We start from the raw sequence: 144,179 nt of genomic DNA on the forward strand, positions 1-144,179 counted from the left end.
AGGATCTCCTGAGCACCTCCAGGAGTAATTCCTGAATGCAGAGCCAGGAGTAACCCCTGTGCATTGCCAGGTGTGACCCAAAAAGAAAAAGAAAAATTAAAAGAAGCAAAACCTACAGCCAGGAGAGCAGTTAGAGTGGCACTTGCCCAGTGTGCATCAGACCTGGGATCAATTCCCACCACCACATAGTGTCTAAGGCATAAGTCACATAGAGCCCTGGAACCTCCCCCCATCTATTATGACCTTTGAGTCCCACATCCACTATGGAGTGGGCCAGGGAATCCCAGGTACCAAAGAGAGAGACCAAGCAGCATCACCTCTTGGGCCCATATATTGAAGCATCTACCATGGACCTGCTAAGATTTGCTGCTGGGCCTCCAGGGGTTTCTAAGCACCTTTGGGGAGGCTTTCCCAAATCCCCCACTTCACCCGCCATTAGAAAAGGCAGACTCTTAGATATCCTGACATTGTCTTACTGAAACAAATCAACTTCACTTTCACTATCTGTAAATTGATGTTCATTTTATGCTTTTCTGCTGAAAGAATGGGAACATTATATTCCCTGGTACAAGTCTGCTATCAATTCATGAAGTATGAACAGAGTAGATAACTTCTTCGAACTTTAGTCATGAGCTTTGCTAAAAAATATATATTTTTTTATGTAAAGTAATCACCATGGTATGTCAATAATAATCCCCTATCAACTCAACCCTTTTAAAAATATGCACATAAAGCTTTTTAACATAATTAATTGCATGTACAATCTATCACATAGACTAAATTAATAAAATACAAAGGATAATAGAAATCTGAATTATATAAGATTCAGTACAGTTCGCTGATTCTTTATTCATTAATTTTAATACATATTTATTGAGCTACTTTTTTGTGTCATAATTATACGAGTTTTAAGATACAAAACAAGACCCCAGTCATTGGAGAATGAAAGGTTCTAAATCAGGGATGAGGAATAGCTGTGATAGTCTGTGGGATATCATGGCCTGGGGCTCATGTGCCCAGGACCTGGTATGTGATTGGACATTTGTGTCTTTGTTGACTCTGTATATCCCATCCCACTATATTCTGACCTACAAATGATGTTGTAAATATCCATCTGACCCTAGAACAAAAAACATTTCCTTACCACTGCTCTGGGCTGGAGCAATAGCACAGCGGTAGGGCGTTTGCCTTGCACGCAGCCAACATGGCCTACCCGAGTTCGATTCCTCCGCCCCTCTCGGAGAGCCCGGCAAGCTACCGAGAGTATCTCGCCCGCACGGCAGAGCCTGGCAAGCTCCCCGTGACGTATTCGATATGCCAGACACAGTAACAACAAAGTCTCCAATGGAGACGTTACTGGGCCCGCTCGAGCAAATCGACGAACAACGGGAGGTCCTTTACCTTTTACCTTTACCACTGCTCTAGAATGATAGTCTGAACTTGTAACACAGAGATAGTTTCCTGGTGAACTTTATCTGCTTCAGAGTCCTGTTGTTAATATTGCCATCCTTATGAAAAAAACAAGCCATGCAAAATTAGAAAGTACCTTAAAAATCTAATGTTTCCAGCACCTAAGCCCCAATAAATACCATTTTCATAGTTGATATAAGAGTTTTCAGATGCCTCAACTGAAAAGCATTTCACTGAAGTTCTCAAATAATAGATGCATTTCAAGACAATAAACTCTAAGGAACTGGTAAGCAGAGAATCCAAAAAATCTGGGAAAGAGTGAATGGAGAAATGAATTTTGGGAAGCAATGCTGTGAACCTTGGGCTCTCTCAACATTCCTTAGAAGACATGGCAAAGGGTGTAAGTTTTCTCATCTTCTCATGCCATGAAAAGATATATGAAAGAGCACGCTATGAGATTACCTGAGCAAGGGGACTTGTGGCTGTCTGAAATAAGGTTTTGATTGTATTAGCTAGCAAGAAGTTAACTTTAGTATCTTTTTTCCTCCTTAATTAAAAGGGGCTGAAGATTTATTGAATTCAGAGCCTCATTCATGCCAGGCATAAACTTTACCACTGAGCCACATTCCCTAAGGTAAACTTACTGTTAGACAAAGTATATGAAAGGACATTCTTAAAATCTCTTTGGAGAATGACAGGAATGAATTCCCAGATATTTCAGAGATTAGTCAAGTTACTAGTAACTTGTCTTTAAAGATGCTTCACCAATATCAAGACATATAAAAGATCTATAGCAGTAAAAAAATCATGGTTTAATCTAAAAAAAACTAATCTAAACTATTTCCCTGAAAAACTGCTTTCTCTTCTGAATTATAAATTCTAACTGAAGAGAAAGAAGAATCTTGGGACAATGGAGGAGGGATATTGACAGTGTAGAGGTGGTATTGGTATAAAACAATGCAAATATAAAATAAAAATATAGATACTCTTGTGGTCTACGCTGCTTAATTAAAATTACTGATTAAAAAAGATACTACATTGGATCTTAGCTAAAAGGCCAAGAAGTGACCCCGGTTCAATTCCTCCACCCCTCCCAGAGAGCCCAGCAAGCTACCTAGAGTAACCTAGCCTGCATGGCAAAGCCTGACAAGCTACCCGTGATGTATTCAATATGCCAAACACAGTAACAAAAAGTCTCAAGATGGAGACATTACTGGGCCCGCTCAAGGAAATCGATGAACAATGGGAGGACAGGATAGTGTGACAGTGATTTAAAAAGATGTGACATCCATTACTGAGATGTTCCCAGAGCTGGAGTGTGCTTGCAAGCAGACTTAGGATGCCTAAAGTGCACCAGATAAAAGAAATCCATTCAGAAATACTTTCACACACATTCATACCAAAATGATGAAAACCATAGACAGAGATAAAATTCTGAAAGCAGGAAGTTCAAAGGAGGAAATTTCTTATAAAGGAGCATCCTTGAGATTTACAGCAGACTTATCTGACGAAACTCTCCAAGCCCAAAAATAATGAAGAGATATAGTGAAAAAAAATCAATGAAATGAATGACTCATCAAGAATGCTCTACCAAGCTAGACTCTTATTCATTCTTGAAGGAACAACACACAGCTTCACAGATTTCACAGACAACTCAGAAACTTAACAGACTCAAAACCATGACTACAGAAAAACTAAATGGCTACTTTAAGGTGAGTCTGGTGCTATAGCACAGCAGGTAGAGTGTTGCTTTGCACGCAGCTGACCTGGGTTCGATTCCTCAGCTCCTCTCAGAGAGCACAGCAAGCTACCAAAATTATCTCGCCCTCACGGCAAAGCCTGGCAAACTACCCATGATGTATTTGATATGCCAACACAGTAACAACAAGTCTCACAATTTGTTGTGAGATGTTACTGGTGCCTGCTAAGCAAATCGATGAACAATGGGAGGATAGTGCAGTGCTGCCCATCAGATAGGGGCCAAATATCCAGGATATACAAGACAGTGTTCAACTTTACAAGAAAAAGTCCTCCAACTCCATCAAAAAATGAGGAGAAGGAATGAACAGAAACTTCCTCAAAAAAGAAATGCAAGTGATCAAAAAGCAGTTGAAAAAATGTTCTACATCACTAATCATTAGGGAGATACAAATCAAAACAATGAGATATCATCTTACACCACAGAAACTGGCAAACATCAAAAAGAACAAGAACAGCCAGTGCTGGTGCAGATGCGGGGAGAAAGTGACTCTCATTCTCTGATGTTGGTAATGCCGACTGGTACAGCCTTTTTGGAAAACAATATGAACATTCCTCCAAAACCTAGAAATTGAGCTCCCATATGTACCAGCAATACCACTTCTAGGAATATATCCTGGAGATGAAAAAAAGTACAGTACAGTACAGTACAGTACAGTAGAAATAACGCCTGCACTTATATGTTTATTACAACACTGTTCACAATAGCCAGAATCTGGAAACAACCCGAGTGCCTGAGAACAGAAGTCTGGTTAAAGAAACTTGGTACATCTACACAATGGAATACTATGAAGTTTTTAGACAAGATAAAGTCATGAAATTTGCTTATAAGTGGATGGATCCGGAGAGTATCATGCTAGTGAAATGAGTCAGAAAGAGAGCGACAGAGAATGACTGCACTCATTTGTGGAGTATAAAATAACGTAATATGAGACTAACACCTAAGGACAGTACAGACAAGAGCCAAGGGGATCACTCTGTGATTTGTAAGCATGCCTCATGTGCTGGGGGGAAAGTCAGTTGTAATTGAGAAGGGACCACTAAGTAAATGATGGTTGGAGTGATTGCTTGTGATGAGGGATGTGTGCTAAAAGTAGACTAAGGACCATGATGGCTTCTCCGTATCTGTATTGCAAACCATAATGCCCAAGAGTAGAGAGAGACTAAGAAGGATGGTGCTTGCCACAGAGGCAGGGGTGAGGTAGGGTAGGGGTGGTGGGACAGACGCTGGGAACATTGGTGGTAGAAAATGCACACTTGCAGAGGGATGGGTGTTTGATCATTGTATGACTGAAACTCAATCATGAAAGCTTTGTAACTGTATCTCAGGTGATTCAATAAAAATAATTTTAAAAATATGTGACATGCACTATGGAATAAAAAAAGTAACTGCAGCGTCTTGTGTGTTATAAGCATATGCTATAATTAGATAATGCATCATTGTGAAGGATAACCCTATGCCTTCTTTCCATAAGATTAATAAAAAATGGTGTTCTGTATTGCTTAAGTAAAAGGTAGTATTGTGGAGTGGCAGAAGAAAGCAAATTCAAGTGAGAAAGAGAAAATCTAGCCTTTTTCGCCCTCTTACCATAGGACTAAGATCGTGAAGAATCTCTGGAATTTTTCATTAATAAAGAACAGCTAGAGAATTAAGGGATCCGAACGAATGTCATATAAGAAAACTGCAGGAACCAGTCACTTTAAATGGTTTTAATGTGAAGAGATAATAAGTTGGTATCTGGTAATATCTCATGAGCACGACTTCTCCAATAAAAGTTATACTATAATAAAATTATTTGATATTTGATTTCATTTTATTTTAATGTGCTTACTTTGGATAAATTCTCAGAAATAAGAGTGTTGAAAATTTTATGTAGGCAGCATAAGTACTCAGCTAGAGTTTTTTTCTTCATTAAACACAGTTATTTTCTTCATTAAAAAAAATATTATGGATCTGTGCAGGATTGAAACTGAGGCACATCTCGCAGAAACAAAGCTGAACGGCTTAGGGCATTCTCTCCGCATTCAAACAGGTACCGCCTGGCGCCCATCACCAGGGACCCTTTTCGGAGCCGCGGCGGAATTATTCCCCCACTACATATCCCATAGGAACCATAAGTTACCCTCTTAGATGGAACCTTCTCTAGATTAGCTCAACCACTAGAAACACATTAGCCAATAATTCGTTAAGCCTATCTCAATTCATTCTGCATATCAAGCAGAATAGTAACAGTGAACGTGAAGGTCTAAACCACACTAGTCACAATGGTAAAGCAATGCAAAAGCCCACCAAACTTTCTTATTGAAGAGGCTATCCCACCAACAGTACTGTAGTGTTAGACAACCTCCCTGACAAGGAATTAAGAAAGGAGCTACTGAGGATGCTTAGGGAGCTAAAAGAAACAATGGAAACCAATGCCAACAAAAGACAAGAGGATTTGAAGGCAGAAATGAGGAAAATGCAAATGGAAATGCCAGACCTGAAAAACCTGGTAGTGAATTGAAAAACTCAGTGGAAGGTCTCAGCAGCAGAGTAAAAGCTGCTTAGAACAGAATCAGTGAGCTCGAAGATGAAGTTCAGAGACTCTCCAGAAAAGATCAGAAAATGGAAAAGAGACTCACAATTCAGGAACAGATGGCAAGAGAAGATTGTGATGAAGCCAAGAGGGGTAACATAAGAATTATTGAAGTCCCAGAAGGACAGGAAGAAAACTCTGATGAAGAAGAAACTGTCAAAGACATCATTGCTACAACGTTTCCAGAGGTGAAGAAAACTTGTGACCACATTCAGGAGGCCTGAAGGGTGCCAGCTAGAAGAAATTCGAATAAAAATACCCTAAGACACATCCTGATGAAAGTGACCAAAACCTCAGATAGAGACAAAATTCTGAAAGCAGCAAGATCGAAGAAAGAAATTTCCTACAAAGGAGCATCCTTAAAATTCACAGCTGATTTGTCTGATGAAACCCTCATGGCCCGAAAACAGTGGTGGAATGTAGTGAAAAAACTCAATAAAATAAATGCCTCACCAAAAGTACTTTACCCAGCAAGACTCTCATTCATAACAGAAGGAACAACACACAGTTTCACAGAAAAACAACAGCTCAGGAACTTCATAGACTCAAAACCATGGTTACAAGAACAACTAAATGGGCTACTTTAAGGCAAGAAAGGCCCCTCAAATACACCAAATTTCAACAGAACAACGAGACAAAATCCCATAACAATAATCTCTCTCAATGTCAATGGGCAAAACACACCAATTAAAAGACACAGAGTGACAGGATGGATTAGAAAATTGAACCCAGTACCATGCTGTTTTGATTATTACCGCTTTGTAGTAAAGTTTGAAGTTAGGGAGGTTGATTCCTCCCATTTTCTTTTTCCCCAGAATTGCTTTAGCTATTCGTGGGGGTTTATTGTTCCATATAAATTTCAGGAGTGTTTGCTCCATTTCTTTGAAGAATGTCATGGGTATCCTTATAGGAATTGCATTGAATTTGTACAGTGCTTTCAGTAGTATTGCCATTTTGACAATGTTAAGTCTTCCGACCCATGAGCAGGGGATGTCTTTCCATTTCCTCATGTCCTCTTTTATTTCCTGAAGTAGCGTTTTGTATTTTTCTTTGTACAATGCCTCATTGGCTGATCACAACACCCAGGAGGAGAGAGAAAACAAAAGGGAATGCCCTGCTACAGTGGCAGGGGGGGATGGGGGGATGGGAGGATGGGGGGGGAGGGATATTATCCTGGTGGTGGAAAATGGGCACTGGTGGAGGGATGGGTATATGATCGTGGTATGACCGAGATCCAAGCACAAAAATTTGTAAATCTACAACTGTACCTCATGGTGTTTCACTAATAAAAAAAAAAAATTGAACCCAAAATTCTGCTGCCTGCAAGAAACACATCTCAGTAGTCAACGCAAACTGAATAGCTTGTATCCCAAGGTAAAGCAACATTTTTCTGTCCGAGAACACTAACTAAAACAATAAGACATTTTCTTTATAGATATTGGGCATTCTGCTTTCAAAGCAAACCAAATTTCATTAGGCTTTGATTATTAAAAATTACTGACTTTTAAAAAAAAAGTCACTGCAAAACATACATACAAAACAACTGCACTTTTAGGAGGAAGTGCACATTTAAAAAAAATGAAAAATAGGGACTGGAAAGATAGTACAGTTGGTAGGATACTTGCGTTGCACACAACCAACCTGGGTTCAATCCCTGGCACCATATATGGTCCCATGTAAGTCCTCACAGGAATGATTACAGAGAACAGAGATAAGCATGTTCCCTGAGCACAGTGGGTATGGCACCAAAAAAGAAACAAATAACTAAAATATTGCAAACGTTAAATGTAGGAGTCAGAAGATGCAAAATTTGCAGGAAGATGATGATACAAACATGACTAAAAAGGGATATTACAAAACAGTACACAGAAAACACAGGCAATTAGCTGCATGTTAAAAAGCAGGAAGTATATTATCAAAATCAGCGGTGTTTACCAAATAGTAAAATCTTATATAATGACATATTTCAACCCAAATGAGCCCTACAATTATGCCTATATGACAACTGCCAAATTGGCTTGAAAGGAAGTTTGACTGATGTGATTTACAACAAACCATACATTTAGTTCAAGCAAATAACAAGGACCAGAAATATCAGCTTGAGGACGTATTTGCTGTGCAAAGAGCAATTTAGACTAATTAATATTTGCTTCCACTCAGATTTGCTTGTGATCCTGTAACTCTGGACAAGGATACAGTTAATGAGACTAACTACCTGTGTCAAGTTTTGGTGGTAAGCTGTTGTCTGTTTCCAGACAGCTTTGATACTTTCTCAGGGACAGCGAACAAATGTCTGTGACATGAATAATGTAAAAGTAAAACACAAGCTTCCTCTTCTTGGTGACTTTTGGTTCCCAAGTCCTTTTGCATTTTCTTCTCTATTTAAGATATTGATTCTGCTCTTCCACCTAAGCTCTGAACCTCATCTCAGACTCTGACCTGGCCCTGTCAGTGCTCTATAAAATATGTTTGATGGATGAGAAAACTTCCACATAATCATTTGGTAAAATCTGTCCTCTTGAACCCCTATTTACAGTTGGTAGGAACAGAATTGGCATGGCTACCATGGAAAACATTATGATGATCCTAAAAATTCCAATAAAATGCAAAAATTCCACTTCTGCTTATAATCAAAGGAAATAAAATCAAAGTAGTATTTGCACCCCCCAGGCTCACTGTAACATTATTTATAACGGTCGAGTCAAATAAACAGTGGTTTTCTTTCTATTGGGGGAGATTAGAATTCTTTTTGAAGCCAGCCCAACTATACTCAGGGGCTATGTCTAGCTCTGTGCTCAGAGATCACTCTAAATACTTGTAGGACCATCTGGTGCTAAAGATCAAACTCTGGCCTCCTGCATGCAAACATGTGTTTAGCCTGTTGAAACTATCGCTCCAGCTCTTCCTAGTGGCTTCAAACACATGATGATCCACAGCATGCTCATCCACAGGAGTAGAAAGGTTGAAAACAACTAATGTAAATGACCTGAACACCTATAACAGTTGACTGGAACATGGAAAGATGTTATATATTTATATATATTTTCATTTCATTTTCATTTCATCATCCTGTTATTCGTCGATTGCCTCGAGCAGGCCCCAGTAACGTCTCTTTCATCCTAGCCCTGAGATTATATTCAAGGCTCTTTAGGAGAATGAGACCCATCATTGTTACTGGTATTTGGCATATTTAGTATGCCATGGGGAGTTTGCCAGACTCTGCCCTGTGGGCAGGCTACATTCGATAGCCTGCCAGTTTGTCCAAAGTAGGAATGAGACAATAAGATGTCATAAAAAAAGGTTCTGATAAGAGTTCGCGCGGCCGCAAATGCGGCCTCGCGGTTCCGGGATCTGGATTTTATAGTCTCTGAGTCTTGGCCGCTGATGGGATTACACGGCGCCAGGGGGCCAGGTGGTGGGTGTGACCCCGCCCACTGGAATTTGGAGGATCTGGGTGGAAGATGCTCGACTCCAATTCGAGTAGGCTTGGAGGTCTCGGCCCCGGAACCCGCGTGGCTTTGTCCCTCTGCCAGTACCTTCATGTGTGCGGAGAGTGGTCTCAGCATGGTGGTGGCTGGTCCTGGAGGTCTTCGGCTGCCGGAGCCCTGGTCGGGGCGGGGAGGAAACTCAACCCGCTCCCCTCCAAGGGGCTCCGGGAAGGAACACCCAGGCACGGGGGCAGAAGACTGCACTGTTCTCGTCCGGGATCTGGATTTTATAGTCTCTGAGTCTTGGCTGCTGATGGGATTACACGTGTAATTTATATATATAATATATACATATTTACATGAACAGGATCAATATCACAGCAGGTAGGGTGTTTGCCTTGCATGCAGCCAACCAAGGTTCGATTCCTGCACCCCTTTTGGAGAGTACTGAGAGTATCCTGCCCGCACAGCAGAACCTGGCAAGCTCCCCGTGGCATATTAAATATACCAAAAACAGTAACAACAAGTCTCACAATGGAGATGTTCCTGATGCCCACTCGAACAAATCGATAAACAGCGGGAGGACAGTGCTACAGTGCTACATATTTACATAAACACAGTTGAATATTATCCAAGCATAATAGAAGATAATGTTGACAATTGTAACAACATAGGTGAATCCTGAGGATAGTAGAACGTGTGGAATAAGTCAGAGAAAGACAAATGTACAAATTCATGTGTGAATTTGCTTATATATACAATGTGAAAAATATGCAAATCCACAACTACAGGAAACATATTTGATGACTGCCATTGGTAAAGGCTGAAAGGTGAGGAAAGTAGAGGTGATCAAAAGGTACAAACTTTCCACTATACTATGAATAAGCTCTGAAGATGTAATGTACAAAATAGGGACGATAAATCTCAGATAGAATTCTATATTTAACTCTAATTGTAAGTTGCTAATAAAAAGTAAGGATAAATGTATCCATTCACCAGAAAAACATTCTCTGTGAAGTTATAAATGTGATTAAACTTACTGGGGTCATCCTTTTGCAGTGCATACATATATCAATTCAATTATTTCATGCGCCTTAAATAAATACAGTGTTAAATGTCAACTATAGCTTAATAAACATGGGGGAACACATTCTCTTTTCTAAATACAAAGAAACAGAAAACAAATCAAACAACTTCTTGGCACAAAAAAGAGCAGAAGGCAACAGATAGTGCAGCAACATATAACCTAGATCATACCCGGCAGGAAATTCTAGTAAACACTCTAGCAACAAGATAAATACCTTCTATCACCAGCATCCTTATGCAATATTGTACTGAAAGTTCTGCCCCTTAAAAGATATAAATTATGTATGTATACACATACATATACATATACTTATACACCACTACACACACGTGTAATAAAACTACAGAAAATAAATACTTCCCTGAGAAAACAAGAAAATCAACTGACAGATGGATTGATGATTCTAACCAGCTCACTATCTTAATTAAAATAAGAGAAAATAGATAACATCAGCAATAGTCAATTTGAAAATAACAGTAAATACATTTAGTTAGACTAACAACACACATATGAAAATAAAGGAAATCTAATGGGAAAAGTGTGAGCAAGACAAAAACATTAATTTGTGATATAGATTTAAGTATAGTTTATAAAATTCTAATTATCTTATTGCTCTTTACACTTAAAAGTATATTGCCCTTTACAAATACCGACCTCTGTGTTAGTTAGGCCAATTCTACTGAAACAAAAGTAAAACAAAATTCTTAGGCATTTTGTAATATAAGAATATATAACTGTAAATAGTACACATGGTTATTTGTGCTATATGCCCTCTCGGAGAGCCCGGCAAGCTACCGAGAGTATCTCGCCCGCACTGCAGAGCCTGGCAAGCTCCCCGTGACGTATTCGATATGCCAAACACAGTAACAACAAAGTCTCCAATGGAGACGTTACTGGGCCCGCTCGAGCAAATTTTATATTTTTCAAATATGTAATGAGATGTTACTGGGCCCACTCGAGCAAATTGATGAACAACGAAGACAGTGAAGTGCTACAGTGTACATTTAAAGAAGTACATAAAAGCAAAATTCTATTTAAGAACATATATGAAGGCATAAACATATGAACCCATACTCTATTTCAAGTTAAGAGAATTAACTACTTATTTATTAATAATTTATTATTTATTAATGTCAGTGATACTATATAACTATACATAAGTAATGCTTTAAATATTAATTTTATTATTAATTTTCCAAAAAAAATATAATAAATTAAAAGTAACAAGTAATTTTAAGTTCAACTAAAAAGTACGGGTGAATATAAACTTATATAAACATTGCATATTAGACAAACTAAAGGGAACTTTTGGGCAAGAACAAGTCTGAAAGGTGTAAAATGCACACCATCAAGTTTGAGTCGTGATTCAATTAGTATTCAATTACTGCATTAGTGATTTTTAACAAAGGAATAAAAAATCAGTTCAATGGAACAAGAAATATTAAAACAGGCCTACTTAGAGGATGACAGAGGTAATATCACAAATTAGTAGGAAAGGGAACAATAGGACAACACATTAAATAGGTTTGAAACATGACTATCATCTTGTGAGGTTACCGTCAATTTACATGTTACAAGGTAAGGTAAAGGTAAAGGCCCTCCCGTTGATCGTCGATTTGCTCGAGCGGGCCCAGTAACGTCTCCATTGGAGACTTTGTTGTTACTGTGTCTGGCATATCGAATACTCTCGGCAGCTTGCCGGGCTCTCCGAGAGGGGCGGAGGAATCGAACTCGGGTTGGCCATGTTGGCCGCGTGTAAGGCGAACGCCCTACCCGCTGTGCTATCGCAAATTGAACAATATAATAGTCTTAGAAAAAAATACAGGGAATGAAGCTATAAAACACAGAAGGCATTTTAAACAATAAAGGAGGGTACTGGAGCAATAGTAAGTAAGTAGAGCACTTGCCTTACATATGGCTGACTGGGATTCAATTTCTGCCACCCATATGATCCTTTAACACCACCAGGAGTTATTCCTGAGCACAAAGCCTGGAGTAAATCCTGAGAACTGCTGGGAGTGACCTCTAAACCAAAACCAACAATAAAGGAGGAAAACTATCTTAAAAACTGAAAAAAATCTACTTAAAATACAAACATCCATATAATAAATGAGCAGACCATACCAGAAACAGAATATAATAGATAAAGGCAGGGGGTTGTAGATTTGATATATATGAAATATGGGATCTGGGGACACGGCTCAGTGGTGATCACGAGCCTTGTGTGTGCAAGGCTCTGAGTTCAATCCTGGGGATCGCATGTACCCTGAAAATCCTAAAATATTTCCAGAGCATAGTCTGATATTGGCTAATAGGAAAAAAAAAACTTTTTAAAATGAAAATTAGAATTGAAAGAACATATACAAATGCCATTTGATACATTGTTCAAGAAAACAGATGCTGGGTTTTTCAGATTTTCTGACTTGGCAATCAATGCTCTCTCTGGTTGTAACTCTGGGGAAGGTCTTTTAGCTGTCCCTGGCTCTGGACCCTCTCTCCTTTGTGAAAGGGAAACAATCCCGGCAGCTTCGCTGTAAAGAAAGAATTCAATCCATACAAAGTTCTTAGAACAATGTCAATAACCAATTATTGATTCAATATTATATGTAACCAAAAAGTACAGAACAGCTGACTCGGTTACAAAATTCCAAACTTAAGTTTTAAGTGTAAATAATATACCAGTGAATAAACCAGAGATAGGCAAGTCGAAATTGAAGAAACATGAATCACCAATTAATCAAGTGAAAAGCCTCAAATACAGTAATAATCAAAAAAGGCAAATCAAAATGGCAGTAAAGTAACAATTTCATCCATCACCTTAAAAATGATGTGGGCAAGGGAGATCCCCAACAACATATGGTCCCCAAACATCCTTGAAGGCAGTCGTGGAGAGTGGCCTTGGCAATTTCTGTCACCACAGGGCCCAAGTAGCACCAAATCCTCATTCTCAGTTCCTCCCAATAAAACACCAACTTGGCTGGCCAAGAATTTCCAGGGAATCCCATGCTCTGAGCATCACAGGAGTGCTCCTCCCCTCAGCTAATATAAAGAATTTTGTGCTGGTGGCACTCCAGAGAAATAACCACTCTTGCTCACCGTAGGTGAGTGTTACATTCATGGATGCATTCTTTACTTGGGGGAGAGGGGGAAGGTATCATCCGGACAAGTATTTGAAAATGTAAAATTCCATGACATTAAAGCTAATGGTATCTTCAAAGATGTCACGCCACTGGCCTAGCAAGTGAAAACAGAGATAGAAAAATGGGACTATCTTAAACTAAGAAGCTTCTGCACCTCAAGAGAAGCAGTGACCAAAATACAAAGACAGTCTACAGAATGGGAAAGGATATTCGCCGAATACACATCTGACAATGGGTTGGTATCAAGAATATACAAAGTACTGGTTGAATTCCACGAGAAGAAAACATCCAACCCCATCAAAAAATGGGGCAGTGAAATGAACAGAAAATTTCTCAAAGAAGAAATCCGAATGGCTAAAAGGCACATAAGAAAATGCTCTACATCACTAATCATCAAGGAAATGCAGATCAAAACAACAATGAGATATCTCACACCACAGAGACTGGCCCACATCCAGAAGAACAAAAGCAACCAGTGTTGGCACGAATGTGGTGAGAAAGGGACCCTCCTTCACTGCTGGTGGGAATGACGATGGTTTCAGCCCTTCTGGAAGACAGTATGGACGATTCTCAAAAAACTAGAATTTGAGCTCCCATTTGACCCAGCAATACGACTCCTGGGAATATATCCCGGAAAGGCAAAAAATTATAGTCGAAGTTACATCTGCACTTGTTTGTTCATGCAACACTGTTTACAATAGCCAGAACCTGAAAAAAACCTGAGTGCCTGAGAATAGATGACTGGTTAAAGAAATGTTAGTCTATCTACACAATGGAGTACTATGTAGCTGTTAGAAAAGATGAAGTCATGAAATTTACATACAAGTGGTACTACATGGAAAGTATCATGCTAAGCGAAATGAGTCAGAAAGAGAGGGATAGACATAGAAAGATTGCATTCATCTGGGGGATATAAAGTAACAAAATATGAGATTAATACCCAAGAATAGCTGAGATCAGCACCAGGAGGATTACTCCATAGCTCAGAGGCCAGCCGGGCATTCTAGGGGAAAGGGCAGCTCAGATAGAGAAGGGAACACCAAATAAAGGGTGTTTGGAGGATCCTCCCAGGAGGGGAGATGCATGTCGAAAGTAGACTATGGACCGAACATGATTGCCATTCAATGCTGCTTTTGCAAACCACAGCACCCAAAAGGAGAGAGAGAACAAAAGGGAATGCCTTGCCACAGAGGCAGGGTGGGATGGGGGCATGGGGAATGGGAGGGATACTGGGAATAGTGGTGGTGGAAAATGGGCACTGGTGGAGGGATGGGTACTCGATCATTGTATAATTGAAACCCAAGCACAAAAATTTGTACATCTATAACTGTACCTCATGTTGTTTCACTAATAAAATTTTTTTAAAAAAAGAAAATGTAAAATCCATATACTTGGACACAATAATTCCATTATTTGGAGTCTAACATAGATTAATAATTTAATCTTCAAAAAATAAGGAAGTTTTCATTGGAGAGGTAGAGGAAACTCTAAACACCCATCACAATAGCTAAACAATGGTTTTTGGTTCAAATGGAACAATTTATCAGTGCAAGGCATATTTTAAACTCATTGTCCAAGGGTTATTTATACTCATTTACCAAGTCATGGTGGAGGTGCCATGAAATCTGTCCCAATCTAAGTTTATTTGTAAGATTCCCCACCATCCTATATTTGGAAAACCTGATCACTCTTACTGCATGGAAACTTTCCAGTGATGTTCTCCCACAAAGCTAAGATGATGTTTGATTACCCCAAATTTTCAGCATCTGGCATGATGCCCCATCTAACAGTGTCCAGACCGCAGGAGGTACTTTACAAGCATGTGTTTAATGCTATTACAGCTAGAAACAACAATATTACTTCAAGCTGATTAAAAACTTTACTTCTGCCTTTTTCCCTCCTGTTCTTCTCCCTTCAACTGTTGAGGAAAAGCCAGCCACTTGACTCTGTGAACACTTGAATTTCCTTTTCTGGAACAAACTTCTTGCCTTTTGGCTTTAGGCCTTCAGTTCTCAGAGGTTAAGCCAAAGGAATATGCATTCACTCTGCAAAGCCTCTTCCAGCCCAAGAAGTCTTGATCTGCCGTTGTCTGGAGCCAAAGAAAGAACACCAGCTAGATGGTTTTAGATCTGACTCTAACAGAAATTCATTGTGTGGCCATATATTTCTTGTCTTCTCTAAGTATCATCTCTTCAGTTACATAAAGGATTGAGGACTGGGGGCAGGGAGGGGTAGTATCACAGCATGGGGGGAAACAGACAGGAATGTTTTGAAGTTTGACATCTGGGATCAGATCCCAGCTACACCATGGTGCTATCTGTCATGTATAGTCCCAGAGTCTCAATGTCTCCAGATGGAAAAAGTAAGGAGCCTCTCTTGCTCTGTAATCCACTGTGAGAAAATGCGGGCAAGCATTCTTTGAGAAGTACTGAATATTTTGCCTCGCTAGCCCCAGAAAGAGTAAATTATATTAAATCTTAAAGTGAAAGAATACTTACAACCCTATCACCTAGTTTTAAACCTTAAAACATAAAATAGTATGTACACAATTTCATATACACGTGTTATTTATAGATATATGACCTATGTTGAGAACATATGTAAACATATATAACAAATACAACGGTCAGTTCTGTGGGACCGGAATATAGGTGAGAGGTTAAAAGAAAAAGATTTATCAAGGTTGAATTTGGCTTGCTTGTATTGACTGAATCATTTATAGTGAGAATGCTCTCACTTACTCTGAACTTTTATATTTAATCAAAATAATCACGGCCATGAAGAAAGCACTCAACACCTGCTATCATTCTATAAGGTAAAGGTAAAGGTAAAGGCCCTCCCGTTGATCGTCGATTTGCTCGAGCGGGCCCAGTAACGTCTCCATTGGAGACTTTGTTGTTACTGTGTCTGGCATATCGAATACTCTCGGTAGCTTGCCGGGCTCTCCGAGAGGGGCGGAGGAATCGAACTCGGGTCGGCCATGTTGGCCGCTTGTAAGGCGAATGCCCTACCGCTGTGCTATCGCTCTATTCTATACCTATCATTCTATACCTATCATTCTATACCTAAATATAATTGTTATTCTTGAAATTATGTACTCATCTTTCGTTCTCAAAGAGCAACAGGTCACTTTTCTGGCGACTAGAATCACTATAACTCTAGTCACATTACATTTTTTTTTCAAACTAGTTTCCTATAACCAAAGCAAGGTGGAAGATTGTAGTTTCCAGCTGACTAGACATAGGGTCTAGACTGATTCAACAGCAGAAAAAAATAGACTTTGATCCATCTCATACCTTTGTTTCAATAGACTTGACCTAACTAACAGAACTTGGTATTTGCAAAGGCCAATACACTTTCAGATGTAAAGAGCAATAAGATAATTAGCATTTTAAGGATCCTCTTTTTTCTTTTATTTATTCATGCCTTATTTTCATTTTTTAAATGGATCACATTAATAGAGCATTGTGTAACTGGCAGAAATGTAATTTGAGAAAGGGAAAAATAATTGTCGCAGGTTTTTAAATTTGATTGTTAGAAGTATGATGCAATGAATGCTGTTTCAAACTCTGAAAAACAAACTGCAATACTCACATAATTTTTAAATAAAATGATAAATTTTCTATGACAAATTTATGTCACAAAAACATCAGTAACTTTGGATCTGCCCTTCAGTTCATATAATAGAAATCACAGGTCTCTTTTATGGTTTGTCCTTTATTAAAAGATGTAAGGTCAACAGTTTAGTGTATTATACTTAATATAATGGTTGTATCCAATTTATCCATTCTCATTTAATGATAATTCTTATTAATGCACGTTGTGTGCAATAGATGGAGTTAGGCGAATCATAAAACTCCCCTGGCTGTAGTTATGAAATATGTTCAACTTCATAATGATGAAAGTAATATGTAGAAATTCTGTGGGTATCTTCAACTTGAAAGTTAACTTCTATGAGTAAATTAAGATTGTCCTTGGAAAATAGTGAAGAATACACTAAATGAAATATGTGATTAATTTGTACTGACATAAATGTATTTATCTACAGTCAATTTGTTCATTATAAAAATGAGATTGGGTTAAATGAGCCAATCCTGTTCAGTGAGCCAAAAGAAAAAACGTAAATATATACATATTCTCTTAAGAAAATAACTCTTATAGACCAATTAGACCAATTCAAAATAAATGATAAAAATCAAATGCATTTATTATATGTATTCATGATAGAATTCCAGAACATTTTATCAAAGATATATTCATTAATATTTGACAAACAAAAATATAGTAACAATAATAATAGAGATTTAGCAAGGATTACATAAGAAATTTTATAAAACAATAGTTTATTTTTGAAGTAGGTAAACTGGGATTATCAACAAAGCAAATGCTGGAAATACTACTGGGTTCACGTTGCTCCCAAGATATATGGAGAGTTTTAATAAAAATATTTTTAAATGTGGACAGTAAGATCTTTTTGTGATATGTGAGATAAAAAAGTAATTGAATATTTGTTCCATGATATTGAAGAATTCTCTCAAATTGAAGAATTAATCTTTGGTTAAATTTTTGTTTTCCTCTGAAGTTTTTGCCCATGAACCTAATTGAGTTCAACGTTTTAAGATATCAGACCTAGAGAGAATGTGTAGGAATAAGGCACTTTCTATACAAGCCGTCAGTGCTCATTGATCTAACATCACACATTGTCTCCCCAGCACTGCCAGAAGAGACCCCTGAGCACAAACCTGGTAATAAGCACTAAGCATCAGAGAATGTAGGGGGTATGTAACCCTACCCATGAACCAAAAACCTGAATATAAGAGTATAAGATTCATAAAAAATTTCAACCAAGAAGGCATGGTTAGTTCTGTATAACAGAACCACGTGACAAAGCCATGTTTCTAAATGATTGAGAGGCTAAAATGATAAGATTTAAACAATAAGATGAATGCAGAGCGGATAAATGACAAAGAGAATTTCAAGTTTATCAATCAATAGCTGTTGTAACACATAGTGCTTTACTGTTCAGAACTAGCACATGATGAAGCTGCCATATAATTAGTTGGTTACCCTTCCTCTTCCTATACAATTGCAGTTGAAATTAAGCCAGCTTAAAACACACAAGGATATAGAAGCATTTATTTGGTTGGTATCTATCTGGAAATACATGATTAGACCTAGGTACCATATTTAAAGGATAATTGTTACCTTCCTGGTAGCAGTTACCATATTTAATATCATCATAGAGACATTTGCAAATAAAAGGTAATTTCAAATATGAGAAATCTATTGAGAGCTGAAGAAATTTAAAATATTTTTAGTCCAGAAATTTCATTTCAGGTTATGCATTTTGTATACCTTTTGAAGAGAAAGTTGAACAATATTCTATAAATATTTGTAGGAATATTTCCTGAACAACACATCTGTTTTTTGTTTATTTCCTTTTCCTCATCTAGTTTAACAAGCAAATATTTGCATTAACCATTACAGTCATCATTTTTACAATCAGGAAAATACTGAAGTAGCAAGAAAATTATAAACTTGAAATGAAACAGTCTAATAGCACTCAGGTTTCTCCAGGTGTATTCATCTTTGTGTGTTCAGTGTCAAGTATGTTGGCAAGTAAACAGTTGATATTAAATAAATACTAATTAAATGAATTAATAATGAAATAACAAATAAGTAATTATGAAGTGAATGGTTTGTGAGGTCCCAACCATTAGTTATGGCCCCATTTGTGCTAAATAACTGTCAGGCTACACTGAAAGTATTACTGAAATAAGTTAATGAATCTAGATGTATTTCAGGATGTCTTTTAAAGAAAAAAAAAGATTTGAAACTAAAAAAGTCAATTACTTTCTACAATTCTAAATAGCAATACAGTAAAGCCTTAGAACTCTTTCTAAGCACTTGGAAAATAAAGTTTAATAGGTTAGCCTATCAAAGAGAGAAAGAGTGATATAAAGATGTTAAAGAAGGCTAAGATTTCTGGTAAGTGAATGCTTGGTAAAGCACTTAGGCATATGCATACACAGTGTGTGTTAATTTTATTTACAAATTTGGAAAACCTCTCACAAAACAAAACATCTAATTTCAATGGCAATATACTATTCCACCTTTTTGATGAACTACTGAATCTTTTCTATATTCTTGGCAATACACATGGCAACTAAAGTACATTTTAAAAGAATCTTTGTGAATTCCATTTGGGATCTTAACTAACTTGTTACCTAGTTTTAATGTATTTTAAATGCAAATAGGCTGCTTATTTTTCCCTTGGGCTGGAGCCATAGCACAGCGGTAGGGTGTTTGCCTTGCACGCAGCCAACATGGCCAACCCGAGTTCCATTCCTCCGCCCCTCTCGAAGAGCCCGCAAGCTACCGAGAGTATCTCGCCCGCATGGCAGAGCCTGGCAAGCTACCCGTGATGTACTCAATATGCCAAACACAGTAACAACAAGTCTCATGATGGAGACGTTACTGGGCCCGCTCGAGCAAATCGATGAACAACAGGAGGACAGTGACAGCAACAGTGACAGTGATTTTTCCCTAGAGAAATTAGTTCTGTGATTAAGTAGCTACTTACATTTCATACTAAGTTATTTACAATAAACATTGAGAGCTATAAGTCAAATATTATGCTCTCTTAGGTTACTTTTCATAATAGAGAGAATTTTTGTTACATATTTCAAACATCTGGTGGAGCTGTGGAAGGATCAGAGTATCTACCTTACAGGTACACTCCCCAAGGTAATGCAGGTGTTCCTAAGATTCTGGAAGTTCTATCTGCAGCCTCAGTACCTTGAGCAATTTTTAGCCACACCGCACCACAGACAGATGTGTATGAGCACTACAAAAAGGCTTGTCATTCCCAGGCTGTACCACGACTGAAAGAATATGTGAGTGGCACAACGGAGAACCGCAAATACATGTGTGAGCACGGTGGCAACTTTGGTGAGCACCACAAACAGAACTTGTGTCCGTAGGTTGTGTACTTCAACTCAAGAGAGTGACCCTGGAGCAATTGTGCAAGAACTGCAGCTAACGAGCACAGACCTTGGTGTGCCCTGGAGCTGATGGGCAAACACCGGAATGTGTGCAAACCACCAACATCACAACTATAATGCAGTGAAGGATGATGAGGGAAGGAGCTGAAAAATAAAATGCCTAAGATGAAATATTACATTCTAAGGCAAATGACATCTATATTCTTAGATCCTGTTAGAGAGGATTTATAAGAATTTAAAGAGGATTTATAAGAACTTTCAAAAACAGTACATATTTTTTTGTTTACTGGTGCTCTTTCGGGGTCAGAGGAATGAGACCCATTTTATTTACTGGTACCACCAAACATTAGCCAAGCGGCACAAATGCTGGCTGACTTCGACCATGAGTGTGGAAAGGTTGGACTACAGCTGAATCTCACGAAGACAATATTTATGAGAAACGGTCTTGTTCCTGACGTTCCATTCACTCTCAACGCTACGAACATCTCCGAATGCAACAGTTATGTGTACCTCGGTAAAGAAGTCAACATGACAAATGACCTGGCACCTGAGTTGCACAAGAGGAAGAGAGCGGCGTGGAACGCCTTCAAGAGTATCAAAAAATAGCTAAGAGTACGAAGAACCTCCAGCTCTGGGCACATCTCTTTGATTCCACTGTTCTTCCTGCATTAACATGTGCCTCAGAGACCTGGACCCTACAAAAACAGGATAAGAACGCTATTCGGGTCTCCCAAAGAGGAATGGAAAGAGCTATGCATGGAGTATCACGCTTCACTCAATTGAGAGAAAGAATCTGAGTTCCGATCTCCGTCGACGGTCAAGAATCAGGTTCGCTGTCTCGTTTGCCAAGGCATTGAAAATCAGATGGGCTGGACACGTGATGAGATTTGGAGACAACCGCTGGACTAGAGCCATTACCTACTGGATTCCACAGGATGTCAAAAGATAGTGTGGCCACCCACCTACGAGATGGTCAGACTTCTTCATCAAGACCCTGAACTTGAGGCTCTTCGTGCTCCTAGAACAAGCAGATGCCATTGGGCTATACTAGCATGCGACAGGGACGAATGGAAATGTTACTGGCTCCCACTTGAGCAAATCGATGAGTAACAGGATATCAAATGATCAAATTTATATAATTTGTGAAATTGTACTCTAAATACAAGAGGACTTATGTAATAAAATTATACTCACTATACTGTTTAAAATATAATATATTTCCTATGTATAAGGAAAAAATTGGGAGGAAAATGTGGGAAATAATTGGGATCATGTTAAAAGCAGACTATGGATCCAATATGATGACCACTTAGTACCCACATAGCAAAACATAACACCTAAAAGGAGAGAGAGAGTAAAAGAGAATGTGCCTGCCAGAGAAGCAGGGGGGAGGGGTGGGGGACAGAGGAGGAGGAGGAAGGAATGAGGTTTGGTCACTGGGAACACTGGTGGTGGAGAATGGGCACTGGTGGAGGGATGGGTGCTCGAACATTGTATGACTGAAACGTAATCACAAAAGTTTGTAAGTCTGTAACTGTATCTCATAGTGATTCATTAAAACAAAATATTCTCAATGACTGTCCTCCCGTTGTTCATTGATTTTCTCGAGCGGGCCCAGTAACATCTCCATTCTGAGACTTTGTTGTTACCATGTTTGGCATATTGAATACGTCACAGGGAGCTTGCCAGGCTTTGCCGTGCGGGCGAGACACTCTCAGTAGCTTGCCAGGTTCTCCAAGAGGGGCAGAGGAATCGAAACTGGGTTGGCCAGATCAGCTGCGTGCAAGACACATGCCCTACCCAAATAAAATATAATAAACAATTAAAAGAATAATAATAGAATAATAATAACCAAAGCTAGTCAAAATTAAATGTAATGCCCCCTTTCTTTCTTAGATAGTCCAAAGAAAGGGAGGTAGAAAGGTGTATTTCCAACAAACCAACTGGGTCATGGTGTACATGTTATTTTGGACAGAGCAGCAGCTTCCATGTGGTATTCAGGGTACTAACGGTAATGTCTTTATGAATTTTCTTTCCAGAGTTCTTATTTACATTTTACATAATATATTATTGGATCTTAAAAGTAAAAAAAAAAAGAGAATGATGACAATATCACTGTCACTATCACTGTCCTCCCATGGTTCATGGATTTGCTCAAGCCGGCCCAGTTATGTCTCCATTGTGACAATTGTTACTGTGTTTGGCATATCGAATACGTCACGGGGAGCTTGCCAGGCTCTGCCATGCGGGCGAGATACTTTGGCAGCTTGCCGGGCTCTCTGAGAAGGCCGGAGGAATCGAACTCGGGTCGGCCATGTTGGCTGCGTGCAAGGCAAACACCCTACTTGCTGTGCAACTGATTAACATTCTCAATAACAAGAACTAAAAAATAATAATAATTGGGATCATCTTTTCCAGTCTCCACTGCTGTTCTGTCAAATACACGGTATTAAAATTGAAAAAAAAAAACTAGTAAAATAAGAGCAATTTGCAAAAGTCCCATTGCTGGAAGCAAGATGCCCACCTATTCCAAACAAGAAGTCCCTGGGGGCTGTAGCAATAGCACAGCATGTAGGGCATTTACCTTGCAAGCGGTCAACCTGGGTTCAATTCCCAGTATCCCATAGGGTCCCCTGAGCACCGCCAGGGGTAACTCCTGAGAGCAGAGCCAGGAGTAACCCCTGTGTATCGCCAGGTGTGACCCAAAAAAGCCAAAAAAAAAAATAAAAATAAAGAAGCAGTCCCTGACCTGCTCTGACCTTTTGGCAACAATGAGGCTCTGGTTAACCATTAAGTCCATTCGCTGAGATAAATGAAGCAGTAGCAGGAAATTTCATTTGGATAACACATGGGCCACAATAAATACTAATATTATTTCAACACAATGAGGGAACAAGGGAATAGTCAGAGCTTCATCTTTGGGTAGTTTTCTCTCAGGGACTTACAGATTCTTGTATTTCACACAGGAAGACATGTATTTTGAAAAGCTCTGCATTATAGTGACTTTTGGTGAAAGGGAAACAGTTAGTCTTGGGAGTTCCATTATTCCCTCTTACACAGAAAATGACTTTGTAGATAGGGTAGTTTGATATTTCAGTGTTTGTCTGAGGATTTAAGAGTCTGTTCAAAACAAAGAAAAAAAACAATACAATGATTAGAAGAATTACAGAACATTTTCACTTTACCTATACTATAATTAAAGATATAGCTTTCATCTTCTAACAAGATCATATAAGCCATTTTGGTATGTTATTCATGTTAGGTCTTGATAAAAAGTCATAAGGCATTTGCCTTGCATGTTGACAACCCGGCCTACCCGAGTTCAATTCCTCAGCCTCCAATTCCTCTGCCCCTCTAAGAGAGCCCAGCAAACTACCAAAAGTATCTTGCCACCCGGCAAAGCCTGCAAGCTACCCATGACCTATTTGATATTCCAAACACAGCAACAACAAGTCTCACAATGTTATGGGACCTCTCAAGCAAATCGATGAACAAAGAGAGGACAGTGACAGTGACAGTGATACTTACCATGTAAATATATTTAATTGATTTTTGACAAGAAGATTGCGGCAATTCAATGGTAAAAAAACAATCTTCTATCAAATTACACCAAATATTCTTCTATGGCACTAAAATGATTGGAATTTTTAGGCAAAGATAAAAAGACAAAAACTAATCCTGATATTCAAACTTTCACAAAAGTTAGCTATAAATGGGTCTTCAAACTAATTGCAAAATGAAACGACTATATAAACAATCAATGTGATGAAAAAGAAAAAATACATCACAGATTAGGAAACGACATCTAAGAAAGCACTGTTACCCAAAATATACCAAAAAAATTAAAACTTAAGATAACAAAGCAATCTTGGTAACATTTTAACAAAAGATCTTAACAAGTATCTGACCAAAGAAGATTACCCCCAATTAAGTATGCTACAAAATAGATCACATTATACTGCATCTAGAAAATGCAGATTTCAACAATGAGAGCATGAAACATTAGTACAATAGTCAGAACAAAACCCAATACAAAAATCTAGAACATTCACAACACCAAAAGTTTGCAAGGACTTGGAGCAATAAGAATTCTCATTAATTTGTGGTCAGAATGCAAAATAGCAAAGTTGCTTTGGAAGATTATTTAATCATTCCTAACAAAAGCAAAGATTCTCATAATATGATCCAGAAAATGGGCTACTAGCTATTTACTCAAAGGAATTGATAACTTATCATGAATCACGAATATTGATCATCCTGTTGTTCATCTATTGCCTCGAGCAGGCACCAGTAATGTCTCCTTCTTCCTTGTCCTGGTATTTTAAAAGAGCCTTATTCAATGCTCTTTCAGGGCTAGGAGAATGAGACCTACCATTGGTATTTGGCATATTGAGTACATAATGGGAAGTTTGCCAGACTCTGCCATGTGGGCAGGATACTTTTGGTAGCCTGCTGGGTTCTCCAAAGTAAAAACAAGATAATAAGATGTCAAACGGCTGCAAATGTGGCCGCATGCTTCTGGGAGCTGGGTTTTATAGTCTCTGGGTCTTGGCCGTTGATGGGACCACCTAGCGCCGGCGGCAGCTGGTGGGTGTAACACCTACCTACTGGAAGATGGGAAATCTGGGTGAAGGCCCAGCTTCTACCCGAGCAGGCTTGGAGATCTCATCCCCAGGACCCGGGTTTCTCTGCAGTTCCTTCATGCATGAGGCTTGTTCAGACGTGTGGAGAGTGGTCTCAGCATGGCTGTGGCTGGTTCTTATGTCCATTTAAAAAAAAACACCTGTAAGTAACTATTGAAGTTGTATCCATAATTGCCAAAGTTTGAAAGTAACCAAGAAATATTTTGGTAGGTAAATGGATAAATCAGACAGCACATTTCAAATCATGGGATATTATCCATTGCTGGAAAGAAATGAGCTCATAATTGTGGGAGTACATAACAGAAACTTCAATATCTTGTTATTAAGTGAAGGAAACAAATCTGCTTAAAGTCATCTACTGTGCTTCCCACAACATGACCTTATAGAAAAAGCAAAATTATGGAGACAATAAAAAAAAATGAGTGGTTAGCAAGCAGTGGGCAGGGAGAAGAATGATTAAGCAGAGCATAAGAAATTTTTAGGGCAGTCAAACTACTCTGCAAGATACTATTCAAGCAAATGTAATATTTTCAAACCCACAAACATTCACCATCATGAGTGAACCTAATATAAACTGTGGATATTGTATGATAATGATTCATTAATGTAGATTCATCAATTATAACTCAGGTATCTACTAGAAAATACTGGTAACCAGGAAAGACTCTACATGTGTGAGGGGAGGAATTATATGAAAAAAATCTATTATTTTGGGACTCTTTTGACTCTGCTGTGAATATAAAGCATCTCAAAAAACAGTTTAATTAAAATATCTATGTTGCTGGACTGTTTACAATAGCCAAAATCTGGAAAAAAAAGTGTCCAAGAACAGATGACTGGTTAAAAAACTATGGTGCATCTACACAATGCAGCTGTTAGAAAGATGAAGTCATGAAATTTGCATATAAATGAATCAACATGTAAAGTATTATATTAAGTGAAACGAGTCAGAAAGAGAGGGACAGACATAGAAAGATTGTACTCATCTGTGGAATATACAGTGACAGAATGGAAAACTAACACCCAAGAATAGTAGAGATAAGGACCAGGAGGTTTGCTCCACAGCTTGGAAGCCCTCCTCACATGCTGGAGGAAAAGGCAGCTCAGATAAGGAAGGGAACAACAAGTAAAGGGTTTTTGGAGGACCTGCTCTGGATGGGAGATGCGTGCCAAAGGTAGACTATAGACCAAACACGATGGCTAATCAATACCCCTATTGCAAACCACAACACCCAAAAGGAGAGAGAGAACAAAAGGGAATGCCCTGCGATAGAGGCGGGGGGTGTAATGGAAGGGTGGTGGGAGGGAAACGGGATCATTGGTGGTGGAGAATGGGCACTGGTGGAGGGACGAGTACTCGATCACTGTATGACTGAAACGCAAACATGAAAGTTTGTAAGTCTGTAACTGTACTCCATAGTGATTCATTAATAAAAACCTTTTTAAAAAAAATCTATGTCACACGGCAATTATTTTTCATATAGAATAATACCAAAAGCACAATCACTGGCAACAATATTAGTAAGTAGATTTTATTAAAATTTAAAACCTTCCCTGAAAGGAAAAATAAATCAATGGAAGAAAAGTAGGAGACGGAGCAAAAATATAGTGGATAGGGAGGTTGTCTTGTGGATGAGAGCTGAACTAGGTTTGATTCGCCACACCCCATTGGGTCCCCCAAGCCCTACTAGGGGTGATCCCTGAGAACGGTGCCAGGGGTAAGTCCGGAGTAAGTCCCCAAAAAAGAAAACAAAACAAAAACAGCAAAAAATTTTAAATTAGACAATAAGAAAACAAGCAATGCAACTTTAAAAACAGTTGAAATATCTAAACAGATATCCTCCAAATATGGCATTTAAACACAAGAGAACATCCTTATCATCAAGTCATCAGGCAATTGTAATTTAAAACAACATGATAGTATTACACACCCTTTAGGATGGCTAAAATCTAAAAATATACCCATATATAACAAACATGAGAATGCAGGGCAACAGGAAATCTTATTCATCACTGATGGAAATAAAATATGGTATCGGCACTTTGGAAAACACTTTGGCTTTAAGAAGATAAGCACAGTCTGGCCATGATGGCTGCAGCACTTACACATTGATTCAAAAAACTCTCAGCACAGAAACCTGATTGTGAATGTTTTTTCACTGCCTTGTTCATAGTAACCAAAAACTGCAGGCAAGCAATATGTCTTTCCATAGGTGAATGAAATAACCCACTGTGCAAGATCCTTAAAAGGAATAGTAACGAGTGATTTAAGAAAGAAAGAAAGAAAGAAAGAAAGAAAGAAAGAAAGAAAGAAGGAAGGAAGGAAGGAAGGAAGGAAGGAAGGAAGGAAGGAAGGAAGGAAGGAAGGAAAGAAAGAAAGAAAGAAAGAAAGAAAGAAAGAAAGAAAGAAAGAAAGAAAGAAAGAAATGAGTTATCAAGCCACAGAAGGATATGAAGGAAACTTAAATGTGTACCACTGCATTGAAAAGAAAAGCCAGTCTGAAGCACTACATACTGTATGAATCTAATTATGTGCCATTTGTTAAAGACAAAACTACAGGGACAGTGCAAAAGATAGTGGTTTCCAGCAGGCAGGAAGAGAGGTGAATCAGCACAGCTCAGCAGCTTCTAGGAGGTGACACTATTAGGCAGAATGCTGTAACAGTGGATAAGTAACATTAAGACTTTGTCTAAACTCACAAAATTTTATTGTACAAAATAGTATCTTTAATATATGCACATTTTTAAAAATGGGAATGCAGGAATGCCAGATGTAAATGCAGATTATGACAAGGGAATCTAAATATTTAAAATGACCTCTAAAGAGGGAACGTGGATAGGTACAGACCCAGTAACCTGGGAATTAAACGTAATCTGTAAGATGAAAGAGAAAAAGCATTCTGCTCTAGCTGATGAGGGCACAGCACACTGAGCAAACAGAAAGCATCCCCCAGTTACAGCTGAAGATGCGACTACCTCCTGAAACATGGTAGTGCCTTCCCGTGGGGCAGTAACACCCACCGGGGGAAATGTGCTAATGGATTGAGTTACATCAGTACAAACTCAACTTTTGTGAGAAGTATGCTTTGCCACTACAATATCTTTTACAAACTTGATCACAGAACGTAAAGAATGTGGTGGCAGACAGTTGTCTATAGAAATATTTGTAGATCTATGTATATATTTATATATATACATATATATAAATTAATTGTTTATCAGCTGAGAAATTCTAAATCAATGGCTCCCTAACAGCAATGAGAATTTTTGGGAAGCAGATCTTGCTTTCTAGAACATTCTCCAATTAATGAAACTGGGACTCTGTGGGGGAAAAAATGGATGATACTTAATCTGGTCAGGAGGTAAACAGGATGAGCCTGGAATATCTTTTAATGAGAGAAAACAAAGAAGTACCCCCTCACCAAGGTAAAACCCCACAATGTGGGAACCAGAGCAAAGAGCCAGAGACATCAGCTGCAGTTCCCAGAGGCAAAGCTGGAACACTTGTGGACTAAAACAAATAAATTAGTGTCAAAATATAAACCAGAGTACAAAATAAATATCTGTGAGTCTATGTGATATAAATAAATGGTGAACTTATTTATATAACAAACATTTATATTAAATGGCTAATATATTAATTAATTGGGGTGTACAAACATATTTCTTTTGCAGAAAAATTCTGAATAACATTATGCATTTATTCACAATAACATATGAATTATATAATCTGAATACTAATTCTGAACAACACACGCAGTTTCTCTACTCTGAAGCTTGGTACAGCAAAACTCCATCTCCTTAAGCATGAGCTGCACACAGAAATTTCCAAAATGTATGAGAAATCGGCATGGGAGACAAATTACTTTTCAGTGAAAGGAAATAATCAGTTACATGAGTAAAGTCATGAACATAACTTATATAGAGAGTATATTTCCAAGATATGAGGTAATAAAATTAGTACCTTTCTTATGGATATTAACGGCAAGGAAGCATGATCTTAGGATTATGAGGAAAATAGAAAATTCCATTGGAAGAGATTCTTTAGGAACCAGAGAGACAGTAGAGAGGGTAAGTCGCTTGCCTTGCGTGTAGCTGAAACAGGTTTGATCCCTGGCATCCAAGTTTGATCCCTGAATACAGAGTCAACAGTAAGTCTGAGTGCAGCCAGGTGTGACCCAAAGCTGATAAAAATATTGTTTCTTCAAAATGCCTAACTTCTCACAAAGTCTTAAATTGTTAAAAAGAAACAAAGTATGAAGAATTGTCACTGTCAATATGAGCTAAGAAAACAAGGCATAAAAATGTAGTGTGGAACAGAGCTGGAGCAATAGCATAGTGGATAGGACACTTACCTTGTATGCAGCTGACCCGGGTTCGATCCCCAGCACCAATATGGTCCCCTGATCCTCACCAGAAGTGATACTGAAAACAGAATCAGGTATAAGCCCTTGAGCACTGCTGGGTGTGATCCCAAACCAAACCAAAAAAAAAAAAAGTAATGCGGTAAATAAATCTAAAACTCCTCTCTCTCTCTCTCTCTCTCTCTCTCTCTCTATATATATATATATATATATATATATATATATATGAATCTACTCCTTACCATCTGTCAGTTTATCAGTCCTCCTTTACATATACAGTCCCATCTTAATATTCATCTTAATATTCCTCTTCTCAAGCCTAAGGGTTTGTTTAAGAACAGTTGTTATCCTGCCTGGAATACTCTTTTGAAACCTTCCTATTAACTGACTCAGTTCAATGCAATGAGAACACACTTCGAATGCTTGAGACCCAAGCTCACTCACTGACATTTCAGGCCACAGCAGCACAGCAGCAACCTCGAGCATCAAGCAAGCACAGCCCCTGAGTACTGTCAGATACTGTCAGGTATACCCCACATCAACCCCCAAATGGCTTATTTCTTCATAGAGGCTTTCTTTACTTTATTTCAAATCTATTTTGTTTTATTACCAGAGCTCCTTAAACTTTTTCTTCACTGAACAGGCCATTTTTATATCTTCTAGGAACTCTTAATTAGTTAACATCTATTATTTCTATCATAAATTCCAAAAAAGGCAAGAATCATATTTCCCAGTTTTTAGCCTGAGACTAATTTTAAAGACTGAATCATTTTAATGAATGTATGATATAATTAACACGGACCTCTCAAATGACATTTACATGTGTTCACTCCTTCTTGATTGCAGATTAGATTTTGTCTAATTTAGATTATCAATAATTTACTTCCATATAGCCATGGTGGCATTCTAAAATATACTTTAACTTATCATGGTTTTGGCAGGCTACCAAATGTAGCCTGCCCAAACGGCAGAGTCTGGCAAACTCCCCGTGGCGTACCCAATATGCCAAATACCAGTAACAATGATGGGTCTCATTCTCCTAAAGAGCCTTGAATATAATCTCAGGGCTAGGATGAAGGAGACATTACTGGGGCCTGCTCGAGGCAATCGACGAATAACAGGATGATCTGTGATCTGTGTGATCTGTGATCATGGTTTGATATTTATTTTAAGGATACAGAAATATAAATCTCTAGCAGTTTAACCTCCATAAACATACACTATTTTAATTCATAATATATAGTGTCATTGCCTAAATTATCAAAACAAAGTAAGATATCTCAATTTAGAGAAAAACAATGGCCAAAGTCTTTGAAACAAAAAAAGGGACTGCCAGAGCAGGATACCTAGTTTTGATTTACTATTTGAAAAAGAAATAAAGGCGGTGAGAGATAGTTCAGAGGGTAAAGGTACTTGGCTTTTTATGTGATTACACAGGTTTGATCCCTGCAATCTATAAGGTCCCATGCCACACCAGAAGCGATCCCTGAGCAAGGCAGGGGCAAGCCCTGAGGACAGCCAGATATGGCCTCAACACCGCACCCCATTAAAGAAAGACAAATAAACAACAACGAAAAATCCAAATGGTTTATATACTTCCTTATAAACAATGGAAAGTGGCATCAACATAAATGATAATATAAATACCTACCTTAATTGAATCTCAGTTGGATAGTAACAACAACAAAAACGTCTGCATTTTAAGTAGCTATTAGCAAGCCCTTGTTAAAGTTCTTAAGAATAAATAAAACTATGGTATGTGGATTATACCTTTAATTAAAAAAACTGTCATAAAATGCCTGAAGTCTGTATAAAGAAAGAAAATCACCATCTTTTTTAAAAAATTAGTTTAGTTTTGAGCTTCACTCTCATTAAAATTGAACTAATTTAAATAAATGGACCATGGACTAAATACATCATTTTAGTGATATCCAAGTTATTTCCTGAATTCAGAAATTAAATGAAACTATGTGCCTTTTTATTATGAAAACAATATATAGATCGGAAAGAGTAAAATATTGTTCTATTTAATTTTAAAATGTAAGATGGAAAATAATGTAGTGACTGCATAATCAAAGTTGTAAACACTATTAAACACAAGAAAGATTTCACATAAGCCAAATTCTAAATTGCTTGTGTATATAATACTGTCATTTGACAGCGCTCAATCTGAATGCGAGAGGAGGTTCTATTTGACTAACAATAAGGCATGAATCAAGATTTAATAGAGCTCAATCTTTAATCTTACTTAATTTTTTTCTTCAAGATTTGACAAGTCTTTTAAATCACAAGCAGAAAGGGGGAATAAAAGCCAACCTCTTTGAATGTTTTGTTTGGAAAATGACACACTGCTTGAGGTTGTCTTGTAAGATCAAAGAATAGGAAATAATGTCGCACCAAAATAATTTATAACAATCAATATGAATATAGTGAGCATCAAAGAAAGTGATAATTTGCTACCGGTTAAGTGTTGTCCAGTTACTCAGTGTTAACAGACAACACTATTTGCTGTGACAAAAGAGGGCTATCTCACAAAAGTGGACAAAGGGTATTTCTCTTTTTCTGAGAACGCTACTCTCCCATGTTGAATGTATCATAGGATTCAAGCTAATGCTTGTGCATCTTTACTGCTTTACCAATCTCTTTCAACTTTCCAAAAGCTTCAGTGCTTGCCAACACGGAGACTGCATTCCTAGGGTGTCCTGCTGCTACCTGCTACCCTTTGGGCTAAATAACTTCTCTCCTCTTCTGTCATAGAGCAGTTCCTTCCACAAGATTACCATCTTGCTGTCATCAGTACGTTTGCCAGTAAAGCATGCCTCAGGCTTCTGATGTGCTTGTAGCTAAACTTTGCAAAATATTTAAGGATGAAAAGGAAGACTTTGATGCTACATGCAGCATTGAATAATTTAGGCAAAACAATTATTTGAAATATACCTACTCTTCAATTTAGGAGCAATTCTGATGAGACATGAATTTAATGACTTAAATGTTCAAATGAACTTGTATTGCCCAGGCAATTCTGGTGAAAGGAGCATTAATGGTTCGTTGATTCTTCTTGCCAATTAAGTCATATTTGACTCTGTGTGACATAAATGTCTAAAAATGCCAAGCATCCATCCATTATTTCCAGAATCTGGAAAAATCACAAACTTCCTTGTGGAAGGTGGACTTCCCAGGAATTCAAATAATCCTGTGGTCTGCCTTTGATTTTGAATCATTTTTTCTTAAATTGCCACAATGCAATATAAGCTTCAGATAAGCTGATGGTACAGTGGAAAACAAATATCTACTTAATAACTTCCTACTTTGAAAGTGAGTGTTTTGCATGTGTGATATTGGATACATCAAGTAACTCCTGTACCAGTGTAGAAAGCAAAATTTAAAAGTGAATGCATTACATCTGGTAGCAAAATAATGTCAACTTTTAGTATTATACCTTGCAGCACAGAGAGAGCAACTAACTTACAAAGAATTCATTTTTTTGCAGTTTATTATTCGGGCTGGAGCGATAGCACAGCAGGTAGGGCGTTTGCCTTACAAGCAGCCAACATGGCCGACCCGAGTTCGATTCCTCCGCCCCTCTTGGAGAGCCCGGCAAGCTACCGAGAGTATTCGACATGCCAGACACAGTAACAACAAAGTCTCCAATGGAGACGTTACTGGGCCCGCTCGAGCAAATCGACGATCAACGGGAGGGCCTTTACCTTTACCTTTTACCTTTATTTGGGCAACAGAGAAAAACCATTTTTTTGTTTTGGGGGGTCACATCCAGCAATGCTCAGGGGTTACTCCTGGCTCTGCACTCAGGAATTACTCCTCGAGGTGCTGGGGGACCAGATGGGATGCCGGGGATCAAACCCAGGTCATCGGTGTGCAAGGCAAACACCGTACCCAGTGTACTATCATTCCAGCCCCCAGAGAAAATATTTTGATGATAGAATCAACAGGTGGCTAAGGGATGTAGTTACAGAGTTCTCAAAGAAATAGTTCCAGCCGTCACCAGTAATGGTACGGTGCCTGTGCTTCCTCCAGCTTGAGTCTAGAGCAAGAATAATTGCTCCTACTGCATGACAAGCCTGGAATCTCAGAGCCTGTTGCTTGGTTATTTCCTAAGACACTGAAAAACTTTCCTGGCCCTGAGACAATGGTGGAAGGAAGCTAACCCTCTGGTGAAAGATGTACAGTTGGAATGTTGTAACCATGAAACCCCACCATTAATGAAGAGTACTTTAAACATGGCACTTCAAATAAAAAATAAAATATTTATAAACGTCTTCTCCAACTTGGTGTCCAATATGTCTATCGCACCCCTTCCTAGTATAAGTGTACAATGTACAATTTGAGGAGTTTGGCTAATATTATTTTAAAGTAATGCTTCTCCGTCCCTGGCAAGCAAAGGGTCACACCCAGGTGCCACTCCCTGCCAGCACCAGATGATCTCCTCATCGGCCACCCTTCAGAACTCAGAGCTGCTTCTCCCAGAAGGGAGCACAAAATGGAGCTCCCATAACCATTCCACAAGACTTCGCACCAGGCTGTTTTAACTTGGAGCACCTTAGAGGGGGTGGGTGAGAGCCCTCCCCACCCCAAAGGACCCAGCTCCAGCAGCCAACCTCCACTACCCACCCACTGCCACACTCTAGACTGCTTTCCAGACCGCACCGATGCTTTGTCGTAGCGTGACACATTATAAGACACTTTCTATCCATTTTCCATAATTACTACACCATGTCTGATGGGGTTCAGATAGTAGGCAACAAATTTAGTGAGAAATATATATATATTTCTAGAACGGGATGACAGTGATACAGTGATACCTTAAAGAGAGGCATATATAGATGCCTCTCAGAGAGCCTGCAGGCTACTGAGAGTGTCCCGCCCACACAGACAGAGCCTGGCAAGCTCCCTGTGGCATATTCGATGTGCAAAAAGCAGTAACTATAACAGGTCTCATTCCCCTGACCCTGAAAGATCTTCCAATCCTTGGGAAAGACGAGTTGGAGTGGCTGGTAAAATATCAGGGATGGGATGAATAGAGATGTTACTGGCGCCCACTGGAATAAATCAAGGAACAATGGAATTACAGGTATACAGTGATACAGTGATCACCCTCAGGCAGAGTCTCTTGCCCCTGCACCTGACTGTTCTCACCACGGCCCCTTGGACGGGGGCATGTTGAGTTTCCCTCCCCGCCCCAAGCAGAGCCCTGGCAGCTGAAGACCTCCGGAACCCACCCACAGCCAGGCTTAAGACCACTCTTCACATACTTGGATGAGCCTCACGCAAGAAGGAACTGGCAGAGGAATCCAGGTGTGCAGGACTCGGGGCTGAGATCTCCAAACCTGCTAGGATCGGGACGGGTTCTCCTCCACCCAGATCCCACATCTTCCAGTAGCTAGATAGTTACACCCACTAACTGCCCCTGGAGCCATGTAATCCCATCAATGGCCAAAGTCCTAAAACTATAAAACCAAGCTCCGGGAAGCTTTTCTAGTTCTTGATCTTGGAGAACCCGGCAGGCTACCGCTAGTATCCTGCCTGCACAGCAGAGTCTGGCAAGCTCCCCCTTGGGGTATTTGATATGCCAAAACCCAGTAACAAAGATGGGTCTCATTCCCCTAACCCTAAAAGAGCCTCCAATGTAGCACTTGCTAAAATCTCTGGGCTAGGACGAATGGAGACGTTACTTGTGCCTGCTCGAGGAAATTGATGAACAACGGGATAATAGTGATACAGTGATACCTTAGAGAAAAGCACTCATGAGCATCAAAGAAAGTAGGTTCAAAGGCTTAATTTTTTAAAATCCTCATTTGGTTGTGTTCTCTATACTCAATGTATAATGAACCTTAGTTCTGCAATAAAAGACCTGTCTTAAACAAAGCTTTCGTGATTTGGTCCTGATTCATGACATCTAAAATATTTATTTTTCATTTTTTCAACAGTAAAATTTTCTGTCTTCTTAATTTTGAATCACATTTAAAAAATGTGGGCCAAATACTTAGACACTTAATGAGCTAATAAGTAAAGAAGAATTTTCATTTTTGTTTCTCAATAATATGGTCCACATAATATGTTGAAAATGATCCTTTAATCCTTTTTGTTTTATGACAAAGTTTCCTGCTGAAGTCACCAATAATATATTTTAAAGTAATTATGGTACTGAGGTGATGGTACAGTGGGTGGGGTGTTTCCCTTGCACATGGCCAACACTAGTTTGATCCTGGGATCCCATATGACCCTGAATCTTTCAGGACTGACCCTGGGTACAGACCCAGGAGTAAGCTCTGAGTATCATCAACTGTGACCCAAAACAAATAAAGTAATCATGAATATCAAGGGGTTTGAATGTAATTCTGTAACCTCAATTTTATCGCCAGGACTGAAGTGATAGTACAGTGGGTAGGGCGTGTGCTTGGCACGCTGTCGACCTGGAGTCCATCCCGGCATCCCATATGCTTCCCCAACCACCGCCAGGATTAACTCCTGAGTGGAGAGCCAGGAGTAACCCCTGAGCATCGCCAGGTGTGACCCAAAAAGAAAGAAAAGTTAATTTTATCTGCAAAGACCAAAGAAAAATTCTTTGGAGATAAAATTGAGAAATTTAAGACACCAAAAAAATCCTAATCTCTTTTGTTTTTTGCATAGAGTAAAACAGAGCAAATCAGAGCATCAGATTCAGTATAATGCTGGTTCCGACACTTGACTAGATCAAGCTGAAGTATGAAACTTTTTCCGTGAAGGAACTAGATAAGTTCCATGGTAGAATCTGAAAATGAAATGTCTAGAAATGTGTTATTAAACTAATGCACATTACCCTTCCTTGCCAAAGCTGTTTTCCACAACACAGGTGATAAATGATCTAAAATAATCCCTACAAATTTTAAGCAAAAAAAAAAAAGCAAGAATAACAACAAAAAAACCTACTACCTGAATTAAAGCTGCTTCTTCGTAAGCAAAGACCAAAATACAGAACTGTTTAGAACTATTTATCTGCTCTTTACTAAAAATATTGTCTGTTCTAATCACCTCTTCCTGTCACTGAAATCTCAGGTAAATTTTCCAGCACCCTTTTCCTCTCTAGCAGAGAGGACTTCCCCTTACAATGGTTTCTTTGAAGTTGAACCCAAACATATGATTGAACGCTTAAAATCAAATATTATTTCTTCTTAGGATTATCGTAAATGTAATGGAACAGGTTTACATTAATGCCCCAAATGCAGATAGATATTAACACACATATCTGTTAACCAAGGGCTCTTCAGTTGAGACTACATTAGGATTCTTAGAGTTGCAGGTTGATTTTATGTCAAATTCTATAGAAATTGCAGAAGCACCACATGAGCTTACTTTTCTCAAGGAGCTTATCTCCTTTCTTTCCCACATGAATAAATTTTAATATTTTAAATGAACATAAAATGAACATAAAACATTTTAAATCATTAAGTAATGATGGCCTCGTAGAGGAAGAGGACATTTATTCAAGTTAGAAACTCAATGGAAGTTTCATTTTTATAAGGAGAGTTCTAAAATTAAAGACAAAAATCACTAGTACAAGTATAAGAGTTATGGGCAGCTGGATCTTAATGAAAAGTTTCTGTTGTAATAGGTGCTCAACGTTTATTGGTATCTTTTCAGTGGGAATACTCGCGGTTCAATAATTTAATTCTATTTTAATTCTAATCCCATTTTTCAGAAATTGCAGAGATTACATTTTAAAATTTACCCAGGTAGTCCTTTGAAAAAGTCAGAAAAATTTCCAATAAAATTACATATCCATAGAGTATTAGCTTGAATCATATTTTTATGGAAGTCTAATTCAATATTGCAACATTTCTACTTTACCAGTTCACAGTAAAAGAAAAATCAAAACTCAACATTATGTACATATCTTATGCTCTTTGCAAAAAATAATTTATAATGCTTAGGTTTAAATATTTTAAAATAAACGGTCTCTTGGCATTTAACATATTACAATGAATGAGTTGATGACCAAGACAGGCAATAGCTACACAGGATGATAAAAGTTAAATTATCACTTGTATCACTTATCATCCTGTTGCTCATCATCTTGCTCGAGCGGGCACCAGTAACATCTCCATTCATCCCTGTCACGTGCTAGTGTAGCCCAAGAAGTTAAATTATAGTTGGATGAATTTTCCCTTGATTGACAAGAAGCATCTAGTGCAGACAAAGGGAGAAACTACAGGTGGAAAAGAAACACTTTACTTTGAACAAGACCAATGGATAAAGGTAAAGGTAAAGGTAAAGGCCCTCCCGTTGATCGTCGATTTGCTCAAGCGGGCCCAGTAACGTCTCCATCGGAGACTTTGTTGTTACTGTGTCTGGCATATCGAATACTCTCGGTAGCTTGCCTGGCTCTCCGAGAGGGGTGGAGGAATCGAACTCGGGTCGGCCATGTTGGCCGTGTGTAAGGCGAACGCCCTACCCGCTGTGCTATCGCTCCAGCCTACTGAATTCTGCTTTGGAGGAAGATACTCACCTCCCCCCTTGGCTAGAAAAAAGCTTAAAGCATATAATTGAAAGGGAGTGAGAGCAAGTATCAAGAGTTTGTGAGATAGGCAAGCGAGTTCATCTGGAAAACAAGAAAATGGGTTCCTTTTAAAAATAATTTCGCGGGGCTGGAGAGATAGTACAGAGGTTAAGGCACTTGCATTACATGTGACTAAGGCTGAAAGAATTCCTGAAAGCCATAAACTCCTTCAAGCACTGCCAGGTGTAGCCTCTAAGCACTGCCAGGTATGCCACCCTCCAAAATAAAAAATAATCTGAATATAAGTATATCTTTAAAATGTGTATGTTTTAATATATAATTTTATCTGAATTCTTTTTTTACAACTTTACAAAGACTATTTTTAAACTAAGGTTACCAGAGAAAAGAAAATGAAGGAAGAACTTGAAGTGTTTAATGGATGGTGGCAAAGGAATATTAGTTCTTACTTGGTGTGGCAAACAGTTAAATTACATCTCTAAAACACATACATTCTTGTAAATCAATGCTATTTCAAATTAAAATGATCATTTTTTATATTTTAGGGCTTCTGAATTGTCTTGGAAAAAGATCAGCTGCTCTGTAAACTTTATTCATAATTCGGAGATTTTTACCTATTTAATGCATAGTTGATCATTCTGTTGTAAAATTATTTTAACATCATTCAAATTACTCTACCCGGGCAGGGAGGGAAACTCAACACTCCCTCTTCCTTATTATCTAGTTCTTACTTTGGAGAACCTGGCAGGAAAGTGTCCTGCCCGCACTGCAGAATCTGATAAACTCCTCATGGCGTATTCAATGTGCCAAAAACCAGTAACAATGATGGATCTCATTCTCCTGACCCTGAAAGAACCTCGAATGTGGCACTTTCTAAAATCTCAGGGCTAGGATGAAGAAGACGTTACTGGTGCCTGCTTGAGGAAATCAATGAACAACAGGATGACAGTGATACAAATTACTAAAGCATGCATACAATAATGATCATATTAAAAATTTAATTGAGAAAATATAAAAATTCTAATGTTGCTTTTGTAGAAAAGTCAGTTCAAAATTCTATAAAATTTAGTGATTTGGGAGGTTGGGGGTGAGCCCACACTTGTCAATCAGTGCTCAGTGCTTACTCCTGGCTCTGTGCTCAGGGATTGTTCTTAGGGGACTTTGGAACCATTCATGGTGCAGGGGACTGAATCCCAAATCCGCCATGTTCAAAGTGAGTGCCCTATGTGTTCCAGCCCCTATTCATTTGAATTTTAAGTTGGTAAAAATGCATTTCATGGAGTTATTTCAAGTTTGTTTCATAACTGTTTTACAGGTTTTATACTAGTAAAGTAGTAAGAACAGATGTGATATTCATTTCAGAGGACATAGGTATGATTTTTGTGAGCTGGGACAAGCTCAAATTTACCAATATACACACTAAGAAGTAACTTTTGTAGACAAAATGCTTCCTACACACCAGAAAAAAATATTTTTAAAAATTATGTGTTTTTGTTACTTTACATTGTTGGAATTAAGAAAAGTTAAAATTTATAGCTATGCTATTACAAAAAATAAAAATTCCTACATGGAAGTTGTTTGCTCATTTTTCTTAAAGTAAATCTTAGGAAGAATTTCTAGAGGAAATTAGAAGGAGTTATTCTAGCAAAGCATTTTTACATGTAATTGGGAAATCTGTTAGAACTGCTGTCAGATTTCTTAATTAATAAGAAAGTTTGATTGGGTCCAAGAGGGAGCTATTTTCCCCGTGAGCTCTCTTAAAAAAATTCTTAAGAAAAGAATAGTGTAAAATCAGAAGTTGAAGAGAAACACAGAGAAGTAATTAGGGTGTGTTTCTGATGCTGAGAATATCAAACAGCTAATACTTTTTTTTGGATAATAGAGAATCAGAACATACAGAAAAAAAGAAAAAAAAACAGCATGATTTAAAGTCTTATCTTTCCAGTATATCAGTTTGAACTGATATCAAGCATAACTTGATTAGAGAAATTAATGAAACAAAATTGCAGCAGAAGACCTCTTTTCTTCCTGATTCCTTATCGCCATTGCTGTGCACAACTGAGGTGACTACTAGGATTCTCTGGATGTAAATGGCTGTTTTTCTTTCTCCTTACTCAGTGTGGAGTGTTTATTTTCCAGAGCCCTGATTTCCTCAGGCAATAAGTCCAGATCTCCTCAATTCATGTTTTTTAACTAAACCTGAGACCATAAAATAAGACATAAATGTCATTTCCTAAAGCTCTTCAACCCTTTACCCCTTTATGTTGGTTCATTTTAATTTTCTTCTAGGAGAACATTTTTTTTTAATTTTTATAAGTGAGACATCAGGAGGTACAGTGGTAGACTTACAAATTTTTGTGCTTGGGTTTCAATTATACGATGATCAAATACCCATCCCTCCACCAGTGCCCATTTCCCACCACCACGGATCACAGTATTCCTCCCACCCCCCTTTTCCCCCCATCCCACCCTGCCTCTGTGGCAGGGCATTCCCTTTTGTTCTCTCTCTCTTATTGGGTGTTGTGGTTTGCAAAAGAGGCAATGGGTGACAATCATGTTTGGTCTATAGTCTACTTTCAGCATGCTTCTCGCATCCTGGGAGGATCCTCCCAACACCTTTATTTGGTGTTCCCTTCTCTATCTGAGCTCCCTTTTCCCTAGCATGTGCGGTTGGCCTCCAAGCCATGGAGTAAAATTCCTGGTACTAATTTCGGCCATTTTTGTGTGTTTGTCCCCTATTTTGTTCCTTTATGTCCCCAGATCCATGTCTATCCCTTTCTTTCTGAATCGTTTCGCTTAACATGATACTTTCCATGTAGTACCACTTTTACGTAAATTTTATGACTTCGTCTTTTCTAACAGCTACATAGTACTCCATTGTGTAAATGTACCAAAGTTTCTTTAACCAGTCACCTGTTCTCGGGCACTCAGGTTTTTTCTAGACTCTTGGTATTGTAAGGAGTGCTGCTAACTCCATGTACAAAAGTAAGATCAAGGTGGATTAAAGACCTCAACATTAGACCGGAATCCATAAGGTACATTGAGGAAAAAGTTGGCAAAACCCTCCATGACATTGAAGCTAATGGTATCTTCAAAGATATCACACCACTGGCCAAGCAAGTGAAAACAGAGATAGACAAATGGGACTATCTTAAACTAGGAAGCTTCTGCACCTCCAAAGAAACAGTGACCAAATTACAAAGACAGTCTACAGAATGGGAAATGATATTCGCCGAATACACATCCGACAAGGGGTTGATATCAAGGATATACAAAGTACTGGTTGAACTCCACAAGAAGAAAACATCCAACCCCATCAAAAAAATGGGGCAATGAAATGAACAGAAAGTTTCTCGAAGAAGAAATCCGAATGGCTAAAAGGCACATGAGAAAATGATCCACATCATTAATCATCAGGGAGATGCAGATCAAAACCACAATGAGATATCATTTCACACCACGGAGACTGGCCCATATCCACAAGAACAAAAGCAACCAGTGCTGGCGTGGATGTGGCGAGAAAGGGACCCTCATTCACTGTTGGTGGGAATGCCGACTGATTCAACCCTTTTGGAAAACAGTATGGACGATTCTCAAAAAATTAGAATTCGATCTCCCATTTGACCCAGCTATAGCACTCCTGGGAATATATCCCAGAGAGGCAAAAAAGTATAGTCGAAGTGACATCTGCAATTGTTTGTTCATTGCAGCACTCTTTACAATAGCCAGAATATAGGACAACATTTTGATGATCATTTCTACAGGGAGGATCTTGGGGTCGGGGTGGGGAAGGGTTAAGGAATATAACATGGGGAACAACAAAGGAAAAGACTGAGAACAATAGAGGAACATTTTTGACAGTTTTTTTTTCCTTTCCACAAAAGAAATACCTGGGTAGGTTACTGGAACAGAATCACAAACAAGGTGATGTGATTTAAAACTAGTTTACAAAATGTGCTATGGAAAAAATCGGAGTGATAGAACTCTAGGGACCAAGCCACACTTTGCAAGCTTTCAGAACCCACAGATCATCTGTTGGCGGGTTTCCGAGCTCCTATGTAAGATGTCAGTAGAGAGTGGCAGTGATATAATCTTTGAGAAAAGTTAGTTACGGTGACAAGATAGATAAATAGACTCTATCAGCAGTTTATTCATCTTTGTAGCCCTGGTGCTAAAGAAGGATTCAGTATCCGTGGCTGACTTATTTATTCCCCACCAGAAAAGGTGCTTTAGCTGCAGATTCCACATTTAGAAGAAACATGATCCTTTGGAAAATTTGCCGCCAATTACTTTTGCTCCAGTTTCAATCCATCAATTGAACGATCTGTCCATACTTGTAATAATGTACTGGAACTTCTGTCAGCCACTTGGCAATTTTGCTGTCTTGTGACCCTTTAATTCCCCAAAATAAATAAATTGTAACATTATTGCTTTGTGAGCCATTAAATTCCACAGTTTCATTTTGCCAAATTCATCTGGCTAATAAACATTTATTAAATGAGGTACTGATAAATTTAGAAAGCATGATAAATTAGCTTTGGATTTAGTTTTCTTTTTAGTATTTCATTTTGAATTCCAAAAATAATTCTGGGTCTGGAGTGATAGTACAATAGGTAGTGCATTTGCCTTGCATTAGACTGACTATAGCGTTCAACCCCTGGCAACCCATATTGTCCCCAACCACTGCCAAGAGTAATTACTGAAGTGCAGATCCAGGACAGATAGATTGCACAAAACCCAGAGGACAGATAGATTGCACAAACACTGTCACTGTCACTGTCCTCCCATTGTTCATTGATTTGCTTGAGCAAGCCCAGTAACGTCTCCATTGTGGCACTTGTTACTGTGTTTGGCATATTGAATACATCACGCGTAGCTTGCCAGGCTTTGCTATGCGGATGAGATACTCTCGGTTAGCTTGCCCAGCTCTTTGAGAGGGGTAGAGGAATCGAACCTGAGTCGACCAGGTCGGCCATTTGCAAGGCAAACGCCCTACCTGCTGTGCTATCACTCCCGTCGTTTAGCAGTCGGTAGTTATACGGCAGTACGTACACACACACACACACACACACACACACACACACACACACACACAAATAATAATCCTGAAGTGGCAGGCTATTTTATGGTGACTGAATGAGATCAGCAAACAGCCAAAAGAAGCAACTAGAAAGCTGAGCAAAATTGACAGAAACACTTATTTCAGTGCTTTAGAAATAAGCGAAAGTCTTCAAAAAATAAGACATTGATGCTAATGAAGATGTTGAAATTCTGGTGTGCACATAGAAACCTTTGTTATTTTGACTTAGGACTGAACCCTTTTCTCATGGGCAAGGTAAGCTAGTGAGGGCTAGCAACTTCTCTGGTGTGGTTGGAGTATGTTCCCTAGACTGGGAACACTGGGTGACACCCACATCCGGAAATGCTGTTGCCAGGTTTGGGGAACAAAAAGATCTTTTCCTACCTAGACAAATTTTGGCAAACTGATGGAGATACACTTATTTTATATTTTGTGAGTTAAATTTCATCTTTTTCCTTCTGCATCTTCCTTTTTCATTCTCATTCTCTTTTTCCTCTCTTAATCCCCTAACAATTGTACTTTGCCATTTCCATTGTTATTGCTGTTTTGGGATTCCACCAAGTTCAAGGCTTAATCTTGGACATGTGATCAGAGATCACTCCTGGTGATTTCGGGGGGAACCATACGTGGTTTCAGGGAGATAACTAGGGTAGACTGAGAGTAAAGCAAATGCCTTTAACTCTATACCTTCTCTCCAGCCTCACATTACTAGTTAATTGTAAAAATATATTTGAGCATAGAAATCCAACACAAAACAAGTCAAGGGCTGGATTTGTAACATGAGTTTCATTTTTTACCTGAGGCTGACATAAACAATGAAGAATCTGTGATGTACTGTGAACATTATAGAAGATTCAAGCAAGCTGACACTCCCTGCTGGCCGGCATGTTGGAAAAGCATAAACATGAGCTGGAAAGATCCTAGAATGTGCCTATGGTGCTCAGAGATTTCTCCCATTTTGTGCTGGAGCTGGGTTTGCACTTCAGCCCTTTGAGGTATCTTCCCAAACCTTAAAGATTTTGAATTTAAAAGCCATAAGAGAAGACGGATGTTGACCCAGCGTACCATGGAAATCATTTCAGAATATATGTAAATCAAACGAGCATGCTGTACTTGCCTTAAGCTTGTACAGTGATGTATGCCAATTATTTCTCAGTGAACCTTGGAGAGAAATGGAATCCACCATAGACCTGAATAGAACTTGAACTCGCTCTAATGTGCTTGTTTACAAAGGTGCAATGACAGAGGATGAAAGCCTTTCCAAGTAAAGGAAATACGATAGAGCTGCATGTACAAGATTGTGAAGCTCAACTTGACAATTGCAATAAAACTAATCACTTAATCACTTAATCACTTAATCCCCGTTATTCATCAATTTATTCGAGCGGGTGCCAGTAACGTCTCCATTCTTTCCTGTCGTGTGCTTGTGTAGCCCAATGGTGACTGTTCGTTTTAGGAACATGTAGAGCCTCAGACTGATCGTTCAGAGTCTTGACGAAGAAGTCTGACCATCTTATAGGTGGGCGTCCACATGATCTTTTGATGTCTCGTGGAATCCAATCAGTAATGGCTCTAGTCCAGCGGTTGTCTGTAAACCTCATTACATGTCCAGCCCATCTGATTTTTGATGTCTTGGCAAATGAGACAGCGTCTCTGATTCTTGAGCGTTGACGAAGATCAGAACTCCGGATTCTATCTCTCATTTGAGTGAATCGTGATATTCCAAGCATAGTTCTTTCGATTCCTCTTTGAGAGACCCGAACAGCGTTCTCATCCTGTTTTCGTAGGGCCTAGGTCTCTGAGGCATATGTTAATGCAGATTAATGCATAAAAATAAAATTATACATCTAAAATAGCAATTAAAATACAAAAGTTAAATTGAGGGGCCATGCGGAAAGCTAAAAAGTCTAGAGCAGAAGCCTCATGTTCAGTTCCCTATACCACACAATCCTCCGAGCACTGCCAGAAGTGATCATTAAGACGCATACCCCTGACACTCTTGAGCATGTCTAAGTGTGACTCAAACAAACAAAACACAATCAAAATTAAATTGAACAAAAACAGTACAATTTTCAACGTATAAAAGTTATGAACATCTTTTACTAAAATTTAAAATTTATATACTAAAACCTAAAAATAAATTGCTGAAAGAAATTAAAGATCCAAATTAAGTAGACATTTCATGTTCATGGATTGGAAGACTTAACAATATCAAGATGTAAGTGTTTTATAAATCAATTCAGAAATCCAATTCCTTCAAAAATCTCAGGAGCTTTTGCAAAAACTTCTTTTAGTATTTTTATAAGTAGTGCTAAAATTTACCAGCACCTAAAAATAGGTTGCACAAAGTAACTATTTTTTAAAAGAACCATTTGATTCTAATGAAAACAAAAATAAATTTAAAAAGCTATAGTAATCAAACCAGAATAATAATGATGTACTCACAGGCATGCAGATCAGTGTAAGTATGGATATCTGACTGGCCACAAAATTTCCAAAACAGTTCAACTGTAAAATTATCAGCTTTTCAATAAATATTAATATAAAAAAATGAATAGACATATGTAAAAAAATATCATTGGGACAATAAAAGACTCCAAGCTGCTGAATTATACTAGGTAAACAGATCTCCAGGCTCCTTACTCTGGCCTCTTAGAATTGGAGAGGGCAGTTTCCCCTTGCTGCTGAAAAACCCAGCATCACCTGCCCACATACAACATCCTCCAACAGACGAAGGGCCCAGCTTCACAACTATATCTCTGCAAGTCAAAATCCACAGAGCTCCACAGCAATTCGAGGGTCCTGCCGCTCCAAATTTCACAGTAGTGACACCCAGTAGGAGTAAAGGATACGGAATGTGAAGTTGCACCGAATCCCACCAGCCTCGATGAGTGAAAGCAATAACACAGAAGACTCCAATTGCACCCGCCAGTTCAGAAAATCCTCAGACTGTGACTCCAGTAACACCATTGTGAGATAAAACAATTATCGCAAACTGACTTTAATTATGAACTGGATTACAAACTGTATTACAAGAAAGTTTGTAAATCAAGGTGCTAAAATATTTTAAAAGAAAGAAAAGAAAGAAGATCCGTTGAAATAAAGTATTTTATCATCACAATATTCAAAAATTAACTCAAAAGAAGTTACTTATATGTAAATATTGAAATCATAAACCCTCTAGCAGAAATCATAGAAGAAAATCTTTGCGGCTCTAGGTTATGCAAAGATTTCTGAAGCACAACAAAAATAAAATAAACCCACAAGAGCACATTAATACATATTCAAGTATCTAAGAGGTGAGATTTTTGTGCTTTAGAACAATGCAAAAAAGAGAAAGAAAGCAGGAAGTAGAAAAATAACTACCATACACTTGCTGAAAGTATTTTCAAAACTTATTTTTTATGAAACATTTGTTCTTAAAATATATAAAGAATTCTCATAATTCAGTAAAAAGAAAACATCTTATTTTAAAGTGGGCAAATATTTGAACACATTGTTCCCTAACATAGATATCCATATGGTTAATCAACATATGTAATTAAGATCAAAATTATGTCATTAGGAAAATGTAAACAAAAAATACACAAATGATGTTGGTGATAAAAGACGCTATCAGTGTGGGGGGCTGGGGGAATGTATCTCACATTGTAGAGGGAATTTAAAATGATATGTTCAATTTGTGGAAAATTTGGGAGCCTCTTGAAAAATAAAATTGAGATTACACTATCATCCAGCAATTTCACTACAAAGATTTCACCCCAAAAGGATAAATATATATTTGCATACAAGAATATATATAAAATATAAAAAACATTAAAGGTGTATTCATAATAGTCAATAACTGGATGCAGTCCAAATGTCTATTAACTGATCAAAGAAACAAACAAAATGAAAACAAATAAACCAATGAAAAGTAATTTCTTTTTTTCAAAAAAGCTATTATTACATACCAAAAATAGTTGAAACTATGTGCCCTCTTTTATGAAAACAAATTGATGCAAAAGAATAAGTACTTTGTGATTTTACTTGTACAAAATGTCCTAAAAAGGCAAACTTTTAGAGGCTGAAGAGTGTGTAGGTTGCTTGCTTTGCATGAGGATAAAGAAGGTTTGATCCCTGGCACCCCTTGGTCTACCAAACCCTGAAAGGAGTGATCCCTGAGTGAAGAGCCAGAAGTCCTCAGCACTGCTGAGTGCATCCCCTCCACCCCTATAAAAAATAACCATATATAAAGACATAAAATAATTAGTAGGTACCTAAGGCTGAGACTAGGAACATACACTCAAATCGATACATGGAAAATTTGGGGAAGGCAGTAAAAAAAGGTTCAATAACTGTGCTGAGAGTCACATAACTGTATAAATGTATTCATTGTTGAATTATATATCTGCAACATGTGATAGGCAGAATACTGACCATTCCCACTCTCCAGATCTTTGAATGATACCATGCATGGCAAAAAAAGTAAACTATTGCAAATGTGATGAAAGGTAGGGCCCTTGAAACGAGTGGATTATTCTGAATTTTCTGAGTAGGTTCTTTCTGATTACGTCAGTATTTCAAATGCGGAAAGGGGAAGCAGAGCTATGGTTTGAAAAGAAGGGACAGAGAGATGACGTATCCCTCCAATTATTGAATTTGAGAAAGAAAGCACAGGAGCTGCAGAATTACAAAACATCTAGAAGTTCGGGAGGGTCCTTCGCTAATAGCAAGAAATTGGAACCTTGTACTTTTCATAGTGAATTGAGTTTTTTTAAAAAAAAAGAAGAAAAGAAAAGGAGAGGAGAGAGGAGAGGAGAGGAGAGGAGAGGAGAGGAGAGGAGAGGAGAGGAGAGGAGAGGAGAGGAGAGGAGAGGAGAGGAGAGGAGAGGAGAGGAGAGGAGAGGAGAGGAGAGGAGAGGAGAGGAGAGGAGAGAAGAGGAAAGAAAAGAAAAGAAAAGAAAAGAAAAGAAAAGAAAAGAAAAGAAAAGAAAAGAAAAGAAAAGAAAAGAAACAGGGCTAGAGAGATAGTACAGTGGTAAAGTGTCTGCTTTGTACACAGGAAATCGTTGTGATCCATGGCGTTGCATGGGTACCCAAGCCCCACCCGGGAAAGATCCCAGATGGTAGAGCCAGAAGAAATCCTGTTTCAAAAACTAACAGGTAGATACAGAATGAGACTGTCTATGAGAGTCTCCTGAAAGAAATAAAGCTTGGAGACATTTTTAGTTTAGGAGAGCCCAGAGCAGACTATTCATCCACAAACCTGCAAGACTATAAATTTGTCCTATTTTAAGCCCCCAGGATGCATAACAAATTTAGAAAAAAAAATGAGAACATAATGAGGGGAAACATAACAAGTAATAAAAGGACTTATGTAGAACTCTATTAAAAATACTTAAACTAGAGGGAAAGGTAAATAAATGTTAGCATTTCCATTCAATGTCATTGGAACATTGTTTAACAAGTACAAACAAGGATTATTTAATTTTCTAGAAGAGTGCACCTGTTTTTATTTGGCTAATTTTATTAAATTAAGAATTAAGGCTCTGTGAAGCCACATGTTATCTCAGTCAATATTTTTGGTTGAATATGCTAGCTCAAAAGTTTTCATTGTCCTACAGCCAATTTTGCTACCCTAGTAAAATGGCAGCTGTATTTTCTTAATATCTAGGAAATACTTCATATTCCAATTTAGTTTCTTCATTTTTAGTTGAAAAAATCTTGACATACACTAATTTTATTTTTGAATGATTGCTATTTTAGCTTTTTTGAGCACTCTAACTGGATAATTACAATACATTGCTTTTAAGGATGATGAAAAATTGGGCGATGACAAATTATACTCATTAGTCTATTATTATGCTATTAATCTGAAAATACTATTATATTAGTAAATCTATAGAACAGACAAGTTCAACAGAAACAAACCCGAAAATTCAAACTCAGAGTTGTGGTCACTGGTGGGGAGGGAGGGGAAGGCCGATGGAAGGAGAAGAAAAGGTCAGAATTGCTGGGGAAGGGAAACTGGTACACTGGTGGTAATGGCCATCTCTTATACTTTGATAGGGCTACAGTTTCATGAAACTGCACCCTAAAACACATAAAGTTGTGAAAAATGATGCTTTATTTTTGGGGCCTGTGGTTTATAACACTGATAATGACAGGGATCCCTGCATAAAACATTCCAACACCACACGCTCCACCAGCTTCCTCGTCCCTGCACCACTGTCCTAGTTTCCCAGCCCATTAGACTCCGGTCACTATTCCTCCTGTTCTCATTTCCTATTGTCTTTGAACATATGTTATTCCCCTACTGTTTCTTTATATCCACATATGAGAGATCATTCTGTTTCTGTCCTCATCCTGACTACCTTCACTCAGCATAATATTCTCAAGATGTATCCATGTAGCAGGAAATTGCATGGTGCCATTTTTTTCTTAGAGCAAATCAGTATTCCACTGAGTATATGGTACCATAGTTAACTTCATCCAGTCATCTGTTCTTGGACAATTGGATTGTTTCCAGAGTTTGGCCTTTATGACTAGTGCTGTAATAAACACAGGAGTGCAAACGTCTTTTCTGAAGAGTTTTGGGGCCCCTGAGTAACCAGAAAGTGGAATGGCTGGGTCATTATGGAAGATCAATTCCTAGTAGTTGTTTTTTGTGTTTTTTTTTTTGTGGGGTAGCATACATCTGACAGAACTCAGGGTTTTTATTTCCTGGATCTGTTCTCAGGAATTACTTCTGGTCAGCTTGGGAGACCATATGGAATGTTGACGGTGGATCCCAGGTCTACCACATGCAAGGCAAGCTGTATGTGGGCTGTGCTATTGCTCTAGCCCCTCAATTCCTAGTATTTTTTTGAGGTGTCCACATTGTTTTCCAAAATGGTTGGGCCAGTCAATATTCCCATCAGGCATGTATGAGGGCCACTTTTTCCCACATCCATGCCAATACTGGTTGTTTTTGTTCTTTGTGATGTGTGCTAGTCTGAATTCACACCCGTTCTAACACTATGCACAAAAGTCAAATAAAAATACATTAAAGACCTTGATATCAGACCTGAATTCATAACTTATATTGAGGAAAACATAACATTCATTCATTTTATGTACTGGGTATTATTCCTTCACTTAATATATTGATTGCAAATATTTTGTCCTGTTTTATGTTGCACTATTTTTAATTGTTTTCTTTGCTATCTAGAAAAATTTCTCTTTGTATTAAAAATATAAATAAATAAAAATAAAAAACTAAGTGCCAAATGTAAAAAATTACTCATGGCTGCTTCTCCTGGAAGGGAGCATAAAATGAGGCCCCCATAACCCTGCCACTAGACACAGGCCAGGCTGTTTTCACTTGGGGCGCCCTAGAGGAGGGCGGCTGAGAGCCCTTCCCACCCAAAGGGATCCAGCACAGCAGCCGACCTCCACAACCGAACTGCCACCATGCTGCAGGCCACTTTCCACACGCTCAGACCGAGCTTCACATACGAGTGAACATATTCCTGAACACATCATAAGACACTCTCTACCCATTTTCTGTAATTACCACACCATATTTGATGGGATTCAGACAGTAAGCAATAAATCATAAAGGGAAAAATATATATATAACTATATACATATTTTCAGACATATATACCAAAGCTCACATCACCCAAATTTTAACAGCATGTTAGTTATATCCTATAGAATGTCTTAATGGCTCTTGCCAAATAGAACAATCTTCACGCTGTTTTCTATATGAACTCTCTCTTGTAAGCATGTTTAGCAGCTCTTCATAACAAACAATACAAAATAGATTCTTTTGTTTGTGTTTTGGGACAGGTATTGAGGCTTGGGATGGGAACATCCCAAATTTGGTGATGGGAAGCTGTAATGGTAGTGAGACTGGTGTTTGAATATTAATTGTAATCAAATATTGTGAAGTAACTTATAAAATAAATTAATTAATTAAATTAAAAAAAACTAAGTGCTAAATGTAAAACATTTCTTTCACGGTCACATTTCTTTTAAAATATCCCCTAAATTGAATTTTAAAGTTTAAAGTATTTTTGAAGCTATTGCTTTTCAAAAGGTATATTTCATTATATCAATATGTTTTTATTATATTATCCCTCCATTCATGGAGAATTTTCTTGCTAAATATTAACACTCTTAATTCTGTTATTGGGACCTAAGTTACCTTAAATACATTAGAATTATTTCTATGATAAAATTTGCAATATAGAACATAATTTTTTAATTTTATTTTTAAAAGGCTGTTCGTTATAATTTATTACATGCAATATTCCAACACTAATCCCACCACAATTACACCTTCCCACTGTTAGAACCAAAGTGCAGTCATTTTAGTTGTTAGTAGCCATTTTTCTATTCTGTATGATTATGTAACTGACAAATGAACTGGGCATGAACTTGAGACCACATCCTGGGAAAAAAGAACTGTCTCTGTCACTGTCACTGTCCTCCCATTGTTCATCAATTTGCTTGAATGGGCCCAGTAACTTCTTCATTGTGAGATTTGTTGCTATTGTGTTTGGCATATCGAATATGTCACGGGGAGCTTGCCAGTCTTTGCCATGTAGGCAAGATACTCTCAGTAGCATACCGGGCTCTCTGAGAGGGGCGGAGGAATCAGACCTGGGCCAACCAGGTTGGTCGAATACAAGGCAAATCCCTACCAGCTGTGAAAAGGGAACAGAAGGAACAAAAATCAAAATACTTGCAGAAAGTGTCAGTCAATCAGTAAAAATAAGGAATGTAATGGTCAGCCAGGCATGGAAAGAATAGAACAAAGGGGCACCCAAAGTGGCACTAACCAATCAGCTTACAGGTCAGTTAGGAAGAAAGAACAATGTAGTCAGTCAAGGATGTGACTTTGGGCTATTTAAACCTTTTCCTGCAGTGTGGGGAGGCTGGGGGGAGGATCAGACCCCAACTGTCTTTCCATGGTGAGGTCCTGGCTGGTCAGTCTTTAACAATTCTCCTTAATAAAAGCTTTAAACTCTTTGCTGATATATTGTGTTCGAATCTTGAATTATACACTCTAACATCACCATTATCATTTCCAATTTTCCCAACCATCATCCAAGCCCTGCCCCAATAGCAGGCCCTAAATTATTTATTTTGCATTTCTTGTTTTGAATAATCTGCTAAAAATGATCAAAAGTTTCCTTAGCCAGGTGAGGGATGGATATTTGATCATTGTATAATTGAAACCCAAGCACAAAAATTTTTAAGTCTACAACTGTACCTCATGATGTCTCACTAATAAAAATTAAAAAAATTAAATTAAATTAAATTAAAAAAAATGTTTCCTTAGAAGAACGTGTACAAAGACTATTGTATCTCACCCTAGAACCTTGTATAAGAGATTACTAACATGTTGTTACAGGTAGAGCCTCGCGTGCTATTTTTTTTTAATCCTATGGTTTGTTGCCTTCTACTTTACATCCTAAGCACATCCTGGTACATCAGTGGTATAGAGTATGAGAAGTTGCAGCCACGCACTCCAGGAACTCTAAAATTTTAAATACAGGACTGTTTAAAACTCAAGTATTCAAGAGGCCCATATTCCATTCTCTGACCCCATAGGAGTTATCCCCAAGCACAGAGCCAAGAGAAGGCCCGAATACTGCTGGGCACGAGTCCACTGCCTCAAAAAATTAAAAATGAAGTTCAGAAGCAATGCTAAATGATTACAAGAAACATATTTCATATTCATACAACATTTAAAGGAACACTGTATAAATGGGTTTGTTATAAATGGTCATTAGCATCTTAAGAAAGCTCCTATTCTTATTTTTAATCTAATTTTATTTTTATAAAGTTTTTCACAATGATTTATTACATTCAATATTTCAACACCAATCCCATCACCACACACCTTTTCACCACCATTATTTCCAGTTTTTCCAACCATCACCCAAATATGCCTCAATATCAGGCCCTGTTTGGGCAGGAGTGATTCCACAGTGGGTAGGGCATTTGCCTTGCATGCGGCCGACCCACCTGACCAAGGTTCGATTCCTCCACCCCTCTCAGAGAGCTTGGCAAGCTAGCGAGAGTATCTCGCCCTCATGGTAAAGCCTGGCAAGCTACCCATGACGTATTTGATATGCCAAACACAGTAACAACAAGTCTCACAATGGAGACGTTATGGGGTCCACTCAAGCAAATCGATGAACAATGGGATGACAGTGCTACAGCGCTACAGTGTTTTTGTTTGTTATGAATAATTAGCTTAAAAAATGATCATAACAAGATTTGATACAGCTGAAGTTAAATTTTAACTGGATGGTGACTTAAGGATCCGGACACATATCTGCAGTTTGTGAATCTCTTCCAAGATTTATTTGTTGGTCTCTGGATCATGGCCAGTTAATGAGCTTATAGGGTGCCAGAAGTTCATGGGCATCACTGCCAGGCTCCGGTAAGAACGGGGGAATGGGGGTACGTTGCCCATCCCAGAGTCTGTGAGATTCTGGAGATGTTGATATAAAACATTATTTTATGAGCATAAGCACTTCTTTATTCTTCTATTATTTAAAACTGTCTGTTTTCTTATTCAGTTTTTGCTACCTATAGTTCATTATTCCTAACTCAGTTTCCCATCTTTATGTTTTTTGTGACAAAAAATATTCAACCTAAACCAATATTGTGGAAAGAATGATTAAAAAATGATTAGCGATTTTTCACATACATGTGGTTATACAGTTTTCTAAAAGCAATTTGTTGAAGAAGCTATCTTTAGTACACTTTATGCATGCAAATCCTTTTTCAAAAACTAGTTGATTTGTCTTTGAATACTCACTTATCACCCACTGGTCAGAAAGTCTATCCTTATTCTGTTCCATGCTGTTTATATTATGATAACTTTACAGTACAGTATCTTTAGGTAATAAGAGATCTCCCAATTTATTATTTCTTCAATATGGCACAGGCTATTCAAGGTTTTTTATGATTCCATACAATCTTAGTTATTTAAAGTTCTAAGTCTCTGAAAAATGTTACCTGAATTTTGATGAGAATTGCATTAATGTATACAACAATTTATATAGAGGACTCGTTTTGACAAAATGGATCCTTCCATCTATGAGCATAAGATATTTTCTATTTTCCCAGGTCATCGTCCATGTCTTTCTAAAACTATTTAGAGTTTTTGAGGTATTAATCTCTCACATCTTTTGTCCATTTGACTCATAGGTAATGGATGGTTTTGTGCACTATTTTTAATGGAATAAACTCTTTTATCTCTTTCTCTTGTAATTTATTATTTGTATATAGGAATAACCTGAATTATATCTCCAAACTTGCAGGCTATCGAATGTAGCCTGCCCACAGGGCAGAGTCTGGCAAACTCCCCGTGGCGTACCAAATATGCCAGATACCAGTAATAATGATGGGTCTCATTCTCCTAAATAGCCTTGAATATAATCTCAGGGCTAGGATGAAAGAGACGTTACTGGGGCCTGCTCGAGGCAATCGACGAATAACAGGATGATGAAATGAAAAATGAAATGAAATATCTCCAGCACCCTATATCATCTCTCAAACTCACCAGGAGTAATCCCTGAGTGTAGAGTCAATAGTAATTCCTGAGCACAGCTGAATGTGGTCCAAAGTCAAAAAAGAAAGAAAAAAAATGGGCTAAAACTAAAAAATACCCAAATTGTATAACTGAGAGAAAACAGTTGCATGCCAAACACCAGATATAGGTGTATTATTTGAGATATATAAAGAACTCATAACAATAACAAAAAAACTAAAACCAAAAACCTATTTTAGGGGCTGGAGAAATACCACAGCGGGTAGGGCATTTGCCTTACATGCAACCGGCCCAGGTTTGATTCCCAGGATCCCATATGGTCCCCTGAGCATCACCAGGAGTAAATCCTGAGTACAGAGCCAGGAGTAACCCCTGTGCATTGCCGGGTGTAACCCAAAAAAAAAATTTAAAAAAACCTATTTTAAAAACATGGTTAGAAAATAAACAGGCACTTTTCTGTAGAAGTCTGACAAATAGTCAACAGGCATATGAAAAAGTGTTCACCATCACTTTTAATCAGGAAAATACAAATCAGTATGACAATGAGATATCATCATGCACCAGAGAGAATGACACATCTAAAAAAATTCTGTGTTGGCGGGGATGTGGGGAAAAAAAACCTATCATCTACTGCTGGTGGGGATGATTTTTGGTTCAACCCCTATGGAAAACAAGTATAGGTATTTCTCAGAAAAGTACAAGTAGAGCTGTCATATGATGCAGCAATTACGCTTTTTGACATCTATCTCCAGGACACAAAAAAAACTTATTCAAAGGGAAATAAGAACACTGTTATTCATTGCAGCCCTTAGAATAGTTGAGATATGGAATCAACCTTGGTGTTCAGTGATGGATGGGTGATAATGAAGTTGTGATATATACAATGGAATACTACCCGGGCTTGATTCCTCCACTCCTCTCGGAGAGTCCAGCAAGCTACCTAGAGTATTCCACCCACATGGCCAAGTCTGGCAAGCTACCCGTGGCCTATTCGATATGCCAAAAACAGTAACAACAAGTCTCACAATGGAGATGTTACTGGTGCCTGCTTGAGTAAATCGATGAACAACAGGAAGACATTGCTACAGTGCTACTCTTGCCCATAGATTACAGAACTAATGGTAAGAAAGAAAAGAAATAGAGGAGGAAATTAAGAAGAGGTGGACAGGAGGTAACAGATAGGGGGAAGGGACCTCAGACCCAGTGGGCATGTGGAAGTGTGTATTCTTATGTATATTAATATCTCTGTATATAAACCATAGAACCAACAACACTGAAAACATGGTACGCAAACCACAACAATTAATCTTAAAAGTGTGCCTGTAAAGGAGGCAGGACCCATGGTGGTGGTGGTGAGAGAGGGAAGGAAATTTGAGGACATTAGTGAAAAGAAATTGGAACTCTGGTATGCCTCAAATGCAACTGTGAATCATTTTGTAAGTAAGGATGAGTTAACTTAAAAAAAATAATTGTGATTGTATTTGCTCATAATCCTTGTCAAAAATGGCAGAGAAATTCCTGTCCTTAATTATGGGAATTAAAATAAGCCTTTAAGGGGGAGTGTAGAATCAATCTTCCGACAAAAGCACATGCCTGGTATATCTGAGGACCTGGGTTCGGTCACAGTCACTGAAAATAAATAAAACAGGTATTTAGACAAACTCATACATAAGATTTTCTTTTTCCCTCATTGACTTTCCCATGATCCTCTTTACACTATTCTCACTATCATTTTTGGAGCATGTAACAGTCATTGGGTTATATATACACATTTTGACGCCTAAACATAAAAATTTTAGGAAGAGATAATGCTATCTCCATTTTTATTTAAAATCGATAATGGGGAAATTTGCCCCAGAGAAGTGGTGCAATTTGTGCATAAGGCCACGTTGCAAATGTTAAAATCCAGCTCTGACTGAATCTGTTCTTCCCATTCCCAACTATGTGGCAACTGGAGCACATGGGATGCGAGCATATGCAGGCAGTCTTTAGACCTCAAGTTAATCATTCCATTTCTTTTGATCTTTGCTTCCTCAACAATAAGAATGTGGTAATGTTATGTCTAAGTAATGTGAAACATCTCTTCCAATTTTTAAGGCAGGTATGATTTGTGTTTCCTTACTTATAAAGTATCCACATGTACTCATCACTAGATACTCTGAGGAAAAACACAGGAAATGGGAACTACAAACTTCAGCTCAACTTTTTTGGCCCAAGTATCTTGTTTTCTTCTTTAGAAAGTATATATTCACAACTTTCATTGTTATCATGTGAAAATATTTCTAGGATTGTACCACCAAGCTGTAAGATGTGTATCTGTCCAAAGTCATGTTGTGTGAATACACAATGATGGGGAAAAAACTATGATAAAAACAGTGCTAATAATCACAAAATTTCTACCTATTAACATCAATGTTGTTTTAAAAATATATTCCGCTTTCAAAACATTTTCTCAATTAATATGTTTATTATTCAATAAATGAATAAGTCTTACATGCTTAAGTATCGTTAATGAAAGCATGCTAAGTGAAAATTCCAAAATAAATTAAAAGACTAAGAGATGATAGTGATAAAAAGAAATAACGTATTCTGAACAGAAAAACAGATTGTAAAAAGGAATTAAAAAAAACTATTGCATTTAAAATAACTTACAACTACCCACTTGGAGCTGAGTTTTTACAAAATATGATTTATGTGCAAAACATTTTTGCTACATAATTTATGAAGCAAAGAATGTAGAATATAGTCAGCATATGGTAACTTGGTTTGGAAGAGAATCTAAGCATAACAATTCAGCCTCCTCCAGTTTAAGGCATATTTGAATAACATATTTGTCTCTCCTCTGGTCCTCAGCACTCAACCCCCTACACAGACACATCACATCTTATACATTTTCTGCATGGTTTTCATTGCTCCTTGTTTCTGACCTTAGAAAAGTAATGACTTTTTAGTATGCACTTTTCTTGCATACAACTCAAGTCATTTGCAATATGTTTCAAGTGAAAAAACTAGCAGGCTGATTGGGTTTTATTTATTTTTCAAGTCCAAATTTTCTTGGGAGTCTCTTCATGAATTAAAGAAAAGAAATAGAGAAAACAGGTTCTAGCAACTCTATTTAATTATTCCAGACATGCTTGGCCTCCTATACAATTTTCTTATTGATCTCAATAATGAAGGCCAGAAAATTACATCCTCTCTTGTCTGTGGAACTATGAATCACAGATTGCTCAGCCATAGTCAAATTAAACAACTTGCCTGTAACCACTCAAGGATTCACACAGAAACTAAAATGATCATCAACCTTCTATTGAACCTAGTATATCAGTTATGTTAAATAAATCGAGCATCTCTCTAGACAAATGTATTACCACCTCCAAGTCAATTCAACAAAGTTTTCTTTTTTAACCACTGATTTGTCCATTGCATTTGAAATATTGTTTTTCTTGAAGATTATGATTGTTACTCTTTTCTTTCCTGGAAAAATAATTACTGGAAAAAAAAACAAACAAAATAAAAGTAATCTAAGCAGAAGCCAGAGCCAGCAGCGTTCAGAGGGTTGAGTGATTTTTTTTGCACAAGAACAAAATTTGTTCTATCTCCAACTATAGTCCCCAGCACCGTCAGGAGAATTTCCCATGTACAGAGCCAGGAGTATCTTCTGAGCATCAAAGGTGTGGAGCCAAAACAAACAACAAAAAAAGTAATCTAAGAAAAGATGATTGAAAAATTGTTTTCTATTTAAAAACTCAAAATTTTAATATAAAAATATTTGACTATACAAGAACTTCCTTAGGTTTATTCCATCAAATACCTGACATTAATTCAGGCTGAGGTTGCTCTTCGGAAGGAAGATCATCTTGTAAATTACACGTCTATGAAGAAGATGATAGTTCAAGGAATACAAATGCTGTAAGAGCACTTTAAAGTATATTGCTCATTCAGAGTCCAATGAAAGTATATGGACATATATAGGAAATTGATTTAAAAGGTTAAAAGCTTCGAGGAGTCATTTCTCTCATTATATGTGCAATTATGATAGAAAATACAATGTGGAATTTCAATGCAAATTTTACTTGAAACTAGATAAATCATCTTGAAACAGTTTCGTAATCTCTTTGAACGCCCATTTGCTTTTTTAAATGGAAGGGGTTTTTTTTCTTATATGTTAGGTGATTTTCGGAATTCTAACTTTCTATGCTTTGTACCTAAATAATATAGCAGTGCTCAGGGCTTTTTATTGGCTCTTCATTTAGAGGCCACTTCTGGAAGGCTCAGGGAACTCTGTAAGAGATCAAGCCTGGACTGCGGCATGTGTACTGGAAGCTGTAATATCTCTATGGCCTTGGTACTATAACATCTTAATTCTGGAATTCACAAATGATTCTCTTAAAAATTAACACCCGATTTATAACATTAAAAATAAGTAATATTTTGATAATCCTGCATGAGATTCCAATGTATACTGTGGCCAGAGGAATAGTACAGCAGGGAAAGCATTAGGGTTCTGGGTTCAATCTCTGGAACTCCACAAGATCCCCTGAGCCCATCAAAGAGTGATCCCAGATTAGAGAGCCAGGGGTAAGCCCTGAGCACCTTCGCTGTGGCTCAGAAACAAAGAATTCAAATTTTTCTGTTTATAAAATTATTCATGCATACACGTTATTTCTTAGTGAATTTCAGTTGAAATATTAAAATACTTATCAACAGTTGGCCAATTTTTCTAATCTGGAAAGACCCAAATGGGATTCTCTTAGTTAAGAAATTCTCTATCTTTGTTGCTTATATTTAGACATTATTTTGGAGTAGGGTGTTCCAAACAGTGCACAGGATGCCCAAGAGTCATTTCAAGAGAGACACAGCCAACTGGGCACTGAGGTTCTTGCTAGAGCCAAAAGGTGCAGAGTTGTCAGTACTTGCACTGCCGGGGACTATCAACTTCACAAATAGTATCTTCCAAGTATCTCCAGGGCTATATTCACCTTGCTCAGGAGACATATGGTTCCAGTTCTGCTGCATACAAAGTAAAAGAAGTATACATTCTGATGTATACAAATTTTACATTATTAACCACTTAGATCTCTCCCTGACCTCTACTTAAACATTCTGTACTAGGGGCTGGAGCAACAGCACAGCAGGTAGGGCGTTTGCCTTGCACACGGCTGACCCCGGTTGGAATCCCAGCATGCCATATGGTCCCTTGAGCACCACCAAGAGTAATTTCTGAGTGCAGAGCCAGGAGTAATCCCTAAACATCGCCGCATGTGATCCAAAAAGAAAAATTAAAAAAATTCTGTATTAAAGCTGAAGAGCATTAATATAAGCTTTTAAAAACATGGGTTTTTTTTTAATTTAAATGTCATCAATTACTAATTTCCATAAAATTGGAGGTTTTTTTTTTTTTGCTTTTTGGGTCATACCTGGCGATGCACAGGGGTTACTCTTGGCTCATGCACAGAGGGTACGGCGTTTGCTTTGCACGAGGCCAACCCGGGTTCGATTCCTCCGTCCCTCTCAGAAAGCCAAGCAATCTACCGAGAGTATCCCGCCTGCACAGCAGAGCCTGGCAAGCTCCCCGTGGCGTATTTGATATGCCAAAAACAGTAACAACACGTCTCACAATGGAGACGTTACTGGTGCCTGCTGGAGCAAATCAATGAACAACAGGAGGACAGTGCTCAGGGGATCATATGAACACTGAACTCAGGCCCACACGCAAAGCATATGTTTAGGCTACTGAGATATCTCTCTGGCTCCAAAAATATGTTATGCATTTTTAAGAAACAAAAGCTATGATAGATAATAAGGATAATATTTTGCATAAAGAAAAGCGTAAATAAATTAGATGGAGTCTTTAAATATGAGTTTATCAGCTGATTGCATAAAGAAGAATACTGGAACATTAAGAAGAAACATAATTACAAATACTTGAATCACAAGCCTCAGCAAATTATAATTTTTAAAGAAGTGCTTTATAACTATTCAAAATTAACACCCTCAGTGAAATTTTATACAAAACATATACAACAACTTCATTATCTTGATAAGACTCTACCTTATGCCTTCAGGTGAAAATAAAATCAAATTTATTTCCTAAAGGATAGTTATTCTTTGAAGCCTACTTTTTTAGTTGCATGGTGATATGATTGATGTTCTTACTTAAAAGAAAACAAACTTAAGTGTTTTATCATGGTGAGATGTCATTAAATTGTTATTAAAGATGACTTGTCTGCAGTTGAAAGCCAGTTTTCATTAATTACTGCAGATGAATATGATACCAGCAAGGTGTCCTTATAATATGAGTATTGCCTTAGTCTTGAAAACCAATAGGATAAAATTGTACACTGGCTACTAAAAGGTTTTGATAAAACGTTTTTCATGTCAGATTGTGTTCGATTATATGCACTGTATAAAGTAATAACTCACATTTTCTCACCAAGTGTTTATTTATCAGTTCATGTCGCTTTTATCTATATCCATGCCTTAATAGATATGTAACTTCCTAATATCATGAAATAACTAGTACAACCAAAGGTATTGGCTTTACACAATAATATTTTTAATATAAGAGGTGTTTCTGATGATAAATGTTAAATTTGGCTTTTGATATAGGGAAATATCTTCTCAAGTCTATAAAAACCTTAGAAGTTGAATTTGGGAATTACTCAGGTAAAGGAAAGAGTAAATAAGCCCAAAATTAAGGGTCTTTGATTTAATTTTTTTTTTTTTTGGTTTGTGGGGCATATATGACTGGGCTGAGAACTTACTCCTGGCTCTATTCTCAGAGATCAATACTGGCAGTTTCTGGGGATCCTATGGGGTGCCATTGATTGAACCTGTGTTGACAGTGTTTAAGGCAATCACCCTACCTACCCACTAAACTATCACTCTGGCCCTGACTCAAGTATTTTCTATTCCTTACTAGTTAGATACCCTTGACTAACTTTTTTCAGCATTTAACTAGGTACTTTTAATGTTCCTTGAAAATTACAATGTCAGATTAGTTGGAGAATAGGTGAACGGGTGGTGACACAAAGACTTGGGTGCAGGGGTCTTGGGCACTGAGAAGATGATGAGATGAGCTAGCTGGACACCAGAATCATAAATACCAACACCTGAGTTTTAATTTAAAAAAAATAATAAAAATAAAAGAAGAAAAATGTTAAAAAAAAATAAATTGTAACATTTTGTAATTCTATATTGAACATGGGTACAATTCTATATTCAAACACATTAGCCGTTGAGATTCTGATAAGTTTAGGTCTGAGGCCAAAGCCTTAATATCTTCCCTATATCCTTCATTCTGCCATACATTTCATTAGTACTTTTCCTTACATTAGTTTTCTTATCTTTTTTTTTATGACTGTGTTTCATCTCCTAACTTGACTTTATTCACTTAAGGAAACCAAAAACACAAAGGCTAAGGGGAAAAAACGCACAAAGGTATGTACCACACAATCATGGGGTAAGATAAGGTCTTAAAACTACATCTTTAAAAGTATAAAATTTTTAAAAATTATAAAAATTGATTTAGTGATCCAAATAACTTCCCCCAAATAACCATCAGTATAAGTAACTTTTCAAACATAGTTTATATTTTCCTTAAATAATTTTTTTAAAAAACTTTTTTCTTCCTTTTTGTTTTAGTAAGGAACTTAAATTTTTTAAAAATGATTACAAACTCCAGACAAATAAGCCACTGAACTTTCTGAAGACACTAGAGAATGGGGGGAAAAGCACATGGAAAATACAGAAAGTCCCAGTGGAGCAAGAAATAGCTGAATGTGGCCCAAAATCACACCAACCCCATCAAGAAATAAAAACAACAAATACAAAACCTAAATAGGCCCTCCCGTTGATCGTCGATTTGCTCGAGTGGGCCCAGTAACGTCTCCATTGGAGACTTTGTTGTTACTGTGTTTGGCATATTGAATATATCACAGGTAGTTTGCCAGGCTCTGCCGTGTGGGCGAGATACTCTCGGTAGCTTGCCGTGCTCTCCAAGAGGGGCGGAGGAATCGAACTCGGGTTGGCCATGTTCGCCGCTTGTAAGGCGAACGCCCTACCGCTGTGCTATCGCTCCAGTCCACTAACAAGTGGAATAGAATTTGAAACTTATGCCTAAGCACTTTTTTAAGTAACAAGAATTAATATTCAATTTTAAGGTAATGAAAGGCAGAGTTTCTATAATTCATTAGAATAATCAGCATGCAACGTTGCATTACTCAGTGGAAAACAGGACAAAAATATTCAACATCGAGATTAATATTCTTGACAGAAAAGACTGCCATAGAAACTAACCCTGAAAGGATATGGCATTTGTAAATTCATTTTTATAACTGCTGTAGGATAGAAAAGAATATATTCTTCAATGAAAAATAAGATATCAGTAACAAGAAAAGTACTATTACAAAATCAATCTTAGTCCTAAACAGCTCTGAAATAAAAATTTTGCTGGGTGAACTCATCAGCAAAATGAAGAAGAGGAGTTCAGGAACTTAATGATCATTCTATCTGAAGTGTCTAACCAGGGGGAAAAAGACAAAATGAGTAAACAAATAATAAAATACTAGTTCCACATGGAGAAGGAACAATGAAGAAAACATTTTTAAAAATATATATGTATATAAGATTCTGAAGTTTGATAACATTTTGAAGAGTACAAATGCTGAAACTTGGTAAACTAAAAAAAAAAGAAGGCACAGGCATAGGATTTGCTGTACAGACACACACACCTTAACACATCATGAACACTACTAAATACAAAAGATAAATAAAATATCTTGATAACATACAGAGAAAAAATGACATATATCAGATATATGAACAAGAGTTTGATTAAAGGCCTTTTATGAGAAAAAAAGTGGTCGTAAAATAACAAAATATAAAATAGCACTGTAGCACTGTCTTCCCATTGTTCATCGATTTGCTCAAGCGGGCAACAGGAACGTCTTCATTGTGAGACTTGTTGTTACTGTTTTTTGGCATATCAAATATGCCACGAGGAGATTGCCAGGCTCTGTTGTGTGGGCGGGATACTCTCGGTAGCTTACAAGGCTCTGCAAGAGGGACGGAGGAATTAACCCGGATCGGTCGCATGCAAGGCAAACGCCCTACCCCCTGTGCTATCGCTCAAACCCGATCTATAAGTAATATGATTAATAATACAGTATTCAATCTTTGTATTGAAACACTTAAAAATTTTAGGCATTATAGCACTGATGAATATAATACTATGGGAACTAGTGCATCAAAACTGGGGGTAATAAAGTGACTGTGCACTTATAAGGTTCGTACATTTATGTACAATATGAACCTTTTGTAAACCTTTTGTAAGCCTTGATAATTTAAAGAACACTGTAATCTCTAATGCAACCACAAAGAAAGACAGGACCTTTTTAAAACTCAAGTACGCAAGAGGCCCACGTTCCATTCTCTGACCCCACAAAAGTGATCCCCAATCACAGAGTCAAGAGAAGTCCCTGAGTTCTGCAGGGTCTGAGTCCTCTACCCCAAAAAGTTAAAAAAAAAAAGTTTAGAAGCGATGCTAAATGATTACAAGAAATGTATTCATACAACATTTAAAGGAGCACAAAATACTGTAAAAATGAGTTTGTTGAAAATGCTCATTAGTGTCTTGAGAAACGTTCCTTCTAGCCTTATTTCGTTTTTATTTAATTTTATTTTTATAACGTTGTCCACAATGATTTATTACATTCAATATTCCAACACCAATCCCTCCATTACACCTTGCCACCACCATCATTTCAAATTTTCCCAACTACCACCCAAGCCTGCCCCAATAGCAGGCCCTAAATAATTTATTTTGTACTGCTTGTTATGAATAAATAATTCGCTAAAATGATAAAATAAGATTTCCTTAGAAGAAAGTGTATGAAGAATGTTGTATGTCACTCTGGAGCCATTAAGCTCTTGTATAAGAGGGTGCTAACATGTTGTTACAGCTTAAGCCTTGTACTATGTCCTCTTACTCAAGATTGGTTGCCTTCTAGTTTACATCCCACCCAATATGGTTGCTACTCCTGGTATGTGTGTGTTGTAGAATTTGAGCTGTTGCTCAAGAAATTATAAAAATTTGAATGGGGAGATAAAACTGGACCTAAAGTTTTGACTGGATGGTGACTTTGAGCTTCAGAAGTGTCTCTACAGACTTGTTGCTCTCTTTTGAGATGGATTTATGAGTTTCTGGATTATGGCCACTTCACTTGATAACTTGATCACTTCACATCCCGTTACTCATCAATTTGCTTGAGCGGGCGCCTGTAACGTCTCCATTCGTCCCTGTCGCGTCCTAGTGTAGCCCAGTGGCATCTGCTCCTTCTAGGAACACAGAGAGCCTCACACCGATCATGCAGGATCTTGAGAAAGAAGTCTGACCATCTCATAGGTGGGAGGCCAAGCAATCTTTTCATGTCCTGTGGAATACAGTCCATAATGGCTCTATTCCAGCAGTCATCTCCAAATCTCATTACATGTCCAGCCCATCTGATTTTCAACACCTTGGCAAATGAGACAGCAAACCTGATTCTTTATTATTATTATTATTATATTCAATGTGTTTTAAATTTTTATTAGTGAGACATCATGAGGTACAGTTGTAGACTTACAAATTTTTGTGCTTGGGTTTCAATTATACAATGATCAAATACCCATCCCTCCACCAGTGTCCATTTCCCACCACCACAGATCCCAGAATCCCTCCCACCCCCTGTCCCCCCCTCCCACCCTGCATCTGTGGCAGGGCATTCCCTTTTGTTCTCTCTCTCTTATTGGGTGTTATGGTTTTCAAAAGAGGCAATGGGTGACAATCATGTTTGGTCTATAGTCTACTTTCAGCATGCTTCTCCCATCTTGGGAGGATCCTCCCAACACCCTTTATTTGGTGCTCCCTTCTCTATCTGAGCTCCCTTTTCCCCTAGCATGTGTGGCTGTCCTCCAAGCCATGGAGTAAAATTCCTGGTACTAATTTTGGCCATTCTTGTGTGTTCGTCTCCTATTTTGTTACTTTATGTTCCCCAGATGAATGCAATCTTTCTATGTCTTTCCCTTTCTTTCTGACTCATTTCGCTTAACATGATACTTTCCATGTAGTACCACTTGTATGTAAATTTCATGACTTCATCTTTTCTAACACCTACATAGTACTCCATTGTGTAAATGTACCAAAGTTTCTTTAACCAGTCATCTGTTCTCGGGCACTCAGGTTTTTTCCAGATTCTGGCTATTGTAAAGAGTGCTGCAATGAACAGACAATTGCAGACCTCACTTCGACTATACTTTTTTGCCTCTCTGCGATATATCCCCAGGAGTGGTATTGCTGGATCAAAAGGGAGCTCAATTTCTAATTTTTTGAGAATTGTTCATACTGTTTTCCAAAAGGGCTGAACCAGTCAGAATTCCCACCAGCAGTGAAGAAGGGTCCCTTTCTCGCCACACATTGCTTTTGTTCTTGTGGATATGTGCCAGTCTCTGTGGTATGAAATGATATCTCATTGTGGTTTTGATCTTCATCTCCCTGATGATTAATGATGTGGATCATTTTCTCATGTGCCTTTTAGCCATTCGGTTTTCTTCTTTATGAAAGAGCAAAACTGATTCTTGACCATCAACAAGGGTCGGAACTCCAGTTTCTTTCTCTTATTTGAGTAAAGCATGATACTCCAAGCATAGCTCTTTCTATTCCTCTTTGGGAAACCCGAATTATGGCCTGAAGGATGCCAAGACGCTGAGTGTGGCCAAGGCCATCTACAAGAGGTACATCGAGAACAGCAGCAATGTGTTCAAGCAGCTGAAGCCGGCCACCAAGACCTACATCTGCGATAGCATCAGAAAGCAGCAGATAGACTCAGCCATGTTGGACCAGGTGCAGACAGAGGTCCAGGCAGTGATGGAGGAGAACTCCTACCAGATATTCCTGACCTCCGACACTTACCTCGAGTGGCATGGAGAATACAAACCACCTCAGCAGCCAGCTGGGTGGCCAGCTAGTTTGTAGCTACCTGCCCACACTGAACAAGGAGGAGGAGTGGACCTGTGCCGACCTCAGGTGCAAGCTGGCCCCCACGGAGGTCGGCTTGTACAGCAAGACGCTGAGGGTGATGGCCACCAGGCGGTCCATGGAGGCTGTGAAAAGTGGATACAGGTCCTTCAAGTGGAATGACCCCATGAGCCCCTACCACGTGGGTGCCAGCTACGTCCTGGCACCCACCACCAGCGCCAATGACAGCGAGATCTCCAGCGACTCGCTGACAAAAGACTCCATGTCCATGAAGGACAGCAGGGTAGATGGAATCCCGCCCTGCCTCCTGGGCAGTAAGAAGCAGCTCCAGAGAGCAGCGCACTGCAGCGCCAAAGCCAATGTCCAAATGTCTCTACGGCCTGCTAATGAGTTTATATTGTGTCAGAGATAGTTTGTGGTCATGACTGCCAGTCTCCCAGAAGAACAGGGAGTTGGGGAAATATCACCCATCTCCAAATCGAAGATAGCTTGGAGATTCTGGTTACAAAACCCGTTGAGTGTTTCAACAGATTCATTCTGGGATAAGGCTGTCCCAAGCCTGTGGAGACGGGCTCTTAGGCATGGTGGAGATTGAGTTTTTCTCTGCTGGGGCTCTGCTGCAGTGGGTGGTGGTTCACCCACACCACCTCCAGGGTTCCCTGGATGAGATATTGTCTAGCGCAGGGTCCAGAGGCATCTCTGCAACTTGTTGCTCTCTTCTGAGATTTATTTGTGCGTCTCTGGATCATAGCCGTTAGGGATTTATGAGTCTCAAGATCATGGTCAATTAATGAACTTATAAGATGGCAAAGGCAGATCATGGGTGTGACTTCCAGGCTCCTGGAAAAATAGAGGGATGGGGGCTTATATCCTTATTTTGTTGAAGGTTATTTTTTTTAAGCATGACATATAATTGAATTTTTTCAAAAGAATTCTCCGCAATAATCTATAGGATCATAAGATTTTTATCATTTATTTTGTTGACCTGGTCTTTATTATCAGGTATCATCTCACGGTAGTGAGAATGGCACATATCAAAAATATTGAAAACAAAAAGTATTGGTGGGAATGTGTTAAAAAAGAAAAAGAAACATCCACTCACAGTTGATAGGAATGGCATCTGGTTTAACCTCTTTGGAAAATAGTATGATAGGTCTATCCCCACACACAGAAAATATAATTCCAAAAAAAGTATATGTATCCCAAGTATATGTACTTAACTATTTAATTTAATCATGAAGGCAAGAAAATAACCAAATTTCAAATAGAGACAAATTGAGATAAAAAGGTACAATATACATATACGCAGTCACTGTAGCACTGTAGTACCGTAGCACTGTCCTCCTGTTGTTCATTGACTTGCACCAGAGGGCACCAGTAATGTCTCCATTGTGAGACTTGTTGTTATTGTTTTTGGCATATCGAATACGCCACTGGTAGCTTGCCATGCTTTGCCACGCAGGCAGGATACTCTCGGTAGTTTGCCAGGCTCTCCGAGAGGGATGAAGGAATCGAACCCAGGTTGGCCGCGTGCAAGGAAAACACCCTACCCGCTGTGCTATTGCTCCAAGCCATACACAGTCACACATGAGGAAAAATCATGTAGTTTTTTGCAAATTGATGGCTCTAGAGGGTATCATGTTACGTGAAATAAACCAGAGTGAGAAGGACAAGTACTTGATGATCTCATATATTTGTGGTAAATAAAGAAACAAAAGAGATTATAGAAAAGTATCAAGCTATTATAAACTCAGGACACTAAATTAAAGAACTGAAAATACAAGTGAGTTGAGGGCTGGGTGTGGAGAAAGATAAAACTGATTAGAAGGAACGTTAGGAAAATGATGGAGAGTTTCCACACCAGTAATGGGAAAGTAAAGTAAGTGTATATACTAAAACCATGAACATTAACACAATTGCAAACAATTGGATTAACCTATAATAATTAAGTTTCAATAGTCTAACTCACAGTAGCACTGTAGCACTATCCTCCATTGTTCATCCATTTGCTCGAGCAGGCACCAGTAACATCTCACAACAAATTGTGAGACTTGTTATTACTGTTTTTGGCATATCAAATACATCACGGGTAGCTTGCCAGGCTTTGCCGTTCAGGCGAGGTAGTCTCGATAGCTTGCCGGGCTCTCCAAGAGGGGTTGAGGAATTGAACCTGGGTTGGCCCCTTGCAAGGCAGATGCCCTACCCGCTGTGCTATCACTCCAGCCCTAACCCAATCAATAAAAAACATTCTGGAAATATATTTCTTGGCATGTAAATTAAATATATTAAATAAGATAAAATATTCATAAATGCTAAGTTCAATCTTATTCAGTTTTTAATCATCCTGGGGTAAATTAATTTTTAATATTCACTTATGTTGCTTTTAGTATGCCTTACTTATGAAAATGTTTCATGTATTGTATAATATGATAAATATCAAAGGACATGGGAGGCCATAGAGGAGGGTTGGTTCAAATTTTTAGTGAGATGTTCTTTATTCATCACTCATTCACCAACTCAGCTCTTCTCCCAGGAGACCAACCCCACTGTCCATTGTCAACAAAAGAAACTGAAGAGAACTGTTAAAAAGCTGTGTCACAGCGATTTAAGTCTTTTCCAAGTTCAATGTAAGCTGTGGATGTTTCCTAAAGGACTGTCAATCCGTTCTTCCCTCACGAGAAGATAACCTGGGATACACTAACTTAAAAGGACCATCTGCGGTTTTGCTCTTATAGTACAAAATACTATAAACTTTAATTCTTTGTAACTAAAACTTGCACAAAAGTTATTTTTAATAATATCTTTAAAATAGTATTTTTCTAAAGTTTTTACTTTGCTTATTTATTAAAAAAGCAAAAAAATGCTGCCTGTTATTAAAATTAAAGTGACATTATAAGAATTCTTATGGATTGTAGTGAGAAAAAAACACCTCCTATCATTATTTTATACTTATTGACTGGTTTTGTTCTAATTAAAATATTCCTGATAAGTTATCATAAATATACTAGCAAGGATTTATTATATCTGTTACTACAATTTTTTTCTGTAAGATAAAACAGAACTTTAAGGAACCATTAGGGTTATTCATAAAATGGACCCTACCAGGGGGCTTTGGAGATAGTGCAGAGTTCTAGATTGCATGCCTTTTGAAATGGCCTAAATTTGATCCCCAGCACTGGATGTGCCCCCCCAGCCCAAGCATTACTGGGGATAACCCTGATGGTACCCAGCAGTCCTGGGCCTGAGAATCCCCATCACTACGCCATAGCAATGAACACTGGCATTGTTGGTGAAGTACCACAGGGAGTGGTCTCCAGACACTCTGGGCACTAATTAAGAGACATCCTCAGAATGAGTATTTTAAAGAAATAAGGATTGCTTTAAAATTTAAAATAATAAAATCTAAATAGAAATGTTTTGAGTTCATTGCAGTATCAGAAAAAAAATAACAACTCTACTGAATAATCTTCAGCTTCAGTAACTTTGTCTGACAAACTGTTTTGCTAAAAGATGTTACAGCAATAATCCTCTTCTTCAAAATAAGCAATAAAACTCAGGTGGTTAATATAAATGCATGCAAAATAATGTCTGCTTCTCAAACTCCAGAGTTCTTGGTCTGTAAAACAACAATTATAATTTCTTTCTTGATTGGGACTCTGATAAAAGCTGGGAAAATTCATTTGCTGCATAAATTACTCACCAGGAGTAGAAGCTATTTTCTAGCTACAATAACTCATCTAGGCTGTGGTACAATTATATAGCTCAATACACTGCAGAACCAAAAAATATAGCTAAATAGAAACTCAAGAGATCTCAGAGATCTGCCGCATTATCCGAGAGTCTGAACTCAGTTGATACAAAAACCTGTGACTTTTCTTACTAGCTGAATGACTCCACTGCATCTAATTAGTGGTCCTCAAACACATGAAACTTTTTGTTCTAGACCTGCTACTTTAAATGCTAGACCTGTTTTCAAACACACTTGATTCATCGTGGTACTAGTGGTTTCTAAGACTGTATATGTTTTAATATAAAATTTCACACCTCTTCAAAATGTTTTAACACACCAGGCCCACCACCTAAGTACCAATATCTGTCCATGACTGTCACTGGACCTCCTCCACCCTCCCTGCCCTCTCACACCCACCCTGTTTGGAAACATGACCTGTGGTCAGAGCTCAGGAGTCTGTTTTCATCTGTCAGCCACAAATGTGTGTTATACATCTCTCCAAAGTTTTGTACTGGGTGGTCAAACCACTATGTCACATAACTATATATATATATGTATATATTTAAATATGATCAAAGAAAAATGATGAAGAAATAAATAGAGATAGGAACTAATATTTTTGCAGAAGTTGTCTCCAAAGGAATGGTCAGAGGTGGAGGCTACTCTTGAAAATACTTAAACAACCATGTCAGTGGTGCAGCAGTATGGGTCACAGTGCCATTCTGGTCCTGCAGCGAGTGCTAAGGGCCACCAGAATCACCCTGCAATGCTCAAGAGTCCCCAGAGCTAGAGTGGTGCTCAAGGACTATTTCTGTTTCTCTGCTCAGGAGGACTCCTGGTGGTGCTCAGGGACCATGCAGTACTATGGATGGAACTGGGGTTGGCTTCATGCAAAGCATACACCAACCCCTGTACTATGTCCCTCACCAAGGATACACGTAGCTTGCAGGGTACTAAGTATTCTCCCAGTTCTCCCATTTCCCAGTTTTCTGCTACATTAGACTTCCAAGCTTATCTTCATCTTACTGCAAGATGATAGATAGTAAAAACATTAGGCAAGTTCCAGTGTTAAGACCCTAACTCCTTCTGCCATAGTATTTGTTGGTGGAGAAGGAAGACCTTTGGAAGATGATAATGGTGGAACACTCATAAGAAGGATTAGTGTCTTTGTCTAGGGGCCATCAGAGACTTCAGAATATTCCTTCACCCCCTCCACCATACAACGACAGAGTGAGAAGATATAGCCATTCATGGGCAAGGAAGACACCACGTAGACTTCACTTGATTTTGGATTTTACTGGACCCAGAATGATTAGAAATGTTATGCTTAAGTTGCCCAGTGTATGGTATTTTAATACAGTTGAAAGGCTCAGGGACTGACATTAGAGACTCCATGTTAAGAGTGGCTCTACATTATAATGGCTTTACATTGAGCAGGCATATTGAACAGGATATCCAGGTTTATCTTTAACATAGCTAACACAATCACTGGCACACATTCTGGGAAATCAAGAATAAGTAGTTGTGCAGGACCATAAAAGGCAAAGTCGCAGGCTATAGTCTAAAAAGGGGAAAGGAAGTCAAATTGGGCGATCTGAGTTAGCAGGTGAGGCCAGCAAGGAAGGGATATTGCCAATTAGAAAAAAAACACAACTCTAGGGTCCTGGGAGGTCTGAACCCGTGTAAGAGGATAAAAGAGGATGCCTGGGACTGGAGCAACTGTACAGCAGTCAGGTGTTTGCCTTGCATGCCGGCTGACCCTGGTTCAATTCCCAACACCCCATATGGTCTCCTGAAGACCGACAGGAGTAATTCCTGAGTGCAAAGCCAGGAGTAACCCCTGTGCATCGCTGGGAGTGATTCAAAAAGCAAAATAAAAAAGGGGGGATGCCTATAGCAAGACAGGGTCGCCCTCTTTGCAGGGGACCCTGGTCGACCAGTGTGCGTGCTTGGCAGGAATAAAGAAATTCTTTGCTCCTATTGTGACTCTGTCTTATTCCTCGGATCACCAACTCTAACAGAGTACTCTGAACAAATTAAGATAGTCCTATGGTGAGCACTTGGGAAATTCACCTTTTATACTATACTTCACCAATTGCATTAGACATTTGCAGCACCCCAGTCTGAAGAATACCATGTTCAGCATATTGCCCTACCAGATGACCGTTCTAGAGGAGTGGAAGCTATTCTTGAAGATGAAGGGAATTCGAAATGGAAGGAAGGAAGAGACTGTGTTGCAGGTTTGGTCTTGAAACCAGCTGCAGTCCCTCCTTACTCTGCACTAATCTTCCAATCTACTAGAATACCTAGAAGTCCTGCTCTTCACCTGTAAGGAAGTAAATAAAAGAAATGTAGTGTAGAGTAAACTATGACTGTAGATCTATTATGCTGCCCGATTTTTCTTTTATAACTGAAAGATTCTAAATTAATCTAGTGATTCCACCTTCCTGCCTACCACACTGAGTTCTTAGATTCCCTCAACATTTACCACCCGATATAAAATTTGTCATCCAAGACTACACACGTTCCAGGGGTGACCTGTCTACAATGAAAGGCTGATTCAGGTTCCACCAGCAGTTCTTTTTTTTTTAATCTGAAAGACCATCTCAACTTTAGAGATCCTCCAGGGAAAAGCTAAGGAAGCTGAATCTCTCTTCCTCTATTCATACTCAGTCTTTCCTTTACTGCTCAGTGGCTGCTTTTAAAATCATTCTCCTGGGCTGGAGCGATAGCACAGTTGATAGGGCGTTTGCCTTGCACGCAGCGGACCTGAGTTCAATTCCCAGCATCCCATATGGTTCCCTGAGCACCGCCAGGAGTAATTCCTGAGTGCAGAGCCAGGAGTAACCCCTGTGCATCACCAGGTGTGACCTCTCCCCCCAAAAAAGCAAAGAAAAATAATAAGAATAAAATAAAATAATAAAAGCATTCTTCCAATATATTTCTGCTTGTTTCATCTTATCCTCAGAGTTTGTTTACCAAGAACCGATCTGGACAAGGACCTTGGCCACTAGGCTGAAAGATGGAAAGCCCAAATCCCAGAACACTGCAATTAATCCGAATGTCCTAATCAAACTGTATACAAGTGATCTGACTAAAATCATGGGCCTACTCAAAAGGTTCCTTTATTCTCCTTGAACAAAGTTTGATTGTTTCTCAGATCAGGAGTGGATTCTAGCAAGATATCCAAACTTATTTGCTTACCTTCCTCTTTAAGGAGAGGAGGGGGAGCATTGAGTGCTCTTTTGGAAATCAAACAGCAACATCAAATTGTACCCCTGAGGCCATACTGCCCTCCATTCAGCTCCAATGTCCCTCCAGGGGTAGTGTTAGCCACTTTAGGAAACATTGCTCTCGGCTGATCATTAGAAGCCCACTCTCTGTTGACAAAGAGATTTCATATCATTTTTGTTAGAAAAGCCCCGACCAATAAAAACAGGTAGTATTCTATTGCTATATTAATAAAGTAAAAATAAGCTTGCTTCTACGCTGGAGAAGCTCATTTTCTCTCAAGTATGCAGCTATTTTCTTCTCTTTATTTCCCAAATAAATTTATTTTACTTCAAAAATCATACAGTTAAAATAACACCTAGCATTAATTTGAAAATATATTGCATGGGGCCTAACATTGGTTTTAGCTTATATTGTGCAGAGGGTAAGGAGCTTGCCTTGGATTGCAGCAGATCCCAGTTGTAACTCCTGCACCATCAATGGTCCCCTAAGCACCGCCAGGAGTGATCTGGCTCTGAGCATAGAGGCAGGATTAACCCCTGAGTAATGCCAGTGTGGCCCAAACCTATTCCCTCATTTTTTGTTTGTTTGTTGGGGCTGCACATCTGGAGATACTCAGCAGTTATCCATGGCTCTGTGCTCACAAATTACTTTTGTTGGTCCCCAGGGGACCATATAGGGTGCCAAGAATTGAACCCAGGTCTGCCGTGTGCAAGGCAAACATCCTACCTACCTGCTGTACTATTGCTCTGTCCCCTCCTATTTTTAAAATATAAGTTTGAACAATAATAAAATTTATTTTAAGACAGCCCAATTCATGTTTTAAATCATACTAATAATTATCAAAATGATTAGATAATTAATGATATATTAACATTCTCTCTGACTTGATACTAAGTTTTCTATATCTGGTGTGCAGTGTATTCTTACAACACATCTGCGGTCTGGGGTAGCTTTACATCAGTGCTGGAGAAGCACTTGGAGCTTTCTGATTAGATATGGCAGTTTTTAGGGACTTAGCAAAATCAATCACCTGTCTCTGAGGAAGAAAGACTCACTATTCATACACAGAGGAGCACGTTTGGAGCCTTAAATCAGATTCCAAGTTTTGATTTTTCTCTTATGGGACTTCACACTAAATGGCAGTCTAGAATTTGATTTGGAACATATTTCAAAGGCCTGAATTTTAGGGTGTGGACTTGACCTGCAGTGTCATGGTGATTAATCCACTTAAAGAAAAGCTGAAAAATCTGGTGATTGAGTCATGCAAAACACATTTAATTATAACAAAGCAGTGAGTTGGGTCCTCTTGGCTTTTAGAGGAAGTGTCTATTAGAGTAAAATACATGAAGTTACCTGTCTTAGGAATCACTGAGAACTAACTCCAATATAATTTCATCGAGTCAACATTATTATTATAATCATATAATGTTAAGTAAGGGAAAGCATAGCACACACACACTCTGTTGGAAAATAAATGATGCTCTTTCACCTTTCCGAGAATGACTACCAAACTACTAAATGTTTATTTTTAGATTAAGGCAAAGGTAAAGGTAAAGGTAAAGGTAAAGGTAAAGGTAAAGGCCCTCCCATTGATCGTCGATTTGCTCGAGCGGACCCAGTAACGTCTCCATTGGAGACTTTGTTGTTACTGTGTTTGGCATATCGAATACTCTCGGTAGCTTGCCAGGCTCCACAAATTTATTTCTAAGAAAGTTATTTTTATTTCTTGATGATGTGATCTATTATATAGCACAATAGATCACATTTTGTGCCATAGCTCTAAATTTCTTATTTATTTGAAACAATTGCAGAACACTATGATGTTTAAAATGATGGCATGGGTTCATACCTAAGACTTATTAACTGTGACAGTAAATTAAGTCGCTATGGCTTTGGGGATGGAGTGATAGCACATGGTTAGGGCATTTGCCTTGCACACAGCTGACCTGAGTTCGAGTCCCAGCATCCCATATGATCCCCTGAGCACCACCAGGAGTATTTCCTGAGTGCAGAGCCAGGAGCAATCCCTGTGCATCACTGGGTGTGACCCCCCTAAAAAAAAGCAAAAAATAAAAAAAGTCACTATGACTTTTTGTGATTGAATTTTAGATTTGTGAAAAGGAAACTCCTAATCATCACAGGGTGAATGTGAAGATTATATGAATGAATAGGAAACAGAACTTTAAATTTTTCTTAGCATAAGGAAGATAAATGACATCTTATCAGAACTTTTTTATGACATCTTATTGTCTCATTCCTACTTTGGACAAACTTGCAGGCTATAGAATGTAGCCTGCCCACAGGGCAGAGTCTGGCAAACTCCCGTGGCTACCCAATATGCCAAATACCAGTAACAATGATGGGCCTCATTCTCCTAAAGAGCCTTGAATATAATCTCAGGGCTAGGATGAAAGAGACGTTACTGGGGCCTGCTCGAGGCAATCGACGAAGGAAGATAACATATTGCTGGATTTTGAAGGTCTAGTTCATGCTAGAATAATATATTGCTTACCTGGAACCAAGAGTGTGATATAAAATGCATACTCTGCATGAATACAGATACAGGCTTATCCCCAGAACCAAATGGCATCCCTGTCGCCACACAGGTGGCCATGGTGGTCCCAATTACTATTGATGCCAAGCAGCACTGTCTTGATATCACTACCACTAGGAGCAACCTGCTGGCTCCCTGAGTACTGCTTAAGAGTCCATCTCGAAAAATAAGGATTCCTGGGATCCTTCTCATAAGCTACCTCCATCTTGCTTATGAGAAAAATGGCACCCTAGAAATGAGGCAATTGGTTCAAGGTCACTCTGACCATCACATCATCAACAACCGTCAATGTTAGTAAAAATGATCCTGTGTGCTTCTTCACAGCCCTTTTCTCAGATTTTCTATGAATCGTTCAGTCTGCCCTTTCTTCAGAAGTCATGAGATTAGATGTGACTCTCCATCAGTCTTGTTCTTGATGCACTGAGAATGGAAATCCTTCCTCAGAATATGTATCAATATAAAGCTTGACTCTTCCAGAAGCCCTGTGAATCATCTCTGAGTTTGCTGATGAAATACTTATTCCAGCTTACACTGCAGATACTGCTTTCTGAATTTGTTTAATTCAGAGGAGTTCATACACTTTTATTCATTTAAGAAGATTTTCTGCAAATCCATCTGAGACCTACAATATATGCATGTGGATTTTGTATTGAAAGCAAATGCACCACTCTGCCCTTCAGCCTTTCCATGAAAGTCTTAAGTGTATCAATGTTTGTTACCTCAGGGGTTGAATGCCATTTTTATATCATAAAAATACAGCCATGCATTTATTCACAGAGTGTTCAAAGCATTATCAGAGCTATTTTCTCTGCAGCAAGATTTAAGTGTCAATGTTCAATTAGACGGCTCCCATGTACATATTTACTACTATATCACTATTTCTTCTTGTAGAATATCTTCCTTTGAGCTGACAGGAAGAAATTTACATCAAAACCCATCGTTTTAATAAAAAGTTTTAAGAACACACAAAATACCATGTTTCTTTTCTTTTTTTAATATATTTTTGGGTCACACCCGGCAATGCACAGGGGTAAGTCCTGCTTTTCACTCAGTAATTACTCCTGGTGATGCTCAGGGGACCATATGGGATGCTGGGAATCAAACCTAGATTGGCTGCATGCAAGGCAAATGCCCAACCCGCTGTTCTATTGCTCCAGCCCCCAAATACCACATTTCTAATAAATATGTTCATTGATCTGTTAACATCTGTTTCTAAAGAATGAAATGTGCTTTCTCTTTTTCCTTTTTTCTTTTTTGGGGGGTAAGGGAGGGTTCACACTCAGTAATGCTTTAGGGGTTACTTCTACATCTACACTAGGAAATTATTTCTGGCAGTGCTCAGGGGACCAGATGGGATGCAGGGGCTTGAACCAGGTTCAAAGCATAAAACCAGGTTGTAAGGCATAAAAAGTGTCCTACCTACCTACCTACCTACTGCTCTAGCCCAGAACTCAATATTCTTAACTGTAGCTGCCCAGTACATCTTCACTAGTGGACAAGCATAAAAGTTTGATCATGATACTTGACTAAAAACAAAAATGACAAATTCTTAGGAAGCACAAAAACGTAAAAATATCTATAAAATAAAAAGAGAAATCATGCTTAGTTATATCCTAATTACTGTAAAGATGCACTACTTTTTAAAACCACAACTATAAGCCCATGAATAAAGCTAAATTATTTTATTTGAAGTAAATTTTAAAAATTATCAAAATATAATGCTATAAAATGGAGTTTATGAATCATTTGTAATGTTTCATGATTTTTCAGGAGTAATGTGAGTAATGTATTTTTTAAAAAAAATGCAATAGTACTGGAAATTGAGTAAAAACTACTGAGAAGACAAACTAATGGGGATGATTATAATAATAATAAGAAGAAGAAAAAAAATAAACGTTGTTCTTACCATGTGTTAACAAGGAAATAGAGAAATTTTAAACCTCATATACTTTATCACTTGATCACTTGACATCCCGTTACTCATCGATTTGCTCCAGTGGGCACCAGTAATGTCTCCATTCATCCCTGTCATGTGCTACTGTAGCCCAATGGCATCTACTCATTCTAGGAACACAAAGAGCCTCAAACTGATCGTTCACGTCTTGACAAAAAAGTCTGACCATCTCGTAGGTGGGTGGCCATGTGATATTTTGACATCCCATGGAATCCAGTCAGTAATGGCTCTAGTCCAGCAGTAGTCTCCCAACTGCATTATGTGTCCAGCCATCTGATTTTCGATGCCTTGACAAACGAGACAGCGTCCCTGATTCCTGATGATCGACGGAGGTCGGAACTACAGATTCTTTCTCTCACTTGAGTGAAGCACGATACTCCAAACATAGCTCTTTCAATTCCTCTTTCAGAGACCCAAATAGCATTCTCATCCTGTTTTCGTAGGGCTCAGGTCTCTGAGGCATATGTTACTGCAAGAAGAACAGTAGAATTGAAGAGATGTGCCTGGAGCTGGAGGTTCTTCATCCTCTTCGCTATTTCTTTGATGCTCTAGTAGGTGTTCCAAGCCGCTCTCTTCCTCCTGCGCAACTCAGGTGCCAGGTAATTCGTCATGTTGGTTTCTCAACCTAGGAACACATAACTGTTGCATTCAGAGATGTTTGTCCCGTTGAGAGCGAATGGAACGTCAGGAATGAGATGGTTTCTCGTAAACATTGTCTTCATGAGATTCAGCTGTAGTCCGACCTTTCCACACTCAAGGTCAAAGTCGGCCAGCATTTGTGCCACTTGGCTGATGTTTGGTGTTATTAGAACAGTGTCATCAGTGAAGCAGAGGTGTTGTAGTTGCCGACCATCTATCTTCACTTCCATTCCTTCCCATTCCAGTCATCACATGACATTCGTGAAGGTGACACTGAAGAGTTTCAGTGAAATGCTTTCACCCTGCTGAACCCCTCTCTTGACATGGATGATCACTTCTTTGTAGAATGGTGAGATCCTGGTAGTGAATCCATAATACAGCTCACGGGGGATCCTTATGTATTGAGTTTGAACGTCCTGTTTGGCTAGGGCTTCGATGACTGCTTCTGTCTCAACAAAATCAAAGGCCTTCTTTAAATCAATGAACGTTAGACAGAGCGGCATCTTGAACTCCTGAGAAACCTCAGTGAGCTTGGTCACCGTGTGGATATGTTTGTTCGTGCTGAATCCTTTGTGGAACCCAGCTTGCTCACATGGTTGTCCTTCATCTAGTGTTCTGCCAATCCTATTCAGGATGACTCTAGTGAACAGCTTGTAGATGACAGACAATAGGCAGATCGGGTGGTAGTTGCCAATGTCGTGATGTCTCCCTTCTTGTACAGTAGTACAGTCCTGCTGGTTTTCCATTGGGACGGAACCTTGCATTCACACAGGTAGTGCATGAAGATCTGAGCCAGTGTATTGATGAGTACAGACGGCAGATTCTTCAGGTGTTCAGGTCTGACCATGTCTGGACCAGGTGCTGTTCCCTTCTTTACCGACGAAATGGCGTGTCGGATTTCGGAAGGGAGAACGTTGGGATCGACATATCCATCCTGCAGAATTTGGTATATGGGCAGGTGAATGTGGCTATAGAAGAGATCCAAGTAGAAGTGATGGATAATCTTTTCCATTGCCCTTTTGGAAGATGTGATAGATCCATCAGGATGTCTGAGGGCAGTCTTCTTGGTCTTGTACTTGGTGAAGGACAGGCGGGCGTTGCGAATGCTTTTCCCAGTTCTGCTGCATCTGACAGCACTGCTGCTCTTCTCTCTTTGAGGTCTTCCTTTATCGCTTCTCTGCACTGTTTTTTGAGCTTGGACGTTTGCTTGCAATTGTCCGAGGCTTGCACCAAGCCACATTGGCGAATAAGCTCAAGAGTTTTCAAACACGGGCATTTTCTTGTGGCTATCTCTCTCTTGGCGTTCCTTGCACAATCATGGAGGTACTGAACCAGTCTATCATATTCCTTATAATACTTCAGATACTATTACTGGAAATGTAATGGTTCTCCTGCTTTGAAAAACAAGCTGGAAGTTATTCACATGATCAAACATAGAATTACCATATAATGAAACATTTTCATTCATATACATAAACAAAAATTTCATTTCTCTTCATTACCCAAATAAATAAGGTGTATTCATACAGTAGACTATCATTCAGTAATTATAAGGAACGAGTAATATATGTGATATTAATGAAGTCTGAAGAGACTTTGCTTACTGAAATAAATTTTTCATGGAGCATATATTGAGTATTGAACTTGCACCAAATGTCTAAAATAGGTAAATAATCAGAAACAAGAAAAGTGGTTGCCTAGGAATAAAGATACGGAAAATGGGGACTGTAGGCTCGAGACCATAGGTTTTTTTTTAAGGGGAGGTATGAAAATTTCTAAAATGGATTATGTTGATAGTTGCAGATTTCTGTGAATATATTAAAAGCAGCTGAATTATATTCTGAAACAGGTGAATTGTATTGCAAAAAAAAAATGATGCCATAGAAATGCTTTTGTAAAAACAGAGAAAGAGCAAAGTGAATCACCGGTTTGTTTGAAAATGTTTTGTTTGGTTTGTGAGCCACACCTGGAAGTTTTCTTAGCTACTTCTGGTTTTATGCTCAGGTATCACTCCCGGAAATGCTCAGTGGACCATATGTGGTGCCAGCTATTGAACCAGAGCCAACTCTATGTGAGACAAATGCCTTCGACCCTGCACTATCTCTCTGGCTTCTTATTTGAAAATCTTACTAAAGTGCACTGCATGATAACACATTGAAATAATATAAAGTATTTTGAATAATATATGATTTCAATTAAATATTACTAGTGCGTATCACTACATGGAGCTGGAGAATTTTTTATAAAGAAGACCACACTTTCTAAAAGATCATTTTAATGCCAAGATACGACAGAGAAGGTCGCCTGAAGAAGTCGATATCAGGACCAATGGCCTAGGATGGAATGAACACAGTGAAAGACTGTCTGAGTTCATCATGTCAACCAAGACTATCCATGTAACTCACAGTTTCAGAAGGCCGAATCTAAACGTTGGACATGGGAGTATCCCGGTGGACAGTTCCACAATGAAACTGAACACATCATATTCATTTGACAGTTTTGCCTGACCAATGTTGCTGTTGTCCCAAAATTCCAAATGGGATCGAACCACCGTCTCCTTTGTGCAAAATTGTACTTCACAGAGCAGGGAGAAAGGACTGCAAAGTTTAAGAAGAGATCTCTTAGAACAACGATCAACTGGGAGCTCTTTGGCACTATTGTGACAATGTGGGAAGATACCGCCGTGGACAACATCAATGAGGAATGTGATCGACTGGTTTAGCACCTCCATGACTGTGAGAGGAATGCTGAGAGTGGGGAAGCCACAAAAAGATGTCTGTCTTCAGAAATTCTCAAGCTCATTCACCAATGTGGTTTGGCACGAGCCTCAGGAACTAAGCCAACATCTGAGCTCGAAAAGCTGTGCAGAGAAGTGATAAAAGAAGACCTAAAAGAGAAAAGAGCATCAGTGTTGGCCAATGTGGCAGAATCCAGGAAAAGTATTAGCAAAGCTCGTCTGTCCTTTACCAATTACAAGCCCAAGATGACTGCCCTCAGATGTCCTGATGGATCTATCACATCTTACGGAAGGGCAATGGAGAAGATTATCCACGACTTCTGCTCAGATCTCCACGATAACCATGTCCACCTGCCCACATACCAAATTCCACAGGATGGATAGGTCATTACCAACATTATCCCTTCTGAAATCCAGTACACCATTTCATCGGTAAAGAAGCATTACAGCACCGGTCCAGACCCGAACACTTGAATCTGCCACCAGTACTTGTCAATACACTGGCTCAGCTCTTCAGATACTACCTGTATGAATGCAAAGTTCTGTCCCAATAGAAAACCAGCGGGACCATTCTCTTATACAAGAAGGGAGACATCCACGACATTGGCAACTATCACCCGATCTGCCTGTTGTCTGTACTCGGGTATAAGAGTTGTTCACTCAAGTCATCCTGAATAGGATTGGCAGAACACTAGATGACGGACAACCATATGAGCAAGCTAGGGTCCAAAAAGGATTCAGCACAATCAAATATATCCACACGGTGACCAAGATCATTGAGGTTTTGTGAGAGTTCAAGATGCCACTCTGTCTAACATTCATTGATTAAAAGAAGGCCTTTGATTCTGTTGAGATTGAAGCAGTCATCAAGCCCTAGTCAAACAGGACATTCGAACTCAGTACCTGAGGATCCTCTGCAAGCTGTATTACAACCACCAGGATATCACCATTCTATAAGGAAGTGATCATCAACATAAAGAGAGGGGTTTGGCAGGGTGATACCATTTCACCGAAACTCTTCAATGCCACCCTCAAGAACTTCATGCAGTGACTGGAATGGGAAGGAATGGGAGTGAAGATAGACGGTTGGCAACTAAACGACCTCCACTTCACTGATAATATCATTCTAATAACAACAAACATCAGCCAAGAGGCACAAATGCTGGCCGACTTCTATCATGAGTGTGGAAAGGTCGGACTGCAGCTGAATCTCACCAAGACAATGTTCATGAAAAACGAACTAGACCCTGACATTCTATTTGTTCTCAATGGAACGAACATCTCCAAATGCAGCAGCTATGTGTACCTGGGTCGAGAACTCAACATGATGAACGACCTGGCACCAGAACTGCACATGAGGAAAAAATCAGCATGCAATGCCTTCAAGAGCATCGGAAAAGTTTTTAAGAGGACAAAGAACCTCCGGCTCCAGGCATATCATTTTGACTTCACCATCCTTCCTGCACTAACATATGCCTCAGAGACCTGGGCCCTACAAAAACAACAAGAACACTATTCAGATCACCCAAAGAGGTGGTGATTATAATACATAGTTTAGTGAATGAAACAGGTTTTTGATTAGAATTTGTAATATGATTCTTCTCTTACATCTTTGCACAGAAAATGATATCTGATTATTTCTGGGCAGCAGGTTTATATTATTATGATAATAATGCACTGCACTGTAGCACTGTCCTCCCATTGTTCATCGACTTGCTCGAGCAGGCACCAGGAATGCCTCCATTGTGAGACTTGTTACTGTTTTTGGTATATCAAATATGTTACGGGTAGCTTTCCAGGCTTTGCCTTGCGGGAAGGGTACTCTCTGTAGCTTGCCAGGCTTTCCAAGAGGGATGGAGGAATCAAACTCTGGGTCAGCCATATGTAAGGCAAATGCCCTACCTGCTGTGCTATTGCTCCAACCATGATAATGTAATAATAATAATAATAATAATAATAATAGTTAATAATCACGGGCATCTGCCTCTACTTTTACTTATCTATATTTGCAAGAGTTTGATGTAATGGATATCATTGCTTTGGTCACCTAAAATATATTTAAATTTTCTTTTTGAAATAACCAAACTGAGCCTAATGCCTATAGCATTCAGTATGAATCAAATTATATCTTTCCCTCAATATTTTAACCAGAGAGTTAACTCAAGATACCCTGAAAATGGGGCTGGAACAATAGCACAGAGGGTAGGGCATTTGCCTTGCATGCAGCCAACATGGGCAACACAGGTTTGATTCCCAGCATCCCATATGGTCCCCTGAGCACCGCCAGGAGTGATTCCTGAGTGCGTGAGCCAGGAGTAACCCCTGAGCATCGCCGGGTGTAACCCAAAAAGCAAAAAAACCAAAAAAGATACCCTGAAAGAGAATTAATAAGAAATGATCAGTCTGATGGAATGTAAGAAAGGTAGAACAGCCCCCTGCCTCAACCTTGGCCCCCCATCCAAACAAGGCGCTTGACCCTAGCACTCGCCAGGAACCATCCTCCCTTGCTGGCCACAGTCCCCAGTACGCCAAACCCATGCACTCCTCCAATAGGTGTGTGGACCCCTAGCGTTGCTAGCCTGCATCTACCCATCACGGCATACCTTGAAAAATCTCTAACCAATGAGTTGCCCCTCCCCCCCCAAGCGGCTCTCTGGCAAGGCCATGGCTCCAGAGGCAAAAGGACTTAGTCCAGAGCCCAGCAGCTTGCAGCAGAAAAGTGAATGGGCCATGTGTTAAACTATGGTGCCATGCCTCCCCAGGAGGGAATGGGTGTTGTTCCCTTCCACCTTTTCCCCCCCTGGCAGCAAGGTGGCCATCACCTCAGAGCTTATAGGAAAGCCAGGTACGAGCAGGCGGTGATGGGGTAACTGCAGTCTCATGAGGAGGGGGGCGGTACAGGCTCGTCCTTCACGCACTACCAAGGTCACGAGTTGTCCCCCACAAGTGGCTCTCTGGCAAGGCCATAACACCAGACCCACAGAAACCAATCTCATAATTATCTGGCTCTTTGCAGAAATCCAAAATCGTGGCCGCATGACATTACATGATTCTCATAACCAGCTATAGAAAACAAAATATTTCACAATGCCTTTTCAGCAATTCTGATTGTTTGGGGGGAAATTCTAAACAATAATGGTGCATCTCTTGTCGAAATAATGAATCTAATCAATGTAGAGAAGAGTTAAGTAGGAATCATCTGCCTCACAGGCATTTGGAGGAGTGGGAGGGGGGTATACTGGGGTTCTTGGTGATGAAAAATGAATACTGGTGAAGGGAAAGGTGTTTGATCATTGTATGACCGAGACTTAAACCTGAAAGCTTAGTAACTTTTCCCACAGTGATTCAATAAATAAATATAAAAATAAAATAAATAAATAAATAAATTAAGGTGGAGTTCATGTCCAATTCAATCAGCTAATCAGTGGCTGAATAAATAGCAGTACTCTTACAAAAAAAATCTCTAACCACAAAACCGAATGGTTGCAAGGCATACCTGCTGCTCATACCTGACTTTCCGCATAAAGAAATTGCTGTATCTACACCCCACACATTAGGCACTAATTAACCCAGGCCCCAAATATAATTACCTATCAATAAACCACAATAACACACAAAAGTTAGTCCATTGCAGGGAAAAAATACAATAAAACAGGAAAAAAAGTCCATAACGCAAAGGTCACAATGGTAAAACAGCACAGGAACCCACAAGACTTAATGATTGGAGTTGCCAGTCCAGATGAATCAAACAATAATAATGAACTATATAACCTTTGGGATAAGAAATTTAAAATGTAGTTTTAAGGATATATAAGGAGCTCAAAGAAACAATGGAATGCTCTGCTGATAAAATACAAGAGGATATCAGAACAAAGCTTAAGAAAATAGAAAAAAATAAGCAGAAATGACAGTACTAAAGAACTTGGTAGGTGAAGTGAAAATCTCAGATGGAGGCCTCAGCAACAGAGTAATAGCTATTTGAGGGCAGAATCAGTGAGCTCCAAGATGAGGTGCAGAAAATATTCATACAACAACTGAAAATGGAAAAGAACCTCAAAATGAACCAATAGATGTCAAACAAAATTGAGATGAAGACAAAAGGAATAACATAAGAATCACTGGAGTCCCAGAGCAACAGGAAAAAAACCCTGAAGAAGAAGAAACTGTCAAAGACATAATTGCTAAGAAGTTCCCAGAGCTGAAGAGCACAAAAGCAGTGTTGAAAGGAAAGTGAATAGCTCTAGAAGCATTCCACCGGAAGGAAGAGCCCATGTAAGTAATCTAACCTTACAGTTTAAGAGCTTAGAGAATGACCAACTAAAGGAGCACAACGCAGGCAGGAGGAAGGCAATAATAAAACTTAGAGCAGAAATTAACTAGATGGAAGCCGCCAAAACAATCCAAAAGATCAATGAAACGAAGAGCTGGTTCTCTGAGAAAATAAACAAGATCATAAACCTCTAGCAAGACTCACAGAGAAAGAGAGAGAGAGAGAGAGAGAGAGAGAGAGAGAGAGAGAGAGAGAGAACCCTAATGAAATGAATCAGAAACAAAAAGGGAGACAACACAACAGAAACTACAGAAATTCAAACGCTCATCAGAGATTACTTTGAGAATCCTTATGTCATGAAAAATAAGAAATCATCAAGGAAATGGATAAATTTGGGGGCTCCTATTGCCTCCGGATGCTGAACCAAGAAGATCTGGAGTATTTGAACAGACCTATCAACATCAAGGAAGTTGAAATGGTAATAAAAAGTCTCCCAAAACAAAAGTCCTGGCACAGATGGGTTCACTAGTGAATTCTTGAAAATCTTTGGTTTCTTTTCCTTTTGGGTCACACTCAGTGATGCACAGGGGTTACTCTTAGCTCTGCACTCAGGAATTACTCCTGACAGTGCCTTGGAGACCATATGGAATGCTGGTAATCCAACACAGGTAGACAGAGTGCAAGTAAAACACCCTACCCACTATGCTATTACTCCAGCCCCATTCTTGCAAATCTTTAAAGAGGACTTGCTCCCAATTCTTTTCAAGCTTTTTCAGGAAAATGAAGAATCAGGAACACTTTCATTTTCTATGAAGCAAATATCACCCTGATACCAAAAGAAGTCATAGATACCAAAAAGAAAGAGAATTAAAGGCCAATCTCTCTGATGAACACAAATGCAAAAATCCTCAACAAAATCCTAACAAACATTATCCAATGACTCATCAAAAAGATCAGACACCATGATTAAGTAGTATTCATCCCGGGGATGCAAGGATAGTTTAACATTCACAAGTCAATCAAGATAATCCATCATGTCAATAAAAGAAAAGATAAAAACCATGTTATATCAATAGATGTAGAGAAACTATCTGACAAAATACAGCACCTATTTATGATGAAAACTCAGCAAAATGGGCATTGAAGAAACTGTCCTCAATATAGTCAAAGTCATCTACCACAAACCCACCGTAAGCATCATTCTTAATGGGGAAACTAAAAGACTCCCCTCTGAGATCAGGTACAAGACAAAGTTGCCTACTCACACCACTCCTATTCAATATAGTACTGGAAGTTCTTGCCATAGCAGTTAGGCAATAAAAAAATATCAAATGCATGCAGATAGGAATGAAAGAGGTCAAGCCACCACTATTTGCAGAAGAAAAGATACTATACTTACAAAACACTAATTTAATAAATAAAAGACGACACTAAGAAATGGAGACACATCTCATGTTCATGGATAGGGAGGATTAGCATTATCAAAATGGCAATACTTGCAAAAGCACTATACAGATTTAATAAAGTCCTTATAAGGATATCCATGACATTCTTCAAAGAAATAGACAAAAGACTTCTAAAATTCATGTGGAACAATAAACGCCCAAGATTAGCTAAAGCAATACCTGGGGAAAAGAAGATGGGTGACATACCTTCCCCAACTTCTGACTGTACTACAAAGCAGTAGTACTTAAAAAAAAAGCAGACTATTGGGCTAGAAACAGACCCACAAGCTAATAGAACAGAGTTGAATATTCTATCACTTAATCACTTAATCACTTGACTTCCCATTAGTCATCGAGTTGCTCGAGCAGGCGCCAGTAACGTCTCCATTTGTCTGTTCGCTCTGGGAACATGAAGAGCCTCAAACCGATCGTTCATGATCTTGAAGAAGAAGTCTGAACATCTGGTAGGTGGGTGGCCACACGGTCTTTTGACATCCCGTGGAATCCAGTCGGTAACAGCTCTAGTCCAGTGGTCGTCTTTAAAGCTCATTACGTGACCAACCCATCTGATTTTTGACACCTTGGCAAATGAGACAGCATCCCTGATTCTTGATCGTTGACGGATGTCAGAACTCCGGATTCTTTCTCTAATTTGAGTGAAATGTGATATTCCAAGCATAGCTCTTTTTATTCTTCCTTGGGAGACCTGAATAGTGTTCTCATCCTGTTTGCGTAGGGCCCAGGTCTCTGAGGCATATGTTAATGCAGGAAGAACAGTGGAATCAAAGAGATGTGCCCGGAGCTGGAGGTTCTTCGTCCTCTTAGCTATTTCTTCGACGTTCTTGAAGGCATTCCAAGCCACTCTCTTCCTCCTGCGCAGCTCGGTGCCAGGTCATTTGTCATTGTATTCCTAGTCAATGTTGTCAACAATGGCATCTTCCCATGTTGCCGCAATAGTGCCAAAGAGCTCCCAGTTGGTGGTTGTTCTCGGAGTTCTCTTTTTAAACTTTGCAGCCCTTTCTCCCCACTCTGTGAAGTAGAATTTTGCACGAAGGAGACGGTGGTCCAATCCCTTTCGGAATTTTGGGACAACAGCGACATTGGTCAGGCAAAACCATCGATTGAATATGATGTGGTCTATTTCGTTGTGGAATCGTCCACCGGGAGACTCCCATGTCCAATGTTTAGATTCTGCCTTCTGGAACTGTGAGTTACCATGGATGGTCTTGGTCAACATGATGAACTCAGACAGTCTCTCACCCTGTTCGCTCCATTCTAGGCCATGGGTCCTGATGTGAAGTTCTTCAGCTGATCTTCTCAGTTCTATCTTGGTATTAAAATCACCCACAATGATCTTGTAGAAGGTGTGGTCTTCTTTATAGAACTTCTCCAGCTCCATGTAGAACTTCTCAATTTCTCTTTCATCATAATGAGATGTTGGTGCGTAGACAACGAAGACAGAAACTGCTGGCAGTGAGCCACATCTATTCATATGTAAACATCCGATTCGGGTTGTTAGGCATTCGAATGAATCAATGCTCATGGCAAAGTTTGTGTTGACAAGGACACCGACACCTCCGATACCTCTTTTATCACATGTTCCGAGGAACAATTCTTCTCCAGTGTCGAAAACGGCATGGTGAGATTTGTGCCTTCTTGTCTCGGTCAGACCAATGATGTTGTACTTGATCATTCGCGCTTGTACCATCAGGTCCTCGATGGATGCATCTGATGCTAGCATACGTGCATTGAAAGTACAGACGATCATATTCTATCACAGACTCTTAAATATAAGATATGATCACATAATCTTTGATAAAGGAGCAAGAAGTGTGAAGTGGAACAAGGAAAGCCTCTTCAACAAGTGGTGCTGGGAAAACTGGACAGCTACCTGCAAAAAAATTAACTCTGACCTCTCTCTAATGCCAGGCACAAAAGTCAGATCAAAGTGGATTCAATACCTCAATACCAGACCTTAATCCATAAAGTACCTGGGGGAAAATGTAGGCAGCACCCTCTGTGACATTGAAGCTAAAGGCATCTTCAAGGATGAAACATCACTGACCAAGCAAGTGGAAACAAACGTGAACAAACTGGACTACATTAAACTAAGAAGGTTCTGCACCTCAAAGGAAACAGAGACTAGAATATAGAGAGAGCCCACAGAACAGAAAACATTATTTACCCAATGTCCATTAGATAGGGGCTTAATATCCAGAATATAAAAGATACTGGTAGAAATTTACAAGAAAAAAAAACCTCCTGGGCTGTGGTGCCGCCAGCAGGTCAATCTGTACCTGTGAGGCAAGCGCATCAGTAGCCTGATGGTGACTTCAGACTTCTAGATACCCCAAAATTGCTGCTGTGCCTTTGACCAGACCCCAAAAACTTGAGGCCAAGTTTATAAGAAAGTAAACAGCCAAAGGTTAGGTATGTGGGAGACACACCCACAAACCACCTCTGGCTTAGCTCTATAACTGGAGACAAGACCTCTCTGGTTCCTGATCAAACTGCTTAACAGCCATGATCTCAGAGACTCAGAAAAAAATCTCAGAACCCAGTGGATTTCGGCAGAAATGCATTCGCTCCCTGCAGTAGGTTACTGGCTCTGGGCCACCCCAGGGGAGAAAGGGTGCTGTCCCTCCGCCTGCTCCCTCTTGGCAGCATGGTTACTGCCATTCTCCAGAGACTATTGGACAGTCAGGTTTGGGCCCGCAGTGACGAGACATGCAGGGCCTCACGGGATTGGGGTGGAACTGGCCCTTACCCCCCTGCCCCAACGAGACCCCAATTTGCCACCCACAAACGGCCTCTCTGGCTCCTGATCAATCAAGCTGCTTAACAGTCATGATCCAAGATACTCAGAAACAAATCTCGGAACCCAGCAGGTTTTGGCAGAAGTCCCTCCATATTTAATTGTAAAAACGAATTCCAAAATCACGTGGCCACTATTGTGGCCATGCAACATCATGTTATTCATAATCAGCAAAGGAAAACAAATTGCATACGGTTGCCTTTTTGGCAGATCTGAGTGTTGGGGTAAAATTCCAAATAATAATGGTGGCTCTGGTGTCAAAATATTGAATGTAATCAAAGCAGAGAGAGAGCGTAATGTGGAAGTCATCTGTCACACAGGTGGGGGGTGAGGGTGGGATGGGGGCTATACTGGGGTTTTTGGTGGTGGAAAATGGGCACTGGTGAAAGGACCGGTGTTTCATCACTGTATGTCTGAGGCTTAAACCCAAAAGCTTTGTAATTGCTCTCACAGTGATTCAATAAATAAATCTATAAAAAGGAAAAAAAAGTAACGTGGAGTTTAAGCCCAATTCAATCAACCTAATCGATGGCTGAATAAATAGCAATACTACTACATTAAAAGTAAAGGTAAAGGTAAAGGCCCTCCCATTGATCATCGATTTGCTCGAGCGGGCCCAGTAACGTCTCCATTGGAGACTTTGTTGTTACTGTGTCTGGCATATCGAATACTCTCGGTAGCTTGCCGGGCTCTCCGAGAGGCGCGGAGAAATCGAACTCGCGTCGGCCATGTTGGCCACTTGTAAGGCGAACGCCCTACACGCTGTGCTATCGCTCCAGCTCCTACATTAAAAAAAAAAAGCAATAACTTCCAAGCTCATCAAAAAATTGGGAGAAGAAATCAACAGAAACTTCCTCAAAAAAGAAATACTAATGGCCAAAAGGCAAATGAAAAAATGTTGTACATCACTAATGATCGGGGAGATGAAAATCAAAACAACAATGATATATCATCTCATACAACAGAGGCTGGCATACATCAAAAATAACAGGAACAACTAGCGCTGCCTTGAATGTGGGGAAAAGGGGACTCTCTTTCATTGTTGGTGGGAATGCTGACCAGTAGAGCCTTTTCGAAAACAATATGGGCATTCCTTAAAAAACTAGAAATTGAGCTTCCATATGGCCTAGCAATATCAATTCTTGGAATATATCCTGAAGGTGCAAAAAAGCACAGTATAAATGACATCTTCACCTATATGTTCATTGAAGCACTGTTCACCATAGCCAGAATCTGAAAACAGCCTTAGTGCCCGAGGATAGAGGAATGGTTAAAGAAACTTTGGTACTTATACACAATGGAATACTATGCAGCTGTTAGAAAGGTTAAGTCATGAAATTTACTTATAAGTGTATGGTCATGGAGAGTATCATGTTAAGTGAAATAGATCAGAAAGAGAGGGACAGACATAGAATGACTGCACTAATTTGCAAAATATAAAATGACATAACGTGAGACTGACACCCAAGGACAGTAGACACAAGGGCCAGAAATATTGCCCCACAGTTGGAAGCCTGTCTCATGAGCTGGGGGAGAAGGCAGCTGGAATAGAAGGGGATCACTAAGTTAATGATGGTTGGAGGAATCCTTCGGCATTGGAGATGTGTGCTGAAAGTAGACAAAGGACCAAACATGATAGCCTCTCTATCTATATTGAAAACCATAATGCCCAAAAGGAGAGAGAGTGTGGGTGAAATTGTCTGCCATAGAGACAGGGGTAGGGTTTGGATGGTGGGGGGATGGTGATACTGGGAACATTAGTGGTGAAAAATGAGCAGTGATGGAGGGATGGGAGTTTGATCATTGTATGACTGAAACTCAAACATGAAACCTTTGTAACTGTATGTCACAGTGATTCAATATTTTTTAAAGGCAGAGCAGTGGTACTATCTCCCTCTTTTTCCATGAATTCAGAAGAGATACAGATACGGTCTTTAACATCGGTCAGGTTATCCTCAGTTATTTCTGTCCTGCACTGTTCAGTCATTACCAACAGCCAACACTCCAACATCTTCACTCTCCGAGCAAAAATATCATGTATATGTCTCCATCTGAGACGATATATAAAACGTAGTCCATAGTTTTGAGTAACAATACCAAAAACAAAATAATTTAACTCTATGAAACCAGGGAAATCAACAGGAAGTCTACAGAGAGCCAAGAAAACGGATATAAAGAGAACCTGTATATGAAACCAGCAAGACTCAATAGAGCTCAAGAAGCAAGTAGCAACAAATTCCTGAATTGGAAGCTACCATTATATGTCTAGACTAGAAAGCTTTGGGTTTCAAAGGACCTTCTGCAGCCCTGTTTGGATTATAACATCTCAATGAGACACGACTCTCACAAATGTTAAAAGAACATACTTAGCCAAAGTCCAAGTACTGTCTTCTAGATCTTGTTCTGGATATGAGACCCAGAATTTTCTAAATAAATACTTCTACACTAACTTCTGTATAAGCTTTTTTATATGTTTAACCTGATAAAAATTGTAAATTGCAAATAGGGATGTTTGAGAGATATATTTCTCTTCAGGGATATAGTTGGAGCTGGATCTAGGTTATCCAAATGTATAGAAGAAAACTTGCTATAGAGGATAGAATAGTAGGTAGGAAGAGAATTAGAAAGGTTCTAACACTCCACCCTACAAGCTTCCAGAATGCAGCATCAAAGAATCCAAGAATTTTAAGTACACACCTCATAACAAGGTTTTTTAAAAAATGTACATTTGTCAAGGCATTTGTACATTTGTCAAGACAAATGTACGTTTGTCAAGAAGTGTCTCCTACTTGTACCACTAAATTTTTTGTTAAACTGATATATAACTCTGGAACATTTGGCAGCATGGTCGATGGACCTTCAAATGTTGCCACCATGAGACACAACTAAACATGAGTATATTCTTGTTATTCCTCGGTCTTGTCTCTCTGTTCTCAAGATTTTTACTGACATGGATCAGGAAATGAGCTGCAGCTGTTAAGCTAAGTATCTAGAACAGATTCTGGCTCCTTATACATTTGATGATCCAACACAGTGACGATACCCTGCTCTCCCTCCTATAAGATAGCAAAATGCAGGGCATATTAGAGAAAAACATCAAATACAAAAAATATATAACTTTTATTGGTAGGAAGATCATTCTTACTCAACTAATCCTCTTGGGTCAATTAAGACTCCTCTTCCTAAACCATGGAATAATCATAATAATGCCTAGGGTTGAGAGCTTTGAAAAGAAGATACATGTGGAAAATGCTCTCAAATTGTATGATCACATTAGTGTAATCATACATGAGGGAGAGCTCTTGATGGCTGTTAATCAAGAATTAAGAGAAATATACTAAATAAGTCAGACACTTAACAATAATGAAGAGTGATAACTGGCTTGTCTATACCTGCTTAAATAAACTTCGATTAATACTTTGACATCTGTGTGCTATTGATAAGACCTAAATTAAACTGAATATCTCATATAATATGAACAATGTTCTAGAATGAATTTTTAGGCTTCAATTGGTAATCTCCATAAACTCCATATGTTTTAAACATGTCAACATTTAAGGATTTCACAATCAACAACAGATATCGTTATCATCAAAATGAAGGACTGACACTGACTTTGGGATAAGGTCACAGAGATATATTCACTGTTACCACTCAGAAATTATAATTCTTTGTTTTCCTGGCCTTTACATGTCTAAACCATATGACGTATCTCTATCTCGTTTACTAATAAGAAAACTGAAACTGAAATGTTAATATGGCCATTTATATACGCTTATCAGAATTAGAAACAATTTTAGCATTGAATTCACAAAAAAAAATTTCTTTTGAAATGATTAAGCTGATTATCTATGCTGGATGCATACAATTTTATGTAATTATAGTCATTTTCCAATTATACAGAATATAAGCTAGAAGTAATGGAGAGTTTGAGAGGATACTTGACACTGAGTAGGAAGTAAAAGATACAAAATGAACAGCTTTGTTTTGGTGGATGAACATTCAAAGAAACTTCTGTCTCAGTAGAGAGAGGAATTTTGCTGAGAAGCTCATTAAAACACTCAAAAAAACAAAGAGAATTAAAATTGTACTCACAAAGGCTGAATTTAGAACCATGGTTTGTTAAAAAAAAAAAGTACTTTTGTAAGTAAAGAGGGTAAACCATTTAAAATACTGTAGCCAACTAACATCTCTGGAATAAAAACAAATTTGTTGCAGAGTCATTTTTCATAACAGGTACAGACTGGGATTGTAAACATTAAATTTCTCCCAACAAACTATCAATTTATGAAAATGACTTGCTCAAGCAAGGACAGGGAAACATGAAGTATCATGATAACCTTCCCAGAGTTTATCAAATTCAATTTTAGTTTACTTAATGTGGGAATCTAGAAATTTAACTTTCTGAAATATTACTTGACAGGAGGACTTTAATTTTACCAACTGCCTTGGTCATTCATGCCCTGCTCTTCTGTCCTGCTTCAAGAAACTTCTCAATCCAGGAAACATGAAAACACAGCTCTGAAAACTATGGTGGTTGGAGAAATAGCTACTGGAGCCCAAGTAAGTACGTACAGTCTTATTGAAAATAACATCAAATAACATCTGTCTCTAGCACACTCCTCCCGTTGTTCATCGATTTGCTCAAGAAGGCATCAGTAACGTCTCCATTGTGAGACTTGTTACTGTTTTTGGCGTATTGAATATGCCACTGTTTTTGGCATGTTGAATACGCCACAGGGAGCTTGTCAGGCTTTACCATGCAGGCAGGATACTTTTGATAGCTTGCCAGGCTCTCCGAGAGGGGTGGAGGAATGAACCTGGGTTGGCCATGTGCAAGGCAAATGCCCTACCCACTGTGCTATCGCTCCAGCCCAACATCAAATATAACTCTCAGAAACACTTTCACAACTGCCAGAGGTCATCAGTCTGCATTAATGAAAATATTTCTCTTGTACAGCATCATAACAAAGTGGACCTTAAAACACAACGTTTTTAACTCTTTCACAAGTAAAATGTAGCAAATTCTGTACCTTTCCTCAGACACAAGAATGGTACAATCTCACTCCTTATATGGTGTCTCTAAATGCAGTGGAATTTGACATAATGGGCCCATATTTTTAAAAGACAACTACAGCTCCCAAAATGGTACTTCTGTTGCTTCCCCAAATTATTTTTCTTCATAGCATGACCAGCTGATGAAGCCATCATGCATCTGTCTGTTAGGCATCTTCCACTCATGAAATCTTTGCATGCCCAGCACACTGGCTCCCACAGAACAATCTGAGCAGGACTTTCATAGCACTCACTGATGACGCTCGGAGGCAAGTGATAACTTAAAAGCAAGCTACACTAGAAGAATCAGCAGATGCTGAAACAGACTTGATGCTGCCACATGTGTGATGCCTTGCCTCTTCCCTGGGTAGACCAGCAGGTCCTGAGACAGGTGTGATACCTGCCACAGGTGTGATGCCTTGACTCTTCCCTGGGTAGGCCAGTTAAAGGAAGCTTTCAGGGAGCTGTGATTCATTTGTAGCCATTTTTGAAAAGTCATACCAATTAATTATAATTAATGTTACTTTTGTGTTTTTCTCTTTTAATTCAAGATACAACTCTTTTAGAAACAAACAAAGCAAAAATCTTATAAACAAATGAGCAAAATCTTATAAACAAATTTCAAAATAAGTGCAAGTCAAGGCATGCCAACTTATAGCCACAGTTGGATTCAATCCCTCCATAGCCCCTGTTTTTGCCTACAATTTCAGATGTAGAGTTTAGAAAAGTAATCGTACTAGGTTGAGAAAAAATAATAATTGCTGTCTTTATAGCAGTAGGGTGTTTGCCTTGCACATGGCTGACCTGGCCGACCCAGGTTTCGATTCCTCCGCCCCTCTCTGCGATCCCAGCAAGCTACCGAGAGTATCTTGCCCCCACAGCAAAGCCTGGCAAGCTACCTGTGACGTATTTGATATGCCAAACACAGTAACAGTAAGTCTCACAATGGAGACATTACTGGGCCCGCCCAAGCAAATCGATGAACAACAGGAGGACAGTGGCCAGTGGACAGTAGTGTGTTTTAAGTATTAATTTTAAACATCACTTTGTAGAAGTGAAAAAGTTCTCCTTGGGGCTAGAGCCAAAATCCAGCAGAGAGGGTGTTTGCCTTGCACGCAGCCGACCCGTGTTTGATCCCTGATATCTCATATGGTCCCTTGAGCACCATCCGGAGTGATCCCTGAGTGCAGCCAGGAGTTACTCCTGAGCATCATCATCAGGAGTGGCCCAAAAAGCCAAAAAAAAAAACAAAAAAAAAAACAAAGAGAAAGAAAAAAAATTTCCTGAATTTCCTTAAGATACTGTAATTCTCAAAAGAGTAAGAACCCAAGGGAAAAAAGTATTATGATTGCCTTGTTAACAAAGGGTCATGCAACTTAAATAATTTGATCAAATGTGCATATTTTACTTGTTGTGGAATGTATTATTTTTAGCTACCCCCTTGCAACTCTATTATCTCTCATATATTTTTTTTTCCTCCAGGGTGTATGTATTTTTTTAGTTTTCCTCTAGGGAGCTCAAACCCAGCATACCTGCAAAAGATCTTTTAGGCTTACCAACAATACAGGCAACCTGGTTATCCTGTCCTGTCCTGTCCTGTTCTGTCCTCCCATTTTTCATCGATTGGCTTGAGCGGGCACCAGTATTGTCCCACAACAAGTTATGAGACTTGTTGTTACTGTTTTTGGCATATCAAATATGTCACAGGGAGCTTGCCAGGCTTTGCCATGTGGTGGGATACTCTTGGTAGCTTGCTAGAATATATATATATATATATATATATATATATATATTTATACTCCAGTAAACAGTATTCTATTGAGTTACCCTTATCAGTAAAGTACCAATCTAGTCACTTAGCTGAAAACAAATCCTTACGCTATAATTCAAGATTCTCTTAATGAGTTCTACACATCTTTTATTTTTATTTCTCAATGTTTCCACCCTGGACTATTGGATCTTCTGTGAAAACAATATTTCCTATGTCTTCTAAATTTTATTTTTTCTCACCTTCAATATCTACTCATAATCAAAGCACATACATGACATACCATTCAACAACTCAGCCCACATTTTATTATTCTCAATGATAGAATTTTTCAAGTCGGGATTGATGGATCTTAGACTTCAGATCTCTTAGATTCTTTGTTAATAATTTTAATATTTAAACTCAACTACAACTTTCTGAATCTGATAAATTGAGGATAAGGCCCACAAATGTTCATTTCATTATTTTTTATGGGTGCCAATGATCAAATAGCTATATTCTGTCCCTGTCCCATTTCCATTCATTTTCATGCATGCTATTCTCAGAGGTGTGAGGTGATATCTCATTATGATTTTGATTTTGATTTCCCAGAGTGATAATAATAAGTGATATGGAGAACTACAAGTGATAATAATGTGATACTGAGAACTCTTTTTCAAATTTTATTTTTGATACTCTGATTTACAATACTGTTAATTGTAGAGTTTCATGCATTAAATTAATTTAAACAAGAGTCTGACACACAGTTAAATTTTTGTTTTCTTTTGTTTTGTTTTGGAGTCACACCTAGCTGTGCTTATGGATTACTCCTGGCTAAGCACTCCAACTATCACTCCAGACAGTTCTCAGTGGACAAAATGGAATTCCCGGGATTGATCCCAGATTGGCAATATGCAAGATAAAGGTCCTACCCTCTATACTATCACTCTGGCTCTGATGCACAGTTAAATTTTAATCTGTTGGTTTACATTTTGCAAACCATCCTTTATTATGCAGTTCACTCAATGACTTTGTCCTCCAACTCAAAATCCTAATTCACAAGTATTCATTAAAAAAATTCTTAAGATTCTAATAGTCATGTATTACTTTGATTTTGGTGAATTTTTGTATTAATAGGGTCCAACGCATTTTCATAGCTACATGAAGTACATTGTTAATATTGATGAGAGGGATCAGCCTGTATACTCTTCTAATTTCATTCATATACTGCTCAGTACTGCATCCTGTTTTATTTGTCTTTATCCACTGTTCTTTTCTTTAAGCCTCTCTTTGTGACTAAGATTTTATACAGATTTCTGTGAGTAATCCAGGGTAGGTCTCCAATCCAGATTGTTTTAAATTCCAGTTAGGAATTTAAATTGCTTAGATATGCCAGACACAGTAACAATAAAGTCTCCAATGGAGACGTTACTGGGCCCGCTCGAGCAAATCGACGATCAACGGGAGGGCCTTTACCTTTTACCTTTTAGTGGACATTTGGGATTAGGTATGCTACAGACGACTCAAATCAGTGTGTCTATCAAATACTGTGTTCTTTCCCCCCCAAACTCAGTGTTTGCACTTGAGTTCCTTCTGGGAAAATTTCTTTTATGTTAACCATCACTATCCTTGTAAATACTGTCTGATGTCTCCACTACATGCATGCTGAAATCAGAAGCTGGGTTTAAATTCTGCTTTATTGGTACTTAAGAAGCCTCAAGGGCTGGAGCGATAGCACAGCGGTAGGGCGTTTGCCTTGCAAGTGGCCAACCTGGCCGACCCGAGTTCGATTCCTCCACCCCTCTTAGAGAGCCTGGCAAGCTACCGAAAGTATCTCGCCCGCATGGCAGAGCCTGGCAAGCTCCCTGTGACGTATTCGATATGCCAGACACAGTAACAACAAAGTCTCCAATGGAGACGTTACTGGGCCCGCTCGAGCAAATCGATGAACAACGGGAGGGCCTTTACCTTTTTTTACCTTTAAGAAGTCTCAATCAAGAGATGGAATCCTCAGTTACTATGTCTGCTAAATGGCTACAAAGTACTGTCCCATGAGTTTGTTTTATTATATGAGATAAGTTTATAAAATATTGAGCATAAAATGGCTTATGATATACTTGTAATTAAGGGCAATGGTTAGTATTAAACTGTGGACATTTTATTAATTGATTCTATCTTTTCTGCATCATTCTGTTCTAGTTATGCTCCCCACACATGCCCTTTCATCACAGTTGCCAGACACTCTATTTATTTACTTATTTATAATATTTATTGGTACCAGGGATAAAACTCAGATCTTACCACTGAGCTTTATCCCTGGTCCTATAGGCTATATTTAAAAATACATAAATATTGCTGTTCTGAGTTCTCTAAAGACTCTTTAAGATTTCTTGATAAGGTGAAAATTTTCGCTTAACATGTGTCTTCACTGAATAGGTATTGTTTGGTCCTCTAATCTCACTTCAGATGCTCTCAGCACTTGAGGTCTCTGCTATGGACGTATCCCACAGCTCTGAATCTCCCCAATAAGTCAAGTAGACCAAATCTCCACTCATTCTATTTTAATGTTGGAAGTATGAACAGCTGCTTCAAATAATTGAGTTAATGCATAGACCTGAAGGACATATTTTTTTATAATATAAATTCTCCAATATCATCAGTTTTCTCTTAGTACCAGGCTCTATTGTATTAGAGCTAGGACTTATTAAATTTTGGATATGGATGTGATTTGGTCATTTATTTCTCTTCATTAATTAAACTGTACTCTAAGCATCTTTGATTTCACAATGTTAGGCATGATGTTTGGCACTTGATCACTTGATCACTTGACATCCTGTTACTCATCCATTTGCTTGAACAGGTGCCGGTAACGTCTCCATTCATCCCTAGTGCAGCCCAATGGCATCTGCTAGCTCCAGGAACACAAAGAAGCTAAAACCATTTGTTCAGGGTCTTGATAAAGAAATATGATCATCTTGTAGGTGGGCGGGCATGCGTTCTTTTGACTTCTCGTGTAATCCAGTCGGTAACAGCTCTAGTCCAGCAGTTGTCTTCAAATCATATTGATTTTTGGTGCCTTGGCAAATGAGACAGCATCCCTGATTCCCGATTATCGACAGAGGTCGGGACTCCGCATGAGTGAAGTACCAAAGAGCCCGGGTAATGCAGAACTTAGTGATGTTTGGCATACAATAAGTATATCAAAGGCATTTGTTAAGAATGTAAATGCATTCAAATGAAATTTAAATTGTGGAGATAATAAATGTCTCTCTCCTAGCTCACACTATCCTTGTAAGTATTGTTCTTATTCTTCTCTCATGAGGGCTGGCAATACCTATATCAGAATTTCCTATCAAGAGCCCTACTGAGAGCATACCTGCCCTCACACCCAAGGGTCCCCACTACCAGCTAGCCTCAACTCACATTACTTCAAAAATGAATGAAAAGTATCCGTTTAAGGAAGACAACCTCTACTCCTGTTTCTTACTGACAATATAAAATTCTCTTCACTTCATTTATCCCTATATCTTGAGTATCTTCTAGGTGGAGTATTCAACTGCTATTTCTTTATAAGTAAGCAAATAAAACTCAAAATAGTACACAGGCAGAATATCCTGACAATGACATTATACTTGTGGAGCCCCAAATACTTCTCTCACTGCCAAATTATTCCTTAGACCAAAAACTTGCCTTAGAGCATACTCAGCTTTTTTTTTCTTTTTGACATGTTAGGTCAAAGGGATTTGGGGGATAGATCAATAGGTTGATTGCTGCCTTGGCTTCCTCTATCAAAGTACTTTTCAATGGAAAATAATTTCCCTCAGGCATTTCCTGAATCTTTTGGATCAACAGTTCATTATTTTCTTTATTTGAAAATCTTCAAAATCTTGGGGTAAGTTTCATAATTAAAAAGTTATATTTACATACTTTAATTTGAAATTTAAGAGGTTTTTCTTCCTCCTTTAGCTTGCTACCGTTCGCACTGACCCTTAATCTGCTTGTCCGTTTTTCTCTAAGGAATATGCAATCATAAGTGCTTCTCATTTAGGCAGCAGCCTTGACATATAATACAAGTGGGCTACTCGCCTTTTACAAAACAGTTAAGCTACTTATCAGATTCCCTGGCTTCTAAACCACTGTTTTCTGTCAGGTGAGAAAGACTATCCTTTTGGGAGATCAAGGGCCATTAGATATAATTAACTTTCCCTATTCCTCGCCTCTCAGGAGATGGATTTTAAACAACTACTACACATCCCACCATGGTTCGTGATTACATTCTATTAGACGTGATGAAGCATCTTTAAAGAAAAGAGCCATCATTACGGAGTGAGTTTAAAAACAAATTCCCATGAGATCCGATAATTATCTCATGGAGAAGAGATTATCTGCCTACAGTAAGAGGATTTATCTTGTTCATTACTGTACTCATAATCATAGCTTGCAGTGTGATACAAACAGGAGAGTGAAGTATACAGCCTCGGGAGAACAGAGACATCACTTCAGCTCTGTAAAACGAACCAGCCACAGGAAGACAAAAACAAAGTGTAAATAACAATCATGCTCCAGAAGATAACTTTATTGAACTTCACCAAGACTATGAAAGAAAATAGCTAGATGTCACTGTAGTTCACTATCCCTTCTTTTGATTCCTGTGTGGCAACTGAAAACTGGTAGACTATATTGAGATTAAAGTGCTTCATTCACCAGGAGAATTACTCCATAGCTTAGAGGCCAGTCGGGTATTCTACGGGAAAGGACAGTTCAGATGGAGAAGGGAGCACCAAATGGAGAGTGTTTGGAGGATCCTCCCAGGAGTGGAGATGCAGGTTGAAAGTAGACTGGACTGAACTTGTTTGCCACTCAATGCCTCTTTTGCTGATCACAACACCCAAAAGGAGAGAGAGAACAAAAGGGAATGCCCTGCCACAGTGGCAGGGGGGGTGGGGGGATGGGGGGGATGGGGGGGAGGGATATTATCCTGGTGGTGGAAAATGGGCACTGGTGGAGGCATGGGTATTTGATCATGGTATGACCGAAATCCAAGCACAAAAATTTGTAAATCTACAACTGTACCTCATGGTGTTTCACTAATAATAAAAAAAAAAAGTGCTTCATTACCTTACCCAAATGAGAACAACAGTTTAAAAAAAACACTTATTATGGAGGGAGAGCAAGCAGGCAGGACAGAAGAGAAGACTGACTTCATCTGATAGTGACAGTGATGTGATACATGCATCCCATGTGGAAGAGAAAGTGAGAGACAGAACTGAGCCAAAGGCAAAAGTAAAAGCACAAAAGTGGGACTTACTTATTTTGTTTTAAATTTGCAAAATTCCATTTGTATGCCAAAGCACAGAATAACACTCCCTAGCCAAATGTGTACTGTGTACCATTTTTTATGCCTACATAATAAAATATATGAAGAAAGTGGCTCACTGAACCTTGAGAGTAATATGCACACACATTGTCCAAAAGGAACAAGGACATGACTGTCCCCCTAATGGAAACTTGATATGGTCCATCAAGAGCACTTGATTTCTCTCTCTTATTTTTGAAGATGAAGAACATTTGCCAGATAAGTGAAGTATAATCACTAGTAAACCCAGATAAGATGCTTTTTCCCCATTAACTTATGCCAAGTTTATGTTAGTTACAGAAAACATGTTGGATGTATGTCTGTGTATATGTGTCTTAAGAATTATCATTTTTCTACATGTTTACTTTAAGTATAAGTATTCTATGTTTAAATCATATAAGATGATTTTAGAAGTCTAGCGCAGAGAAATAACAAAGACACATCTGCTAGCTATCACTGAGGCTTGTTACCCTATTACCTTTTTGCAGGTAAACCTCAAATTTCCATCATGAGATACATCTTGTGATCCAGGTGAGAGGGCAGTTGGGCACAGCATGGAAATGAGGAGAATCAGAAACAAAATCTGGTTATTTGGATGCCAACAGCCATGACCTTTCCTGCCCCTTCACGTTGCCATCTGCTCCTCCTGCGGCTGGGCTCAGAAAACTTTACTGGTTGAACTCTCTGCTCCTGCCTTAGCAAGTGAACATGTATTTGAAAGTAACTACACTGTGACTCTGACATGTGTTCTTTTGTGAAGTCTCCTATTGCAAAATTAAATAAGATGGAAAACTCTGTGGGCTGTAGGAAGAAGCTAAACAGCCAGTTGTCATTTCAAACATCACCCTTCTTCACTATGTCTCTACGTGTCATTCACACTTAGAACACAGCTTAACTTTTCTCAAAACAAATCACTGATTCCCTCGAGGTTTGTGAGACTGCTCTTAAAGGGATAATGAAGATGGAAGCTTCCTTTGAAACTTATTCACACAGACCAAAAGCTGAATTTTGGTGTAGAGATTGTTGGGATTCTGCACAAAGATGTTGAAGTTTCATTTGTGAATAATAAAGAAATAGATTGGCTTCTGTTGTTTTTCTGAGGAAAAAAAATGGAAGGAAGTCAGATTTGGTCTGCAAGTGCAGTTCTAGAAAAAGTTAATTCATCAGGAGATCTCGAGTTTGGATCACAGACATTAGCATTTGGAACATGTAAATTTGGTTCAATTTCATTTTCTACATGAAAACCACCACCTGGGTCTTCAGAAAAGTTTGCCAAGGTATTCTATGAGATTCCACCTCCATGGCAAATAGTTCCATTTGAGGTAGTATGGGCTTTGTTTTGAGTTTCTGAGTTTCTGTTGCAAATGTTTCCCCTTCATAAGGGGATTTTGCTGTGAAAGATAAAATCACTGGTTCGGTTTGGTTTGATGATTCGTTCCTGATGCAGCACTTCCATTTTTATATTATGAAAACGCAGCAAAGAAATTCATTGGAAGTGTGGGATAAAAGAGTGCAAAGCCAGATTGCATACACAACTAGAGAGTGATAACAGATGTATTTGAGGAGCCCAGTTAATGTTCCCACCTACTGAAACCAAAGGTTTGCCATGGTAAGGCAAGCAGTAAGGAGAAAGCTGGTGTCTAATATCTAATAAATGATTTTGGTTGAGTGCATTGTCAATTCTCTTGCTAATCTAGATACAAAAATGTTGGGCCCAGAGTGATAGTACATGCAATTGCCTTGCATGTGGCTGACCCCGGTTTGATCCCCATCGCCACATGCTAAGTCTTGCCAGGCGTGTTCTATGAGCACAGAGCCAGAAAAGTAAGTCCTGAGCACTGATTGATGTGGTCTGAATAAACAAAAGCAACAACAAAAACATAGATACAAGAGATTATTCTCTGGTGCTACCTTTATCAAGTTCATCACACAATATTAGAAACGACAGGCAAATAAATAATTGAGCTCCTCCCATCCCACTTCAGAAAGAAATGATTGTGTTTTCCTGATCTTACGAAAAGTAGACTTTTTCTATTCAGTCGTGAAGGACATTAAATATTATTGTATGAATGATTCTTGTGTTTGATCCAGATTCTGGCTTAGATGATTTAGTGATGCCCTCGTGGCAGTTCAGAACCTGTATGTCAGTGTCCATTTAAGTTTAAATCCAAAAATATAGGGCCAGTTACATAGATTACCAAAAAACAACAGCATTGCTTGTCTAGCAGATAACAGCACAGAAGGCTTTAACAATGCAGTACATCTATTTACATATATGCTTCTGAGTACTAGAAATATTAGAAAACTCTATTCTCCACCAAAATATTTTACAGTGGAGTTCTAGCAAAGAGACAACAGTTGTGCTAGGGATGGTGAAATGGTGACTGGCATCAAACTGGCACATGCTAGGTACATGTTTTATCACTCTTTGGATTCAGTTTTATCTGCTTTATAGTAAAGTTCTTACGGTCAAATTAATGATATGGCAGATAAGGCTTGCAGCAAAAATTCTGTGACAGGTCTACAGTTATACTAGAAAAACAAATACCAGATATAAGTTCTTGCAGTTTTTTTTTCTCATAACTCTGGATATTGGGGTCAGATGCAACCTAAAATCACTTAATCTGGCTAAATATGGGGTTGAACTCTTTTTTTTGGTTTGGGAGCTATATCCAGCGGTACTTAGAGCTTCCTCCTGGCTCTGAATGACAACTCCAGCCTTTGTATTTTTAGTTTCAAATTGAATAGCAGTAATATAACTGATTTAGAAGCCCCTGCCCCTCAGTATCCAGAGTTATGAGAAAAAGAAATTGCAAGAACTAATATCTGATTTTTGATTTTCCAGTAAAACCATGAGCAAAGCAAGAGTCCTACCCACGGTTTCATCTCACAAACCCCTAAACATTTCGTATGGAAAAATTCAGAAAGTAATTCAGGCTAAATCTATGTCTTCTTTTCCTTTTTTATAACTATTGAGAGAAAAATCTCTGACATGAAAAGGGCCCACTCATTTGTATTTAAACACAAACTGAAATAGAATATGGAGCAGATGGTTTGCCTGGAAAGAACTATGGAAATGCTAAAACTGTAATCAATGGTCTCGCTAATGTGGAAAATTTACATTTCATGACTTCTGCATAGGAGAAACTTCTAATGAAGTTTATGATCAGACACATAAGACAGGCGATTTGCTGAACAGTCCTTATAGGTGAAGAAAGGGTGATCCAAAAAGGATGATGTCCAACGTTACTCTCTCATGGTAAACTTTCTTTGTGCAGAGTTTCCCAAGCACATCTCTGTGCAATGCTTTTTGGAGACACCAATACGGCTTTCAACATTTGAATTAGTCTCAAAGTGCTTATTTGCTCAGAGGTGGGGAACACACCCAGAGGTTCTCAGGGGCGATTTCTAACTCTGTACTCAAGAGAACCAGCAGGATATAGAGAAAGCATTTTAATGCCTGAACTGCCTTCTCACCCACTACCTTTTCTCCTTCCACCTAGTTGGTATAGATAGTCTCTGTCTTAGATTCAGTTGGCTTCCTTTGGCTATTATAACACTTCACTTAAACTTGCATCAAATAGTAATACTCAACAACAGACAGATTACCAAGAGGCAGTGGAAAGACAGAGGCATTTGGAGAGTGGTACTTCTACATACAAAGTACCTGCTAGAGTTTCTCACAACCCTCTTGTCTTGTACATAAATGGGAAAGCCATTTCCAACCTTTAAAATCATTGAAACTTTTAGTGTAACAGAAGTCAAGTGCCTGGCAAGTCTAGCCCACTACAGATGTCAGTGTTTGCTGTTACTATCTTGATAGAATAAGATTCTACTTCCAAAACGATGTCAGGTTTATTTACATCGTTTTGTAAAGCAGTTGAATATAATGACAACTAAACATGTAGTCTCCTTTTCTTTTTTGTAATAATATGACTCAATATTTTGTAATAATATGACTCAATATCCCATCAGCGGCCAAGACTCAGAGACTATAAAATCCAGATCCCGGACGAGAACAGTGCAGTCTTTTGCCCCCGCGCCTGGGTGTCCCTCGCCGGGACCCCTTGGAGGGGAGCGGGTCGAGCTTTCCTCCCCGCCCCGACCGGGGCTCCGGCAGCCAAAGACCTCCAGGACCAGCCACCACCATGCTGAGACCACTCTCCGCACACATGAAGGTACTGGCAGAGGGACAAAGCCACGCGGGTTCCGGGGCCGAGACCTCCAAGCCTACTCGAATTGGAGTCGAGCATCTTCCACCCAGATCCTCCAAATTCCAGTAGGCGGGGGTCACACCCACCACCTGGTCCCCTGGCGCCGTGTAATCCCATCAGCGGCCAAGACTCAGAGACTATAAAATCCAGATCCCGGAACCGCGCGGCCGCGCGACGTCTTATCAGAACTTTTTTTATGACTTATTGTCTCATTCCTACTTTGGACAAACTTGCAGGCTATCGAATGTAGCCTGCCCACAGGGCAGAGTCTGGCAAACTCCCCGTGGCGTACCAAATATGCCAAATACCAGTAACAATGATGGGTCTCATTCTCCTAAAGAGCCGTGAATATAATCTCAGGGCTAGGATGAAAGAGACGTTACTGGGGCCTGCTCGAGGCAATCGACGATTAACAGGATGATGAAATGAAAAAAAATGAAAATATGACTCAAAAGTACTCATGAATCTTTGAGGTGGAGCATTTTGCTGTCCAGATTTCTCATTAACTTCATTTTTCTCTCTTTTGAATCATTATATTTGATTTGATAATCTAAGTTTCCAGTGAAAGTTCACAAGACAGAATCTACTTCATAGACTATGTTTCTGTGCTGTCAGGATATCAAATGGTTTAATTTTATGCATTTTATGTAGTTCCAAAGCTCACTCAATTTCTATACAATAATTTGCTTACTTCTGTAATTCAGAAATTAATAGAAGTTTGCTTCCTTTAAAATAAAAACCAGTGCCTGCTGAGTTGACAGATGCGGGGTGGGGCAAAGGCTGAGGTGGGAAGGGAATATGACAACACTGGTGGAAGGAAGCTCTCCCTGGTGGTGGTTTAGTTGTTCAAATATTTTATGCCCAGAACTCAACTAGCAATAATTTTTTGAATCACAGTTCTTTAAATTTTAAAAATTAAAAAATAAAAAACCCTCTGAACCTGAGATGCATACTGACTGTACTAAGAACAAGAGGAGAAATAAATTATATCCCCTCACATCATCAAAATTTTAAAAGTAAAATAAAAATAAAATTATGAAACTTTCTTTTTAAAGAGAAGTCCTCCCATACCATCAAAACAAGATGTCTTATCTGCTCAGAAATTCATTTACAGTATTGAGCAAGCATTTCCATTCACCTCATTGTCACTCATCAGTCACTTTTCAATGTTTTTTGGAAAGCAATCTACTTTATATGATTTTTCTATTCATAAGGCTAGGAAAAAAAATGATACCTGAGAAGGACAATCATGCTTAGCTTTGTGCAAACCTCTCTATTTGGCTGTACACAATTTACTTAGACATTTTCTCATTGGAAAATGAACAATTCTTCCCACTGCATTGCGATCTCTTTAGTCAGGAGAGTTCCCAGTCTGGCAGACCTTAAGGCAAACCTCAGTGTGTGCTTCCTATCTCCTCCAGGTCCCCGAGGAGTGTTTCCTACAGGCAAAGCTGAAATAATTATAGGGAGCATTAAAAGTATTCCTGCAGGGGAAAATAAGTCACTAGAAAATAGTCTGAGATGTGTGCAAAAGTAGAACAAGATAATCCCAGTGGTGTTTCAAGGTAAAGGATGGCAGTTATGAGAAAACTGTGGACATAGGAGCTTTTGACATCGAACTCAGGTTTCAGGAAATCATGATTAACTTTCTTGACATGGCTGCTCATTGTCTAGCTCTGTATGCTCCCCCAAAATAAAGAGAAAACATCCCAGATTTCAACACCTTAGTGAATGCCTATTCTAACTAATAACAGGTATTTTAGCTAAGAAGACCAACATAATGTCATTTAACACCACTTAAAAACTGTTCAGCTCAAGGGAACAGAAGGCATCAAATAATGGCCAACAAGGTGAGGGAGGCAGACGATGGGGTATATACCAGATGTAACGTAAGAACACTGGGGGAGGGTTTTAGGAATTTGGGTCACAAAAAGGTGGAGCAACTGTATATTAAAACCGTAAGAGTCGACACTGAAGTAAGCATGAGACTCAAGCAATAATACTTATATTTTGATAAATGCATTTGCCAAAGGTGTGGGGCAGAAGGAGCCCTTGGGGCACAGGTGGAGAATTGCCATCCTAGTTAGTGGTGGGTGTGGTGTTAGAACATCATATGACTGAGAATGTTGCAAATTAACTGTGTTGCAAGTCATGAAATAAAATTTTAAAAATTTAAGATGAAATCATTTATTTATAAACAACAAACTAGTTAATAATAGGACAGCTGTAAGTACTTCTCCATATCTGACCATTTTCCTAGCATCCCATTGACATTCCCACTTAAAGTTTAGGGCGCCTTGTTACCCATTCCCTCATACAGTATTTTCTTTCTCATTTCAGAGTCATTCCTCTCCGTTATTTCTGTGTACTGACATCCCAAAATTTTACCCAAATTTAAAAACACCAGCCAACACCCTGCTCTTATTTTCAGTCCTTTTAGCATGTCTTTTCCTGTTACAATCTTAGATAAGTAGCTATTGAGTATTAACTGTCCCTATTCAACTATCCCCTCCTCAACTTGCTACATTTAGGCTAATTGCACACCAAGAAGTGCATTCACAAAACCACTATGGCACTCACTTCTTTATAATCTTAGAACGTCTTACTTCGTTGTTTATTCAAAGAGGCAGTTTTGTATCGGTGCACATAGATTCTGTTGGTTCTTTGAGTCTCTTCCTGTATGAGAGAAATGGCAGCTAGAGCACTTATTCTGAGCTTACATATTCACCAATTTGCTTTGGGAGATTGACATAGTCACTATTGGTAAAAGACATAGTAACTAGTATTACCTTCTGAGAATTAACGAGACTAGTCATGCACACACCATACATCCCGGCCCACCAGTCCTCTGAAGAGAGATTTTCAGTGAACTTAGTACCTATGAGAGGCGAAACTGCAATCCAGGCTCTGTAATACATGATTAAGGTGTTAATGTGATGACAAAGACCCCCACATCATCATGGATGAGGGAATGTGGGCCTCATCTCTGGTGGGATAATAAGGAGGGCTGAATGAACCAGCTTTGATATAAAAGGGTGGCTCCTATCCTATTCTTTATGGAGTTAAAATACAATTATGAATTTTAACCACAAGCAGTTTTGGGGATTTTAACCACAAGACAGTTTTTGCTTGATTTCTTTTTTGAAAGGATCATTTTGGGAAATGATTAACTCCACTAGTATGTTATGCAGATTAATTCTACCTTCAAAGTATCCATATGTATAAGGATTAAGATGATTACACATATTGGCTACAGTGCACAAAAGAATACTTGTCACATACTCCCTTGTTTTCTAATGAGAATTATGCACTGTTCTTTTCTCTAAGGATGCAGAATACTAGAATTCAGAATCAGTCCTTACCCTTGCTAATCCCTCTGTTTGAGAGATTAATTATTTTATATTTTTATCATGAAACAGAACTTCATTGAAGATTTTTCTAGTACAGGGACTTGCTTTTTTAATAAGAGAATTATACCATATCAAAGAAATGAGTCGGTTCTACTATAATATTTTAAGGAAACCTTCTTTGATAAAATGATGCCATGTATGTCTCACTATTTTCCCATGCATTAGGTAGAGTTTATGTTTGTAACAGAATCTGCATTCCACCAACTCTTTCCTTGTTGAAAATACTTTTTAAAAGAAACCTAATTTCAATAATCCTGCTGTTTCAGGAAGATAAAGGAATCATAAAATTTTACTTTATTTTATTGGTGAAGCAAGAAATTTTTTATAGAAACTTACTTAGAAAGATGTGAGGAGAGAAAAGGGAGAAGTACATGTTCAAGAGAGAATATCGGGGCTGGAGTGAGAGCAGGGTGTTTGCCTTGCATGCGGCCGACCCAGCTTCTATTCCCAGCATCCCATACGGTCCCCTGAGCACCACCAGGAATGATTCCTGAGTGCAAAGCTAGGAATAACCCCTGAGCATCACCGGATGTGGTCCAAAAAGCAATAAATAAATAAACAGAGAGAGAGAGAGAGAGAGAGAGAGAGAGAGAGAGAGAGAGAATACGGGCTTTTCCAGAGTGGAAATAGGCAAGCAAGGAAACAGTTAGGTCAAGTGTGAGAGACATTTGTTCATTGAAAAGCAAGTCTAGTAATCCTAGAATTTTAAAGAAAGTGCTCAATTAATCTTGCTTCAACCCTTTTTCCCATTATCTCCTCTCTCCAACACACATAAACACACATAAACCAGATAGCACATTAATCTCTCCTTACTCTCTTATACTGTCTTTATAGTTTTCTTCCCAGTCCCTAGTTCATCTATGCTGTAAATTTATTCATAATTCTTTTTCTTTCTTAAGCGGTATTTGAAATGTTTGCTACAATCCTTAATAAGCATGTATCTTGCCTGTTCTCTAAGCAGGGTATCTTGATTTCTATGGTTTATTTCTATTGTCATATTGTTATATGTTTCCATATATTTCATTTCTTTGGAGCGTCTTGCATACTTAGCATATTTCCCAACCTTTCTCTCAGTCTCTCTCTCTTTCTCTCTCTCAATTTCCTAATTGAAAATAGAACACTGACAACATTTTGTTTCTTTGATCATGCATCCGTCTGTTCTTGTGTCAGAAAAATCTTTAAATTCAAAAGAGAAATGAAAGATAATGAAAAAAGGTATTTCATTTAAAAAAAAAAAGCACCGAGGTTTGTCAGTAAAAATTCCCCTCTTAAATGTTGTGTGTATGGGGGAATGGGGCAGGGAGATCATGAGGAATTAATTTGGTTGCATTTTAGGTATTTAATTTATTATATGAGACATATAGATTCTCTCAGGAGAAACTTCAATTTTTCACCAAAAACAAGAAAAACGGCTTATGGGAAGAAAAGCATTTTTATACACTGCCAATAATTAACAAGTAAAGTATTTCTTGAAAACATTTAAATAACCTGTGTTGAAATCCTTAAAATATAACCATAAATTATAACTACAAAGTTATTCAACAAATACACAAAAAGAAATGATTGTGAGGATAGACACTTATCTATAAGATGGGTATCAATTTCTGTAGAACAGAAAATATTGGAAATTATCTCCATACCTAATAATCTCCATAAAACAGGATAAACTGATGGTTTTAATGATATTTATCAGGCTGAAGAGAGACTTCAACTGTCTTAGGCACACTTGGCATACAGGAGAACAAGGTTCTGGCAGAATATTGTCCCCAGAGCACTACTAAGAGTGAGATCCCAAGCAGGGAGCCCGGAGTTGTCCCCATGCACCATTGTGTTCCCCTCCCCCGTATGGTACATATAAAATTAATTAGATGTCATAGGACTATTTAGTGGAAGTAAGTTTTTAAAACTATGCACCTAGTAAATTCACTTTGTAAAGCAAACACCCACAAATACATGATCAATGTATTAATCAAGATCTTAACAAGTATTATGGAAGAGTACCTGGCTAACCAGTGCTACTTTCTTCCTTTTCAAAAGTTTCTAAAATTTCACACATGTATTTACAACTGCCTTCCCTTTAAGCATAAACTCTTTTCAAAATCAGAATGACCATGAGGAATATGTATAAAAATAATTCCCAAGTCACTGATTAAGAGGAGAGAGGTCTTTTTCCAAAGGAGAGCAATTGTATCATTGAAGAGTTTTCAAATTCACGTCAACATTTATACAGAAAAGAAGAAACCTAGTGCCTTTCACAAGAAACAGTTCAGAGAAATGAAAAGGGGCTGAAGTAATGACGGTACTGCGGGTAGGGTAGTGTAGGGCACTTGCCTTGCACACGGCTTGCCTGAATTTGAGCCTTGGCATCCCATGTGATCTCCCAAGCACCACCAGGAGTGATCTTGGAGTGCAGAGCCAGGAATAAACCCTGAGCACTGCTGCATGTGGCTCCCAGCAAAAACAAACAAAACAAAAGAGAGAGAGAGAGAGAAACAAAGAGGGAAGAGAGAAACTCGGTATGAGGCAACCAAGTAGAGCCAGCACTGAACAACTTGGATCTGCCTCACTGGTGCTTCTGCAAGTATTGCAGTTGTGTGAGCCGTCATGTGGACTTGTGCCTTCTGGGAATTATCAATTTTGAATCATTAAATATTGTCAAATTAGTACTCATTTTCGCTTATTTCACTCATTTTCACAACTGTCTTGGAACGACAGGAATATCTCAGGAGTTTCTCCTTTTTTTTTTTTTACTCCTCCAACTCATATATTTTACTCTCCAAAATTTGCTAAGTTCTGGGAATACAGATACAGGAGTCATGACCCCTTCACACATACACGTACAGACAAACACACATGCATAGGTGCATGCACATATATGTAAACAGAATGTTACAAGTCAATTGAAAAGAATAAAATCAAAGGGGCGAGTAACACAGTGATAAAGTTTGACATGATGGGTAAGTAAAGGGTTCCGAAATTCCCATTTATGTTATTTACATGATTTGGGAAATATTTAACTTCCATGAACTCTGGTCTCTTGTCCCTAAAATGTGGTGAAATTGCCTCGAGTATTTTTGTGAAAATTAAATTAAGTGAAAACAGTATTGCTAAACAGCTAAAATAATATTTGGGTATAAACAATATATCACTTAATTATTACCAAATATAGGTAAAGTGTAAGATGTGTTTCTTGTTCATTTTGTTTTGGGAAAACTAGAAGTGGATCAGGGGAGATCAAAAATATTCTCAGGAGACCATTGTTTCTATTAAAACTGGGAATTAAAAGGCAGAGTTGAGGAATTCTATGGGTTGAGTAGGCATGAAAGAGAAAACCATATAGAAGAAATGACTCATGTGGAAGGACTGAATTACTAGCACTGTCCTCCCATTGTTCATCGATTTGCTCGAGTGGCCCCAGTAACGTCTCCATTGTGAGACTTGTTGTTACTGTTTTGGGCATATCAAATATGCCACGGGGAGCTCGCCAGGCTTTGCTGTGTGGGAGGGATACTCTCGGTAGCTTGCTGGGCTCTCCAAAAGGGACAGAAGAACCGAACCTGGGCCAACCAGATCTGCCGCGTGCAAGGCAAATGCCCTATCCACTGTGCTATTGCTCCAGCCCCTGAATTACTAATTGTGCATTTATTAGTCCCCACTTGTCCCCAGCTGTCGAGTGCAAATAAGGACATTTCAGTGCCCAAATCACTGAATCCCTTACTATCCAAACTAGTACTAGACACTCCTCTCTTAAAATTTCCGTTATCCCCAGCTCAGTATTGCAGAAACTCTAAAATAATATCAAAGATACTCAGAGAGAAATTGGCTGTCTCTCAGCCATGCCAGCAGCCCTCGTCTTCAGCACCGTGCGCGCAGCCCAGTGACCATGCCACATGAACCCGGCAAAGCCGGGCACTGGTTACAGCTATTCCATTGCCGAAATGCACTCCCTGAAAGCAGTGGTGCAGTATCAGATGCAGAAAGAACAATCTAATTGTTACTTAAGAATTGTGATTCTGGCTGCAGGATTGGAGCTGGAGTTAGCAAGAACAATTAGAATCCTGTTCCCATAATCCCAGCGTAAAATCATAGTGTCTGCCTTGGGTAGTGACAACTGGTAATGGAGAGTAGTCAAGAGATTTGGGAGATATTTAGAGAGAGAATCAATAGCACTTTGTGATTGATTTGACCTAGAGTTACAAGAGGGCAAAGTCGGGGATAATTGGGCAGTTTCTGGATGGAAAGCTGGAAATAGAGTTGTAGTTTTCAGTAAGACTGAGAGAGCTGAAACGTATGAATGAGTGTGCTGTGGGACTGTGGCAGGTTCAGGAAAAAGTGTTTATCTGGAGTAGGGAAAACTGAGACAAACGCTTAAAATTTCAACTCAACGAGTTGAAGTACTTATGATATTTAAGTAGTGATTATCTCCAAATATCACAAGCTTGATCCATTTTTTTTGTGCATTTCCAAAAGACTTTAGTAAGGTTGCCAACTTCTTCCACCCCCCCTTCTGCAACTGTCCCAGTCTGCATTGCCCTCCCCTGCACTTGAACACGTGAATCACCATGTGCACGATTCATCTACCACTGAGGCTATACTACCTTGTATTATATACACTGCCTTGGGCTATAATTACCTGTATCATATGTGCTACCTTTTGTTAGATATGCCATGGAGATAAATATATCTGCGTTTCATATATCATCCCATAGTACCATGCTGTAAGATTTTCCTGCTCCTCTCCTATCCTTTTATTTATTTATTTTTTAATTAATTTATTTATTTATTGAATCACCATGGGAAAGGTTACAAAGCTTTCAGGTTTAGGCCTCAGTCATGCAAATATCAAGCACATTTCCCTTTACCAAAACTTATTTTTTACCATGAAGAACCCCAATAAAACCCCACCCCCACCCCTCCCAGTCCCTGTGGGGCAGATGAATTCTAGTTAACACTCTATCTGCTTTGATTAGATTCATTGTTTCAATAAAAGATTCACCACTATTATTTAGAGTTTACCCCCCCCCCCCGAATCAGACATGCTGACAAAGCATTGTGAAGTGATTTGCTTTCTACAGCTGGGTTCAAGAATTATATGTTGGTTTTGGATTTCTGCTATTTTACTTATTGACCCTGGAAGTATTTCTACTGAAAGTCAGATAGTTAAGAAATTGGTTTCTGTGCTCTGGAGTCGTGGCCGTGCTGGAGAGCCGCTAGTGGGGGGCAACTGGTGGCCTCGGTAGGGCGTGAAGGACGGACCGGAATGCCCCCCTTCCCATGAGATTTTAGTCGCCCCCAGCCCCCGGCTCATACCTGCTGTCCACAAGGCTCCCATGCGGCCGCCATCTTTCTTTCCAGAGAGGAGAAGGCGACTGGGGCAACACCCTTTCCCCTCCGGACAGACCTGATGGCCTGGATTAACGCATAGTCCGTTCACTTTTCTGCTCCAAGCTGCCGGGTTCTGCATTAAGTCCTTGTGCTTCTGGGGCCGTGGCCATGCTGGAGAGCCGCTAGCGGGGGGCAACTGGTGACCTCGGTAGGGCGTGAAGGACAGACCGGAACGCCCCCCCTTCCCATGGGGTTTTAGTCGCCCCCACATACCCAGCTCATACCTGCTGTCCACAAGGCTCCCATGTGGCCGCCATCTTTCTTTCCAGAGAGGAGAAGGTGACTGGGGCAATACCCTTTCCCCTCCAGACAGACCTGATGGCCACATGGGAGCCTTGTGGACAGCAGGTATGAGCCGGGGGTGTGGGGGCGACTAAAACCTCATGGGAAAGGGGGCGTTCTGGTCCATCCTTCACGCCCTACCGAGGTCACCAGTTGCCCCCTGCGAGCGGCTCTCCAGACGGCCACGGCCCCAGAAGCACAAGGACTTAATGCAGAACCCAGCAGCTTGGAGCAGAAAAGTGAAAGGACTATGCGTTAATCCAGGCCATCAGGTCTGCCCGGAGGGGAAAGGGTGTTGGTCCCTTCCACCCTCCTCCCTCTGGAAAGAAAGATGGCGGCCACATGGGAGCCTTGTGGACAGCAGGTATGAGCCGGGGGTTTGGGGGCGACTAAAACCTCATGGGAAGGGGGGCGTTCCGGTCCGTCCTTCACGCCCTACCGAGGTCACCAGTTGCCCCCCACTAGCGGCTCTCCAGCACAGCCACAGCCCCAGAAGCACAAGGACTTAATGCAGAACCCGGCAGCTTGGAGCAGAAAAGTGAACGGACCATGCGTTAATCCAGGCCATCAAGTCTGCCGGAGGAGAAAGGGTGTTGCCCCATTCACCCTCTCTTCTCTGGAAAGAAGGATGGCGGCTGCATGGGAGCCTTGTGGACAGCACATATGAGCCGGGGGAGTGGGGGCAACTAAAACTTCATGGGAAGGGGGGCGTTCCAGTCCGTCCTTCACGCCCTACCGAGGTCACCAGTTGCCCCCCACGAGCGGCTCTCCAGCACGGCCACAGCCCCAGAAGCACAAGGACTTAATGCAGAACCCAGCAGCTTGGAGCAGAAAAGTGAAAGGACTATGTGTTAATCCAGGCCATCAGGTCTGCCCGGAGGGGAAAGGGTATCGGTCCCTTCCGCCCTCCTCCCTCTGGAAAGAAAGATGGCGGCCACATGGGAGCTTTGTGGACAGCAGGTATGAGCCGGGGGTGTGGGGGCGACTAAAACCTCATGGGAAGTGGGGCGTTCCGGTCCGTCCTTCACGCCCTACCGAGGTCACCAGTTGCCCCACGCGAGCTGCTCTCCAGCACGGCCACGGCCCCAGAAGCACAAGGACTTAATGCAGAACCCGGCAGCTTGGAGCAAAAAAGTGAACGGACTATGCGTTAATCCTATCCTTTTAAAGCCTTAGGTCTACATGTGCAAAGTTGGTTTTATTAAATTATTCATTATTTCAGTTCAGTATTACAAAAGTTTGAAAAATGCCAAAGCTACAAATGATCAAAGGCGCAAGAATAAATAGATTCTAGACTCTTCCAGGTCAAAGAGAAGAATGAAAAGTTATACTTGAGTGATACACTGGTGGAAGTACAACGGGAACTTACAAAATATAAGTTAGTTATATAACCATAGTTGGTTCTAGGAAAGGAAAATAGTTACTTCATAAATAAAAAATAATCATGTTGTAAAATTATAAAATATGAGTATGTGGTCACAGGAAGAAGGTAAAGGGAATGAGACAAGAAAAACTCATTTTGAATGTATTAGTTTTTACTGTGTTGAAGTCAGAACTGGGAAATATGGAAAGGAGCTGAGAATTGAGCCTGGAGTCTCAGGCATGCAAAATAAGAGTTTTACCACAACTGTACCTCATGGTTTTTCACTAATAAAAATTTTTTTAAAAAATAAATAAAGAAATAAATAAAGGTAGCAGTACAGAGCTTTGTTTTACAGATTAAAAAAAGAATTTTACCACTGAGGTATAGATAAGGAAGTTCTTTATAGATCTCTGAAAGTAGGGGGAGTTGCTAATTACTTTGCCCTGTAATCGTTATGCAGTGACCATAGGATTAGGCATCATTCTATACACTTAAAAAAATTTGTGATGGTTATCACCACAAGCAGGAACTTCATTTAATCATTATCATATTATAGATCACAGAGGTGAGGCACAGAATAATCACTGCTGTAATCTGTTCAAACTGCTATGGCAAAATACCATTCACTTGGTGGCCCATGAACATACTTCAATCATTTCTCACAATTTGGAACCTGAAAAGTTCAAGGAAACAGCAGCTTAGTCAGGTAAGAGTCCGTAAGCACATGGATACTGTGGGAAAAGTATTTTATGGGCCTTTATAAAAAGTTCTCCCTAGTGACAGCACAGCGGGTAGGGTGTTTGCCTTGCACGCAGCTGACCTGACCTGCCCAGGTTTGATTCCTTTGCCCCTCTCGGAGAGCCCGGCAAGCTACCGAGAGTATCTCGCCCACACAGCAAAGCCTGGCAAGCTACCCGTGATGTATTCGGTATGCCAAACACAGTAACAAGAAGTCTCACAATGGAGACGTTACTGGGCCCGCTCGAGCAAATTGATGAACAACAGGAGGACAGCTTTGACAGCTCTGACAGCTTCCTATATGGGAAGGTTTTACTCTCATTAACTAATCATTTCCCAACACAGCACCCCTTATCTCCTAATATCATCATTTGGGACCTATGATTTCAACAGTGAAATATATAGAAGATACAATATTAATTCTACTGCAAGTCACTTTCCCCAAATCAATCACACAGCCTGACAATCAAATCTAAGTCAGAATTCTGCTATAAGCAATTCATCCCTGAACACAAATAATCTTAGTTGTTGGATTTTTGTTCTTGTTTTTTAATGGAAAAAACACATGTAAAGTAAAAACAATCATTCTCAATTTAGGAAAAGAACTTCAAGTACAGTTAAAAGTACACTGAGTTTTTCAATGCATATTGCTATGTGTCCTCTATTCCCCAAAGAACTAAATGCTCTGCCCCTTAAAATTATCAAAAGAAAATAACAGCTACTAATTATTAGATACAGATTATGTGTCAGGAACAGGTTATGTAGTTTCCACACATTATTTCTAATTTTTGCATGAATTTTTTTAAATGATAACCTTTTGCTTATTATTGTAGCACTGTCACCCTGTTGTTTATCGATTTGCTCAAGCAGGTACCAGTAACATCTCCATTGTGAGACTTGTTGTTACAGTTTTTGACATATCGAATGCATCATGGGTAACTTGCCAGGCTTTGCCGAGAGGGTGGGATACTCTCAGTAGCTTGCCAGGCTCTCCAAGAGGGGCGGAGGAATCAAACTCAGGTTGGCCACATGCAAGGCAAACACCCTACCCACTGAGCTATTGCTCCAGCCCTTTGGTTATTATACCAAGGAATAATTAGGTTTTGAAGTCCTGAAGTCATTTTATAAACAGTTAGTGATATACATGCTGTTTCACTAATAAAAGGTAAAGGCCCTCCTGTTGATCGTCAATTTGCTCGAGCGGGCCCAGTAACGTCTCCATTGGAGACTTTGTTGTTACTGTGTCTGGCATATCGAATACTCTCGGTAGCTTGCCGGGCTCTCCGAGAGGGGCGGAGGAATCGAACTCGGGTCGGCCATGTTGGCCGCTTGTAAGGCGAACGCCCTACCCGCTGTTCTATCGCTCCAGCTGTTTCACTAATAAAAAAAATAAATAAAGGGAAAAAAACAGTGATATAACAAATCTGGGGCTCAAATTGATGCATAATCAATCTTAACGTTCCAAACTACCTCCACAACACTCTTTGCTAAATATGGTTGCATGTGTCCATCACATGCACTCTATGTCTCCAAATTCATGGGTTGAAATGCTACTCTTCAGTGTGATGGTAAGAGGGAGCATACCTCTGGGCAGGAGTGCAGCTCTGAGCTCTAAGGAACAGGCTCAGAGAACTTTAAAGAGTGAGAAGAGAGTAGGGTGCCAGAGAGATAGTGTAGTGCTTGACTTGCAGGCATCCCAACCTAGGTTCAATCCCCAGCATCCCATACGGTCCCCAAAGTCTACTAGGAGTGATTCCTGAGCACAGAGCTAGGAGTAATCCATGAGCACTTCCAGGTGTGACCCCAAACTAAACAATAACAAAATTACTCAGGAGAGAGCATGTGTCCTTTCCTTGATTATGATATGAGAGTACAAGCAGGACTTGACCATCTGGATTCAGAATAAGGGTCTCTCAATTTTGCTATCAACCCAATTATTCTGTCAGCTTAAACCTAAACTTCCAACATCCATAACTGTGAAAAATAAAATTATTTGCTTTGTAAGCCACCCACCTACTGTATTTTATTATAGCAACCCAAGCATAGTGAGATTAAAAAAGGCCCTCGAGCGGGCCCAGTAACGTCTCCATTGGAGACTTTGTTGTTACTGTGTCTGGCATATCGAATACTCTCGGTAGCTTGCCGGGCTCTCCGAAAGGGGTGGAGGAATCGAACTCGGGTCGGCCATGTTGGCTGCGTGCAAGGCGAACGCCCTACTGCTGTGCTATCGCTCCAGCCCTAGTGAGATTATCGTCCTCAAATAATCTTCTGTGACTTTAGAGATACAAAATTGGCCAATTCCTGAAGATTTTGTCAGTGATCACTGCCAACTTCTGTAGATCCTCAAATTGAGACAAGAACTCTATGCTACAATCTTATCTGAGTTACAACTGGGTAAGACCATATTCTTTCTCCATGTGTTAGGAATAATTCAATCTTTGGGTCAAAAATTGCCATAGCACTGAGCACAAACTATAAGATGTATTTATTCTGAGGAACACTATCATCCAACACAAACAAATGAATGATGATGGAAGCTAACATATGGACAGATGTAATAAGCTTCAAAGTATTAATTTTACAAATATATTAAAATGAGTGATTTATTATTATTATTAAGGACATTCTGTCCATTCTATCAGTACAGAAGCGATCAAAGGGACTAAAACTTTTAAAATTGAATGCCATCTATATTTTAGCATGGATGGATGATAGAAAATTGCTGTAGGAATCCTATGAAATAGAATGGTGACACATATGCACACAAAAATGGGACTGGTCCCAACTTTGAAATGAAAAACGAAGTCTATTCCCAAAGTTTCACAAAAGTTATGTGATGCTTGGAGCAGATTTTAACTTCTTAGCACTTCAATTTATTTGAATATAATTTACAGAATCTAATAGTGCCCACTTTATATGGTTAATAAACAAATAATATGTGTGCATGGCTTATGTGTGAAATATAAAATTTTATAATTGTTGTCCTTAACTCAAATTTCCAAAATGTTATATCTAATTGCTGTGGTAGGTATTATCCGCATGACCACAAAACTTTGCAAGGTGTTTAAGGTAATGCTCCCAGGATATAAAGTTTCCAATGTTAGCATTTGAAAACAAGAGTAATAATTTGAAACCATAGTGTTATGAAAACAATAACATATTTTATGATGGTTTGTGCCAAATTTCTATTTAAACACTTTTACTATGTGCTTCTAATTCACCACAATGTATTGTGAAAGAACAATTTTGATAATTGTCCTATCTGTCATCAGATCTCTTCTTCCTTAATTTGTAGAAACTAGGTACTGTTAAGTTCTTTGCTGTTCATTTTTTTCTCCACATAATTATCTAATTGTGAAAGATGGTGCTTTGCAAGAAAAAGAAAAGTAACTTTATCTCACTGCTTACCACAAATTCTAATAATTGGACAGTGAAATGGGACCCACCTAAGATGATTAACGAGTTAGAAAATAAAACTTAAGTAGAAAGGTTAACAAAATTAATCCTGTATAATTTTAATCTTTGTTATTCTTTAAAGTTAGAGTGGATTTAATAACTTCAGTAATATTTTCTACCTTCAATTTGTACAGTCCAAAAAAAAAACCTGAATCTTTATCACAGTTTGAAATCTCATTTCAGAATAAAAAGTACTTTTGTCTGGAGTAAACATTACATAACTCAAAGAAATAGAAATTAGACTGTGTGTGGTAGAGAGATTTAAGTACTTTGATAATGGTTGGAGTTTGAGAACACAGACTTTAAAAAGTTACTAAAGTTTTACCCCTAAAACACAAAGTGTCATGTAAATCCATGCTACCTCAAAATATGTTTCAAAAGTAAAAATGAATAAATATATAAAAGCTTCTCTCTCCCCTTGCCTCAAACCTGAAACACAAACAGAATTTCAGATTTGTGGTAAGTATTCAGTTAATAATTATTACATGCAATACGTTATTAGTAGCACTGTAGCACTGTCCTCCTGTTGTTCATCAATTTGTTCAGGCGGGCTCAGTAACGTCTCCATTGTGAGAATTCTTGTTACTATGTTTGGCATATTGAATACATCACAGGTAGCTTGCCAGGCTTTGCCGTGCAGGCGAGATACTCTCGGTAGTTTTCCAGGCTCTTCAAGAGGGCTGGAAGAATCGAACCTGGGCCGACAGGGTCGGCTGCTTTCAAGGCAAATGCCCTACCGCAGTGTTATCGCTCCAACCCAATACGTGATTAAATTATCAATATATCAATTATTATTATGTGCAATAAATGAGGGGAAAAAAGTAGAATTAGGAATTGAAGACCACTATTAATGAGCCAACTCTGTGCCTTCATCATCAACTTGGTGTTCCACATGCATTCAGCTGAGTCTGACAGAACAACCTGCGTCTGCTTCCTCCCCCGCCAGTTGTGAAGCTCCAAAATGAGAAAATGTATGAAAAGCAGATTGTAAACTGTAAAAGCTAAACAAATAAAGCTGTTATTGAATGTGGGAATGAATCATTGGCAGAATTTTTTTCTTTTTAAATCTGTGGAAGTAGGTCAGAGTCTCGCCATTCTGGGGTAGTCATGTTCGAGTTTCTGCAGAAACAGCAAGAGAGCTGTTCTCAGTTCCCCAAACATTGTATTTTGAAACGTTTTATCTATCAAACTTTATTTTTTAGCATCTAGGCTTCTGTTTGATTATTCACATAAATCTAAATTCATGATCAGTGGTTCTGGGGAGAGTTTAATAGTAGAAAGCATCTCTTACAAGTATGATCAGCACTTTGTAAGGACTTTCTCACAGGAGTATATTATTCCACTTTGCATATGTGAGTACATGGGGCTTTTTAGACTCATGCCTTTATTTGACAAGATGTTCTGTTACTTGCACTTTCACTGCATAATATAAAAGTCCAACAGAGACAGATGTCTGACAACCTAAACTTCCACTCCCCTTCTCTAATCCTTCCATTGGGCCACATGACAATACATTATGATGCTGCCACTGTCATGGTCTTATCCAGCAATGAATTCAGTGAAATGTTTACGAGGTCATGGCCATAGTCTCTGCTCCCAGCTGCTCTCCATCCCCTGACTTCTGGCAGTTACAGAGGTTGTTCTCAACCCCACGACCCTTTTCTCTTTACTCCAAACCCACCACCAAAGCAGGACACCCAGGGCTACACTTCTTCTAAACACAGATTGAAGGTTTTTAGAGGACTTGAATGTCTTACCATGGATTCCTGGTCACTCGAATCAACAACCTGAGAGTACACATATTTCGATTCTTTCAGAAATTCTTTGTTTCAATAAAAAATGTTTATGAGCCAGTTAAATATTGCCAGTAAGTTCTTGTTATTAGGATAGCAAAGCACCCTCATACTTTAGACATGGCCAGTTTTCTTTCCCTTAAATTCAGGATACTGTTGTTTTCTTGTCAATAGGTCCAGAATTTTTCTGCCCTCTCACCAATCAGTTCCCCAAACACTGTATTTTGAAACGTTTTATCTATCAAACTTTATTTTTTAGCGTCTAGGCTTCTGTTTGATTATTCACATAAATCTAAATTCATGATCAGTGGTTCTGGGGAGAGTTTAATAGTAGAAAGCCTCTCTTACAAGTATGAAGATGTGAGTTCAAATTCTGACACCACCCTACATATACTGAACACAATTCTGGAGGCAATGATGTTTGGGATTTCTGGAAGTACAAAAAAAGTTCAACTCTGGCAAATGGAAACCAAAGGTGCATGAATACCACAACTAAAGTAGAACACCACAACTAAGTGCTTGACCTCCAGAGAACATCACAAGAAAAACTTATCACTTCACACAATGTGTGCAACTTCCATCACTGCAGCTATAAAAAAGGGAAAGGTGGGAACATAAACAAATAAACAGAGCTGGTGATACAGTACAGAGCTAAGGTGCTTTCCTCAGACATGGCTGGTGGAGGTTCGATCCTTAGCACCACATACAGCCCCCCGGGGGTCCAACAGAAGTGACCCCTGAGCACGAGCCAGGAGGAAGCCCTGATAGCTGCAACATAAAATAAAATACAAAAATATATAACTGCAATATAAAATATTAAAAACTAGATCTATCGACCTACTTATCTGTTTCATAATCAGACTGAGATAACCATTTGATACTACATAAATTTGATAAAATTGCAACTAGGAGCGATAGCACAGCGGTAGGGCGTTCGCCTTACAAGCGGCCAACATGGGCGACCCGAGTTCGATTCCTCCGCCCCTCTCGGAGAGCCCGGCAAGCTACCGAGAGTATTCGATATGCCAGACACAGTAACAACAAAGTGTTCAATGGAGACGTTACTGGGCCCGCTCGAGCAAATTGACGATCAACGGACGGGCCTTTACCTTTACCGTTACCTTAGAAATTTTATGGTTTCTATTAGCCTGTGTGACATAAGAGGCCACATTTATAAATCCCATTACATTGTAAATGTTTAAGTGTTCTTTTATGAGCAGAAAAACTATAGATAGAAAGATAGATAGATAGATGATAGATAGATAGATAGTTATAGATCTATATGTGTGTGTGTTGAGGTGACAGCTGCCACTGCGATACTATTTACAACTGGGATATACTTGGTAATAAGTAGGCTAAGACTAAGTAAAGAGTAAGATCCCTTGATGGAGATAAAGACAAGATAAGGATAACAGGGATAAAGTGTACCCTGACAAGACCGAGGAGAAAATCTCTCCCACGAACATGCAATGAGGAAAGAGCAGGTGAGCGTAAAACAGGAAGATGGCCCTCTGATAGCAAGGAAGAGAGCCCTCAACAGAGTCTGATGAATCTGACACACTCATCTTCAACTTTGTTTATGTTCATGAAAATAAGTATTGGTTATTTAAGTACCTGGTCTATGGTATTTTGTTATCACAGATCAAGCTAAGTAAAGCTTACTCAGCCGCACTGTTACTCAGCTGCACTGAATTTATAAATATGACCTCTTATGTCACACAGGCTATTAGAAACTCTTATAGGTTTGAGGAATCCCCAAATTGAAACTATTTAACCATAATTGGACCTCTGAAGAAAGTTTCTGTTTTTAAATTTACTTTTAATATCAATCATGCTGTGAAACACAACCTGTAGTTCACAGTTTATGTAAGTAATTCTGTCATCTGAGAAAAAAAATTATTCTAAATGTTTTATTGTTGTAGAAAAAAATCTTTAGAATTATCGTAAAATTTATGTATTTTCTCTTAAGATAGTATTTAAAAGCTATTAAAACATATATGCATAAGTGTTTGCATTCCCTTTTACTAACAGTGTCCAAAACTTGAAAGGGAAGTACGGCTGGGATAATCACTGTATCACTGTATCACTGTCATCTGTTGTTCGTTGATTTACTTGAGTGGACGCCAGTAACGTCTCTATTCGTCCCAGACCTGAGACTTTAGCAGCCTCTCCTTACTCGTCTTTCTCAATGATTGGAGGCTTTTTCAGGGTCAGGGGAATGAGACTGTTATAGTTACTGTTTTGGCATATTGAATATGCCATGGGTAGATTGCCAGGCTCTGACCATGTGGTGGGTGGGATACTCTGAGTAGCTTGCTGGGCTTTCCGAGGGATATATATATACATATATATATATATGAAATGTATATATATAGAAATGTGTATATATATACCCCTCGGTATATATATATATGAAATGTATATATAAATGTGTATATATATATATATCTGGCCATATATATATATTTCTCCTTGTGATTTGATGACTACTTCTGAATCCCATCAAACGTGGTGTGATAATTATGGAAAATGGGTAGGAAGTGTCTTATGAGGTGTCCAGGAATATGTACGCTCGTGTGAGGCTCGGCCCAAGCATGTGGAAAGCAGCCTGGAGCCGTAGCTGCAGTTGTGCAGTAGAGGTCGACTGCCAGAGCTGGGTCCCTTGGGGCGGGGTGGACTCTCGCCCGCCCCACTCTGGGGTGCTCCGAGTGAAAATTGCCTGGCGCCGAGTCCAGCTGGAACAATAAATATTAAATATTAAAATAAAATTATTATTTTAGAATGCATGCTATAGTGTTTTACAATAAATACACCAAACAGTATTATCTTGACTTTATTTGAATTGGTTTAGATTACAGTATAAAGTCCACTTACGGCTTCATTCTTTCTGTAATCACCACTTGTCAGAAGAATGATCCTTTCTTATTTGAAGCCTCTGATAGAAAGAATGGGAATGAGATTTGAAATTACAGCCAACAATATTCCACAGACACAGGTAAAAACCTATTGACCCCATCAAGTTAATAAAATAGAGATTATTCAAATTGAAACCAGAAGAAGGACAAATGCAAAAGTCAAATTAACATAAAGAAATAAGTATCATCCCAAATAAGCACAACATTGAAAAACACACACTAGAAATTCTTATGAGAGATAAATGTTAAAATATAAGCAAGCAATGGGCTTCAAAAATTTCAAAGTAGTACAGGATTTACAGAGCACTCACAAAACTTAAAAACAACAAACCATCAGAAAAATGGGGGAGGGCAAAGCTGAACAAATTCTTCCTCAAAGAAGACATAAATTTTATTAATCAGTATATGAAAAAGTGTTTTTTATCCATTATCATCAGAAAAATGAAAATCAAAAATAATGAAATATCACTTCACACCAATGATATTAGCAAATGTTAAAATGGCTAGTATCAATCAGTTCAGTGGGGTTGCCATGAAAAATAAATTCCCATTCACTATTGGCAGAAAAGTCGACTGACTCACCCTCTGTGGAAGACAATATGGAGACCTCAAAATATTACTAACTAAAGCAAGTAGGGTGCTTTCCTTGTATGTGGGTAACAGTAGAATCACTAGAACCCATATGGTCTCACAAGCCTGCCAACGGTAACAGAGCTTCCAGGTGACTCAGGAATTGACGTTATGGCATCTACTCCAAGATCACAAAAATATTACTTCAAAAATATATTTGTACTCCTTCTGTATACATTGCATATTGCAGTGTTAGGCACAATAGTCAAGACCAGGAGAGGCTGGAGCAACAGTACAGTGGATTGGGCATTTGCCTTGCATCCATCATCTCAGATGGTCTCCCAAGCACCACCAAGGAGTAGTTCCTGAGTGCAGAGCTTGAAGTGAACCCTGAGCATGGACGGGTGTGACCTAAAAAGAAAAAAAAAATGATCAGGAAACAACCCAAATATTAATAATAAGAAAATATTAAATCCAATTAGCTTCATGTTGGATGAACTGGAGGGTATCGTGCAGAACAAAGTGAGTTAAAAGGAGAAAGACAAATACCAAGTGATCTCTCTCATGTGGAGCATGAAGAAGTATAGTAATGGAATAATCAATGGCCAATGATAATAGAGTGTATTTTCTTCTCTATGGGGTTAATTACTCAGTATTAAGTTCCCCAAATTTATTGAAGCTGAATTTCATGGTTATGGTTTATTTTATGCTATTTTGTATTACTTTTTATTGGATAGAATAAATCTATGGGCAGGTTAACACTCCTGATGTTTAACAATTGCATGGTCTCTTATTCTTGACTATGTTAAAAATCCTTCTTGAAACTAAATCTTTCTTGAGAATGCTTCTCACTGGTCTATGTGAAAAGTGGAATGTTGTATTATCAAGTTTAGTAGGGTGTCGATTTTTTTTAAATATTTTTCTCACTTACTGACAATTTATCATAAGCAGTACTTGATAGTGTTAGCCTAAAATCTGGGGTGTGTAAATGATATTTTTGTTCTTGCAAATTGCATTTCTCTCACTACTAATAAATGTGCACGTTTTAGTGGGAAAAAGTTAGGAAATATGGAAATATAAATGAGCTTATAATAAACTGGCATATTATTTTTGTTTGTTTGTTGGCTATACCTGGCCTTGCTCAGGGCTTAATCCTAGTTCTGTGCTAGTGTGCTAGTGTCCCTGTGTTACTCAGGGACAGTACGCAGTACTATGCATTGAATCTTGGCTGGTACTTATTAAGTACCTTAAACCGTGTACTATTATTTCTGGCTTTCTATAAAGAGAATTTTAAAAAATTCTGTGCTCTCTAGAAGCTCATTAAAAGCCCGATGGAATTTGAAGGAATTTTGAAGGAATTGAATTTTCTTATTTCTTAATACATATATCAATGCTATTTTACAGAGTTTTACTGAACTATCCAGTTGAGAATAGATTTTATACGTATGAATCTGTCTTTAATTCTGTTTCCAAACACTGTGCCTGAGTGTTTGGTTGTTGAGTATTACGTACTCGAATACTGATGACATCACTTTCTCCTTCACATTTCGATCCAATTGAGAAATAATTAGGAAATCAAGAAAAGTTAAAATATTGGTTTTATTTTTTGCGAACTAAATTCGAGGGCTCGGTTTTTGTCTGAAAGGTACTCACTCTTTTTTATAACTAGATTCACTCTCCTATTCAAGGAATAACTGTTTATATACCGTCCTTATACACGGCTTTCATTTAATGACCTGAGGTTGTCACTCTAATCCTGGATTATAAAAAAGCACAGCAAGTGGATTGTGAATCATCCAAGTCAGATTATCTGAGGGTCATATCCTGCTTCTCCTGCCAGATTCTGTTTTGTGATATAAATAGTTTTCTCAAATTTCAGACTTCATGTTTTCTTTCTTTAATGTGGAGGTAATATATTTGTCCCAGAAAAAAACAATCACACTTTCTCTAGCATTTTAGAGATAAGATATTTTTGAAACCTCTAGAGGGAATGTTTAAAGTTGAGAACTATACCGTAGAGAGTTTATGTTCCCCTCGTTCATTGTACACTTCTAAGTTATGGTGAATTAACAGAACTTCTTTCCTACTTGTCACTCCAAGAAACTCTTTTACTTTTGCATTCCTTCTACTTCATCTAAACACAACTATTTCTCCGAAGAACTTAAATCTGTCATCATGTCCCCTCCTGAGATATTGTGTTATATTTAAGAATATAAAATAGAGATAAAAAATAAAACTCATGGATGGAATGAGTAGAAATAAAATGTTCAAAATATCAATACTCTCTGTCTCTGTCTCTGTCTCTCTCTCATACACACACACACACACACACAAACACACAAACATACAGTTCCATGTTGCTTGGAGAAATAAAATAAGTTAGTGTGCTTCTAGGGTATTAGTAGCATGAAAAGCATTTTGACATTGTACTACACTAGCACTCAACAGGGATGAATGGAGAAGTTACTGGCACCTGCTCAAGCAAATCGATGAACAACGGGATGACAAGTGATTACAAGTGATTGAAAATACTACAGGGAGACATGCAAATGAATCTCAAAACCAAGCGGCCCTTGGTAGAAATGCCTCTGGACATTACATTAGACCACCTTTGCCAGGTCATCCCAGATGGGAGTGGGTGCTGTCCCTCCACCTGTTCTCTGGAGGAGCCAGCAACTGCTGTCTTCCAGTATTCATTGGAAAATCCAAGTACAGGCCAGCAGTGACGACACACCCCAGGCCTCATGGGATAGGGGAGAAGCCGGTCCTTCTTCTCCCCCACCCCGATGGGATCCTGAGATGCTGCCCACAAACAGCCCTCAGCTACTTATTAAGCTCCTTAATGGCCATGATCCCAGACACACACGAACGAGTCTTGGAACTGAGCAGCTCTTGGTAGAAATCTCTCCAGACCTAATCATTAAAATTTTAAAACCCCAAGATTGTGCAGCCGCTCTCGCAGCTGCATAACATCATATGCTCTCATAACCAGCAATAGAAAACAGTTTGTCTAATGTTGCCTTTTGGGCAGGTCTGAGTGTTGGGGGGGGGGGGAAATTCCAAATAATAATTGTGGAACTGGTGGGGCTGGAGCAATAGCACAGCGGGTAGGGCATTTGCCTTGCACGTAGCTGATCCAGGTTTGATTCTCGGCAACCCATCTGGTCCCCTGAGCACCACCAGGGGTTATTCCTGAGTGCATGAGCCAGGAGTAACCCCTGTGCATCACCAGTTGTGGCCCAAAAAGCAAAAAATAAATGGTGTGACTAGTGTCAAAATATTAGTCACGGTCCTCCCGTTGTTCATCGATTTGCTCAAGCGGGCCCAGTAACATCTCCATCATGAGACTTGTTGTTACTGTGTTTGGCATATCGAGTACATCACGGGTAGCTTCCTAGGCTCTGCCGTGCGGGCGAGATACTCTCTGTAGCTTGCTGGGCTCTCCAAGAGGGGCAGAGGAATCGAACTCGAGTCAGCCATGTTGGCTGCGTGCAAGGCAAACATCCTACCGCTGTGCTATCGCTCCAGCCCGTCAAAATATTAAATGTGATGAAATTAAAAAGAGAGTAATATGGAAATGACCTGTTACACAGTCATAGATAGGGGTGAAATGAGGGATATACTGGAGGTTTTGGTGGTGGAAAATGTGCACTGGTGAAGAGATAGGTGTTTGATCATAGCACAGCGGTAGGGCGTTTGCCTTGCACTCAGCCAACGTGGCCGACCCGAGTTCGATTCCTCCGCCCCTCTCGGAGAGCCTGGCAAGCTACCGAGAGTATCTTGCCCGCACGGCAGAGCCTGGCAAGCCACCCGTGATGTATTCGATATGCCAAACACAGTAACAACAAAGTCTCCAATGGAGATGTTACTGGGCCCGCTCGAGCAAATCGATGATCAACGGGAGGGCCTTTACTTTTACTTTACTTACTTAAATGACCGAGACTCAAACACAAAAACTTTGTAACTGTTCTCACAGTGATTCAATAAATAAAGTTAAAAAAAAAAGAAAATACTGCATATAAGTGAAGAGTCAAAAATCATCAAAATGAAAAATGAAGGCTTTTCATTAGATCTAAAAACGTCTGTGAATAGTGACTGAACGTATGTTTAAAATGTTTTAAAATGGAGCTGGCCAGATAATACAGTGAGTTGGGGGCTTGTCTTGCACAAGGTTGCCTCAGGTTGATCTCCAGTATCCCACATGATCCCCTGAGCACTTCCAAGGGGAGTAAATCTTGAGTACAACCATAAATTACCCCCAAGCATTGCCAGGTGTGGACCCCAAACCAAATATGTATGTATAGTACAAAAATTAAATTTAATAATCAATCATTTTTATACCCTATCATATACCTAATATATATTGCTTTATTTTAATATGTTAATATGACAGATTACTATCATAGAGCTTGGCAAGCTACCTGTGGAGTATTTTATATGCTAAAGAAAGTAACAATAACGGGGTTGGGTGATTTCTTCTTGTGGAGTTTAACCAGTACCTTGTATATCCTTGATATCAACCCCTTGTCGGATGTGTACTTGGTGAATATCCTTTCCCATTCTGTAGGCTGTCTTTGTATTTTGGTCAATGTTTCTTTTGAGGTGCAGAAGCTTCTTAGTTTAAGATAGTCCCATTTGTCTATCTCTGTTTTCACTTGCTTGGCCAGTGGCGTGGCATATTTGAAGATACCATTAGCTTCAATATCATGGAGAGTTTTGCCAACTTTGTCTTCAATAAACATTATGGATTCTGGTCTGATGTTGAGGTCATAAATCCATTTTGATCTTACTTTTGTGCATGGTGTTAGACAGAGATCTGAGCCCACTTTTTTGCATGTAGCCGTCCAATTTTGCCAGCACAGTTTGTTGAAGAGGCTTTCCCTGCTCCATTTCACTTTTCTTGCCCCCTTATCGAAAGTAGTCGATAGACCAAACATGATTGCCACTCAAAGCCTCTCTTGCAAAACACAGTACCCAAAAGAAGAGAGAGAGAACAAGGGGGAATACCCTGCCACAGAGGCAGGATGGGACGGGGGGGGGGGGGATGAGAGTGGGGGGGATGCTGGGACCCATGGGGATGGATGACGGGCACTGGTGGAGGGATGGGCACTTGATCATTGTATAACTGAAACCCAAGCACAAAATTTGTAAGCCATAACTGTACCTCATGGTTTTTCACTAATAAAAAAATAAATAAATAAAAAATAAAAATAAAAAATAAAAAATAAAAAAGAAAGTAACAATAACAAGCTCATTCCCCTGACCCTGAAAGACCTTCCAATACAGTCACATTGGAGAGATGAGTAAGGAGAGGCTGCTGAAATCTCAGGGCTGGGACAAACGAAACATTACTGGCGCCTGCGCAAGTAAATTGAGGAGCAATGGGATGACAGTGATGACAGTGATGACTAATTTTAGCAAATATCACTATATAGCACTATATATCACTGTAGCACTGTAGCACTGTCCTCCTGTTGTTCATCGATTTGCTCAAGCAGGCCCAGCAATGTTTCCATTGTGAGTCTTGTTGTTACTGTGTTTGGCATATCGAATACGTCACAGATAGCTTGCCAGGATTTGCTGTGCGGGCAAGATACTCTCGGTAGCTTGCAGGGCTCTCCTAGAGGGGAGGAAGAATTGAACTCAGGTTGGCCAAGTCAGCTGCATGCAAGGGAAATGCCTTACCTGCTGTGCTATCACTATATAAATATTCTTTAAATATGATGAGAAACAAATAATAAATTATTTGTGAGAAAAACTTTCATTTTAGTTTTCAAAGGCGGTCTCTGAAGTCTTGACACTGTTGTCAGGCAGATTCACACATCCTACTAACTTGTGAGAGTGAACTTAAATTGATACAGTCCAAAATAAGAAACTCATCCTACACAAGCCCAGCTCTCCGATCTTGAGATTACTGACTACTTCAAAAGGACTTCAAAGTACTCCTGCTGAGTAAGAGAGAGAAAAAAAGACATAGAGTGATTGCATTAATTTGTGGGATTAAAAAAAAAGCACACAATGAGATTAATATCCAAGGTCAGTAGAAACAAGGGCCAGGAGGATTTGTCCACGGTTTGCCACAAGTGGTTGGTGGGGGAAGAGGGGATTTCGGATAATGAAGGGACAACTACAAGGATAGTTGAAAATTATCACTCTAGACAAGAACTGGATGCTGGAATTAGGTAAAGAGACAAATATGATAATCTTTCAGGATGTGTAGTGCAAACCATAATGCCAAAAGGAGAAAGAGAGAGAGACAGAGACAGAGAGACAGAGAGAGGCAGAGACAGAAAGAGAAAGAGAGAAAGAGAAGAGAGAAGTGCCTGCCATAAAGACAGTCTGGGGGGTGGTGAGGGAGGGAAACTGGGGACATTAGTGGTGGTAAATTCACACTGGTTAAAAGACAGGTGTTGGAACATTGTATGACTGAAACACACTTGTCATGAACAACTCTGCAACTTTATATCTCACTATGATCCAATTAAAAAAATTCATTAACAAACAAACAAAAAACACAAAGCAATACTGTTGATGTGTCCAAGAATAGAGGGAGCATTCAGTAATCTAAGAGAGAAGTTTATTGAAAGGAATATTTTCCAAAGTGACTCAACATTCTATCCAGAAAGTCATGGCACCATAATGTCCAAAAGTAGAGAGAGAGTGTGAGGAATATTGTCTGCCATGGAGTCAGGGGGAGGGTGGAAGAGGTGGATTATACGAGGGATATTGGTGGTGGGAAATGTGCACTGATGGAGAGATGGGTGTTTGATCATTGTGTGATTGTAACCCAAACATGAAAGCTTGTAACTGTCTCATGGTGATTCAATAAAATTAAAAAATAAATAATAAAAAAATGAAAAAAAGAGAAGAAAGTCATAGCAAAAGTAAAAACTCATTTATTGAATTTGTGTTATAAAACTTCTCAGGCTGAGCCCCTTCCTGTTCATCCCCAATGCTGTGCCGGTCTTTTCCCTCCCCCAGGTTAGTCATTATTCAAACGCAGGACTTGGCTTTCCCTGCATACGTGCCCCAGCCCTCCTCTACAACTCTGGGATGCTTACCATGCCTGAACCTCTTCCTGTTTGTCCCCAACGCTGTGCCCCATATTCTTTCTCCCCCAAGTTGTGTCCCCCACCACATCAGGTACCTGTAGGGGGCGTGGCCTCATCAGAAGTGGGCATGGCCTAATTTTGGTCAACCAGCATTTGTGCCGCTTGACTAATGTTTGATGTTATTAGAACAATGTCATCAGCAAAGCAAAGGTGGTGTAGTTGCCGAACATCTATCTTCACTCCAATACATCTATCTTCACTCCAATTCCTTCCCATTCCATTCGTCACATGATGTCCTCGAGGGTGGCACTGAAGAGTATCGGTGAAATGGTATCACCCTGCTGAACCCCTCCCTTGACATCGATGATTACTTCTTTGTAGAATGGTGAGATCCTGGTAGTGAATCCGAAATACAGCTCATGGAGGATCCTGAAGTATTGAGTATGAATGCCCTGATTGGCTAGGGCTTTGATGACCACTTTCGTCTCAACAGAATCAAAGGCCTTTTTTAAATCAATGAATACTAGACAGAGCAGCATCTTCAACTCCAGAGAAACTTCAATGATCTTGGTTATCGTGTGGATGTGGTCGATTGTGCTGAATCCTTTGCGGAACCCAGCTTGCTCGCATGGTTGTCCTTCGTCTAGGGTTCTGCCAATCCTATTTAGGATGACTCGAGTGAACAGATTGTAGATGACAGACAATAGGCAGATTGTGCAATAGTTGCCAATGTCATAATGTCTCCCTTCTTGTACAGTAGTAGAGTCTTGCTGGTTTTCCATTGGGATAGGACCTTGCATGCAGACAGATAGCTCATGAAGAGCCGAGCCAATGTATTGATGAGTATTGAAGGCAGGTTCTTCAGGTCAGGTCTGACCTTGTCTGGGCTAGGTGCTGCTCGTTTCTTTATTGACGAAAAGGCATGTCGGATTTTGGAATGGGAGAATGTTGGGAACGACATATCCATCCTGCGGAATTTGTGGGCAGGTGGATGTGGCTATCAAAGAGATCTGAGTAGAAGTCATGGATAATCTTCTCCATTGCCCTTCTGGAAGCTGTGATAGATCCATCAGGACATCTGAGGGCAGTCATCTTGGTCTTGTAGTTGGCAAAGGACAGGTGGGCGTTTCAAATGCTTTTCCCAGTCTGCCGCATCTACCAACACTGCTGCTCTTCTCTCTCTGAGGTCTTACTTTATCGCATCTTTGCACTGCTTTGCAAGCTCGGACATTTGCTTGCAGTTGCCTGAGGCATGCACCAAACCACGTTGGCGAATAAGCTCAAGAGTTTTCGAAGACAGGAATTTTTTTGTTGCTATCTCTCTCTTGATGTTCCTCGCACAATCTCGAGGGGCTGAAACAGTTGATTGTATTCTTCGTCAATGTTTTCAATGACGGCATCTTCCCATGTTGCCACAATATGTCAAAGAGCTCCCAGTTGGTGGTTGTTCTGACAGTTCCCTTCTTAAACTTTGCAGTCCTTTCTCCCCTCTCTGTGAAGTAGAATTTATTATTATATCTCATTGTGCTTTTGATCTGCATCTCCCTGATGATTAATGAGGTAGAGCATTTTCTCATGTGCCTTTTTGCCATTCGGATTTCTTCTTTGAGAAAGTTTCTATTTATTTCATCGCCCCATTTTTTGATGGTGTTGGATGTTTTCTTCTTGTGGAGTTCAACCTGTACTTTGTATATCCTTGATATCAACCCCTTGCTGTATGAATGTTGGGTGAATATCCTTTCCATTCTGTAGACTGTCTTTGTATTCTGCTCACTGTTTTTATGAGGTGCAGAAGCTTCTTAGTTTAAGATAGTCCCATTTGTCTATCTCTGCTTTCACTTGCTCGGCTACTGGTGTGACATCTTTGAAGATATCATTAGCTTCAATGTCATGGATGGTTTTTCCAACTTTTTCTTCAATGTACCTTATGGATTCTGGTCTGATGTTGAGGTCTTTAATCCACTATGATCTTACTTTTATACATGGAATTAGGCAGAGATCTGAACCCACTTTTTTGCATGTAGCCGTCCAGTTTTGCCAGTACAATTTGTTAAAGAGGCTTTTCTTGCTCCACTTCACATTTCTTGCTCCCGTATCAAAGATTAGATGAACATATGTTTGGGGAGGAGATGTCAGTATATTCAACCCTGTTCCATTGGTCTGCAGCTCTGCCTTTGTTCCAGTACCATGCTGTTTTAATTATTACTGCATTGTAGTAGAGTTTGAAGTTAGGGAAGTTGATTCCTCCCATTTTCTTTTTCCCAAAAATTGCTTTAGCTATACATGGGGGCTTATTGTTTCATATAAATTTCAGGAGTGTTTGATCCATTTCTTTGAAGAATGTCATGGGTATCCTAATAGGAATCGCATTGAATTTGTACAGTGCTTTGGGAAGTATTGCCATTTTGACAATGTTAATTACCCCCCCCCATGAATAGGGGATATTTTTCCATTTCCTCGTGTCCTCTTTTATTTCTTCAAGTAGCATTTTGTACTTTTCTTTGTACAGGTCCTTTACTTCCTTTGTTAAGCTGATTCCTAGGTTACTTGATTTTCTGGAGCACAATTGTAAACGGAATTGTTTTCTTCATGTCACTTTCTTCTCTTTCACTATTTGCGTATAGGAAAGCCATGGACTTTTGGGTATTGATTTTATAGCCTGCAACTTTACTATACAAGTCTATTGTTTCTAGGAGTTTCTTGGTAGAGGTTTTAGGGTTCTCTAAGTATAGTCAATGATGGCATTCTTGATCTTTCATGCTTGTACCATCAGGTCCTCGATGGATGCATCTGTTGCCAGTGTACATGCATTGAAAGTACAGACGATCTTTTTTGTCTTTCTTTGTTTTCACTGCCTAGCTCAGCCTTGAGATTTTATCAGACTTTCCCTCCACATCCTTCTCAATGCTGCCGTATTGGTGACTCCTTCAGGATCAGGGGAATGAGACCCATTGTATTTACTGATTTTTGCATATCGATTATGCCACAGATAGTTTGCCGGGCTCTGCCATGCCGGCGGAATACTCTCGGTAGCTTGCCAGGCTCTCCGAAAGGGATAGAGGTTTTTGGAGCGGCCTCTAATTGCCCTTGTAGGTGTTCCCATGGTTCAAACCATATTTGAACCCTATCAAATATGGTGCAACAATCCTGGATGTTGGTTATTAAGTGTCTTTGATGTCCAGAAAGCATCTTTGGAGCGTGGCAGCAGCTGGGTAGTTGAGGTAGTGGAGGTAGTGGAGGTAGTGGAGGTCTGCTGGTGAGGTATTTATCTCGTACCAGGGTGGGTCTTCTGTGCGTAATCCAATCCCTGGGTCCCTGGCAGTTGGTGGAAGCAGACAGGGCAGGGTAGGGTGGGGCTTCTAGTTTTAATCTCTTTGTCACCTGTGGTTGGTGGGAGCAAGCAGAGGATCTCTGTCCCCGGGTCCGTTGATCCTGTAGTCCAAGGTGTCAGAGTTCCACTAATCTTGTTCTGTGGGGCTTCAATCGTGGTTGAGTCTTGGCCTGAGCATCTAAAAAGCATCCTGGAGCATGGCGGTGGCTGGGTAGTGGAGGTAGTGGAGGTTTTTCCAAGGAAAAGATATTAAGGGCATTCAGGTAGGAAAGGAAGAAATCAACCTCTCACAATTTGCACATATTATGATACTATAATTAGAGAACCCTAAAACCTCTATCAAGAAACTGCTAAAAACAATAGACTTCTACAGTAAAATTGTAGGCTATAAAATCAATATGCAAAAGTTTATGGCTTTCCTATATGCAAATAATAAGAGAGAAGAGAGTGAAATGTAAAAAACAATCATGTTCACAATTGTGCCCCAGAAAATAAGTACCTATGAATCAGCTTAACTAAGGAAGTAAAAGACCTGTCCAAAGAAAACTACAAAACACTACTCTAGGAAATAAAAGACAACAGGAGGAAATGGAAAGATATCCACTGCTAATGGATTGGGAGAATTAACATTGTCAAAATGGCAATACTCCCCAAAGCATTGTGAAAATTCAATGTGATCTCTATAACGATACCCATGACATTCTTCAAATAAATAGAGCAAACACTCCTGAAATTCATATAGAACAATAATCCCCCATGAATAGCTAAATCAATTCTTGGTAAGAAGAAATTGGGAGGAATCAAACTCCCAAACTTCAAATACTACTACAACACAGTAATAATTAAAACAGCATGGTACTGGAACAATGGCAGAGCTGCAGACCACTGTAACAGGGTTGAATATACTGACATCTCCTCCCCAAATATATGTTCATCTAATCTTTGATACTGGAGCAAGAAATGAGAAGTGGAGCAAGGAAAACCTCTTTAACAAATTGTGCTGGCAAAACTGGACCGCTACATGCAAAAAAAATGGGTTCAGATCTCTACCGAACACCATGTACAAAAATTAGATAAAAATGGATTAAAGACCTCAACATCAGACAGGAATCCATAAGGTACATTGAAGACAACATTGGCAAAACCCTTCATGACATTGAAGCTAACGGTATCTTCAATGATGTCACGCCACTGGCCAAGCAAGTGAAAACAGAGATAGAGAAATGGGACTATCTTAAACTAAGAAGTTTCTGCACCTCAAAATAAACAGTGAGCAGAATACAAAGACAGTCTACAGAATGGGAAAGGATATTCACCCGACACTCTTATGACAAGGGGTTGATATCAAGGATATACAAAGTACTGGTTGAACTCCACAAGAAAAAATCGTCCAACACCATCAAAAAATGGGGCAATGAAATGAACAGAATCTTTCTCAAAGAAGAAATCTGAATGGCAAAAAGACACATGAGAAAATGCTCTAAATTACTAATCATCAGGGAGATGCAGATCAAAACAACAATGAGATATCATCTCACACCACAGAAACTGACCCACATCCAAACAAACAAAAGCAACTGGTGTTGGCGCAGATGTGGCAAGAAAGGGACCCTGCTTCACTGCTGGTGGGAATGCCGACTGGTTCAGCCCTTTTGGAAAACAGTATGGACGATTCTCAAAAAATTAGAAATTGAGCTTCCATTTGACCCAGCAATACCACTCCTGGTGAATATATCCCGGAGAGGCAAAAAAGTGTAGCCGGAATGACATCTGCATTTGTATATTCATTGCTGCCAAAATAGCAATATTGCCATTGCTGTTCACAATGGCCAAAATTTGGAAAAAAAAAAACAGTAACCGAGAACAGATGACTGGTCAAAGAAACTTGGTACATCTACGCAATGGAATACTACACAGCTGTTAGAAAAGATGAAGTCATGAAATTTACATACAAGTTGTTCTAGATGGAAAGTATCACCTTAAGTGAAATGAGCCAGAAAGAGAGGGACAGACATAGAAAGACTGCACTCACCTGGGGAATATAAAGTAACAGAATGGAAGTCGAATGCTCAAGAATAATTAAGGTAAGTACCAGGAGATCTGCTCCAGGGTTTGGAAGCCGGCCTCACATGCTGGGGGAAAAGGCAGCTCAGGTAGAGAAGGGAATAGCAAGTAAAGTCTGTTTGGAGGACTCGCTCGGGATGCGAGATGTGTGCTGAAAGTAGACTATAGCCCGAACATGATGGCCACTCAAAACCTCTATTGCAAACTACAATACCCTAAGGGAAAGAGTGAGCAAAAGGGAATGCCCTGCCACAGAGGCAGGGTGGGGTGGGGGAATGGGATGTGGGTGTGGGAGTGCTACTAGGATCATTGGTGGTGGAGAATGGGCACTGGTGGAGGGATGGGTACTCTATCATTGTATAACTTAAACCAAAACACAAAAGTTTGTAAGTCTACAACTGTACCTCATGGTGCTTCAGTAATAAAAAAAAAATAAAAAATAAAAACATTTATTTAAAAATAAAAAAAGAATGAGTGTAACTAATATTTCCAAAAGGTTTACAAGATGTCATGCAGAAAATTGTCAGCCAGAACATATAGCTGACAATAAACAAGATTTTATGCAAAATGAAAAAATAAATAAATAAAAATAAAAAACTGCTCAGCATTTCTCTTTCAGCTAATATTTTTAAGAATATAAAAAGGCAGATAAATCTTCAGTACCAATTAGAGACAAAAAGAAATATAAATCTATGAGCTATAGAAAGAAAAACAAAGGAATATTCAGCCACCTGCAAATTCAAAGACAGCAAAAAGAAGTCGACAATTGATAAAAATTTCAATTTTCTGTAAATTTTATAATTAAAAGGTCAGAAGATGATGGCTACCTAAATAAACAGACATGAAAGAGTGGGTGACATGTCAAAGGCTCACCAAAAGGCTTACATCGTTCTCCAAGTTTGCTGTTCACAATAATCAGTTTCATCTTTATAAATGTCATCTCACTCCTTCATTTTCCTTTGTGCTATTGGAATCTGCAGCATTTAAATAAAATAGAGATTTGGGGTTTTAGTTGTGTTTCTCTCATCTTATTATATAGCACTCTTGAAGACACTGTGAATATTCTTTTATATTTTACTTGTCATTCTCACAAATTTCAAATTCAAAAAATAAAATATTACCACTTTCCCAAATGTTTTCACAAGATCAGTTCCTGCTTATGCGGTCTCTTGGTTTATCCTAGTTTTAGTTTAAACTCCTAGTTTATCTGAGTTTAAGTTTAGATGCATTACTCTTCCAAGAAACTCCTAGGAAGGAGTTAAGGGCTTTTAGTTGACGACCTCTAGGGAATCATAGAGTGCTCACCCCCAGCCTTATTTGAAGCTTTTTTCAAAGAAATAAATTTGCAAAACTTCATAAAGCATTATAGTCAACATGCCCAGGTGCATTTTATTTCCATTCATGGTCAGAGGCCCACTCCTCACTCATCGTTCCAATCTGGTATAGACTTACTAGAATCCAGTTTTAGCCAGTAAGGGTACTACTTTGATAATGAACCTTAATTCTTCCTTTTAAAATTAAAGGGTAAAAAAGGAGCATAGGCAAAGACTATGTTACTGACCTCTTATTCCCTGCCCAGTGGGGGGACATGACCCTTCAACGTGACTCACTCAAAAAAGACTTGGAAAAAGAATATTTCTCTGAGTTTTCTGTATTGGAACTATGTCTATGTACATGTAGTAAACAGTGCAATGTCTAAGCTGTTAGATAGCCAGCATGCCACATGGTTCCCCAGCACCATCTTGAGCAATTCCTTAGTGCAGAGCCAGGAGTAACCCCTGAGCATCACTGGGTATGATCCAAACACAAACACACACACACACACACACACACACACACACACACACACACACGAGAACAAAAGGAAGAAAAGAAAATTTTGTTCAGAAGAAATGGATGGAATTCTGGGGCAAGTTCTCACCACATATTTGATTATGAAAAATCATCAGGTTTTGCTTCTTGTTTATACTTTTACAATTTTCCATTTTATTTTTTGAGTAAAAGCTTGTATCTCAATAAAATTTGAAGTTCAAGATAATTTTAAACAAAAAGAATCACTGAAAATGTAATCTAAGATCTTATCAGTAATTTATCACACTTCTTATCATACTACTTACATTTAAAACTCAGAGAAAAAATTCTAATATAATTTCTAGGAGAACAAAGATCAGAGATATAAAAACATATTTTTGGGTTCACAGAAAATTAGATTAAAGTTCACTGTCTTGGGTGGAAAAAACTGTTTGCAAAAATTTTCTGAATATGTGTCTCATAAAATCATGTCAAATTTGGAAGATTTTCTAAGGAGTCTTCCAATGACCAGTGTCAGACAGCAAGTTAAAAAGCATTTAATAATTCTTATATCTGGGTTTTTCAAGAACTATCTTGTGACAAATTCTGACTTGTCTTTTTCTGTATTCTAAATATCAAAGAGATAAAGCTTCCACCAAGCCTATTCTGTTTAATTAAGAAAAGGCCCTCCCGTTGATCATCGATTTGCTCAAGCGGGCCCAGTAACGTCTCCATTGGAGACTTTGTTGTTACTGTGTCTGGCATATCGAATACATCACGCTTAACTTGCCAGGCTCTGCCATGCGGGCGAGATACTCTCGGTAGCTTGCCGGGCTCTCCGAGAGGGGCGGCGGAATCGAACTCGGGTCGGCCAGGTTGGCCACTTGCAAGGCAAACGCCCTACTGCTGTGCTATCGCTGCAGTATAGGCACTAGACAGACCAACAGCTAATGTTTAGCAACAACATGTTTCCCAAAATAAACCGAATTTCTGTAATAACAGTGAATGCAAGAGAGAAATCAAACATGTACAGTTCTTTGTGGAGATTTATTTAAAAATCTATTTTAAACTGTTTCATTGAACACATAAATATAATCCTCCAGTAAAATTCAATGCCTCTACTAAAATAGAATATATATTACCATCCAAAAGCTGAGGTGCTGCACTTGCTTTGCATGCTGCTGACCCAGGTTCAATCCGTGGCATCCCATATGGTCCCTTGAGCACCGCCAGAAATGATTCTTGAAAATAGAGCCAAGAGTAAGCCATGAGCACCACTTGATATGGTCCCGCAAAACAAAACAAAGAAAAAAAATAATACAAAACCAAACTATCTCAGTAAGGCAGATTAGACTTAAAAAAAAGATTCTTTTTATTGCCCATTAATTCATTCTAGAAATAAAATGCATTGCTTGCAGAAAACAAAGACTGCTTGCATTTCTTTAATATAGCAGTTTTCAAAATCTTTTCATCTCAAACACCTTTATATATTTTTTTAATTATTAAGGAGCTCCAAAGAGCTTTTGTATGTGTGGGTTCTAGCAACCAATATTTACCTTATTAAAAATCAAAACAGAAGTTTCTGAAATACAAGAATACACAAGCACACATTCCATTAGCTCTCATAGCGATGACACAAACGCTCATCATGATAACTTTGGAAATTCCACTTCGAGTTTGTGGAACAATGAGAGTGAAAATGGAAATGGCTCATGATTAAAATAATGTGTTTTCCTCACAAGTTTCTTGAAGAGGTCTTGGGCGACTTTAAGGTCATTGGGACCCTCAGGCTTTCCCAGACCACACGCATGAAAATCGAAACTCCGAGTTCTTTTTTTTTAGTTTTTCATACTTATTAAAAATGATTCTAATTTGTTTTGATGATCGAAATAAAACGATATCATATGTGGTGAAAGTGTTATGTTTATGTGCTAAATACATTTAAAGAATCATTGTTAAACTTGTTACTTTACTTTTCATGTTTTATTTTCTTCATTTGGAAGTCACATATAACATCACCTGACAGTAGCACAGTAGCAGAGTAGCACTGTCCTCCCGTTGTTCATAGATTTGCTCGAGTGGGCACCAGTAACATCTCCATTGTGAGACTTGTTGTTACTGTTTTTTGGCATATTGAATACACCATAGGGAGCTTGCCAGGCTCTGCCGTGCAGGCGGGATACTCTCGGTAGCTTGCTGGGCTCTCCGAGAGGGGTGGAGGGTTGGCTGCATGCAAGGCAAAAGCCCTACCCACTGTGCTATCACATCACCTGACAGGATAGCTGTGAAAATCAGTGTTAATGAATATCAAACAAAGTGTGCATTCAGAAACTGCAAACCATATCTAATTAATTTAGTATATTTCTAATTATTAATTATGAAACAAAGATATGGAATGTCATTAGAAATCGCTTTCATGTCTTAATGATTTTATAAACAGAAAACTTACAATAACCACCATCAGGGCCAGAGAGATATCCCTGAGTTGAGAGCCAAGAGTAAGCCCTGAGCACAGCTGAGTGTGGTTCCCCAAACAATAAATAAATAAATAAATAAATAACTATGAGCAGGAGCTGGGGAAAAGGGCTCAAAGTGCATGCTTGTATGATGGGTATTTCTGTGGCAGTATATGATTCTCCAGCACTGCTAGAAGTCTCTCTTAAACACTTGGCCAGGAGAAGTCCCTAAGTATCAATAAGGAGAGCAAAACAAAAACAAAACCCCAGCACCCGCTGGCCTTTATACAAAACCGGATACTATGCAACTGCATGGGAGCATGAACCCGCACAATTCACTGCAATTTATATGCTACTAGAGGATTGTTAAGTGAACTAAGCTCAGAAGAAAAAAAAACATATGATCTTGCTTATGTGTGGTATACAGAATAAAAGAAAGGAAAAGGGGAATGCAAGTATATTTTTCTACTTTGTCAAATGACTGTGTGCATAAAAAGAGAGTCTATCAAAGTGAAATACCTAGATGACTCCAGACCCTAGATTATAGAAATGAGAAGGACAGGGAGAAAAAGAAGTTGAGGGCACTAAGAAGATGCAGACAAGAGCTAAGAGAAGAGCAGGAATCAGAGGCCTAAGGCATGTTGTTGGTATAGAGATATAATATATGTATATATCTGAGCCAAAGAGCCAAAAACACTGTAAGTATAATACCCAACGTACAATAACAAAACTTTAAAATGCTCATGTCAAGGAGGCAAACTTGGAGGACCTGGGGATTGGGAGACTTGGTAAAAATTAGTGGGGAAAAGTTGACATTGGTGGCAGGATTGGTGTTGGAACATAGTATGCCTGAAAGTCTATTATGAACAGCTTGGTAAATCAAAATCACCTGATTATTGTTACTGCTATGCAAAATATTGAACATTCTGTACCAGTCACTAAAAAGCATGAAAAAATTTTCAATTTCAGCTTAAAGGAATGAAGTTTATGTGTTTAATAAAAAAAAATAACATTTTATACAAACTGCCATGGAGTGCAGTAACTGGAAAAGGAAATCAACCATGAATTCCTTGAGAGTATAGATTTTGTGCTAAGCTTTCAATGGAGAAGACATTTGAACACTGACGATAATTGAATAAGAACCATCTTAAAAAGAGGAATAGTCAAAACTGGATGACTAGGGGCTGAAGCAATAGCATATCGGGTAGAGCACTTGCCTTGCACGTGGCTGACCCGGGTTTGATTCCTAGCATCCCATATGGTCCC

General features: G+C 39.0%; 1 pseudogene; it reads left to right on the plus strand.

Moving 5' to 3' along the window:
- Nucleotides 1-3,089: 3,089 nt before the first annotated feature.
- Nucleotides 3,090-72,619, plus strand: LOC130023686 (axin-2-like; annotated as a pseudogene).
- The last annotated feature ends 71,560 nt before the right edge of the window (nt 72,620-144,179 follow it).

This window comes from Sorex fumeus, unplaced genomic scaffold, assembly GCF_029834395.1.
Source record: "Sorex fumeus unplaced genomic scaffold, SorFum_2.1 ptg000024l, whole genome shotgun sequence".
In the NCBI taxonomy this organism is placed as follows: Eukaryota; Metazoa; Chordata; class Mammalia; order Eulipotyphla; family Soricidae; genus Sorex; species Sorex fumeus.